Source organism: Cryptomeria japonica, chromosome 3, assembly GCF_030272615.1.
Source record: "Cryptomeria japonica chromosome 3, Sugi_1.0, whole genome shotgun sequence".
NCBI lineage: Eukaryota > Viridiplantae > Streptophyta > Pinopsida > Cupressales > Cupressaceae > Cryptomeria > Cryptomeria japonica.
Genome location: NC_081407.1, coordinates 332,377,354 through 332,521,532, shown reverse-complemented (window position 1 = coordinate 332,521,532; position 144,179 = coordinate 332,377,354). Strand labels below are relative to the sequence as shown.

At 37.7% G+C, this 144,179-nt stretch overlaps 2 protein-coding genes across 8 annotated transcripts; both read left to right on the top strand.

Annotated features, from left to right (window-relative positions):
• Window positions 1–67,514: 67,514 nt before the first annotated feature.
• On the top strand, window positions 67,515–128,866 carry LOC131067213 (protein NETWORKED 1A). Of its 7 annotated transcripts, none has more exons than XM_058002166.2 (5): window positions 67,515–67,793; window positions 77,028–77,223; window positions 79,273–79,559; window positions 88,531–92,597; window positions 126,983–128,866. In XM_058002166.2, exons 3-5 carry the CDS (start codon window positions 79,454–79,456, stop codon window positions 128,330–128,332), a joined length of 5,523 nt encoding a protein of 1,840 aa, XP_057858149.1. In that variant the 5' UTR covers window positions 67,515–67,793; window positions 77,028–77,223; window positions 79,273–79,453; the 3' UTR covers window positions 128,333–128,866. The 7 variants fall into 7 exon arrangements, with proteins under 7 accessions (XP_057858149.1, XP_057858150.1, XP_057858151.1 ...); XM_058002165.2 differs by lacking the exon at window positions 67,515–67,793 and adding an exon at window positions 76,496–76,861 and having other exon boundaries at window positions 79,278–79,559; XM_058002163.2 differs by lacking the exon at window positions 67,515–67,793 and adding an exon at window positions 76,496–76,861.
• LOC131067214 (uncharacterized) lies at window positions 92,616–97,267 on the top strand. The gene is made up of 3 exons (XM_058002171.2): window positions 92,616–95,851; window positions 95,967–96,665; window positions 96,757–97,267. The coding sequence occupies exons 1-3, from the start codon at window positions 95,279–95,281 to the stop codon at window positions 97,135–97,137; spliced, it is 1,653 nt and encodes a 550-aa protein (XP_057858154.1). The 5' UTR covers window positions 92,616–95,278; the 3' UTR covers window positions 97,138–97,267.
• Window positions 128,867–144,179: the final 15,313 nt, after the last annotated feature.

Below are 144,179 nucleotides of genomic sequence, written 5' to 3'. Positions count from 1 at the left end.
CAGTGAGAACGAGGGCACTAACCCTTAACATAGTAGAACTATTAACGAAACCACAATGCACCAACAACACTATAACAACATTAACAGTAAAAGAACTAGTCTTTGAAAATCAAAAACAGCAAAGCAAAAAACACAAAACACACTACAGGGTCGCCTTGCGCACCCCAGTAGCGTCAATGGAATTGTTCCATTCGGTAAACAAGAACTTGTACAGATCCTTAGCCTCCTACTTCTCATCCTCTGTGTTCGTAGTATGTTCCCTCAACAGAGAGAGGGTGATCGCCAAGCTATGTAAAATCTGCAGATAAAATTTGTTAGGGCCCGCAATTTCAGCGTCCCTGGTCTCCACCTTGCTCTTAAGCCGCCTAACTTCATCCATGATAGCTTGTAGTTCAAGCATAGGGCCCAATTTCTCAATCTTCTGCATGATGTCCAACACATCCATGCACAACTTTTCCATTTGCTCCAAGGTAGGGATGCCCTAAGGGTTCACAATATCCTTGTCATCCACAATCTTATCCACCGCCTTGGCCCCATCTTCAGTAGGGAAACACTCGATTTCAATGTCGAGGCTCATCAGAGGAATAGTGTTCATCACCTATCCCACCATCTTTAAATCTGAGTCCACGTCCCTAGAGTCCAATGCTTTAGTATCAGAATTTTCCTCACTCGTGGCACCCGCAGTACCCATGTTCATAGGATCCCTATCCATAACATCAACAGAGTCCTAGGTTTCCATCTCAGCATTGCCCTTGCCAACGGTGCCAACAGTGCCCAAATCCATGGGGTCCCTAGTCTTATTCGCTTCAGCAGCAACCTCACCAGGGGCCCCCATATTGGTTTTAGGGTCCTCTTCTTCCTTATCCTCAATGGGGTCCTCCTCTGAGTCAATTGTTTCAATCACAAGGGTCTTCTTTTTGCATGAGCTTTTGAAAGCTAATCTAGAGTACCTCCTTTTTCCCCCAGTTGGGGGAAGGGTTGTCATTCTCAGCATCCTCAGAAGATGAATTGTCATCAAATATAATTCGTTTGGGTTTAACAGGGGTTTTGCCTTTACCCTTGGACAGGGAGCGGGGAGCATTGGGAGAGGCAGACAAAGTCAAGCTAGGGGAGCCCGCAGATAAAGAAACAGTGGAGGCAAAAGCAGGCAGAGACATCGAGAAGTTGGTCATAGCAAAACCTTCATGCGGAAATGAAAAAATATGGGGAAGGCCATAGAAAGGGCAACAAGCTGTTGGGGAGTTGGCATACAGAGCTGAGAGAGCGAGAGGTTCCGGGGGGCAAAGGGCCTCATGAAACTTGTACAACCTATAAATGAGGCCCTGGTGAAGGAGGTAGGGCAACTTGTCCCCATGCTTGGGGTTCATAATGTCTTTATCAGAGCTTTCAATGGAATGTAGTAAATAAAAGGATAGACAGAGCAAATCGTTATTGCGAAAATGATTCAGAAGGGGCAAATGATAGTAATAAAATACCTTGTGCCTGCCCTCGTGTGTGAAGTATTTCATAATCATAAGGCAGATCACATTCCAAGGATGTTTAAACTCCTCCCAAGCAAACTCATCTTGGAGTTTGACAGGTTCCTCACGATTGCGGAAGAAGCATTTCAAGCCTTCACTGTTGGCAACATGGCTAGTGCGCTTCCAGCATCGTCCATCAAGGGCCAACTTCATGGCCTGGACAATTGTTTCCTCAGAGACATTGAACTAAATGCCACCCACCAAAACATGCCTCTCAAACTAGGAGGAGGCAAAGGCAGCCGAGAGTTGCTCATCATGGCCCTACAGACACTCCATAAAATCGGCGACCCCACCTTCAACACAGTAATTCCAAACCAAGGGGTCATTCTTGAAGTCATCTGGTTTATCCGGTTCATATCCGACTCTTTCACCCCCCATATCCTCTGCCAAAAGAACTTCTTTAGACATGAAAATATTATTGCAAAGAAAATTGCAAAAACCCTTCGAGAAGCAAGCCGTGAAAAAACAATGGGAAGTGTGCGATCCCAACGTCATTAAGTGAGACATGAAGTTTGGCGAATGGGAAATATTGAAATCACTTTTGGAAATGATTTCCAAATTACAAGGCATGAAAAGCCAACAAATATCGGTGACAATCAACACGTTATCTTCCCAGTCGTACCTCATCATAATGCGGTAAGCCCAAAGGATTTGCCAACAAAGCAGAACGTCCATCACTGCCAGCTTGGCCAAATGATACACCACCACACCATCATTAATCAAAGGAATATTCTCATAATATGAATTATGAAACCAACACCTTCGGACAACCCCAAGGGAAGAGAGGAGAGTAAGGAAAAAACTTAGCAATAGCTCAATCATTGATAGGAATTTTAGATTTCTCTTCCTGAAGAAGGAATTTAACATGGTCCAGGAGGGAATTATGGTTTCTCCAGCATCTCAAACTAGAAAAATTTAGGCCAAGGGCAGCCAGAGCAACCGCCACTCTATTGCCTTTCCTGTAGACATGCATAATTTTGAACGAATCAAGCTTGGAGATGAGCCTCAAGGTGTCCCTGATGGTTCCCTCAATGGTCTAATTGAGCCTATTCTACCCTTTGATAGCATCAATGATGAGCTTAGAGTCACCCTCAATATCCATAATCCTAATTCCCATGGTGAGGGCAAGACAGATTCTCCAGGCTAAGGCCATTGCTTCAGCCTAATTAGAGGAATGCCCATTCAGGTTGCCCGCATAAGAAGCAACAGGGGATCCCAAGTGGGTTCTGATAATCCCTCCACCACCAGCCAGACCCCCCTTGGTGGCCCCATCAAAGTTGAGTTTGAAATGGGAGGCCTGAGGGGACCAAACTATGCTTTGCCTTAGGAGTCTCTTAGAGAAATCGATAAGAGAGAACGAGGGGGGGATGTTCTAGCATCTAGCAATTTCTCAGTCTCATGTAGAGGGAGGTTTTGAGGCTAGCCGGATTTTAGAAACCAAGATATTCTCAAGAAGCAACTTAAGGAATCAAGCAAACACAGTTTCCACAGAGGCCTCTTTGTCCCTGAATATCCTGCCATTCCTCTCCTTCTAGATACTCCAACACAAATGAGGGGAGATCTGCTTCCATAGTTGTTGGATAAGGGGGTTGGATGAGGGGCCCCAGAACTCAAGGGACAAACTTAACAAATTGTCATTCATAATCCAATAGATATTGAACTTATTGTAGACCATCCACCAGAGCTCCCGAGCAAAGACACGGTGGAGAAAGAGATGAGCGGGTCTTTCCTCATCTTTTTTACAAAGGATGCATCTATTAGGTAATTGGAATCCCCACTTGATCAAATTGTCTTGAGTCAAAATTTTGTTGAGGAGAGCAGTCCACTAGAAGAAATTGATCTTGGGGATGAGATGGGGATTCCAGACCTCTTACCAGATAGTGGTGTTATAAGGTTCTCTTAGCAAGCTATTATTGGCAGTTTTGATAGAGAAGTCCCTAGAAGGGTCCCACTTCCAAATGAATCTATCATCCCTGGCAAAGAGGGGGAGAAAGGTGCCAGCCAAGAGATTTTGGAGCTCTAGCAATAGGGAGGAGGAAGGGATGATCAATGTAGCAATCCTCCAAAGCCCTCCAAGTGTTGTTGATGAAATAATTGTATGCGGGAAAAGCGGGGCGATGAAACTCAAAATGTGAAAAATGATGTTCAAAGGGCTTGTCCACACACCCACAGGACTTCTTGGTGCAAGTTATGGAGTCATGAAGAATGACTCAACTTCCCAAGGTAGGTTCCATGGTTCTTTATCTCACAAGGTCCCTCAAACCAATGCCTTTGCTCTCAGATCACTGAGCAAAGTGACTTAGGGATGACGAATGCAAAAATGACGGATGCTTTAGATTGATTTTAACATGAAATTTATCCTATTTATGCATGATTCTACAAATGAGTTAAAATAGATTATAAGATGACAAGGTTAGTAGCAATACTATCCTAACATGATATACTAGTTAATGATTTAAGCTAATGATAATAGAAATACTCTAAAATGCTTATTAGATTAATTCCTATTAAAAAGAGAGGCTAGATGTATTGATAAAATTGAGCATTATTGAGATACTAAAATATTGGATGATCTTGAAATAGAGGAATGAGGGCTCTATTTATAGGGAAAATAGGGCAATGGATGGTCAAGATTGGAGGAGTTAATCAAGGGTCAGGATTGAAAGCTATCAATCCATGTTTACAATTTCCACCAATGAAATGGTGACAATTGTCAACATAAGACTTCTTGAGAGGAGAGGTAAGAAGCATAAAATGCTTGAGAAGACCTCATGGTTACCTTAGGAGGTAAGGATTAAGGTTAGGTTAGGGTTATCCAATGGATAAAGCTTTTATTCAAAGGATAAACTCTTGTGCAAAGGTTAAAGGTATAACCATGGTCAAAGCAATAAATACTTGATGAGACCCCTGGGTTAGATGAGGGTTAAGATAGTCAAAAAGTCTCTAACCATGCCACTAAGGGTTAGTTAACCATTAATGGTTTGAAGACTTTGGGAACAAATTTGTAAGAGTCCTTCCAAATTTGGGGGTATTCAACAAGTTAGCTTGTTGAAGGCATAAAGGCTTTAATGCCTTTTGAAGACTTTACTCCAAATTTGAGAAGTGACCTCCTCAAATTTAGGGAAAGGGGATAATGGATGGGTTTAGGCTAATTGATTAGGATTAGATGGATTCTAGAAGAAATGTAGGAAGAGGGTTAGGATGTAAGTGGGAGATGTAGGAAAATGCAAGTGGATGAGGGAAATAGAATTAATTAAAATAAATTGCTTTATTTCAATTTGGTTGCAAATTGGGGATTAAATAAATTAGATTTATTTAATTGGGGCAAACTATTTAATTAAATGTAAATTTAATTAAAAAGTAGAGAGAAGGGATTTAATTAAATAAAATGATTTATTCAATTAAATGATGTAAAGGGCTTAAGTGAATTAAAATAAATAAATTGAATAATTTATTTAATTAAATAGAAGAATGTGGGTGATTTAATTAAATTAGATCTAACTAAAATAGAGGAATGAGAATAAAATGAACATTAAATATTCATTTGGGAATATCGATTTAAGCACGTTCAAAGGTATCGGAGGCCCGCCACGTATGGACCACCGGTAAGTCATCCTTTTTGACCCCTTTTGGATTTTTGTTTTGTCATTTTTAGGCACGTTTTTGAATTTTTCCACACAGATTAAACAGTTTAGCGCGTTGGGGAAAAACCGTAGTGCATACGATAAGTTGTGTAGTGCATAGTGTTTAATGAAGTAGGGTAGCGTCCGAGTAGATTAGGATAGCGTGTGGGTGGGTTAGGGTAGCCCATAAAACTAGGTTAGCCCATCGGGGGTACAAGGCAACGCATAGGGGAAAAAGGGTAGCACGTAGGAAAGACCTAGTGCATAGGGATAGTAGGGGCTCGCATGGGTAGAGTAGGATAGCGCGTAGGCATGGCCTAGTGCGTAGGGTTAGGTTAGCAGTGCAGGGACCAAGTAGGATAGCACATAGCGTAGAAGTAGCGTAGAGGGTAGTTTAGGTGGCGCGTCAATAGGACAGGGTAGCGCATAGGTGCAGGCTAGCGTGTAGATAAGAGATTTTAGCGCGTTGATAGGATAGGGTAGCGCATAGGTGTAGGCTAGTGTGTAGATAAAATAGTTTAGCGCATGAGCAGAAAAATTTGGGTAAAGTAGGATTTTGGGTGAAGAAAAATAGGTAGGTTTTTGCCAGTTTTGTCGGGATGGGTGCGAATTGTCAGTCTGCATGTCTGTTGTCATTGTTTTGATAAGTTGTCCAATATGAGTTCCGATATGGTTTTTGGATAGATAACTTGATTTGATTTGCAATATTTCAAGTTGATGTTGATTTGATATGATGTGGTGTTTGATATGGATGTTTGATATGAACTTGATTTGATATGCATTGTGTCAAGTTGATATATGTGGAACATGAGTTGTTTTACAAGTTGATATGAATGTGAAACTTGCGTTGTTTTACAAGTTGATATGATTGTGAAACTTGAGTTGTGTTACAAGTTGATTTGATTGTGAAACTTGAGTTGTGTTACAAGTTGATATGATTTGTGGAACTTGAGTTGTTTTACAAGTTGATATGATTGTGGAACTTGAATTGTTTTACAAGTTGATATGATTGTGAAACTTGACTTGTGTTACAAGTTGATTTGATTGTGAAACTTGAGTTGCGTTACAAGTTGATATAATTTGTGGAACTTGAGTTGTTTTACAAGTTGATATGATTTGATATGGAAATGGATTTGATATGATATGGAACTTGATTAGGTTTTTGATGTTTCAAGTTTATATGAATTTGATTTGGATATAAATTGATTTGATGAGGAAACTAATGTTACTACTTATCAAATTGCCATTAGTTTTATATCCAAATTCATTCTATATACTCTAGTCGGCTACTTCTACCGAAATATTCAGTTGGTATGCACAGTCCAGTCGGTTATAGAAAAAAGTAGTCACAGAGCCCAATATGCACCAAGCTATCTACCGAGTATCATTCCATGTCTACCGAGTAGCAAAGATGATACACCGAGTTAATATACACCGAATGAAACGTGTTACCAGATTCATTGAACTTGGACACACATATGAAAACGTGTTACAAGATCGAGGAACGTAGAACCGTTATCACATTGGAAATTGCACTTAATGATTGTGTATGATTTTGAGGTCATCTAACCAATGAAACATTTTGCATGGTTATTCATTTGAGAAATCATGTTTGTAAAGATCGAAGCAATGAATCAGATCACCGACATAAGAGATCTATTTATACAGCATGGATTGAAGATAAAAGTGTGAGACATGGATATACACAAGTGTATGAAGCAATACATGTGTGATGCATTAGAAAAGCACTAAGTGTTATGACTGTTATAGAGACACAGAGGTCACTGAGAAGGATTTCAAAGAATAGTCAAAGAACAGAGTAAACAGAAGGGTTTACCGAGTTACTTTATGGGTTACCGAGGTATGCTATAGGCAAGGTAATCTTATTTTGAGCACATAGAATCTGCTATAACATTCCAGATGTAAAGTTGCAGATAGTTGTAAAGATTTTATTGAAAATTTTGAAATTGTAAGAGAAACCTTTAACAGGGTAAAAGACTCTAATCAAGTCTATAAATTGTAAAGCCTTTAACCAGGTGCAGCATTTAGATTAAGTGTTGTAAAATCCTTTAGAAAGGTAGATCTAAAAGATCTTGATACTCCTAACAGGGTAAGCTATCAGAAATAGTTAAATATGTAGCTCTAATTGAGCAGCCTTTATTATTGTAGTAGTGAAGTTGTGGGTGCCATCCCCACCGCAGTTTTTCTCTCTAACCAAGAGTTTCTGCGTAACCAAAATATATGTGTTATGGAGTGAATCATGTATGATTGTTATTTACTTGTTTTAACTTTATGTTATGTTACAACAGTTTTTGGTTTATGCATAACATTAAAGATATTGTTGATAAAAGGATTTGAAGTACTAATTCACCCCTCCCCTCTCAGTACATTAGCTTTCCATATTGGGCCTAACAATTGGTATCAGAGCTTGAATCTTGGAAAAGGGTTTAACTGTCTAAAGAGAAAGATCTTATGAATGGAAGGCTATAAACAATCTCGGAGGATTGTGTATCTACAAGAAGAACTGGATCATGCTAATCAAGTGATTGCAGACATGCAAAGGAAAATGCAAAAATCTCTGAAAGTTAGAAGAAGATTATCTGATGATTTGCAGGACTCTCAAGTGTTAGTGGAACAAATTGAAACATCATCTGAGAACAGTATGTCTGAAGAGACTGAAGAAATGATTGGACTATTGAAAGAAAAGAACAAAGCACTGGCTGATCAACTAAAAGTAATGAAAAGAGAACATGAACATTTCAGCACACAGATGACTGAAAATCTTGATGCATTGAGGACAACCGAGGATAAAGTAAGAGATCTAGAAAGAGAGAAACAACAACTTGAAGCTTTAGTATCTGATAAGAATGATGAAATCATAAGGTTGACTGGGATTCAACAAAATCTGTCAGATCAACTAGGTTATGCACATCATGAAGCAAATCTGAAAGATGATGAGAATCAAGCATTGAAACTTGAAGTATCAAGGTTGACCAATGAACTTGAAACAGAGAAGAAATCCAAAGAAACACTAAAGAAGAGTTATGAAGCATCAAAGATGTTGGATGAGCAACTGAATACAAGACGACCCAACAAAGATGTAGGACTCGGTTACAAAGGAAAAGACTCTACCGAGAAGGGAATCCATACTACCGAGAGAGGAGAATCATCAAAGCAAGCTAGAATCAAGAAGAACATCAAAAGAAAGAAGCCTATTTCCAACTACTATGGAAATCAAGGTCATACTACCAACATGTGCCAAATCAGAAAAGGTAAGCAACTGAATATCACTAAGTCTAATGGTTCTTGTCACAATTGCAATAAATATGGTCACACATCTAATCAATGTAGGACAAAGTCTGTTAACAATTATCAGAAGGCAAAATTCAAAGGGTTTTGTAAAAACTGCAATAGATATGGACATAGTACCGAGAAGTGTTGGTTTAAATAAAAGAACTACATGTGGTCTGAACACTAAGCAAATACTAGAGGTTACCGAACTCACATAAATCCTTACTGACAATATTTTGGAGTACCATGGGATTACAATACAAGGATATGGTGTGAATGTTGTGGAAGATATGGACATTTAAGTGCCAACTGCTTTATAAGGTTTGGAATGAACAACTGAAGATCATGGAGAAATCCTTGTATGGCATGTTTTCATTGTCACAAAGTTGGACACTTGGCTAGAGATTGCAAAGATCAACCTAGCGAAGACACTGAGGAAATAAAAGAGAAATTAAAAATGATTTGGAAAAAGAAGGAAATTGTGTCAAATGAAGAAAGCACCTTACCTACCGAGTTAGGTGCTCCTATTCCAAATTAATCAGTAAAGGTATGAAGGGACTGCATTCTCTCAAGGTTAAATCTTAACAGTTCCTACTTTATTATGTACTTAATTCAAAGTCTGCATAGTTAAGATGTAGTAGTAAGTTTGAAATTCTATCAAAGTCTTTTGAAGCACTTCAGGAAACCTATCAAGTCGGTGAATTCGGGAAACTTGTCAAGTCGGTGAATACAAGAAGCCTGTCAAGTCGGTAAATGAAGGAAGTTTGGTTACTCGGTTAAAGCGCAAAAAGGAAAGAAAGTTTAGTGGAACTGAGTGCATTTAATGTTTTTGACCTAACCTGCACAGAGCCTGATAAGGTATATTGTATACTTAAAACATTTACGCAGTCATTTTTCACTCACCAAGTTTTCGAGAGAGCAAAGCAGAGCAAATCAAAGGCGATCAAACCTCCTACAAAGCAAAATTAAAGGTATTTACATCAATCTCATAGCATTGCTAAGCTAGTTTACCGATCTTATCAAGTTACTATTGTCTGCTAAGTGTGAAGCGTCTGCCGTTTGAAAATCGTCAAACCCTAAGGATCTTTTGTTAGTTTTTATCTGAAATCTACAATGGCACCTAAGATCCAAGATCCCATTATTGTCAAGAATGTTGAAAAGCCCTCACTAAAATACTCTTTAACTCCCAAAGTTGCATCTGAACCAGATGACAAAACCGTATTTTCACTCATCCCAGATAGAGTGTTATTAGTCGAGGATGTAAGATTCTTCACCAAATGTCGTGTTGAAGAACTCAATCACATTGAAATCAAAGACACCTATGATGAATTGTGCACCGATGGTAAAATGGATAGCAAGTATGAGCACATCAAGATCAAGGGATTGACTGAAGCCCTAACCTATCCCCGTGTGTTCAAACCCCAATGGGTAAAGTTTGTTCTGAGCAAAGTTCATGATGACTTCATGTGGCTAGAAGAGCAACTGTTTAAGATTACCAATGAAATCATTCATTTGATCACCGGTTACCCTATTTATGATCATGCCTGAGCCCAGAAAATGATATCACAGAAGGAATTGATCAGCTTAACCAGAGTAGAATCAGATTGCAGAGGACTGAAATTGAACAATGTCACTGATACAGAACTAAAATTTGCCATTAGATTAATTGGTTACTGTTTCTTCCAATCGGCAAGGGAAAATAGTGTACCCTGTGCAACAGTAGACTTAGCATATAAAATTGTGAAGAAAGGCATGAAAATTGATTTATGTGAGGTGTTGCTGAAAAACCTGTTTGAGAATCTGAACACCATCAGGAAGCCGAAGAAGAACAACTCAGCTAATACACTAAAGTTTGGATCACTACTGGTATGCATGTTTTTCTATTTTGAAAAATTCTTTCCATCAATCGGTAAAGTTGTTTGGGAACTACACCGACCAATCACCCATCAGATCAATGACTTCATCAAGAAGCTAGGTGATAATTTTAATGATATTATGGATGATTACTTCAATAAGTTTCAAGAGAAAATACATAACAGGTACAGGATTCCACCCCAGCTAGTGGAGAAATACAAAGATGACATATGTTTTGAAGTGGACACTAATTACTATTATGTGAATGTTGTGGAACCAAGAACTCAATCTTTACCACCTACAGGTTACGAGATTGATTTTGACATCACACAACAACAAATTGATGCATTTCTTACATTACCAAGGCATGCTACCGAGTTGAGGTATGGAACCTATGAAGAAGTGAAAGAAAAAGTAAAAATGAGCATAGTAGTACCCAAAGCTACAAGAAAGGCAACAAAGATGATAAAGGCATTATCGGAGAAATTCAGAGAAGATTCTTCCTCCACACCTATCAAAGGCACTTTAGCCATATCGAAGAGGAATCTGAAGCCCAAGAGGCAGCTATAACACAAAGCACCAAATTGCCTAAGGGAAAAGTGTTGAAAGAAAGAAACAGGATACATCAAGGGCCTCACCGACTCCTCCAACAAAGCGACCTAACACAAGAGCATCTACAGCTTCACCGAGTAAGAAACCAAAGAATGTTACTATTCCAAAGGTAACCAAAACCTACAAGAAATCTACTCGGAGACTCATTTTGTCAAAAGAGTCTAGTGACACCGAATTTGAAGATGCAAGCAACTTTCAGATTGTCAAGAGCAAGAAGGTAGATGTATATAGTGTTGAAATTTTTTGTGCTAATCTGAAGCAATATGGTGGATTTGGAGGATTCAGATATGTTAAGTATGAATCCAGATCTGCAGATGAAAAGCGACAAATTGAAGAAGCTGTCATCTTCACACTTCTAAAATTCTGAGTGGTCCCATTAGAAGTCTCTAATTCTCTTCCAAAAGAATTATATGCACATATTGATAACAGGTGGCAATATGCCCTGGACTCAGAGAAATAGATGAGAGAAAGAAGTCTTGTACATCTCTTTCCTGACATGTCGGTAGATGAGATCAAGGGTCATCTGAAAAACTACAAGACACAATTCAGAGTCAAGAAAAAGGCCTTGAAACTGATGAATGACTTATATATTGAAGTGGAAAAGGAAACAAAAGAACAGTGGCAGGAAATCTTTCGCAACAAGGATGCTAGTGAGCAAGCTGAAGTTGAAATAGTTGATGTTACCAAGCAAGATCCTGATGTCAGCGAGCAAGACCCTGCTGACACCATACAAATAGACAAAGATATCATGGATACAGAGGCACCTGAACAAGAAATGATAGAAGGCAATGCATATGCAAAACTTGTATCCAGTGAATCAGTTTTGGAACAAGTTCAGCCTTATCCACCAGTCAATCAACCTGTCTCAACCGAAGTCCCTCAGGATACGGATCAAGGCACCGAAGGTCACAAGTCTACAGTAGAAGGTACTTCTCAAGAAAAGACCTCTCAAGCACCTTCTAGCACTGAAAATGTTGCTACTGAGACACCAAGCACCGAGACACCAAAGGATTCTAAAGAGGCTAAAGAAACCAACCAAAATGTTGCCTCTACCGAGCAGCCTACCGAGGGTCATCAAGCCTCACAAGCCATTGTCTTAGTTCAATCGGTGAAAGGTGAAGAAAAGAAGATGAAAAAGCATAGTTTCAAAGTAGATTTGTCAAAACCAATAGTGTTTCCCAATGTTGATATATCCAAATTAAACGGACAAGCACTCATTGATTTCGATGAACTATGCAAAGCAAAGGCCAAACAAGAAAAGCAAATGGCTATACAAAAGAAAAATAAAGTACTTCAGAAGGTAAAGACACTATTAACAGACATGCTACCTACAGCTACAGTGTCAACCGATGCAGCCATCCATATTCAATTGGATGAACTCCTTAATCAGATAGAGACATCTGGAGTCGATGCATCTGAATATTTGAGCAAGATAAAGGACAAGGAGCTCACTGCTAAAATGATAGAAGAGGTACAGAAAGCTATAGCTATTGGCAAAGTTAAACTTGTCAAATTTATTGCTAAGTTGTCCCCTCAACTCAAGCACATTCTTTATTTATTTCAGAAGCTTTGTATATTTTCTTTATTCATTAAATACATCAAAAATAAAACTAAATAAATTGAGAAAGAGATCACCGATCTCTCAAATAAGTTGACCCCAGAGCCCAATTCAGTTCAAAATTTTTATACCAAGCTACAACAGCTCATTGCTCAATAATTGGACCTAAGAAATGAAGAACACAAGATAAGGATGGATATAATGACACTTCCGACATTATTCCTTCCTCATCTCTCATCCGTCCAAGAACAGATCAACCGGGCTACATCCTTATCTACTACACCAGAGGGAAGCACTTTAGATGGCTTAATATCATTATTGGCTAATATTCAAGCACAAAATTCTTTAATGGATGGTGTAAAGGATGCCTTCGTTGTCGCTCTCACCGAAGCAAGGACAAAATACAAATCTATTTTTGACCAGTTGCCACCACCGAATGGTAACTAAATTTTGATGTTTGTCAAAAAGGGGGAGTGATATAGTATTCAAAGCATCACAGTATCAAACAAAAGGAGTGTAGTATATAGGGGGAGTATACCGAGCAGAGTGAGCAGAGTATTCAAGAGCAGTGAACAAAATAGTAAGCAAAGAATAAGAGCAGCACACTGATCATTGATCACCGAGCATACAAATCAGAATTTTGTACAATATATTGATAAGGGGAGTATATCTAAATATACTATTTCATTGACTAATGTATATACTGTCAGTTTAGTCAAATATTGTAAGTATATAGATTATTGAGTATGAATTTGAAAGTAGTTTTGTCAAATATCTCAACTAATGTCAAAAGGGGAGATTGTTACTACTTATCAAATTACAATTAGTTTTATATCCAAAGTCATTCTATATACTCTAGTCGGTTACTTCCATCGAAATAATCAGTCGGTATGCACAGTCCAGTCGGTTATAGAAGAAAGTAGTCACAGAGCCCAGTATGCACCGAGCTGTCTACCGAGTATCATTCCATGTCTACCGAGCAACAAAGATGATACACCAAGTTGATATACACCAAGTGAAACGTGTTACCAGATTCATTGAACCTGGACACATATATGAAAATGTATTACAAGATCGAGGAATGTAGAACCGTTATCACATTGGAAATTGCACTTAATGATTGTGTATGATTTTGAGGTCATCTAACCAATGAAACATTTTGCATGGTTATTCATTCAAGAAATCATGTTTGTAAAGATTGAAGCAATGAATCAGATCACCGACATAAGAGATCTATTTATACAGCATGGATTGAAGATAAAAGTGTGAGACATGGATATACACAAGTGTATGAAGCAAGACATGTGCGATGCATTAGAAAAGCACTAAGTGTTATGACTGTTACAGAGACACAGAGGTCACCGAGAAGGATTTCAAAGAACGGTCAAAGAACAGAGTAAACAGAAGGGTTTACCGATTTACTTTATGGGTTACCGAGGTATGCTATAGGCAAGGTAATCTTATTTTGAGCACATAGAATCTGCTATAACATTCCAGATGTAAATTTGCAGATAGTTGTAAAGATTTTATTGAAAATTTTGAAATTGTAAGAGAAACCTTTAACAAGGTAAAAGACTCTAATCAAGTCTATAAATTGTAAAGCCTTTAACCAGGTGTAACATTTAGATTAAGTGTTGTAAAATCCTTTAGCAAGGTAGATCTAACAGATCTTGATCCTCCTCACAGGGTAAGCTATTAGAAATAGCTAAATATGTAGCTCTTACTAAGCAACCTTTATTATTGCAGTAGTGAAGTTGTGGGTGCCATCCCCACCGCAGTTTTTCTCTCTAACCAAGAGTTTCTGCGTAACCAAAATATATGTGTTATGGAGTGAATCATGTATGATTGTTATTTACTTGTTTTAGCTTTATGTTATGTTACAACAGTTTTTGGTTTATGCATAACAGTAAAGATATTGTTGATAAAAGGATTTGAAGTACTGATTCACCCCTCCCCTCTCAGTACATTAGCTTTCCATATTGGGCCTAACAACTGATATTGGACTTGTTTTGTTTGTGACAGGAGCGCATTGGGGTTGTTCAGTCATGAGAGCGATTTCTGAGGCTGTGGTCGTTGATACCATGATTGACACAGGCTGACAGGGATATCATTGAGAGGTGTGGCCTATCCTCTTTGTTAGAGATGCCCTGGTATATCATTAACCGGGGTTTGTTGACAGCATTGGCCGAGAGGTGGCATAGTGACACGAACACCTTCCATTTGGCAATAGGTGAGATCATAGTGACACCTAAGGATTGCTATCGGATTTTGTGGATTCCCGTGTTAGGTGCACTTTTACCTTATGAGCAGACAGGGGAGAGCGAGACAGAGGCACTTCGCCGGATTCTACAAGATGATATGGTTTGTGGATACGAGATCCCCTGACAGGAGTTCATTGATTTGGATTGAGCTCCTGTTCCATCAATAGTGGCAGGATTCGTAGGTGGTTTCTTATGTCCCGACCGTAGGTCAAAGGGATTGGCAGTAGGATGGGGGTTGGTCCTGGAGGACATGGTGACACAAGGTCGTCAATTTGTATGGTGGTCGGCTATGCTGGCCCACTTGTATAGGGATCTGCATTAAGTAGTTTACTTGGGGTATAGCAGTCTATCCGTTGGAGTTACACTGCTACAGGTATGGGCGTGGGAGCATATCCCCATAGTCAGGCCACTTGCGGACAGAGATAGGCCTGCTGGGTGTGCATATGCATATGGATATCGAGGGATAGTTGTCCAGCGTAAGCTAGGCAAACTAGAGCATTGGAGGCGAGTGTTAGATGATATTGATATGGTCATCTGGAGACCATACATGGAGTGCGAGGTATGGGCAAAGGATGGGATGGAGATGCCCTATGTCTACATGTCTCGATTTTTGATAGGGCAGACGCCCTTTATGATTGAGTGATTCCTGCATAGCCGGGTGTTGCGGCAGTATGGTCCTCAGCAGGGAGTTCCATAGGGAGCATGCTTATATGCTCGATGGAGACAGGATATACCATAGTGGGGACCCACTATTGACAACGCGGTGGTTGTTGAGGAATTCTTTCACTTAGCCGAGTAGATATGGGACTATGCCTATGGGGTAGTGGACGCAGGGATGACAGAGGAGTTCGCCACACTATTTGCGGCACATGTAGTGGCTAGGATATTAGATCTAGTGGAGGTGATTCCTGATTTTGATGATGATGAGGATGAGCAGCCTGAGAAGCTAGGGAGACAGGGAGAGGATGGAGAGGAGCTGGATGAGGGAGGTGGGGATGGTGGAGGTGATGATGGTGGAGATGGTAGAGGAGGTGGCCGAGGTCAGCAAGGGGATAGAGGAAGAGGAGATCGGGGGAGGAGAGGAGATAGGGGTGCTGATGGTGGTGATAGAGGGATTCGGGTGGAGAGAGCAATGCATTGAGATATGGGGGATAGAGGGAGAGGAGGTTTAGCTATTGGAGCTGGGGGTGAGGAGAGAGTAGAAGAGGTGATAGCAGCGGTGGGAGGGACTGATGAGTTTAGACAGTTGGCCCAGAGGAGGAGGTCAGATTTTTTACCCCCACCAGCACTGAGGACAGGGGGAGGGATAGGGGGTACCACTTCACAAGTATCCATCCAGATGCGGATTCCGATGCACCGGGAGGATGCGCAGATTAGATCCCTACAAGTATCAGTGCAGCATCTACAGACACAGTTACTGGCACATCACCAGTAGATTACACAGCTGACCACTGAGTGGGATACAGTTTTGGAGTGGTTCGGTCAAGTTGAGGCTCGAGAAGAGACTTTGGAGAGAGCGGCAGCAGGTGGCTTGATGAGAGACACCCTAAGAGAGTTGGCTTTGAGATCGAAGAAGGTAGAGTACTACCGGAGGCATTACGAGGATGCAGTGCCTAGGGAGCGCCGAGTTTCAAGTTTTACATCTTTGAGATCTAGTCGATCTAGGGAGACTAGGTTGAGGACAGAGAGAAGAGGTGTGACAGGGCCTACTAGACAGGATCCACCTGGAGATCCAAGTGGTGGGACATCTGCTGCGAGACCGTCACCCTCAGCAGATAGTCATACCTGAGAGACGTTGTCTCTATTGTATTTTGATGATTTTGTTGTATTTGGCACATACATGACATATTTTATACATTGATCATTTTATATATATATATATGACACCATTTTCTTTGATCCTCATGTGATGTGTTATGTATTATGCTTTCTATATGATTTTGATGCTTCTATGATGATGATGCAATGCATAGATGTATGTGTTGAATATGACGTGTTAATGCATGATGTTGTGAGATGTATCTTGAAAATGAGATGTATGATATGATATGCTATGAGATGTATCTTAAAAATGAGATGTATGATATGATATGTTGTGAGATGTATTTTGAAAATGAGATGTGTGATGTGATATGTTGTGAGATGTTTCTTGAAAATTAGATGTATGATATGATATGCAACGAATTGTACAATGATATGCAAATAATTGTAAAATATGCAACTAATTGTAAAATGATATGCAACTAATTATAAAATGATATGTAACTAATTGTAAAATGATATGCAACTAATTGTAAAATGATATGCAACTAATTTGAGCATCCTCATTCTGTGTTTGTCATCCCTGTATAGTCACGTGTTTTTCTTTATTTGTAGTTATCATCAATGAGCATTGATTTGTTGGGATATGTTGAGAATTTATATAAGCATAATGGTATAATTGAACCATCATGACCTGAGAAAAATTTACATGATTTTTTATTTTGCAAGATAGCACAAGTGTCTAGGTATAATTGAACTAGGACGACCTGAGTGTTGCTTGCGTATAAACAGACAAGTTTAAACCATTTGTATGCGCAAAGTGGAATTATGTCTTCAGTGATATGCTTTGAATCACGTCTCGAGACAAGTATTTGCATAGTACAAGTGATCGCCTCACGGATAGAAAACTAAAAAAATTGGAGTCCTCATTACTTTCTCTAGCTCGATGCATTGTTGAGAAAATGTAGAGGATCCAATAGTTCAAGAAAGTTCACAGTGCAAAAAAAATTCAAAACTTTATGCAAGATGCAAACATTTCATACTTCAAAAAATCATCCATCATGTGTTGTGAATCTTTTTAAATGATCAATGTTTGTTTTTGTGATTGTCGATTTGTTTGCTGGATATGATGCTCTGAGTTTGCTGCAAGTTTTGATTGAAGATGAAATTTTGATCAATGCTGCCCATAGCTAAGTTTTTCTCTTAATATGGATATGTACAGTGATTACCAAGCCATGGTGGGATACAATGAAAGGATATGGATAAACTAGGATAGTGACTACGCTAAGTATGTCCTGGATAATGCGATAAAATGTCGAGCGATGGCCGATAGTGCTTGAGTGTGGATATAAAAGCTCATGAGTCAAGATAGATAGAGGAGTTGTTCTCTCACAATAGCACCTATTGCCAGGTTTTCACTAGTTGCTTTTATTGTACCTTTTTATTTGCTTTTTCTAATTTTTTTATTGTTTTTTATATATATATTTTTTGATATTTTTGACTTTTCTACATGCATTAGACTGCTCAAGTGTAGTATTTCTTCAAATGGATGTTGTTAGTTGGTTCATCAAGCACATCTCCTTCTAAAGTTGTTAGTTGATAAGCACCTGATCCATAGGCTAATATGATGACATAGGCACCTAACTAGTTAGGTTCAAATTTTCCTTTCTTTTCCCAATCCTACTGATTTCTAGGATTTTCCTTGAGTACTAGATCATCAATTTTAAAAATTCTGGGAATGACCTTGTGGTTGTAGCTTCTGCACATGCGTTGTTGATATGCTTTGAGGTGAGTGTAGGCACGTTGGCATCTTTCATCTAGAATTTCTAGCTCTTGTAGTCGATTGACTCGATACTCTTCATCTAGAATTAGGCCTTTCAAAGAGACTCTAAGAGATGGAATTTCTACCTCTAGGGGTAAAATTGCTTCAGATCCATATACCAATGAATATGGTGTAGCTCTCGTAGGTGTGTGGATGCTAGTTCTATATGCCCAAAGTGTTGGATTGAGTTGTACGTGACAATCTTTGCCTACATCATTCACTATTTTTTTTAGGATTTTCAATATTGTTTTGTTGGATGCTTCTACCTAACCATTCCCCTATGGGTAGTAAGGTGTAGAGAAACGATGTTGGATTTTGAATTTTTCACATAGTTCTCGCACATCTTGGTTCTTGAAAGGTCATCCATTATCTGTGATGATGGAACTTGGAATGCCATATCTGTAGATTAGATAATTAAGGATAAAATAGGCAATTTGTTTCCCAAACACTGTGGTCATGGGGACCGCTTCAATCCACTTGGTAAAATATTTTGTTGCAGTTATAATGAACTTGTGTCCATTTGAAGATGAAGGGTGAATTTTTCCGACTAAGTCTAGTCCCCACTGGCAAAGGGCCAGGATGTTGTGAATGGCTATAGTTCCTATGCTGGTGCATATATAAGATTGCCATGGATTTGGTATTTAGGACACTTCTTTGCAAAATGGTAAGAGTCTTTTTCCATTGTCGACCAGTAATATCCCATTCTCATAAGTTTTTTAGCAAGAGTAGGACCACTTGAATGTGTGCCATAGATACCTTTGTGAAGCTCTTGTAAAGTAGAGTCAGATTCATTACGATGAAGACAACGAAGAAGAGTACCATCTAGACCTCGATGGTACAAAGTATCAGCAGTGAGAGTGTAACAGGTGGCTTGCCGGATAAAGTTGTGTTTTTGGTTTTGAGATAGGTCAATGGGTAGGATATTGTTTTTAAGATAGTCGTATATCGGTCCATATAACAGAGAGTCAGAACCGGTCAAGACATAGATAACATTGGATTCAGAATGGTCATAGGCTGGGGAGAACAGTTGCTCTACCAGAAATTTGTAACAACTCTGTTGCTCTGGAATTTCCAGTAGTGAAGTGATAGTAGCCATTGCATCGGCTACTTTGTTGTCCAACCTTGGTATTTTATCAAAGGTGATGTGTACAAAATATTGTTTGAAATCATCCACCATTCATTTGTATGGTAGAAACTTGTCGTCCTTCATCTGATAGTCATTGTCGATCTAATTGATGACTAGTTGTGAATCTTCATGGACTTTTAATTATGTGATTCTCCATTCCACAACCATTTTGATGCCTATAACTAGTGCCTCATATTCAGCAACATTATTTGTGCATGGAAACATGAGCCTATAAGATCTTGGTATGGTGTGCCCGTCAGGAGTGATGAACAGAATGCCAGCACCTGAGCCATGTTGAATATAGGATCCATCAAAGTATAGGGTCTATTGTTTGGTGGAAATAGCAAGAACATCCCTATCTGGAAATTCAATCTCCATTGGTTGTTTTCCTAGTAGCAGTGCTTCAGCCAGTTGATTTGCAGTTGCTTGTCCCTTGATAGCTCGTTGCTCTATGTAGTGGATATCAAATTCACTGAGAATCATGACCCATTTAGCCAATCTTCATGTAAGAGCTGCTTTGTTGAGCAAATATTTGAGAGGATCAATTTTTGCGACTAGCTTAATTGTGTGAGCTAGCATGTAATGTCAGAACTTTTGAGAAGCAAATACCACTATTAGACAAGCCTTCTCAATGAATGTATAGTTGAGTTCATATCCGTTTAATGTCCTGCTGATGTAATAGATAGCTCGTTCCTTGCCTTGTTGATCTTCTTGTGCTAATAATGCCCCCAGTGATATATCTGTTGATATGTAGAGAGTGAGTGGTTTCCCTGCTATTGGTGGTACTAGAACTGGTGGGTTCATCAGATACTGCTTGATTTGATAGAATGATTATGCACATTTGGCTTCCCATCTGAATGGTACATTTTTATGTAGCAAATGGTTGAATGGTAGACTTTTATCTGCTAGTTGAGCAATGAATCACCTGATTGATTAGATCCATCCTTGTAGAGATCTGAGTTGGCTGATGTTCTTTGGTGGTGGCATCTCCATTATGGCTTGTACCTTTGCTGGATCCACTTCAATACCCTTAGCTGAAACTATTTAGCCTAGTAACTTGCCTGATGTAACCCCGAAGACACACTTCTTAGGGTTTAGCCTGACTTGGAATTTCTTCAATCTGTCAAAAATATTTTCTAAGATGCTTAGATGTTCTACCCAAGTAAATGATTTAGCTAGTAAATCATCCACATAGTCCTCCATGAAGGTATGCATCATGTCATGAAAGATTGTTGTCATCGCTCATTGATAAGTTTCCTCTGCATTCTTTAAGCCAAAAGGCATGACATTCCAACAGTACGTTCCCCAAGGACAGGTAAATGTTGTTCTATCTTGATCCTCTGGGGATATCTTGATTTGATTATAGCTTGAAAAACCATTTATTAGTGATAGCATTGCATGGCCTACTATGAGGTCTACAATTATGTTGATACTAGGCAAAGGAAAGTCATCCTTTGGATAGGCTTTGTTGACATCTCTAAAATTGGTGCATATTCTAATAGTGCCATCTGGTTTTAAAACGGGTACAATGTTGGAAATCCATTCCGCGTAGTTGATAGGTCGAATAAATCTGACGTCTAATAGTTTCTTCAGCTCAACTTTGACCATGAGTGCTACATATGGATTCATCTTTCTCAGTTTTTGTTTGATTGGCTTAGCTCTTGGAGTAATAGACAAGTGATGCATGGTTAACTATGGATCAATCCTGGGCATATCTGCATATGACCAAGCAAAGTTGATTTGCTTTTTTTTTAAAAATTAGATAAATTCTGATTTTTCTTCCTTTGTTAAAGATTCTGCAAGGTGTATGTTTTTGGCTGCTTCTGTTGTACCAATGTTGATTGATTGAGTGGGCTCAATCAATATGGGTAATCGCACCTAATAATATTTAGGAAGAGTGTCAGGTCTCCCATATTGAGGTGCCTTAAAAAGTTTTCACCCTCAGATGCGTCCTTTATTTTAACTTTTTTGTGATCTATTGTTGCCATTGACTAGTTTTCAGCAGTAGATCCTTTATTTTGTTCATTTTTGTGACATAGAGACTTGACACTCCCCTGATTGCAGATGTCGTTACTTTGTTCACTAGTAGAGTCTGTTTCCGGGTTAACAATAAACAAGCAATGAATAATGGATTCATCATTCGTGAAAATTGGTATGTCATGATTTTCAGGTTCATCCCAGTCTATGAGGTCAGGAAAGATAAGTGGTAAGGAGTCATTAAGTGGAACAAGTTCAGCTGGTGTAAGTGTCAAGATGAAGGTATTATCGTGGTTGGCCAGGATATTAAAGAAGTTAAGGATTTCATCAAGGTCTTCGATGGTATCATCTTCTGTGTAGACTTGCTCGTAATGTCACTGCTTGTTTTCTTTGGCATCATAGATATTTTGTGGACCAAATTCAAGGAGTCTAGGTTTTGTGTCGTGTTCTTCTTGAGAGATGGGTGTATGACTGTCATTTTCAGCAACATCTTCAGTAATATTGGAACAACTGCCTCATTCATATTCATTTGAATCAGTCTCAGAGGTATTATCCTAGATTCTGGCAGTGTTGTGGACTGGTATGTTGTAGGGTGAAAAAAGGTCCTTGATGATTGATACAAGTCTAATAGTTTTCTCTGATTCTATGTCAGATCCTGCTTCCACTCTTTGCATTTGTTCATATATTGTCTCTCCTCGGGGAGGAATGATGTTATCAGGAGGTAATTCCTCTTTGTCGGACACTGGTGCTTGAACATGATGTACTTCTGCAATAGAGGCTTCCTTCTTTTGTTTGATGGGCTTCTCTTGATGTTGCTTTTGTTCTTGATATTCATGTTCTTTGCGTATTGTCTCTGCTGACTCAAATAGTGCCTCTTTCCAGGAGTTCTCCTTTTATTTCTTCTTTGCTTTACACTGAGGTTTTTGGTATTTGCTTGGTGTCTTCCTTGGTGGTAGAGTATGTTCATAGCCCAATCCTATTTTGTCTTTGCTGAATTGTGAAGGAGGATCTAATGGTTCGGTGGCGCCTTCCTGACGTTTGTCGATAGGTCCTTGGCCATTGTATCCCATTTGTTGCATGATTAAGTAGCCTTTTCCATACAGGTGTGTTGGTATAGCTACTTCCATAGTAGTCACTCTGTCTTCTTCCTCATCCTTGTATAGCCAACTAAGGATGTCTTTTTCCTCTGATTCATGTGCTAGAGTGCCTAGTTGGATAAATTTGCCATCAAATTTAGTGATGGGTTGTGTTGCTTGATGTGTTGATGTTGTAGGTAATCCATGAGATTTAGGCGATGCTGGTAATTTGGCTAAACACAAGGGTTCTAAAGAGTATTCTCCCATGCCTTGCTCTTTGATTTTCATTTTTTGCTTGAAATCCATAGATAGTGATTTAGATTTTTCTTGCTGAAGATTTGGTGTTGAGTAACTTTGTTTTTCTCTGTTGTGTGGAACCAAGCTGTCTTGGGCTGCCCCAATAGCATTACAATGTTGAAATGGGTTTTGATCTGCTGATATAGAAATTTTATGCCCATTGTAGGGGGACTTAACACACTAGTGATAAGTAGAAGGTACTGCTTGCATTTCATGGATCCAAGGTTGACCCAATAAGATATTATATGTGAGATCTATGTCTAAGACTTGGCACATAGTGTCCTTTTGTATTGGTCCTACTTGAATTGGTAACATTACTGTTCCTTTGGATGATCTTTCTTCATCATCAAATGCTTTGATAGTGATCTTTTTGCGTGGATCAATAGATTGCTCAGAGAAGCCTAATGTACAGATAAGTTTCAAGTTATGGATATTGAGTCCAGCTCCTCCATCTATTAATACTCTCTTGACTCAATGCTTGTAGACCAAGACTTCAATGTGGAGGGGAGTGTTGTGTGGATGTCTTAATGAGATATTATCATGCTCAGAAAAGGTAAGGTTATGAGGCCCTATCATATGAGCCACCATGGCTTGGAATTTGTCAGCATCCAGATCTTGAGGTACATTTGTTTCCAATAATGCTTGTTCTAAGATGTCCTTGTGTTTTGGCAAAAGTTTTAGCAACTCCAGTATAGATATTTGAGCAGGAGTTTTGCACAGTTGACTGATGAGATCATATTAAATTTTGGGTATGGCGTTTGTTGTTGACGTATGCCCCTTCAAGACATATTTTTGAGCTCTGGGTGTTACGTTGATGGATTCATGTTCATGCTTGTCTTTGATTGTGATGATGTTTACTTGATTGTCCTCAGCTGATATATGATTGATGGTGTTATTGTATATATGATTGATACGAGCTCCACGTGTATCATTTGAGATTGAAGCTCCATCCTTGTTGTAGTTTGGAAGAGGATTCTTAAAGGCTCCATGGTCACCATTTGTCTTGAGACCATCGACTGTTAAATCGCCTCTATCAATCATGTCTTGAACAATGTTTTTCAGTCTCATGCAATCATTTGTTTGATGACCTTTGTTGCGATGAAAATCACAAAAGTGTGAGTCATTCCACCAGGGTGGTTTGATTTGTGGTTCAAAGTTGTTGATCGTTGGTAAGGAGATAATTTTGTTTGCCAGGAGTTCTCTGAATGCTGACTCCAATAATTTCCCTAGTAGTGTGTAAATGCGTTTGGGAAAGTTGTTGGTGTTACCTCGTGAGTTTGTATTTGGTCCTCGATTAGTGTTATTGCTTTGGGTATTGTTGGTGTTGAGTTGATCTTGATTGGTATTTGGTGTATAAGTGTTCGTGCCTTGGTTAGCACCATTTGGATTCTTTGTTGCTTGAGGATTTCCTGATAAAGCCAACACTAGCTACTTGGATTTTACATCATTTGATTCATTTCCTCCTTCATTTCCAATGTTTTTATTTCTAGTCCAAAATCTGGATTTGTCTAAGTTGTTGTTTTGGTTGTTGTAGTTAGATGAATTTGTTATTTCTTTGAAGAATTTCAATGTTCCTTTCTTGCCACATGCCTCCTCTACTTGGATGCCATTTTCAATCAATTTGGCAAAAGATGGTATGCATTGGAGTTTGAGTATGTAACTCATCTCACTATTCAAGTTGTCGATGAAAATTTCCATCTTTTCCTTTTCAAACACATCTCGAGGATATCTCAAAACCATACGTCACCAATGTTGAAGGAATACCATGAATGTTTCATTGTTTTTCTACTTGGTGTTACAGATATCTAGCATAGTGATAGCATGTTGAATGTTGTAGGAATATTGAGTTATGAATTTGTTGACTAATTCATCAAATGATCTGACAGGCAGTGTGATTTTGGATAACCATTCCATTGTTTGTCCCCCCAAGCTTCTTGGGAATTACCTCATCAAATAGGTGTCATCATGGGCAAATTCAAGACTCATGGTACAAAATTTCTGAACATGATCACAAGGATCGCTTTTCCCATCATATTTTTCAAATTTGGGAATATTTGAGTTTGGGGGAAAAGGTACCATGTTTAACCGCCTATCAAAAGGATAAGGACAAATTTCAATTAAGGAGTACCGTACTGTTGTCCCTTGTTGCATGTCTTTCATTTGTCTTTGCAACATTTGCATTTGTTGAGTGAGAGAAATCAAAGGCGCATTTGTTTGTCGAGGGAAGAGTTCTTCCCTTGCATTGTTTCTAAGCTGGAATGGCGTGTGTTGAGGTATGTTTTGTTCAGGGATGTTTTGCTCGGGTATGTTCTGCTCTGATATGTTCTGTTTAGGGTCACGTGCTTCCTCCTCTCTTTGTCGTTCTTGACAGTCATAATGTCAAGATCTTGTTCTAAATATGTCAGTGTCAAAGTCTTCAGGGAGCTTAACTCCTTTGCTTGTGAGCATGAGTAGATATTTTTCTTTGTCATTTTCCATGAGTCTTTCCACAAGTTTTTGAAATGAAGCGCTTTCTTGACACTCTTGGAGGAGTTCCTCAGAAATTTTGGTGTCTTCTAGATTTGGAGACTCGAAAGGATTTGATAATCTTCGATCCATGCTAGACTTTGGTTGTGTTTCACTTTGTTTGTTTTGTTGAGAGCGAGTAACAACAAGCATCTAGTAGAAACTTTCTGTGACAAAGGGAATGAACTCCTCTTCGATGTGTTGCTCAGGGGTTGGTGGTTCAAATCATGGTATATTGTAAGTGATGCACTCTTCAAGGAAGAAAGCCGGATTGATCTTTCCTCCTTGATTTAGGCGTTGACTAAATGCTAATTTTTGACAGAATGCTCTACTCCTCAATGGTTCCTTGTCAAATTTGTTGGTTTTGTCTTGAAGATACAAGTGGATATGACGAAGGAATGTTTGATGAGATTTGAAGAGTTGGTGATTGATGTATAAAAATTTATTCCGTTTGGCAATTTTCAGAGAACTGGGTTGTTGTTTTCTCAACTTAGTGGTATGATAAATGCTCTTTCTTCTCAGAATATGAGGATTATTCATGCATAAGTGATCAGTGGTTTCCTTTGATTTTTTTTGGATTTGGTTAGCTTGTTTTGAATACTCAAGTCTTACTTTATCAAATGAAGTTTTAGATGCCCCCTCATGACAAAGCATGTCAAATGATATGGAATACGAGCTTTCCCGATATGGAAACTCGATTTGACAACTTGGAGTTTTAAAACAAGTTTGTTTTTGGATAGCAATCCATTTGATTGACGGACTGGTTGGTACTTGTGATGATGTTTCTTGATTTTGATAGGAGAGATGTGTTTTATCCTGCGACTAGTTTTCAAATTTTGACAACTTTGTTTTATGAAGAACTTGACTTGGGAATAGTTTTTGACACTTTGTTTTGATTTTCTGTTTGATCAAGTTCAAGCTGAGGAAGGAAACCTTCCCAAATTGTTTTCAAATTTTTCAAAAATAGCCTCTGTTTTGCCCCCTACTTTCTTAGTTTCTGCTACGCGCTAAAACAAAAATGCAATGCGCTATTGAATTTCCTCAACGCGCTAGAGAATAGACTCCACGCACCATGCTGCCCTCTATGACGTGCTAACTGATTTGTTTTGAAATTGTTATGGTCTAAAAGGTTATGCCCTAATATGGGCTGGCAATGCGCTAACTGTTGGTTCCGACGCGCTAATTCTTGATCCTCATGCGCTAAGCTATTGCTTCAACATGCCATAATGTTTCCAAAAAGTGATAAGTTTAAACTGCTAGTGTTGGATTTTGATGAAGCGCTAAAGTGAAGTTCGAGTGCGCTAAAGGATGGTTTCTACGTGCTAAAACTGCCTTGATAGTTTGACTTGGTGGTTTTTCTACAATTTTTGGAACTTTGTTTTCAATGATGATGGATGATTTTCTGAAGTAATAAATGAAAGCACGACACAAAAGAGACAACCATTTTGCTTAGTCTAAACAATGAGTGTATGTTTTGTGAGGATGTGTTCAAATCCCCAATGTTTTAATAGGTTTAGATACAACAACATACAATTCAATCAGACTTTATTCAAGGGTCATAAGTAATATCATAGCCCACTAGTCTCGATACTCCGTCAGCTCAAACAACCTTGTCAACTCCTAGGGCGCGCCCATTTTTTTGCCTTTTGCCAGAAATTAACCCAAAGTGAATTGCTTCACAATTAAGTAGTTATCTTAGGAGATATATGGTGAGTGATCTTGGGGCGGATTCTTCCCCACCCTTGCACTATGGTATTACAAATGTTTGGATATTGACTCGGCTCAAAAATTCTATGCTAAAGTTCGTAATCAGGCTTCCTATTCGGCCGCCAGTGATAAACTCCCTCAGGAGGCTTCCCAACCTTTAGCAAAAATGCTTTATGTATCTCAAGGATACTAGGGGAAGGCTAATCACTGTGCACAACCGTTGAAAAGGATTTTCATCACTTTCCACTTTTGATTATAGTGGGTTGGAACACTTGGCGTCAAAGTCATTTCCCACTTAGGTCGTTCCCTTCACACCGGCCAAAGAATGGCTTTAAGAGTTTTTCAACCCCTCGGGAAGGTAGTCATGCTAAAAGATTTAATGCAATAAACATTGAAAGCGTAAGAGTGGTCTAGCTTTTTGGTCACCCAGTTAAGGGGAGAGCATATTCCTTCCACTTTCGTAGCAAAGAAAACAAGTGTTCTTTTTAACTTTTATTGCAATAATTTGGTAAAATCTATATGGAGATGTTGCTCCACAAAAAAATGGTGTTTATTTTATCCCTTCAAAGCAATGATTATCTGATCTAGGAAAAGAACCTGGTCAACAAAGCAACTTTGATGTTTGGTCAACAAAAGAAATCAATTAAAAGGGGAAGATCTTCCCTCTTTAATTTTGAATGAATTTGGAAACGTGAGATTCTTTTACTTTGCAAAAATTTAAGTGGATCCTTTTATGCACCAAAGGATGGTGAAGTTCTTTTTAAAGCCCTTTGTTTGCAAAAATAGAAAAATTGCCTTATTCTTTTTAGGGCCCAAAGTGAAAAAATTTCTCCTAAAAAAAGCAAGAAAGATTTTTTTTTTGTGGTTCTTTTTATTTGTCCAAAATATATATGAGTTAAATTTTATCCAACAAGAATTAAAAGACTTTAAATTTTAACTAACTTAACTATTTTAACTAACTTAACTAAGAGTAAAAATTTAAACTATCGTAATTCTTAAAATAAAACTAAGTTCCCACCTGCAAGAAACTGTCAGAAATCCTGCAAAAAAATCAATTAAAACAATGACTTAGGGATGACGAATGCAAGAACGAGGGATGCTTTAGATTGATTTTAACATGAAATGCATCCTATTTATGCATGATTCTAAAAATGAGTTAAACTAGATTATAAGATGACAAGGTTAGTAGCAATACTATCCTAACATGATATACTAGTTAATGATTTAAGCTAATGATAATAGAAATACTCTAAAATGCTTATTAGATTAATTCCTATTACAAAGAGAGGCTAGATGTATTGATAAAATTGAGCATAAGTGAGATACTAAAAGCTTGGATGATCTTGAAATGGAGGAATGAGGGCTCTATTTATAGGGAAAATAGGGCAATGGATGGTCAAGATTGGAGGAGTTAATCAAGGGTCAGGATTGAAAGTTATCAATCCATGTTTACAATTTCCACCAATGAAATTGTGAAAATTGTCAACATAAGAATGCTTGAGAGGAGAGGTAAGAAGCATTAAATGCTTGAGAATACCTCATGGTTACCTTAGGAGGTAAGGGTTAAGGTTAGGTTAGGGTTATCCAATGGATAAAGCTTTTATCCAAAGGATAAACTCTTGTGCAAAGGTTAAAGGGATAACCATGGTCAAAGTAATAAATGCTTGATGAGACCCCTAGGCTAGATGAGGGTTATGTTAGTCAAAAAGTCTCTAACCATGCCACTAAGGGTTAGTTAACCATTAATGGTTTGAAGACTTTGGGGACAAATTTATAAGAGTCCTTCCAAATTTGGTGGTATTCATCAAGTTAGCTTGTTGAAGGCATAAAGGCTTTAATGCCTTTTGAAGACTTTACTCCAAATTTGAGAAGTGACCTCCTCAAATTTAGGGAAAGGGGATAATGGGTGGGTTTTGGCTAATTCATTAGGATTAGATGGATTCTAGAAGAAATTTAGGAAGAGGGTTAGGATGTAAGTGGGAGATGTAGGAAAATGCAAGTGGATGAGGGAAATAGAATTAATTAAAATAAATTACTTTATTTCAATTTGGTTGCAAATTGGGGATTAAATAAATTAGATTTATTTAATTGGGGTAAACTATTTAATTAAATGTAAATTTAATTAAAAAGTAGAGAGAAGTGATTTAATTAAATAAAATGATTTATTCAATTAAATGATGTAAAGGGCTTAAGTGAATTAAAATAAATAAATTAAATAATTTATTTAATTAAATAGAAGAATGTGGGTGATTTAATTAAATTAGATTTAACTAAAATAGAGGAATGAGAATAAAATGAACATTAAATATTCATTTGGGAATATGGTTATTTTTACATGTCTACAATAATCATTGAACCTCTCTCCAAAGAAACTTTTGACAACATCCTGGAGCCTTCTAAGGGAGGGGGAGGAAGCAAGAGGCTTCTCTCCCAACCAACATTCCTCCCAGAAAAGAATATTATTTCCATTTACAATAAGCCACCTCATACCATGGGATAAAGGGTCCCTACAGCTCAAGATGTTGTTCCAAATTTTGGAACCCCTGGGGAGGCTCTCCTCCTTAAGAGAAGAGGAAAAATCCCCATTACCCAGGTATTTATCCCTAATGATCTTGCTCCAATCCGCATGCTTCAAAACATTTTTTGTCATAAGGGCCTTATTGAACCTAGAGATCTTGCGAGTTCCCAATCCGCCCATGGCCTTGAGGAGACAAACTTTGTCCCAACCCACCAAAGAGAGCCTCTTGTTTTCTTCCATCCCCTTCCAAAGGAAAGTCTTTTGGATATTCTCCAGCTTAGCAGCCATAGCCGCTGAAATCTTAAAAAGGGAGAGGAAGTACACAGTGATCTCCTGAAGGGAGGAGGAGAGTAGCTGCAATTTCCCAGCACTACTGAGGAATCTACCTTTCCAACCAGCCAACTTCTTCTGCATTCTTTCAAGGATTGAGATCTAGAAGGAATTAGAGACATATTTGATAGTCAAAGGGAGACCAAGGTAGGTGTCAGGGAGGGAGGCCCTTTGACAACCAACGATTCTGCAGACTTTATCTTGGAGTTGAACATGAGTGTGAAAGAAGTAGATTCTACTCTTCTCATAGTTAATGTGTTGACCAGAGGCCTGAGCATAAGAGTTAAGAAAATATTTCTAAGCAGTAGCTTCTATCACAGAGGAGATACCAAAGAGAATAGTGTCATCAACAAACTGCAGCAGAATATTAGGAGGCTTCGTTGAGGCAGGTTTAATGCCTGGGAGAGATCCTTTGTTGACCATGGAGTTCATATTAGAAGCCAACACTTCAGCAAGGATGATGAAAAGGTAGGGGGAGAGAGGATCCCCTTGTCTTAGACCTTTAGAGGCCCTGAACTTCTCCAAGGGGCTCTCATTGAGAAGCACAAAGTAGGTGACCATAGATATGCATTCCTTAATAAGTTTAATGAGTTTATCTCCAAACCCCATAGTCTTCAAAACTTTGAAGAGAAAATTCAAGTTAACTCTGTCATAAGCCTTAGAGATATCAAGCTTGAGCACCATCCCTGGCTGATGGCACTTATCCATGGAATGTTTTATCTCATGAGTAGAGATGACCGCACCAATAATTTGTCTACCATGGACAAAACCTTTATGGATAGAGCTAATCAGAGAATCCAGGAAAGGTTTGAGCCTATTAACAAGAACTTTGCTGAAGATTTTATAAATAGTGTTGCAAAGACTGATAGGGCGGAAGTCCTTGAGCTTGGTCGCCTCCTGCACTTTAGGGACAAGGGAAATGAAGGTGTTATTGAGCTTGTTGAGAAGCCTTCTAGATCTAAAAAAATCCCTAGTGGCAAGGATAACATCAGGGCCCACCACCTCCCAGAAATCTTGGAAAAAAGTCAGGGGGAAACCATCAGGACCTAGGGCTTTGAAGGCACCCATAGAAAAACCAATGGACTTGACTTCCTCAGAAACAGGAGCCAAAATGAGGTTGTTGTCTTCCACCAAGAGGGGGGATGAGAGGCAGTTGAGAAGGTCCTCCCTAGCAAGGGCCGCAGAGTTACCATCCTCATTAAACAAGGTGGCAAAATAGTTAGTTGTCAGTCTGCCCAAACTGTCCTCGTCTTTGACCTCACGATTGCTATCATCCATGAGGGAGGAGATGTGGTCTCCTCGCTTGTGGATATTAACAAATCTATGGAAGAAAGTTGTATTCTTATCACCCTCTTTGAGCCATTGTACCCAGGATTTTTGTTTCCAGTAGAGTTCTTCTTTGTAGGAGTTCTCCTTCCATTTTCTACGGAGAGCAGTCTCCTCCATATGAGTAGCTTCAAGGAAGTCACCTTTATCTATGCACTCTTGGATAGCAATCAATTTACTATTGAGATCCTTTTTTGCCTGAAGATGTCCTCGAAGGTAATTTTGTTCCAACCCCAGACATTCCTTTTGATCAAATCTAGCTTCTGGGAAATCCAGAACATAGGAGTGCCAAGGATGCAGGTGCTCCACCATCTTTTGATGTAGTCCTTAAACTCAGGATGAGAATTGCACATAATTTCATACCTAAAAGGGTGATTTTTCCTTACAGGATTCATGGTACTCCAAAGGAGTAGGGGGTTGTGATCAGAGACCGTTTTGGGGAGGGCAGTGAGTTTCAAGGAAGGACCAATTCCCCAATTGCCTGAGATGAGAAATATGTGAAGTCTGACTTGAATAAGATCCTTCCCCTTTCTAAGATTGGACCAAGTGAATTTTTGCCCCGTTACTTCTACATCCATTAACCCATTCTTACCAATGAAGTCAACAAGATCAGGCATGCTGTCAGAGTACTTTGGTAAGCCCCCCAACTTCTCAGAGGGGATCAAAGGAGAGTTGAAATCACCCGCAATCAACCAGTGGATGTTGGCATTATTTTAGAATAAAAAAATTATGTCATTCCAGAGATTCAGTCTACCCGATCTGACATTGGGGGCATAAACATTAATGAGAAGGAAGGAGTCCATCAGGGAAGAGAGTTTAGAGACCAAAAGGTTGGTGGAGGAGGGGAGAAGACTACCAAAGAAATGGGAGGGGTCCCACATGGTAACCAGGACACCAGAGGCTCCAATAGCATCACTAATAACGAACTTAGTGCCAGGCCAAATTTTTTTAGCAACAAGGGAAAAGGAAGACATAGACATCTTAACTTCTTGGAGGAGAAGGACCACGATTTTATTTTCAAAAATACAATTCTTAAGAGCATATTTCTTTTGGGGGTTGTTGAGGCCCCTCATATTCCAAGAGAGGACCTTCATTTCTTACCTTTCATGGACGTCTCCAAGGTCCATTGCCTGCCATTGGCAATATCCCTGGCTGCTTCCTTCTATCTTGATAGTCTCTATGATGGCCAACCCACTTTAAGGTTCGTCCCCACATCAAGCTTTGCATTCCTAGTTTTGCATCTCTGATTATTTCAGGCCTCATCATCAGGAGTCTTGCAACCGTTGGATGAAGCTCCAGGTGCACCAAGAGTGGGGCGACCCTGGTGTGGAGTGGGGTGAGTTAACACCGTCGGGGAATGAGTCATCTCCGGGGAAAGAATTGGGCCCCTAGCAATCTCACCATATTCCAGAAGATCAACCGGTGGGACTAAGCTGGCCATCAAGGAGATGCATTGTTCCTTCAAGGATGACTTAGGGGCCTCATCCTCATTCTTTGTAGGAGATTTGAGAAGGTTGATAATACTCTAAGAAAAGGGGTACTCTTCCATAACTGGGTCATCAACTACAAGGGGGGCCAGATCTAGGCCAAAAGTAGGAGCCACAACATGCCCCTCTGTCGAGATATTATGCAGGGGAGGAACATCTGGCACAGGGCATTCATCTAGGGTTGGGCCCTTAAGATTAAGAGGCATGGGAGCTAGAGCGTTGCATTGAGAAATAATATGCCCAACTTTCTGGCATTTTTGGCAGAAAAGGGTGGCATTCTCATAAACAAGGGCTTGAGTCCAGCTTCCTAGTCTAGACTTGAGGGTTATAAGTTGGGGAGGTTCATGCTCATAGTAGCTTGAACACAGAAACATGCATAGACCAGGCACGATTTGGTTCTAGTAATCTCATCAACACCAACAAAATAATCAAATGTATTCCCAATCCATTTAAAGATGGACTCATCCTAGTACTCAAGGGGGAGCCCCGGGAGCCAAACCCAAACCGGGTCAGTTTTTTATAAATCAATCACTGGGTCAAAACCAGCCTTCCAACGACAAAGGGAAATATTGCTACGACCATAGGACCAGCAACCAGAAAGGACAAGAGCGACATCCTCCTCAGTAGTGAATTTAAAGAGGAAGAGGGTTCCAGGCATAGCACTAACATAGACACTCCCTTTTAGTTTCCATTTGTCCTTAACCCATTTTCTAACCATCTCCACCATGGGGTGCAGGGAATTTTTTTTCCCCACTAGGGTGTTAGCCATGTTGTGCAAAATGCGGTCAAGAACAATGTTAGGGAGCTCTAAAGACGTTCCCTCCCCAGTTTTCGAGTAGACAGGGACGATGTTGGGGTCCATAATCTCAGTGTTTTCAACCAACACATTTTTCCAGCCTTTGAGATTCATGATATTAGCAAGAGGTTCAATGATATATTTCTTATCATTAACAACCAACACATTGGGTTTAGGAACAGAAACTACATGCTTGACCAATGAACTCCCCACAATAGAACTGTCAAGATGAATCACAGTCGGACCAGAAGGAGAATCCACCGTGGTACCAAGTGGGGATGTGACAGACATTGTTAGCATCACAGAGTCTAAAGTGGGGTCCGAAGGCGATAGGGGAAGATCACCACCCGCAGAATCCACCATGAACGATAGGTGTTTGAATTTTGAAACTTGCAGAGTGGGAAAAGTCGATCTCTCCACCACTCCTTTGTTACAAAATTGGCAATATGCTCATTTCTTATTCTTTAAGAAATGTCCACCTATTGATCTCACATCTAAGATGGTGTGAACTAGTCCTTAAGTAATTCATTGATAATTTTGCTTTTTGTTTCAGTTATACTCTTATGTATGCATTTTTGTCATGGACACATGAAGTTAAACTCTTTGGTATAATATGTTTTTTCAACCTAATTTGCTTTGTTCACATAGCAATTGTAATATTTTGCTCTAACATACTTTTTTATTTAATTATTAGTGTTTGGACACTCTTTGCATGTTAATAACACATGGATGAAAAATGACATGGATATCCTTTGTCTTTGATATCCTTTTTCTTATCATTTTTGAGGTTTTTTTTTATTCAATCTTGTTAGTGAGAATAGATATGACTTTGGGTTCTTTCCATTCACCTCCATTTTCTATCTAAGACATTGTGGCTCCGAACTTCTTCTATCAATAGCTATTGGTGTGACAAGCATGATAAATATGGTTCTACTGGTTTGCTAGTACCCTAACTCGCCATTCCTATGTCTATTTTATTGCTAATATAAATCATTCCACCCTATTTGTATTTTCTTTTGCCTTGCACGTCTCCCAATTGAACCTAACATGAAAATAAAACCTAAGGTACTTGTATTTTTTCAATATTTCCAATGAGTTTCTCTTGAAACTTTTTTTGTTTTTTTTCATAATGAAAAAGAACGACTTTAGTCTTCTAGAATTTAGTTCCATCCTAACTTTCTAGTAGAAAAAAATATGCAACCCTCAAGTGCTCTCTCAAGCTATGTTGTTTTTCTCATCAAGATAAGATCATTTATATATAAGAATAGCTTAATTACATAACTAGCATGCTAAATGCCCCCTTTCACCAACTTTATTTATCCACTCATCTAGCTCATAAAAGTATGGTTTAAACAAAGTGGGAAGAGAACTCATCCTTGTTTGACACCAATATCTCTTCCAAAGCAATTTTGCATTCCTTAACCCATTCTAATTTTGGACCTAACTTGCACATTATAGTCTGGAACTCCAAGGTTCTCTATTATGTTCTAAGTTTTTCATCTAGGCACTATGTCAAATGTTTTTTAAAATCAACAAAATGACAAAAAAATATTCTCATTGGGTATCCCATTTTTTCAATTAAGTACTTAAGGGTGATAGTAGTGGTAAATGGATTGTTTAAGCATAGAACCTGGCTATCTCTTTTTGTTTTTATCCCTAGCTATTAATTTTAGGGTTTCTTATGTTCTTCAATGGTTTTCCAAGATGTGGATTGACCAAGATATAATTATTAATATCTTTACTTTTGTAGAGAGGGATAATGACACCATCCATCTAATTAATCGAGAAGCCTTCATAGATGACACCATCGAAAATCCTTTGATGTATAGTGTGAGGACCCCTAATTCCAATTTTAAATGTTATACGTGTTGCTCATTTATATCTTGGGCTTCACCCCCTATTAGACTCTTTATGCCTTGAGAGATATCTTAATGAGAGAAGAGCTCAATTTTGGGTTGATAATAAGGGATATGTCTTTATCCTAAACTTTCTCATAGGGTAACTTTGCACTAATCTATTATACTATTTTCAATTTATCTCTCATTTATTTTAGTTTTCTTTCAAATATTTTTGGGAACGACTTGGAACTCTCTGCAACTTGTGTGCCCTAACCATCTTTGCAACTCATGTGCCTTAGCCTCTTGCCTACATTGTTCGCCCTTCCACCATGGCTAAGATAAAGGACTCAAAGAAATCTATCGCAGTTGGGTCCTAGTCCACCCTAAACCCACGTGCATCTTCTATGAAAAGAAAGCGAGGGACAAAGGGATGATACAAGATCCTGAGGTCACCACTCAGAAAGTGAATACGCACCAGGAGCTGCCTTGCCCTAACTCTGCATTCCAGGAATCCAATGTTTTGGAAGCTTGTGTTGCTGGGTCCTAGTCATCAAACCCTAATCCACCAAACAATTAGCAAGCCCTTTCCATGCGACCTAAAGTGGATAAAGGCCAACCCCTTGAAGTGCTTGACACTTCTGCAAGTAAGATTGTAACCTTTGAACTCCTAGATGACATAGTTGATGTTATTGAAGACTATAAAGAAAGATCAATCATTTTGTTTTTCCTCAAAGGCATTCCAATAGAGCAGGAATTTTTCAAATGGACCCACACAAGCTAGGAACAAAAAGGGTGGTTAATAGACTCATTCAGGGGTTTAGGCAGGGGATATGTGGCTTGTACTTTCATGAACCTAGATCATGTTAGGGCAACCCTACATTAGGGGTCTTCGATAATCTATGGCTAGACTTGTTATCTCCAAGCATAGGATATCAATTTTCATCTAGAAGGGGTCTCAAAATCTAACTATCCTATGTGGCTGGAGTTTCCACTTCTTAATTTAGCATTCTGCCCCTTCCTTCACAATATTGTTGCATAGTTAGGGAGAGTCTTATGGTGTAAACCTAATTCTGATAAATGGGCTGGCCTAAAAGCTCACCCCAGAGTCTATGTTGAAATGGACTTAACACAACCTCTGCCAGATTCCATAAACCTTGTTGGCCCTGGTTTTGAGTTTTCACAGTGAATCGCTTACCTGAACAAGCATAATGTTTGCTTTTATTGTAGGAGGGAAGGGCACTCATTAGGGAGTGCCCTTACCATAAGCCTCATCCCTCTAATGCTTATGCTTCTTCTTCTACTCCTTCTTCTGAACCCTTCTCATCCAACCCCTCTCCAATTGATGTTCCTAAAACCCTCCTATTAATGTCAATGCAACCCCTTCCTCTAATCCTTCTCTTTCTGAGGCCCCCATTATTCCTCAAGCACCCCCACCTGCCTCCCACATTCAAACTTTTACTTCTTTCAAAGAATTTCTTTTGTCTAAGAAAAGACTCCCCCAAAAAAGAAGAGGGTCAACCATGTCTTCCTCTAGTGCTCTTCATTCTGCAGTGCCTTCTCAGTCCCCTGCACCCTTGGAAACCCCACTTGCTATCCCTATGAGCTCACCCTCGCAACTAGTCAACCCTATGAGATCATCTCCTTCGAGTCTTATGAGATCTCGTTCCTAGTCTCCATCTAGAGAAAGGATTAATAAGGACATGGCTCTTTAGACCATTGAGCTTTACTGGCATCAAATTAGTTTAATACTCTCCTTGTTGATGAGGTACTTCCTGACTCTTAATGAATTGTCACATACAATCTTGGAATTTGAGGGGATTGTCCATCCCATTCCGTATATTTTAAGTCAAACAATTTGTCATGAAAAGCCAAATATATGTCTTAATGCTTCAAGAAGTTAAAGTTAGTCAAACCCGACTCAAAGCCTCGCTCTTTACCATTTGGAAAGAGGCACAATTTTTCCATACAAACCACTTTGAGGGTTCTAGTGGAGCTGTGTCGAGTCTTTCTCCATGGCTAGCTAAATCAATTGTTGCATTTGGTTCTTATCCAGATAATTATTGTGTATGGGTTACCACCTTGGTTCAAGGTACTTTTATTGGCTTTTGCTCTATCTATGCACCCAACTCTTCATCCAAGAGAGCTTCTTTGTGGGAATGGTTAGGTACTCATTTACTTACTGTTGATTGGGTTCTTGGGGGAGATTTCAATATGGTGGAACACCCGGGTGAACTCACAAAGCTGGTTCCCACTTTTTGGTGCATCCTGATTTTTGTTGAAATCATACATTTTTAAGAAAATATAATGATTTAAGCTTTAAGAGATCCTATTTGAAGTAATTAATTGAAGAGAGTTAGATCAAAGGCTCTTTGATCAAAATTTCTTGGATAGAACCTCTCTACTTCTAAATCATACTTTCAATGGAGTCTCCTTTGCATCTATCAAATCCTGATAAAAAATCAATTTTACATTAGCTTTTGAGGGGTCAAATGAATTCATTTAGAAGTTTTGTTTTCTTAAGGATTTAGTCCTTATTATAAGCTTTCCAAATAGTATAATGTTTAATATATTTAATTTCATTAATATATTTTTATTTTATTTTTTATTAATGTAGGATTTTCATCGAACATGAACTTATTTGTTCAATGCATTGGGAAAAATAGTAAACTAATTCAAAAAAATTCTGAAAAATATCTATGCACTAGGTATTGATATCTTCTTTCTAACAAAAAAAAAAAAACTGAATTTTGATATATATAGAACAAGTTATGTGTTCAAACGTACACCTATATCTAAATTATAATTAGTCGGACTTCAAAAATTAATAAAATAAAAAATATTCAACATATCACTATCACATCAACTGCATGCCCTAGGTATTGATGTTACAAACCAAAATTTAAAAGAGATAAGTATTTATCATTTATAGAAAAAAAGTTGTACATTTCGGGGTGCACATCACTCTTAAAAAATGTTGTTTGCTATAAAAAACTACTTTTGAGGGAGATGGAAAAATCAATAAAATATTATTCAAAAAAAATTGAAAAAAATATATTTAGAATTTACAAAAAAGATGTTACAAATCAGTAGTTTACATCATCTTCAAATTCTTAACGGTTTAAAAGTTATAAGTGTCAGAAAGTGAAGGTTGTTTGCAAAATGTTCATCTAAGTGTCAAAGTTGGTCAAAAAGTGGGAACCAGTATTGTGAGTTCACCCACCCCACTGACCGCAACTAGGACAACCCTTCTAGATAGCCTCAATTGGAGTTTGATGTTTGAACCCTTGCTCCAAACTCCCTAGGTGTGCATTATCCCATCATGGGTAAAATGGACTCTCATAGACCCTATTGGTTCACTTGGAGCAATTGTCATGAAGGTATTTTCTGAAAGATGGGTCACTTAGATAGATTTTACATATCCCCCAACCTACCCATTCTCCATTCTCCTTCAGACCATCTTGTCCATCTTGACTTGTCTGCTACTCTTTCAGACCACCTCCCTATATTCACCACCCTTTCTCTCAATGTAGTTGACACTCTTCATAATGATCTTCCTTTTAAATTGAATGTTTCCCATCTCCAAAATCAGGATTGTATTGATGGTCTTCTTGCCATTTGGAAGGCTGAACCTAAACCCTAAAGCAACGATTGGATTTGTTGGTGGGAAAGAAATATTGGCCAATGTATGCTTTTCCTACTATAATATGGTAGGAAAGCAGCAGCTAAGCGTCGAAGAATCGAGAAGTTCCTTAAAGGCCAACTTGTTCAAAGTAGAAAACGTTTGGACAAGAATCCTCACAACATTCCCTTACAATAGACTGTTGCCCAAACTGAAAATTTGCTTTGCAAACTTATTGCTTATAAGGGTAAAGGCGCTCAATTGAAATAATGAAACTTAGATATGAAGCTTGTATGTAGAAACATGAGAATAACATGAAATCATACCACAACCAAAGGAAGAGGTACAAACCAATCTTCAGTTAATACTTCCCTATTATCCTCCAACATTTCTTGAAGCTGCCATGTTGATGATGAAAAATGGATTGAATCTTGATTTTTGTTGATTTTCCTTTGATTTGCAGATCTTCACATCATAGGATGTCTTCAAATTGCAAAGTGAATCCTTCATAATTGTTTTCCTCCTAGAATGAGGTGAGATAACTTGCCTTTATACCTCACCAAGCATTTTGAGGTCTAAAACTCGAAGCATGCTGACATGGGAAAATATTTCCTACTTAACCAAGTTGATCGTTAAGCGGTTCAAATTTGAGCCAAAACATCGAGTGGGGCGCCCTGATCGGCCCGCACCTAGGAGCCAAGCACCTAGGTACCCTTGCTCCCTCCAATATGGACCCAAATTTAAACCCAAGGCCTATAATACTTAGGAGAGGTTAGAATTAAATATATATTGGATTGTGATGTCAGAGTAGGAAACAAAAGACCACATATGTTAAAATAAATTATAAATTACAAAATCATATTCAAATATTTTACAACTGATAAAATTTTCATATTAAAATATCTCATAAACTTAAATATCAAACATAAACCTCTACTTACTTCACTAATCAACTCATAGGAAAGTTTTAGGAGGCTATGATTTTGTTGTTTTTCTACTAACAGTTACTTCTCTGTTGTTAATGTGATTATATCTGAGTTAGCCCCCTAGTTTTAACTTCTTTTAATATCAAAAACTCTACTTTTAATATATCCTAATTAAATATAGACCAAAAGCCCTTGTCATTACTTATGCGATTTTGACATTTAACTACATCACAATTCCTATTAATCAATATCCATGAGGTCATTTTTAGTTCATTATTCATTGTTTGTCATTTATTTAAATTAAAAAGAATCATTATTTTCCAACGATCTCAGCATTCACGCAATATGTGGGGCTCAATCAAATATTATGCTCTCATATCGATAGGAAATTGAAGCAGCATAAAGCATAACTTATAATTTCCAACTTCATAAAGTATAACTTTATGGGTGGGGGCGGCATATCTTTGTTGACTTTATATATATTTTTACATCCCATCAATTATGACTTATCCAATCACAATAAAGCTACGTACAACTAACCTTCGGTGTGCAAGTCATCATATTAACAAAAAATAATAATATAGTGGTTTCTATTTTGTTATTAAAGTAGATTTAGAGATGGTGATAGTGATGGGATGTGCATTATATATGTGTTAATAATGGATACATTATAATTTAATAAATATATAGTTAAAATTGATATATAAAGTTTTCTAAACATTTAAATTATGTTGGAGAGAGAGAGGGGTCATAGTTTAAATTACGACTTCAAACACAGTGTAGCAAAATAAGTTATTAGATTATTTATGTGTTATGTACACTTAAAATTATTTACAAAATTTTGTATGTTCATTCAATTAATTAGTTTTATATTTTGTGTAGCAATTAAATTTAATGATAATAAATACAAAATAATCGTCCAAAGTAGATTGCTTGTAAACTAAACAATCTCGAAATACCAGAATGCATAAATTAAATTATCTCAAAATAAAAAAAATTAATACTATATTTTAAAAATAAATAAAAGATCTACAAACAAATCTCACAATAATAGTCTAACAATATATAAAATATTTTGACACATCGATTGAGATTTTAGTGTTGTTCATTCTATTACAATTAAGATGATATTAACCTTGCAAATCTTATGTATGTCATATATTTCCAACACCTTAAGGATGGCCGCACAAATGTCTAGGTGGTCGTTGGGTGAGTTATTTAATTATTTTCTCTTAATTGACTTGATTATTATGTGCAATGGCATGAAATGGAGACTATGCTTATGGTGAATGGCTACTCATGGTAGTGGGAAATACATGTTTTGAATTCAGTTATACCACTTACTCATTCCTTTACTAGTGAGAGAGTGGAGCATCTTGTGTTATGATGGGATCCACAAGGTGTAGTGTCTTGAAAATGAAGCACTACTTTTGGAGATGTGTGGTATGGAAGTTATTGGTCAAAGATGTTGTCATTATGGAGTATTACTCTTGTAGGCATTGATTTTTTTTGTCACTATTTTTTTTCGATACCATAGATTTTGATGGTATTGGTTTTGGGAACCCACTTATAGTTTTCCTTTCCTAATTATTTATAAATTGGATGCACTGGATAGTTTGAGGAAATAAGTTAGGTGTATTATTCTAGAATATTGTTATTGGATTAATATAAATTTATGTTCTTTTAACAATGGTTTTTTTTCCTGAAAGAGTTTCTCTACATACATCTAGTCTTATGGTTTAATTTAATTAGTGTGTTGATTTTAATTATTGATTGCATGCTTCTCCACAATAATTTAGTGGTAATCTCATAATAATTTAATTGGTATTTCAATTTTTTTAAAACTATTATCAATTTTTCACTATAGAAGTTTATTTGATTAGTTAGAATTATCCTTAATACATTGCTTTTACTTTTGAAGCTTATAAATATGGAGATGGCCTAGTTTAGTTTTGAGTCATTTAGTATCACTATTGATCTCATCTAAATAACTTATATTTTCAACACAACCTCACATTTAACAACTAATTTTTTGATAGTAAATTATTCTTTTTCACCCAAGATAATGTATCTAAAGATGTTGATGAGCTTATCCATAAGATCCTTGTTGAATTATTAACTATCTACAATATTTTATAAAGGTTCATTAACCTATGAAATTTATTGCTCATCTTTGTCACATTTATTCTCTTTCATGTTATTATCATAAAATAAACATGGTGTAAAAGATATGAAAGAGTAGATATCCTAGTCAACATTGTACAAACTTCTTTTTAACTCTCCAAATGCCTTAATTATTAGTTCAAGTGTTAGGATTAATTTGTCATTTAAATTTTGAAATATATAAAAAATGATCATATGCTAACATGTGTATTAACCTAGGATCAATTCTTTCTCTCATACAACATTAGAGGTGTGAGTCCAAGCTTGGCTTGCTATCCACAAGGAAGAGCCATGTTGTCCTAGACTCACACTTATATTAGTTGCAATGTGATTGGAATTGATTGAATGTGTGTGTGCCAAACTAGGTTAAGGAAGGATAAATTAAAAAAGTTTCATAGAATACACAAATATAAGAGAAATATAGAAGAAAGGTATAGATTTGGAAAGGAGCTACAAAGAGAAACTTGGTGTTGAAATCTAGAGTAGAATATGTTAGACACACTTGTTCTAGGGTTTTTTATTTGTTCAAAATCTAGGAATATTTGTCATTGTTTTCTCTATCCACTTATACCTATCTTGCAGTCACATTTGAACTTGCGCATATAAAAAATGAGGGGAAATGGTTATGTTGTATAGGGGCTTACCTAAGTCAAACATTGTGGTGTTGTTCTCACCTCCACAACAACAATGAAAATGAAAAGAGAGCTTATCTATTTAGAGAAAAAGGCTAAGTAAATGATAAATACAAAATGACAAGATTACCTTAGGTATAAAACCCTCTCATGGTATTCCACATAAAGGTGACGATGAAATGCTCTTTGGAATTCTGGCAAGTGTTACTGCAATAATATGATAATCATAAATAATAAACATGAATCCATACTTTAGTGTAGAACGTTGGTAGTATGTTGTTTTATAATTTGATTGCTCTATAATGAATTTGTAGTGCTTTATAGATATTCTATCAATTATAGCTTACAAATGATAGAATATGTTCATTATATATGGATCACAAGATTAATTTATGATAAAATACCAATACACAATGGTCAAGTACAAATATTGAGATCAAATTTCAAAAGGCAAAGGACGACACTCGAAATTCAAGTTTTTAAAGATATTTTGGAGTACTAAGGAGTTGGGCACCCTAGTCCTCCCAAAATCACCTCTCTAAAAGGTAAATATGAGTGTCAATGATTTTGATATCCAATTCAATCCTAATTTTTTCATTTGATGATGGTTAAATTATGGGATTAACGATGAAGTTCTAGGATAGCATATATAATGTTCAACCGAGGAGGTAGCCTTGTAGTGTCTATTCTCTTCCCCAATATCCATGTCTGATATAGGAGAAACCACACTAAAGTGGGTACCAAATAGAGTGTGGAATTGTTAAACTATACAATTTATGATACTACATTTACCCCCCACTTTAGCAGGAGTATGAACTTATGCTCATACTCGTGATAAAGTGATAGGGCAACTGAGAGAAACACACACTAGGGATGGCATGCCACTAGGTTGAGGGATGTGAGATTCCCAAAGCTTAGGATCTTATCAACCTATTCAAGAGCACTCAAATTAGGATACATGCACAGAGAGTAACATAAGACACAAGTTTAAAGAAAATAATGTTAGTACTAAGGAAAAGAAGAAGGAGGGGGAGGAGAAGGAAGAGGGATCTAGGAGGAAGAGGAAGAGGAAGAAGAAGAAGAGGAAGAAGAAGAGGAAGAACTTGAGAAATAAGAAGTAGGAGCAAGCAGAGGAGGAGGACAAGGATGAGGATAAATAAATAAAATGATATATTATCTAAAAGATACAATAGATGAAATTAGTGAGAAAAGAGAATAGGAAAGGAAGAGTGGCAACTTTACTTTTTTTCTGTAGGTATCGAGGAAGGTAAATCTAGATAACAGGAAGTACTCCTGTAAGAGGGTGATGGGGAATAAAATCATGTGTTAATGACAAAAGAGATGGAGTGATTTGGTGAACTAGAAGAAGGGATTATTGTAGTAGAAGTATTTAAGGAAAATGAAATAAATTTTAGGAGCTAAAATGGTGATTCTTGAGGGTCGTATGCATTGAAAATAAAAAGAGGAAGCTGAAGGGAATATCTCACTAAAGATAATATGTACACTATTAAGGAACTTTTTGGATTCCCATGATTTCATATGTATATCTTATTATTCTTGAAATTGGTGAAGAGAAGTTAGATAATAGATTCTTAGAAATTCATCATATTGTAATGAGTTATGATGAGAATTTAGTAGTAGTATGTTCATTAGAGGAGATGAACATATTGGTGTGTGGGGGAAATAGAGTGTAGAATAAGGAGAGTATGAGAAGGTGTTGAATTTGTTCACTTTCATAATATTGAAGGTGTTCATATCTACAATGAGTGGATAAGGGAAGATATTTTTTATAGAGGAGGATGGACAATGGTGGGTGACAATGGTGGGTCAAATTACATGAGAGAGAGAGAGAGAGAGAGAGAGAGAGAGAGAGAGAGAGAGAGAGAGAGAGAGAGAGAGAGAGAGAGAGAGAGAGAGAGAGAGAGAGAAAATGATTTTGGTGGAGGTGGACAATTAGTGATGGGTTAAAATACAGAAGAGGATAAATAAAGTCCGCTATTAAGAGGAGGAGGTTGGGTTCTGGTAGATAGAAATTCATTAGAGAATACAAGTTAAATAGTAAGAAACTTAGAGGTGGATAATAGGATTTTTCCTAGCTAAGTCTTGGAAGAGGTGAAGGAACAATTTTTTTATGTGCCACTAGCATAGTAATATAACATGTTATATGGATTGGGCACTTTTTCAAGGGGCTATTCTCCCACACAAGTATACATTTAGTATCATCACACTTTTTTTACTTGGCATGTATGATGCAAGAACATCTGGGTCCATGAGTGATCCCATGTCATTAAAAAATGACATAGTGGCTTTGAGAATTTTAATTTTAGTCTGTGCAAGTGTTTGTATAAATGACATGTTTAGTTGATTCATTCTAGTCTTGGATTGTTCTAGCTAATCTATATTTTAAGACATCCTTCTTGTTGGTGTAAATAAATATTCATTTTTGATATTATTACACTTTACTTAGGTTAACTTAGGATAATGCATCTCTTCGTAGTTTGGAATTGAGACACTTAGGGAAGTGTGCACATAGGGATAGAGCTTGTAGGAGAAATTCCACCTTTTGTGGTCTTATTTTGCTGTTACACTCCACATTCGGTGGGTCATCCACCTCTTGTGGAATATTATATTATTTCTCCTACCTACCCCTAGTATTTCTTGCCTACCCTTGTTTCTCATTGAGCCACATGTCATAATTGTGTGCTCATACATCCATATGGCCTTGCCTATATAAGCAGACCTATATTCATTGTATTGGTTAATCCAATTGATCATTTGCATATTGATGAGAATGTAGTTTGTTCTTGTCATTCTATTGTCTCTCTTTTATGCTTTTCATTGTGCCCTTGATCTTGGCAAAATCCTACATGGTATCAGAGCCATTGGGGCTTCATTGATTGGTTTTTGGAGACATCATGGAAGGCTTCTATTTTCGGATTTGGGGATCTTCATTTTTTGGGGTTGTCATACAGCGATTTGGACATCACCGTTGAATCCGGGAGGCCGTTTCCATAAATTTCGACTATAAAGTCGACGTATTTTGGTGAGAAATTTTTTTCCCCATTTTGGCTATTATCGTACGGATTTCGAAATTTTTTTTCAAATTTTTTTTTTTTTTCGAAAAAATAAAATAAAAAAATTCGAAAGAGCGATCAAAATTGGGGGGGGGGGGGGGTCCGTAGACCCCCCCCGGTGCCCTTCGTACCTACGTTGTTGCAGGTTCACGTCGCCCGTACCACGCAGCAGGCGCTGTAGACAGTACCGCAACAGAGTACCACCCGTCGTCGACTTCCCTCGGCTCCCGGCCCGCCGGTCTCCGTCCCTCCGGCAGCTCCCTCCACCTCCGATGCCTCGGCTCTCGATCGTCGGTAACCTCCAGTAGCACTTCCCTCCTCTCCGGCGACCACTAAACTGGCGGACCCATGCCCACCACATGGCAGGCGGCCACTGGCCCGTAGTCCACTACCATACACCTTGTCACAGTGCTATGTCAGCAATCCGTACACACAGTCAACTACACAGTCACCACACCCAGTCATCAGTCCGTACGGTACAGACGCCTAATCAGCAAGGAGGTGAAGTTTTTGCGATGGTCATACGACCGTCAAATTTAAGATAGTAAACTGCTAACATCAGCGCCACATCAGCAGTTTTTTGAAATTTTTTGACCCCCTCTCCATTGAGCTTTTCAGTTTTGTAATCCAACTTTGAAAGGCCATATCTTGCTCATTTTTGCTCCTTTTTTGGTGCAATTTTTTTTGAAATGGGCTAAAATTTCGTGATCTTCGCAGTGGTGTGGTTATTTTCTGATTTTGGTGCATAGGTTTTTCGGAATTTTCAGATTCTCTCAGCTGTACCTATCCAATCCTCAATTCTGCAACTTCAAAGGCCTCGTTTGAGCTCATACGACCTCCTTTTCAGGTGCCGTTTTTTTTGAAAGTGCATGTTTTTTCGTCTACTTTCATAATCTATGATCAGATTTTAGAAATTTTGAGTGAAAATTGTACTTTCAGATACTGGTCTTATTTGGCCTATTAGGTGCTTGTAATTTGCTTGGATCTTAGTTTAGATCTATTGCATTATCAGTTTGAGTCTCTTTTGGCCTTATTGAGGCAGTTGTAAAATTGTAAGTCCACTTTGCCATTTTTTGCAAGTGGCCCATTGTATACGCACTAATTATAAAGTGCCAAATCATCAATTTTGGGGGGGGTTCTTTGATTGAGTGAATTTGGGGGGGTGTCTTGTGTGATTGTGCCTCTCTTTGTGCTCTTTCCATTTTTGTTGCAATGAGTCCTAATAAATTTCCACCTTTAACTCCACATAATTATGCATCATGGAAAATTAAAGTATGGAGTAAATTAATGGAAAAGGGTCTCACACATTACATAGATAGAACAATAACAGCACCACCTGATCCTAAGGCTAATCCAAATGCTCAATTAGAATGGCTCACAAAGAATTGCATGGCTCTTGGAACTTTGCGCAAGTATGTATCAGATGACCTCATTTTTCACATTGAGAAGTGTAAAACAATCAAAGAGGCTTGGGATATGTTTCAGAAATTGTATGGTCAAGTTGACCAAATCAGAGGCTATCAGATTGACAATGAGCTCACCAACTTGGATCCCAAGAGTTTTGATACAATCCAAGATTATGTCACCAAAGCAAATGAGCTAAGAGCAAAGCTTAAGGATTGTGGAATTGACAAAAAGGATGCTCAGTTGATATTCAACTTGTTGGACAAGCTTGCACCAGAATATGCAGCATTTGTGTCTAGCTTCCAAACTCATCGTTTGATAGTGGGGAGTTCCTATGTTATGCCTTCATTTGATGCTTTCACAGAAATGTTGATATTGGAACAATCTAAGTTGTTGAACATGGGGCTTCTCAAGTCTTCAAAGTCCAAGGCTTTGGTGGCTAATCAAGGGAATCAAGGAAGTCAAGGCAAAGATTCCAACAAAAAGAAGAAGCACTCCAAGTCTAAGCCACACCAGCAAAAAGGACAATCATCCTCTCCATCACAAGGCGATTTTTCATCCTCTTCCAAGAAGGGGACACCACCTAAGAAGGATAAACCAACTTGTGCATATTGCAAGAAGTATGGTCATGATGAGCATCGATGCCATGCAAAGCAAGTTGATGAGTTAACTAATCTTCTCAAGAAAAACAACATCAACTTGCCATCCGCCTACACAAAGAAGGATTCATCTCCTTCCTCTTCCTCACAGTCTAAGGGAAAAGGGCAAGCATTTGTGGCTACAACAGGTTCTTCACAGCAATGGATACTTTACTCGGGTGCCTCATATCACATGGGTTCTACAAGGAGCAGTTTTCTTCATTGGAGCCATCTAAGGTACCTCACATTTACATAGGTGATGATACACAAGTAGAGGTTGAAGGGAAAGGTTCAGTTGACATGGATGATGGAACATTTGAGAATGTTCTCTATGTTCCTAACTTGTCTACCAACCTTCTCTCCATCTACCAAATCACTCACTATGGGAATGGGAAAAAGGTTAAGTTTACACCAGATTCAGTTGTGGTAAAGGAACTTGATGATGATGCCTTGGTAGCAATGGGACAAGTCAATGACAACTCAAGGCTTTATTCATTCTCCCACTTTGTGCCAAGTTCATCTTCTAGGGCCTTGCTTACTCATTCAAATTCAGAAAGTAAGCTATGGCATGAGCGGTTGGTCACCTCAACTACCGCTATCTTCAGCAGCTAAGCACTAAAGACATGGTCACAGGTCTACCTCGAATCAATTTTTCAAAGGGTGTATGTTCAGGTTGTTCCATGGGCAAGCATCTCGAAGAGAAGTTTGATAAAGGGAAAGCTTGGAGAGCTTTGGAAGTTCTTCAACTTGTTCACAGCGATGTAGCAGGTCCATTTCCAACACCTTCATTTAGTAAGGCCTGCTATGTTCTCACCTTCATTGATGACTACTCCCGCTTCACTTGGGTCTACTTTCTTATTCATAAGAGTGAAGTATTTGACAGATTTTAGGACTTCAAGACTCATGTGGAGAAGCAATCAGGGAAAGTGATCAAGATTCTTCGCACAGATAATGGAAGGGAATATGTGAACAAAAGACTAGAGGATTTTTGTACATTTGAGGGGATTGATCTTCAGCATTCTATAGCATACACTCCACAGCAGAACGGGGTTGCAGAACGCAAGAATATAACTTTCAAAGAAATGGCTAGTTGTATGATACATGCACGTTCTCTTGATCCCGCCTTTTGGGCAGAGGCTATCAGTTGTGCCACACACATCCAGAATCAGGTTCCTCACAAATCTTTGCAAGGTATTACTCCTTTTGAGGCTTGGGCTAGTAGGAAACCGATTGTGAGACATTTCAGAGTCTTTGGGTGTCCAGCATGGGCTCGCATACCTCTGCAGAAACGCAAGGCATTGGAACCTCAGAGTCGGCCTTGCATATTTGTTGGATATCCTGAGGGTGTTAAGGCATATAGATTGATGGATCCTGAGACACATGAGGTGTTCATTGAGAGGAGTGTTCACTTTGAGGAAAGCTCTCCTAGCTTAGCCTCTTTACCTCCTCCACCTTCCTCCATTGTGGATAGTGATGTTAGTGATTCAGATGATGAGACTCCTACAACTCCGACTCACAGAGTAACACCTCCGCAGGGTCCACTTGCAGTTGAGGAGCCTCATTCTCCACCTCCACCTAGACCTCGTTGGGCTCGACAGACACTTGAGTCCACAGGTTCTCTTGTTGGGGATCCTTCAGATACACGGAGAACTCAATCACAACATCAGGATCTTCCACATGCATTCATTGCTACCGCTTCCGATCCACAGACATTTAGGGAAGCATCAGGGGTTCCTGAGTGGGACCAAGTTATGGAGGAAGAGTATAGTTCCTTGATGAGGAACAACACATGGGATTTAGTCCATCTCCGTAAGGGGAGAAAGATGGTTCCATGTAAGTGGATCTATCAGACCAAGTTTGCAGCGGATGGTAGTGTGGATAAGTATAAGGCTCGGCTTGTTACGAAAGGTTTCTCGCAGGTTGCAGGTGTTGACTATACTGAGACCTTTGAACCTGTAGCCAAGATGAACTCCATTCGTTTGACACTTGCTATTGCTGCAGCTCATGGTTGGGTTGTACATCAGATGGATGTGAAGAGTGCTTTTCTTCATGGTGGTCTTGATGAGGAGATTTATATGGAGTAGCCACAGGGCTTCATCCAGGATACTTCCTTGGTTTGCAGACTAAGGAAATCTCTCTATGGCCTTAAGCAGGCCCCCAGGGCTTGGTACGCCAAGATGGATTCCTTTCTTCTCTCCGCAGGGTTCACCAGGTGTCATTCTGATCCGAATGTCTACATTTTGCGACAGGATGACTCTCACTTGATACTTGTGCTCTATGTTGATGACTTGATCATTACAGGGAGTACTGCATCCATCATTAGCAGGGTCAAATCTGCTTTGCATGACAGATTTTCTATGACGGACTTGGGTCTTTTGCACTACTTTCTCGGGATAGAGATTTCACAGTCACCTTCTGGGATTACATTATCGCAGCCCAAGTATGCTCTTGATCTACTTGCACGCTTTCATATGGCTGATTGTAAGCCTGCCCTGACTCCCTTTCTTTCAGGAGTCAAGCTTGAGGCTCAGTGTTCTTCTCCACCAGTTGATGCCACTTTGTATCGTCAGCTTGTGGGTAGTCTCATCTACTTGACTCATACATGCCCTAATATTTCATTTGCAGTTGGCATGGTTTCCCGCTTCATGCAGGAACCACATGAGCTTCATTGGAAAGCTGCCAAACGCATCCTTCATTACATCCAGGGTACACATCACTATGGGATTCACTATGCAGGAGGCACAGGACTTCGCTTGGTTGGTTACACAAACTCCGATTGGGCTGGCGATCTTGATGATCGTAAGTCTACTTCTGGCTACAGTTTTCACCTTGGTTCGGGCCCCATTTGTTGGCAGAGCAAGAAGCAACATGCTATTGCTCTCTCTTCCACTGAGGCTGAGTATCAAGGCGCTATTAACGCAGCGACTGAGACCATTTGGCTCCAGCAGATTCTCACAGAATTTGGATTCACCACTCCACGGCTGACAGTTCTACATTGCGACAATCAGAGTGCTATTGCAATCTCGAAGAACCCGGTCCAGCACCAGCGGACCAAACACATCGAGATTCATATGCACTATATCCGAGAGCTCATCCAGGTGCAGGTCATTGATTTGCAGTATTGTCCTACAGCAGAGCAGGTTGCTAAGATATTCACCAAACCTTTCACCGAGAGTAAGTTCCAGCAGTTGCGAGCTCTCTTGGGGGTGCAGGATGTGTCATTAGGGGGGGTTAGCTGACTTCTCCTTCCTCTCTTATGGGGGGGACTTTTTCCTCTTTGAGGTTTTGTCCTTCTTCTTTGAGAGTCTTTTGTACATTCATCTCTCTTTTGGGGGGGAGTTTTTTCCCATTGGGTTTTCTCCCTTTCTCCATTTGTGAGAGATTGCATTGCATAGGTGTTCACATCCCTATGCCTAATTAAGGCTTGATTATGCTTATACCATGCAAGGTTGGCCTTGTTTTCACCTTATCCATCACACAACCCCTTAGTCCGATCCTAAAAATAGATAGGACCAAGGTGTGGCACTTTGGTCCTCATTGGGACCAAGGCACCATGCTTTAGACCCCCTTTATTAGGCCCCTCTTTGGCCCCCTCTTGCATCTTCAAAAATGTGTGAGAAATCTCTCCCCGTGTTAGCCTATGTTGGAAAATTAATGCATTTTTCTACAGGAAAGTATATAAGGAGGTTTTCCCCTCTCATTTGTAGATCATCACGCCATAATACAAGGGCAAAATTATAATCATCAAGTATTCAAGTATTGAAGCATTCATCATTAAGCATTTCTAGAGGTCTTCAAGGCTGCATTCTTCATTCATCAATTGTGGAGCAAAACTATATCATTCATTTGCAATAATGCATATGTGATTAGGGTTTTGTCATGTTCGTGCCATTTCATACAACATATGTGATTACATTCAAGAAGTAAAGCATCATTATCAGTCATTGCAGATCTGAGGTATATCCTTCCATCATTTTATTTTAGTATTTGCAATATTTCATTCAAGTTTAATTCCTTAACCAGGGTTTGACTTAGGAAAGCCCCTATCCCTAACCTATTTCCCTTTCTTTCTATGCACAAGAAACGAGTACAAAGTTGTACTCTTCAGGATAGGCATTATTTGCAGAGATGAATCAACCCTCTTTGGCATGCAAAAAAAGTAGGACCAAAGCGATGGGCACACCGGTCCTGACATTTTTGGAGCTTTTTTGGGGATTAGATCCAAATCTGCATATACTGCTCAGATCCAGGTGTACACAATTTTTTTGCATCTGTAGCTCACTATTTTTGCATTTTTACCTTCACTTTTTAGGACTTTATCTTGATTTAGCATTTCAACTCACAAAAGAGGGAAAAACAATTTACACTCCCCTTGAATCCAATCAATATTCAGTCCTTATCATTACTGGTTTGTGGCTGAATCTATTTGATTTCACCCCTCTTTTGAATGTAATGGCAAATTAGTGGTTTTCATCCCTCTAATGGTGAAAACCCTAATTTTCCTTCATTACACTTCCTAAACCCCATTCAGATTCCTTGTGGATTTTCTTAACCTTCTAGAGATGAAATTTTTGAGCTCTCCTCTTTCCCAGCCATACCCTCACATGGTGGCGAAGCAACCTTGACTTGATTTTTCCTTATAGGAGAGGGAAAAAATTAAGTACTTGGAGTTGGTTGTGGCCTACTTGGTGAAAGTTTATGGATTTAATCTACAAATGACTTCTTAGATGCTTCAACACCCACTTTATCTTCCACACTTGATTCATCTTTTTCTACCAAATAATGGTGAGGGGAGACTTCCTTCCAACAAGTAGCCTTTCTATCATACCTCTGCTTAATAAATTGGGCAGTTGCATGGCCAATATTATAACATACACGACACCAGAATGGTATACTCTCATAGTATATAATATGATTCCATCTACCATACTTGATGATTCCATAGACTATAAGTGTTTCAGGATATAAATATGCATCGAGTCCATTGTGTGAGTATATTTAGAAAATTCTTCTAATGTGGGTGAATCTTGGTATTCATAATATTCACCTTCCTCATGTTTATTTGAGAATTAAATGGATGTGCATTCTCTAAAAGTACGTCATGCACAACTTCCTCAAAAAATATATTATCGAGCATTCTAGTTGAGAATTCTTAAGAGTCCATTAGTCCTTTTAAGCATGTAACCTTGTGAAAGGCATGCAATAAGTAGAGCTAAGAATGATGAGTTTGAAATATTTGATATGGACAAATAGCTAAGTGACTAATGGGGTTGGATTGGAATAATTAATGATGTTGGGGTGATGAGGTGAAATTTAAAAGTATATATATTTAGAAGGGAAATGAAATTGTGAATTTGGTATTTAGATTGAACTTGGATTTTGGATCTAACTTGACAATGGTATGTAATACCAATAGATGATAATGGATACAAGACCAAATTTGTGTCAAGTAAATCTAGATCCTTGATAAGTGAGGATGATTTTATTACTTAGGGTTGACAAGTTCCTAAGAAATATTGGATGGGGATAATGGAAAATAGCTTCTAAAGGTTGCCAAAGTCTCAATCTAGTGGATCCAAAAAGGGATAAAGGATAGCTCAATAACATAAGATAATGAAAGTGAATACCAAATGTATACCTCAAATCATATCCATTATTCTTGGTTGAGTAGAAATAGAGAAAACCCTAGATTTATTTGAATCTCTCTATATCATGATAATGTTGGCATGATTGGCAAAATTGATGCAAATAGAGAATGATGACTAAACCGGTAAAGGACTGTTTGTGATGACATTGTGATGAAGAGATTGAGATTGCATGATTGGATTACTTTGATCAATTATTTGTGTTGTCATTGATGGAAACTAATGTTTACTATGTTGTATTTTGTCATCTAAGTCTTTTTGGTCTACCATAAATGCCTTATCGGTATTGATGACAGTGAACTAGGAATTAGGACCTTTATAGGTAAACATGGAAATATTTTGATTAGATCCGACGATTGGTGATGATTGAAGTGTTGTGGTTTGGTTTGTAATGTGATCTTGTATCATTGTAATATATATCTGACCGGAACTGCATCCTGTTTTGGTTATCGGAAGTCATGTTTATGATTTATGTTGTATTTTTTCTAGCGTTTAAGAAGGGTTTAAGAACCGGTAAAGAATTCTCTTAATCAGTAATGATTTTTTCTTTGGAGGTGATCTACATCAAGTTCAAATATTGGAGGTGATGTGGCACAAACCGCATGAAGTGTTGAATGATGTTTTGGCACGTTTGAAGATGAATTTTCCTGGGAATCAACGAAGCACTTAGAAGAGTGTTCTAAGGGTTTGACTTTGTATCAGATCGAGATGCGGTGATCATTCAACGATTGTAATTGATTGTTATGATCCATTTGATGATCTGTAATAAATTGTAAAGATTTGTAATGATCTATGTTGTAAGTTTTAGGGTCTCATAACCGACTAAGTTGAAAAGGTTATTTAGGTCGGTACAATTGATGTTTGTTGTGTCAGTGGTATTGAGAAGAGTGTGAAGCCGAACAAGAGTATGAGATCTACCAAAGTGTAGCAGAATTGGAGCAAGAATTGGATCCGATCAAGCAAGTAGTTAAGTGCTATACCCAGATCATTCACTGTTGTTATCCTAAAAGTTACAACAGAAAAATCCCTTAACCGGGTAGGTCCGAACAAGTCTTTCATTATAAATCCCTTAACCGGATAGCTCAACATTTGAGTGTTAAATCCTCTTGCAAGATTGATCCTAATAGGTCAAAGCTCCTAACAAGGCTCATTATCTAAATCCCTTAACTGGGTGACTCCTAACAGGGCATCTTTGTAAGCTTCTAACTAGGCTAGGCTACTAATAGGGCACATTCCAAAAGAGTGCACAATTTTTGTGGGTACCAATTCCCACCATGGTTTTTCCCTATTTGGGTTTCCACGTGAAAAACATGGTGCTCATATGGTGAATGTTTTTATGTGTTGTTATGTTTTACTTTCAGTTTTGGCATGTTGATGAACACTTAATGAGCAGTTCTGATAAACCGGTTTAACAGTTGGTTATTAGTTATTACTGGTAATGGTAAAGAGTTTATTATTGGTTTATGATTGATTTGGTGAAGCTTTGTAAGTTTAAGTTTTAAGTTTAAAATTATTATTAATAGTGATTCACCCCCCCTCTCAATATTAACCAGATCCTTTAAGATTAACAATTGGTATTAGAGCATTGGTCCTCTTTGTGCAGAAACTTAACCGCTTGAGATAAAGATCCTTGAGGATAACATGGGGGATATGAGCTACAGGGAGATTTCAAATAGGCTTGCATAATATAAAGAAGCCCTGGGTGAGTTCAGGGTCAAGTATAAAGCTTTGGCTAAAAGAAGAGAGCTAGCTAAACAACTGTATGAAATTAGTGAAAACAGTTCATCTGAGGAAGAAAACATTGATACCTTGGTGAATGAGGTGGAAAAGTTGAATGATGATAAGGCAAATCTAAGGAGAGAGCTGGAAGGCCTTACTATCAGGATGAGTCAAGAGTTGGAAGCCAGAAGAATAGCTGAAGACATGATAAAATATAAGGAGCATGAGATTATTAAGTTGAACCGAGAGATTAGTACCTTGCATGCACATATTCAAGAGGAAAAAGAGGAAGTGAAAACAGATCTAGACATGGCTATGTCTCTTAAAGAGAGTCTTATGAAAAAGAATGAAGATCTTACTAAGGAGTTGGTTGATGCTAATGAGATATTGGCTAGATACAACAAGAGCACTATTATGCTTGATGAACAGATTCAGTCATAAAGGCAAAATAGAGATACAAATGGCTTGGGATACACAACCTTTGAACAAGGAGAACCATCAGGTACAAAGGACACCTTGCATGAAGCCAAATCTGCACCAAAGAAGAAAAAAAAGAACACCAGTAAGAGAACCTACAAACCAGTATGCTTTAACTATCATAAGGTAGGTCATACTGCTAATGTTTGTAAAAATAGATCCAGTGTTGTTAATAATAATAGACCTAATACATATGATTGATATAAGCCTAGTACTTTTAATAGTTATTGCTACAATTGCAACAAGTATGGGCATAGAGTTGTTGAGTGCAGGTCTAGAGTGAACAATTAGAGATCTTATATGGGTTAGAGGTCTAATGGCGAATGGCAGAGATCATACTATGACCGAAGAAACCCTACTTGGCAGAGACCTTACGTGAACCAGTCTAGTCCTTATGAAATGGAGAACAGATGGAATGTGATTTGCACTATTTGTCATAACTATGGACATGTAGCTATGAATTGCAAAAGAAGAACTGGTAGAGGCAATGCTGGACCTTGAAGAGCATCTGGAATGATATGTTTCCATTGTCACAAACCAGGACACCTTGCAAAGTTTTGTAGAGCTAAAATGAACAAACCGGTTAAACAGTTTGTTGATCAAAAAGGAAAGAAGATAGTTGTTGTGGAAGAGACTAGAGTAGAAATGAACAAGATCTGGAGAAAGAAGAGTGATGAGAAAACTAAAGAAAAATCACTAGAAGATTCCCATTCTTCACCTAATGTGGAGAATACATCACCGGTAAACTAAGTTGTTATAAAGCTTAGGAGGAACATATTGTCAGATCCATTTCCGAACCCCCTGAATGGTATGTGGTAAGTTAAATCTGCATACTTTGATCCATAATGTTGTTATGAAGTGATTTTGTGATCAAATCGGTAAACTGAATGTGATATGTGTGTCGATATCAAGTTTTAGAGTTGAATAGTGATTAGGGCATGTTCAACCGGTTTAGTAAAAGGCAAATAAAAGTTATTTGATAGTTTCATATTCTATCACTGTATTGTTGAGAGAACATCTGGAGAACGTCAGAAATATTGAAGAGCTTTTGACTGCTAATTTGATTAAAGTTGATAGCGGATTGTGAAGATTTATGAATCAGTGGAAGATCATTCTCACTGGAAAACCTAGTTGTGAACAAATCTGATGATACTTGCAGATCTGATGAAGCAAATGATGATCATAAACTTGTGTTTATTAAATCGGAAGTACAAAAGAATGATGAGAAGGAAAATGCAGAAATAGGTGCTCAACCAGTAAATGAAGAGAGTGATGAAGAAGATGAAGAACATGAAGCAGAAGGCACAACACCAGAACTGGTAATACCAAGGTATGTTAGACTGAATCATTCAGAAGAAAAAATTATTAGAGATCAAAATGCTGGTGTACAAACAAGAAGGAAAATCAGAGAAAACTCATGTCTGATTTCAACTATTGAGCCTAAAATAGTAAGAGAGGCATTGAAGGATGTTGATTGGATTAATGATATGAATGAGGAATTGGATCAGATAGAGAAGAACAAGACATGGACACTTGTTCCTAGACCGAAAGACAAGAATGTGATTGACACTAAATGGGTCTTTACAAACAAGTTGAATGAAGAAGGCAAGGTTGTGAGGAATAAAGCAAGGTTGGTATGAAAAGGCTATGCACAAGAAGAAAGAAAAGATTATGGAGAAACCTTTGCACCGGTGGCAAGATTGGAAGGAGTAATAATGCTACTTGCTTATGTTGGATTTAAAGGATTTAAGGTCTACCTGATGGATGTTAAATATGCTTTTCTTAATGGCATCCTTGAGGAAGAAGTGTACATAGAACAACCAAATGGATTTGCTTTGTCTGAGGATAAAAATATGGTTTGCAAGTTACATAAAACACTGTATAGATTGAAGCAGACACCAAGAGCATGGTTTGAAAGATTGTAAGCACACTTGATCAAGATAGGATTCCAGTGTACTAGTGAGGATAGTAACATATATCTTAAGACTGATGGAGATAGAGTGTTGATAGCTGAAGTATTTGTAGATGATATAATTTTTGGAGGTGATGATGATTTATGTATGGATTTTGTTGAGGAGATGAAGAAAGAATTTGAGATGTCTCTTATTGGTGAGATTAAGTTTTTTATTGAGTTGCAGGTCCAGCAATTGGATGGTGGAATATTTATCTGTTAGAGTAAGTATGTAAAGGAAGTGTTGAAAACATTTGGCATGGAGGATTGTAAACCGATTGGTACTCCAATGGTGACAGGTTGTAAATTATCTAAATAGGATGATTCACCCTCTGTTGATGAAATAGAATACAGGTCCATGATTGGTAAGTTGCATTATGTTGTTCACAGTAGGCCTAATATTGCACATGTTGTTGGTTTGGTTGCTATATTTCAAAAGGATCCCAAGGAGACTCACTTGGTAGCGGTGAAAAGGATATTCAGCTACTTGAATGGCACAATAGATTATGGCTTATGGTATCCTTATAAAATTTATTTTTCTTTGGAAGTGTTTATTGATGCAGATTGGGCAGGCAACGTTGATGACTGGAAAAGCACTATCGATGGAGCTTTTCTTCTTGGAGGTATATTGGTTGCTTGGACAAGTAAGAAGCAAACTTGTGTTTCACAGTCAACAGCAGAGGCAAAGTATGTTGTAACATCAATGAATTGCACATAGGCAATCTGGATGAGAAATGTGTTAGAAGGTTTTAAACTTGATATGTCTGAACCGGTAACTATTTATTGTGACAATACAAGTGCAATTAATATTTTAAAAAATCTTGTATTACATGCAAGAACTAAACACATAGAATTGAAATATCAATTTCTAAGGGAGAGAGTACAGGAAAGACAAGTCAGAATGGAGTATGTGACAAGTAAAGAACAACTACCAGACATTTTCACAAAATCATTGTCAAAGACTACATTTGAGTACCTCAGAGGTAAATTAAGGGTCAGACCCCTACATAAGAAGAACTAAGATGTAGGAGATGCATCAATCCTGTGGGCTTAATGAATATTTCTCACTCAGGATTGATGAAATGGTGGCTACTCCACAGGGGGAACAACTTAGATGAGATTTGCAGAGATGTTGAAGACATTAGCAACAAATTTGATGATCGACAATGCATATGCACCTTTGGCATTGCTGTCAAAGGGGGAGAAGAAATATATTAGCCTACGAAGGAAAATATGTGTAACAAAAAGGAGGAGAAGAAATGAAGAAGAGAAGAGAAGAATCGACAGAATAGTGAAGTACAACAGAGAAGTTCCAGAATTAAGCAACATGATTTTAGCTGAATATGTTGGTGTTTATGTTGGTGTTGCCATCAATGCCAAAGGGGGAGAATGTTGACATGATTGGCATAACTAATGCAGATGAAGAATGATGAATGAACCAGTAAAGGACTGTTTGTGATGACATTGTGATGAAGAGATTGAGATTGCATGATTGGATGACTTTGATCAGTTATTTGTGTTGTCATTGATGGCAACTAATGTTTACTATGTTGTATTTTTTCATCTAAGTCTTTTTGGTCTACCGAAAATGCCTTACCAATATTCATGATAGTGAACTAGGAATTGGGACCTTAACTAGTAAACATGGAAATGTTTTGATTAGATCTGACAATTGGTGATGATTGAAGTGTTGTGGTTTGGAATGTGAGCTTGTATCATTGTAATATGTATTTGACCAAAACCGCATCATGTTTTGGTTGTTGGAAGTCATGTTTATGATTTATGTTGTATTTTTGCTAGCATTTAAGAAGGGTTTAAGGACCGGTAAATAATTCTCTTAACTGGTAATGATTTTTGGTTTGGCGATGATCTACATCAAGTTTAAATGTTGGAGTTGACGTGGCACAAATCGCGTGAAGTGTTGAATGATGTTTTGGAACGTTTGAAGATGGAATTTCTTGGGAATTAGCGAAGCGCTTAAAAGAGTGTTCTAAGGGTTTGACTTTGTATCAGATTGAGATGCGGTGATCATTCAATGGTTGTAATTGATTGTTATGATCCATTTGATTATCTGTAATGAATTGTAAAGACCTATGATGATCTATGTTGTAAGTCTTAGGGTTTTATAATCGACTAAGTTAAAAAGGTTATTTAGGTCGGTACAATTAATGTTTGTTGTGTCGGTGGTCTTGAGAAGAGTGTGAAGTCGAACTAGAGTATGAGATCTACTACAGTGTAGCAAATTTGGAGCAAGAATTGGATCTGATCAAGAAAGCATTTAAGTGCTATACACAGATCATTCGTTGTTGTTATCCTAAAAGTTACAGTAGCAAAATCCCTTAACCGAGTAGGTCTAAACATGTCTTTCATTGTAAATCCCTTAACTGGGTAGCTCAACATCTGAGTCTTAAATACTCTTGCAAGGTTGATCCTAATAGTTCAAAGCTCCTAACAGGGCTCATCATCTAAATCCTTTAATCGGGTGACTCCCAACATGGCATCTTTGTAAACTTCTAACCAAGCTAGGCTCCTAACATGACGCATTCCGAAAGAGTGCACAATTTTTGTGGGTACCAACTCCCACTGTGGTTTTTCCCTATTTGGGTTTCCACATGAAAAAACATGGTGTTCATATGGTGAATGTTTTTATGTGATGTTATGTTTTACTTTTAGTTTATGCATGTTGATGAACATTTAATGAGAAGTTCTAATAAACCAGTTTAACAGCTGGTTATCAGTGATTACTGGTAATGATAAAGAGTTTATTACAGGAATATGATTGATTTGGTGAAGCTTTGTAAGTTCAAGTTTTAAGTTTGAAATTATTGTTAATACTGATTCAACCCCCCCTCTCAGTATTAACCGGATCCTTTAAGATTAACAGATAAAATATAAATTGCTCAATATGAAAAACCAACATAATGTTTGTATGTAAAGGATGTTATGATAGAAAAATCAAAGCATCAAATCACTAGCATAAGGCTTATTTATGAAGGCCTCTAACCATAGAATTCCAAAGAGGGAAATCAAAGGCTAGGATAAATTAATGATGAATTGCTAGCATTAATCAGGATTAGGATTAGGATCAAATTTGTAGTCATGTGGCAAGTGTCACATGAGAGATAAGGGGTAGGTTTATGATTAGATTAGTGCAACATTCTTATGTGAATGGTTGAGATTTGGAGATGATGTATGAAATGGAGGGATGAGATGCAAGTTAGTTTGACTTTTGGCAAGTGTCTAGATTCATTGAATTTGGACAAGGCATTATTTAAACATGTTAGAGGGGCACTTGTCACATGATGGGAAGTTTATATTGTGATCCATGTGATTGAATCCAATGGCTAGAATTAAATTGACAAGGATTGAAGTAAAAAGGTGAAGGTTGAATTAATCAAATAAATAATAAATATTTATCTAACTAATGGCTAAGACAAGTTGGAATAAAAGGTAAAGAATAAATTAATTAATTAAATAGTAAATATTTATTAATTTATGTTTTAGTATAGGCTAAAATCAGGTGTGGTTCGGTATGGATAGATTTAAGTGTCTACAACAGTTGTCACCATTACACATACCAAAGCTTGGATTTCCCTTTTGGGATAATTTATTTGGATATTATCATAAATCCCAATAACTTCCTCATCACCCCTTAGAGAAGAAACAATTCTTGATATATTTACAATTATTCTCTTACTTTAACACTTCCATTTTTAATGCTTTGTTTTCTCATCACTTTTACATGATGATATCATTTTAGATAGATTTATCATAATATGCTTTAATAATAACGTATTAAACAAAATTTATTATATCATTATAACATGAACTTACCCTACATGACCATTATCATTCATATTACACTTATATGATCATATCACATATAAAAATACTGTCATTGATCTTGTATGCTAACATTTGGTACACGGTCATATTTATCACATTAATTCTATACACTACGTTGGGGAAAATATTGGAGGCATTAATTTACCATCACTTACACATAGATCTATATTAAATGCATCTCATTCAATGTTATCATCTTGTTATGTGTGTCCATTAAATCTTGTCTCTCCTCCTCAATTTGAATCCACAATTATGTTATTCAATTATTTTAAGGGGGGATTTTACCTATATTTATTTGGAATTATGCTTTTATTCATCATAAGAAATAAATTTATCGTAAATCCATGATTTCCTTACGCAACTAATTTCATTTTATCTCATTTCTACTTGCTTCATACTTGTGTCGCCATGACAATTAACACATTCACAACTCCATGATTACCTTATACATCGTGGTTCTATTTCACTCAACTTTACAAGGTTTCATGTTTCCATGCATTTTGGGGGAAACTCAATCACAACTCTATGAATATCTCATACATCATGATCCATTTTCACACCTCACACCATCTTTGTAACTTGAGGGACCAATTCCCTAATTTTCACTATTTGGTACACCATGGCTTACACCTCTTAACTTACATATTAATTTTTTTCTATAATCACAATGTATATAATGTTTAATGATCTCTCTCTCTCTCTCTCTCTCTCTCTCTCTCTCTCTCTCTCTCTCTCTCTCTCTCTCTCTCTGTGTGTGTGTGTGTGTGTGTGTGTGTGTGTGTGAAACTAAAGTTGTTTTATAGTGTCAAGGATGTCACCTTTATAGGGACATGAAGAAGTATGAGGAACCATACAATATTTTATCTTGGTTAAATGCTTGCCAATATATTTACTTTTGCATGCATACTTTATATATTACATGCATACTAAAGTGCAGATAAAATTGAAGGCATAAAAGTGCACACCCTACACTACTACACCATTTTCTAAATTGAAAGCTATCATAATTACATTTTCAAATGAACTTATTTAGTATACAAACCAATCCTAACCTTGAACCTATCATCAAAATTGTCCTATTTTTGGCCTTAGTTAGGATTGGTTTGATCTCATGGGTCTTCACTAGATTGGATTGGGATTCATATATGTCATCTTGTCCTTGGTATGTGTTTGTGTTGCACAACCTATGCTACTAAATTCAAATTTCAAATATATCATTCTTAAGGATGAATTTCTTAGAATTTAACTATTGATTAAAAACCTTAAGCTGAGAGAATATATCACACACTTATAGATAGTTCCAAGTCACTAGTTCTTATTAGAATTTCATAGAGGATAGTTGTGAAATATCACATCCAAATCATCAACATGAAGAGTATCATATCATTGCATCAATTGTGTGGCATGCCTATGGATCTTGTTTACAATTCTTAATGGGTTTAACTATTAGCAATAAAGTTCATGATATTACTCTAGGAAAAGAAAAAACTATTGCCCAATAACAAGTACAAAATATATCCAAGTGCAATGCAAAATATCACAACAACCACAAAACTATCTATGACGTAAAGACAAAAATATGTGGTAATAATTTTTTCGTAAACCATATTGTGTAATTTTAATTTAGTCTCGCATCATTTTAATAGATTAGAAGAAAGTTTGTTTACACTCTAGATTTCAAATTGAAAATATTACTTTGAATTCTGATAATCTATAATAGTAAAATAACAAAATCAACATACATCAACACATCTAATTTATAAGAACTAAACAAACTTTACCCTCTTTTCAATTTATTACTCTCCATTTCATTAAGTTTAAATCTAATTTATATAATTATCTTATCCTTTAATTAAATTTAAACTAGTGGAAGGAGACATGTATTCAAAGATTAATCTAAGGGGTAGCAAAATCGATCATTTTAGATTTCTACGTTTTTATCTCTAGTTATTTATTTGATAATGCACTATCCTATTTTCTCAACCTTCTCCTATTTTAACATATTATGTGAGGAAACTCTAGCTAACACATTTGTGTGATTGGTTTGAATGCAACTTTGCACTCTAAAGTAAAAGGGATTTTGTGAGTCAGTTTCTCTAGTGTAGGAAACACATACCATCTCTTTTCATTTATTTTTTGACCTCTTCCATTGACCTTCTTTATACTAAAAATGATATAAATTTATTCTCAATTAAATGATAAGCATGTTTTTTCTTCACATAATATTTACCTCATTTGAAAACTAATCATAGATAATATTAAATTTATGAAAACATTTCTTTCTTTCTAATACTTCTTTACATAAACCTACAAATTTATCCATAAAAACCTAGATACACACTAATTTCGTATCTCCTAAAATTTGATGGGTAAAAGAATTATGTGTCTTACTCTAAGAATTTTCTTGTAATTTGAAAATATCATCATCATTCTCCTACTCTACACCTCTTAATTTGAAAGACATCAAACATTGTGATTTGGCATATCCATTATGGAGTAGGGGAGAGGACCCACTATCTAAGTGCATTCCAATGGTTGTGATAGTAGTTGTTGATTTAATACCCACACTTGTTGATTTAATGTCCAATGGTTGTGATTGTAGTTGTGACTTTGACGTTGTTATTGCTGATGATGACTACCCATAGTTGTTAAAAGCAACCAATCATGTGATGCCACATTAGTTGCACAAGTATGGGTACGAGTCTCCCTTTTCCACAAACATTGGTCTCACCTTTTTTTTGAGTTGTTTTGGACACCTTGGCAAAAGCATGTTGATGTGGCATCATATTTGATGATGTGGCCCTAGAACCTTAATTATAAGCAGAGGACTTGCCATGTAAGCTACTGTAAAAAATTGGGAGTGATTTGAAATTTCCATGTAGGATTTTGAGAAGCGTGAATTTAGGGTGCTCAACTACTGGGTCCTCTCCACTATAGCTTTTAATCCTATCACTGTCAACAAACAATACATATCAACTTAGTCCTTACTCCATGTTGGTGTACCAATCATTGTTAAGTGTTAATTCTCCATGAGATGAATTCAATTCATTTGGTATTCAATATTTAATAAGTTTGTACACTCCACATTTATTACCTTTTTTAGTTTCAAAAAGCCCCTTGTTTTCAAATGAATAAAACTGAATTAGCTTTCTTTATCAATCTCAAAATTTAAAAAGAATGAAGTTCAAATTAAAGGCAAAAATTCTAAGGTTTAAACTTGAACATAACATTATTGAAGAGTTCTTAATAAGAGGGGGTTTTTATTAGAAGATTGCCCCAAACATCATTGAGGATATGATTATTATCAAATGGCTCCAACTAGTGAGCACACTTTTTAATTTAGAAGTGTCACCTAAAAGTTGAGCACAAATTGGAGAAACGAATATTTTAAATTTTTGAATAAAATAAGTTTACTTTATTCACTTTCAAGCTTGCTTAAGTTTGTAGTTCAAGTCTTAGATATTTAAGTACATTTTTTTGTTTAAAGAATACATATTATTTGATTGTAATAATTAATGTTTTTATTGTACGAAATTGAAAAAGATATTCTATGGCGCTCTGGAGTTGTTTGAAACCCTTGGGTGGTGCGGATAGGGTTTCATCTTCAGGGTCTAAGGTGAAATTCTCCTGCCATGACCAAGCAAATGATGGGTTTATAGGGTGCAAGAATGAAGACGTGATCAAGCTTGTTGGTAATGGTGACGTTGAAAGCTTGGTTGAACGTATGTGGAGGAAGGACTTTGGGTTTTTTTTTGACGGCTTGACCTTTGCAGGTTTTGACGGCACACATAAGGTGAGAGTCATGGAATGTGCATGACTAACCAATGCTGACCAGAAAGAGGCTTCAAATTTGACGGGAGATAAGGTTTTGAAAGCACCTCAAGGCTGTGATCCTACCAAATGCAAAAATTTGCAGGTTGGGTTGTAGAGCAAGGAGATAGGAGGAATGTGGGTTTTAATACCAACATCAAATTCCATTGTGGTGGATCTAGATGCAGAGATAGAGGAAGAAATCGCTTGGAATGTTTCAGTTTTCTCTAATCTTGGTGCTATTGGTCGATTCAAGGGCCTTTGGCCAAGCCTTTCAGAGTTGCATTCCTGGATATCTGCTCACTAGGAGCCTATTCTTACAGGTTGTGTTCAAAGTTATTTGACAACAAAAGGGTTTTTCATTGCTATTTTTTAGAACAGTCCGGACAAAAATAAGGTGTTATGTGAACATTTCTAGTGCTGGAAGGAAAAGTTCTCTCTGATGGCGAAGCCTTGGCATCCTGACTTTAATCCATCTACATAAGCTTTTGACAAGATCCCTCTATGGGTAAGGCTCCCTAATCTTCCTCTCCATTCGTGGTTTGATTCTCTTTTGGAAGCAGTCAGAAATGCGCTAGGGGATTTCTTGATGGTAGATGTTGATTCGTCAATTCTTCTACATTCCACCTATGCTCTTCTTTTAGTTGAAATGGATGTGTCTAAAGGGTTGTCTGCTGAAATCTTGATAAAAAACATCAAAGGGACACTGGGTTCAATCTCTGGACTACAAAAAGACCCCCTTTAGGTGCAGAAGATGTCATCAAATAGGACATGTGGCTACATAATGTAGCAAAGATAAAATGCCCAGGGAAGCTTCTTGGTGGAAAGATGCTACAGAACAACACTACACGATTGAGAAGAAGGTTGATAAACATAGGAGTTTTTCCCAGGTAGTGGCAGTGGAGGCAATGGATAGGCCACAAGAGACATCTCCTCAGGGTGTGTTTGTTACTGGCAGTAGTGTTGATGATGTGCAGATGAATTCCCAATCTAATGCGGAAGGCACTCTGGATGTAGGTGTGCCGTCGAATTTGGGTGCACATCCTTCTTTGCATAGTGTTAAGGCTGTCACTTCTGAAGGTGAAACAATGTTGATCAATACAACACCTATTGGGAGGGAGAAAAAAAGATCTGTAGAGGCGCACAAGGAAGTGGAGGAGAGTGTTGACAACCACCTTCAACAAGATGGAAGGATTTCCGGGTTAGGGAGGATGGTTGATTGTCAATTGTTGGAGTGGCAGGAGGAGGCAGCCAAAGTGGAAGATGGTTGGATGACTGTGAAAAGCAAGAAAGTCAAAAAATCAAAGGCCTCCTTTGATATGACTCTTTGCTCTTATACGAAGAGTGGAACAAAATATAAATCTTGATTGTTCTCCCTTAAATGTTGTAGGATGGAATTTGTTGGTGGGTGTTCTCTGGTTTATAGTTGTCGAGTCTTTGAAATGCAAAGCTGTTAAGCAATGCAATTTTCTTTTTAATGATTAATAAAATATATCTTATTACCAACCAAAAAAATAATATTAATGTTTTTATTTTATTTAAAGTTATTGAGTTTTTATTTTGATTAAACACTCATTATAATTTTATTTAATTTTGATAAAATGCAATTGAAAAGACAATAATTTCTATCAATTTCTAATTGATAAATGCTCTCTTATGACCCACCAATTTACTAACCACAATATAATATTTCAAAACTATAAAATAATTTTTATATCTAATATTTTTAAGCTTACTCTATAAATACCAACTAGCATACGTATATTACACCGAAATATGTCATATTTTATTTATTATTCTGCTAAAAAATTATTATATTATTATATTATAATTAATATTAAATTATTATTGCATATGATTATTATTATAATTTAATATATTCTTATTCTTATTATTTTGTTTCTATTAAACTGTAAATTTTTTAAATTAAATTTTTATTAAACTATTTAAAAACAATCAAATTCATGAAACTTATATAGTCTATAGTGATTTGTTTTTTGTTCTTTTAGATTTGATGGTGTAACTTTTTGATTTGTTTTTATTTAAAAATAAAACAAACCATTAAAACTTCATTATTAATTTATTATCATATCATTATATTTTTATCCTATACTCTTATTGTAATATGTCTACCGACAGAAAGAAAATAATAATAAGAATAAAAATAATAAAAAATTTAAAATTTCAGTCCTTATCAGCATTATAATCTGTGGAAACATTATGTCTTACATTTTTGTTTGCTTTTACTAATGGTAGCTTCAACTTTATTTATAGCCGGACATGCTTGCATTTCACACATCTTTGTCTCTTCTTGTGAAAGTAACAAAAACTTTTCCTACGGAAAGTCGGTCGGGAAAGATCACAATGCGAAAAACACGGTAGTTTATGCCGTGAAGAGTGGACTGGTTGCTGTGACAACACAAAAAAGGTCCGCATTTTTCAAGTCTAAAGTATGAGGCTGAATGAATAAGAGAGTGCTTTTTTGACGTACGCCTTGGGAAGCAAACAAGTAAGCTAAGGAGGGATTCGATCCCTGGACCTCCATGTCCGCAGAATTTTAGCCTGTAAAGCTCGGCGAATTCATCGTCTACACTGCAGGATAAGGTATGGATTCTCTAATTTTCATCCATCGGAACCTTTGCTCTGTAACATTTTGTCTTATGAGTATTTTGGTATGAAATCTTGCACAAAAAGTCTCGTATAATGTAGGTCTCACAGAGCTTTTGCTCTGTAACATTTTGTCTTATGGGTTTTTTGTATGAAAAATTGCTCAAGTAGTCTTGTATGATGTAGGTCTCACAGATCTTTTTCTCTAATATTTTGTCTTATGTGAGTTTTTTGTATGAAAAATTGCACAAGAAGCCTCGTATAATGTAGGTCTTACAGATCTCAGTGATAGTCTCCCTATGCCTGTGTTCTTGATCCTGCACAAACCACTAGCATTGAATTGAATGGAGTAATGGCCGCTTTTATTTTTCCTTGTTTAGCAGAGGAATTAAGAGTTTTCTGGAATTTAAGCTTTTTTTAGGATAAGCTGTTTTATGAATTCTGGAACAGTGTACAACGGACTCCCTTTAAATTGTAACTGTTTTTGTCCTTATCTTTTCCAAAAACCTTTTAATAAGGAAAAGTCTGAAGATTACGAAGATAACAAGGGTTAGAAGAGTTCAATGATTCTGGTTAAGAGTGCATGAGTTCTCTTTTTAAACTCTAATCAAATTAGATTGTGTAGAAGGTCCACATTACGTAGAAATTTTAAGTATTAATTTGATTTTGGTAAATTAGAAATTGTATTTAGTTATGTAAATAGTTAATTTAGATAAGATAAGTTACAGTTTTGTATAGACTTTTAAGAATCTGATTTTGAATTGTTTAGGTTTATTTTTAGTTCAATTTTATATTCTAGGATTTGATGGTGTGTGTTGACGTAGTACCACTAAATTATTAGATATGTGATTGTAGAAATGACTCAAGTTAAATATACACTAACAATCAAGAATGCAAAATGAAGATCAATTTAATAAAAATATCAAAATATAACATATCACAAACCAAATTTTATTCATAGATACACCCATAAATTATTTTTTGCAGTTATATATTCTAATTAAAACAAACTTAAATCATGAAGTTTCCATCCCCTCAACCAACATCTAATGTATGATCTTTAAAAACAATATATTACCTTTTTTAACATCATTTATCAACTTCTAATGTATGGTCTTTAAAAACAATATATTACTCTTTTTTTTTACAAGTATCTTACCTATTAATAATATCTGGATAAGTTAAATATCATTTAGGTCATGAGTTTCCCATCCCCTCAATCGACTTTCTAATGTATGGTTTTTGGTAAGGGATTTTTCAGTTATTAGTTTTATATTGAGATGGTGAATTACTAAAAGTTAAATGAAACTTTGTTTTATTTAAGGTTAATTTATTTTTAAAAATATGTTAGTAATCTATCAAAATAGGGATTTGATATCATCAAATTTTAGATAAATAATTTTTATTATTTCAAGATAAGTATTTTTTTTTACTTTCAAATTTTAATATAAATCTACATTTTAATTGTTTGATTGATAAATATTTGATAAGCATTAAATGTGATAGAATATTAAAATGTTAAAAAAATCTCTCTCCCCCACCTACATATCTATATATAAATACTCTAATCTTTCCACACACACATACATGTATGCACATACACACATATGTATGTACACACACACATACATGTATGCACATACACACATATGTATGTACACACATAGTTGTGATTATATATTACAGAGACATACACACACACACACACATACACATATATATTTGTCAATAATATTACTCTCATATATGCAAAAGCAATATTACTTACATATAGATCTACATGATATAATGTATAGATAAATGTATTTAAGATAAATAAAATAATATTAAGATTATGTGTGTGATTTTTTATTCTTTTATATATATATATATATATATATATATATATATATATATATATATATATATATATATATAAATAATGTGATAGTAAATGGTTATCAAATTTAAGATAAGTAAAATATGTATCTACCTTATATGTATATATCAAACAATTATAAGTTATGTTTTTTTCTACTTTAAATAATTATGTTTCTACAAAGTAAACATGAAAATTTTTCAATAAAAAATATTAAAAAAACTTGTTATTAGCATTCATATTGGTTTGAAAGTTTACATCTTTTATTGCAAAACTTCATGTTATTAAAGACACTTAAAATGACATTTATATATTAGGAGATGGTTCTACTTGATAGTAAGACCCAAATAATTCCTAAACATGCAAGATTATGGGATGATGTTTGGAATAGGGATGTTGCACTCTCCACTACTAATATTTTTTAACTTAATTAAAGAGAACTTGGTCCCATAGAGTAGAATCTTCCTCAATAACTATAATTGCTTGAATGAAGACCAATTGAGGTGGAAAAGTTTTAGAATGCAAATGGCTGATGTCAGGAACATTCGAGATACTGATATCAAAAGAATGGAGGATGAATTTATCTTATTATAACACTCTTTGGATGATTGTATCCTTTTCTCTATGAATAGGAAGGATGAGTGGGTTTGGAAACGTCAACCTTCAGACGATTTCTCTATCAGATTACTTAAATTGCTCCATGGAGAACCATATTCAAGATCCCTTATCTCTATGTGGCTCCGATTCAAGGGATCGAGGACCACCAGTAGAGTCACCCCCGTGGAGGGCATGTTATGTATAGATGCTTCCGGAAGCCAATTTATGTCCCCACCCACCTACTCTCCCTACCACTACACGCCATAAAGGGCTTCCTCTTGGGGGCATAGCAGACCAAGATCTCAAAGATGAGCAAAGGGGAATTCTCTCCAGCCAATAGATAGTAAATGCGGGAGATATTTGGCAGGGAATTTGACTACCCACTTGGAATATTCTTACCATACATAACTTGAACAAAAGGGGGTTTATGTTTGTTAACAAATGTTCCTTATGCTATGAAAATTTAAAAAGTATTGACCACATCTTCCTACAATATCCCTATTCTTGGGAGGATTGGTTTGTTGTTTTCTCCTCCGTATCATTCAACTAGATAAGTTTAAATACAATTAAGATTTTTATGGATAGCTAGAGTCTCTTTCCCTTAAAGAACCTTGTCATCCAGGACCTTTGGAATCAGATTCTACCTTTTATCTCCTAGAACCTCTAGAAAGAAAGGAATAACAAGATCTTTAGGGACCAGTCAAGGACTAGCAGGGGGTTGTTTCAGGCCACCAAACAATAAATCAAGAAAAATATTAATGTTGTTTCTTATGGTTATTCTAAAGTCATGTTGAACTATCAAGATATAAGAGCTAAACAAATGCGGGGAATCAATCAAGATCTCATGAAGATCAATTGGATTAAAATCCTGCTAAAAAGGATGAGTAAATGGTAGCCCCCTGAACACAGATGGGATAAAGGCAATTTTGATGGGTGTTCTCAAGGAAATATTGGTATATTTGGAGCTAGAGGAGTGATAAGGGACAACAAGGGGAACTTAATTGAAGATATGACAAAAATCTTGGGATTGGTTCTAATAATAGAGATGAGAACTTTGCTGCTTGGCAACGGTTGAAAAGCCTAAAGGAGCTAGAAGTCTAGAGAATTATTCTTGAAGGAGATACTAAGCTAATAGTGAACATCCTTAATGGAAAAGCTAAATGTTTGTAGGAGATTAGGAGTATGATGAATGAAAGCAAGGAGATACTTCAGATTTCTCTTCAATCTAAAGTTTGTCATGTTTACAAAGAAAGTAATAGTGTAGTAGATGAAATGGAAAACTATGGTCTAAGGAATGTTGATTGAGTTATTTTCAATCACACATAATGTCCCCCTAAATTAAATGAGATCATCTCTAATAAAAGGGTCTAGAACTACCAAAATGTTGAAAGTGTTAATAAACTTATGTATGGATATCATGATTTTCAAATTTAAAATGTTAAAGCAGACATCTTTGATGATGTGGCCCTATTGGGTGGCGTGGCTTGCCAAGTTATTGAAAGGCCTTTTTGACACAAGTGATAATTATAGACTAGTGGGAATGAACCATCATAGAAATGTTTTTTTAAACAATGAGTTTGAGGAAGGGGCGGATTTAAAGGATTTGAGATCAAGGTCTCCTACCAAATTTGAGGAGGTTAAAGTAAACACAAATGCCACTAATAAGGAGTTCTTCCGAGATGATGATAAACACAAAGTGTCTAGCTTGAAGGTTCAAATTGTTGATATGTAGGTTAGACTGAAAGATCTTGAGTCAAGAGCAAAAGAGTTCTAAAAATGCAAGACCCAGTTGGAAAGGGTGCTTAGCACTCTTTGTGTTATTACCAACAACATTATGAGGAAGGTCGCCATGGGGTTTGTTTCTGGCCAGAGCAAGTTGAGGAGAAAGATCAAGAAGCGGTAGGGGAAAGGTCATTAAGAGATGGATAGCAATTCGAACCAAGACCCGAGCCAAGATGATTGGAACTACCACCTCCAAAAGCTTTCAAGGAACTGGGGGCTGCTTGGTGGCCCCAATTGGTAGTTGTGGCTCTTGCTAGTTTGCTAGGCTATGTGTCATTTTGTTTTTGATATGTTCTTTATGTTTATTGTTTTGTCTAAGTCTTATAGGCCTTGGTGCCTTTTAACAATGCTCTTATCTAGGAATAGTTTTAATTTGTTTTTTTGATATATTAGTTTAAATGTTATGTCATGCAAACCTACTATGGTTATCTATATTGGTTGAGTCTTGGTGATAGGCAAATTTCATGGGTATGGGTTAATTAAGGCTTTAAATGATGTTGTTAACATGTCTTTTTTACTCTTAGTGATAGCTAGGATTTGTGATTAAGAGGTAAATATTGATCTTACTGATTCGGCTAAGATGTTCCTGATTGTATTTTGGGCTCTTTTAGAGAATTAGAAGTTTTGTGCTTTTGGTTGTGCTGATGTCGGTTGTTGTTTCTTGATATGTTTGCTGAACTACATTTGTGAGGGATCAGGGTCCATTCCCTTCTAATATAATAGAAAACATCTCATATTATTGTCATTATTGTGATATTTAAACAATGACAACTCATTATGATACAACATCGACAACTCATTACAATATATTTAAATTAACATTGTAATTAATTAGTAGTACATGAGCTTGTAACTCCTAATAATTTCTTCTGGTAGATTTTTAATTTCACCTATAGCCATCTCTTTACATTAAAAAGGGTTAATTTCATGGCAACAACCAATAGAGGGTGATTGGGCCTCCCCATTAATATTGCATGTTAGGAGATTGAGTCAATCACTATAGAGCCAATAACAAATATCATATGTGATATTGACTTGAGCATCAACTTGAGCTAGGACATTGAAAGATTGAAAATAAAGTGTCATTAACAAAAAATGGAAAACAAATTTAATATAAAAAACAAATAATACATTTTAAATATTCTTGAGTTGTAATAAATTGACAATGCTTTGATTTCCTCTATGATATAGACTAGTTTTGTGGAAAATTTATTTTTTATAGTTGACCAAAAAAATCTCTTTCCATTATAACATTGAAGGGATCAACAATTCCATAAGGGACCAACAAGGAAGGAACGAAGAATAGTGGAGAAATAATGCTCAACCTAGGGCAAATGAAGGATACATGGGAAATTGGCAAATAAGGAACTTCAACTATGAAGGCAGGATGAGAATCATAGGTATGGTTGATTTTGGCCAAAAGAACAAGTAATTGTTGACTCCTCATGGAACTAGTAGACAAAGGAGCCATGTTATAATTAGAAGACAAATGGGAGATGAACAAGCAAGTCATGGAAAGGCAAATGAGTGCTATACCTGGAGACAACCCCACAACCACATATGACATATCACAAAGGTGAGTTTGAGACCTAAACATATCCCCTAGAAAATATATTTTAGTTTTTTTAGAGCATAGTCAAATAAAGAACTCAATAGCAAGGTTGAAGGAGGTTGGGATTTGTTACAAGATAGGGTTACCGTTGCACCAAAAGATCGACCTATCAATGCCTGATACAACCACTAGACTTATAGAATCCACAAGAGGTTGTTAAACCATGTCGCGAATCCTTGCGAGGGACGCTGGCCCACAACCAACAATCCCCCTCCCAACATCACTCGCTGCGACCTGCGTGATTCGAACTCGTGACCAAGCTTTGATACCACTTGTTACAAGCTAAGGTTGTCGTTGCACCAAAAGATCGACCTATCAATTCCCGATACAACCACTAGACTTATAGAATCCATAGGAGGCTGTTAAACCATGTCGTGAATCCTTGTGAGGGACGTTGGCCCACTGGCAATAGGATTTTTATCAAATGGGGGTGTGGGGGGCTAGTCGACATACATGAAGATGAGGAGTTGGTGTGATAAACAATAGGGCACCAATATACATTTGAGAGCCCTACCTAATGGATTCTTTTTAGCTGAATTTCCACCAGAGAGAGATAGATGGATCATATTAAATCATGATCCCTACATGATGGATGGAACATTCATGTACATGAAAGAATGGATACCTAATTTTGATCCATGGAAGCAAAAAGTGAAAGCTAGACCAGTCTAGATCTATCTTTACAACCTCCCAACATAATACTAGGAAGAAGATACCCTAAAAGAGATTGGACAAAACCTAGGACCACTCATCAAGGTGGATAAGAAACTGGAAGAAAAATGCTTCAACATGTATGCAAGATATATGCCTTAACCTAATGCATTATCCCTAGATCCCACAATAAATTGAAATACATACTGGATGGGGTGTGTGGAGGCAGAAGATAGAGAGGGAAGACATTATGCTCTTATGCCCCAAAAGCAAATCCGAAGGGTATGGTCAGAAGGAATGTTGAAGTTTTGTAATAGCCAACAAATCAAACAAATACAAACAAGAAGATAAATACCAACAAGAAAAGAAAAGGTGTAGGTTATCAATCGGGGAGAGGTCATCAAGGAATGATCAAGATCAGATAAGAGTGGGTGAGGTTGAGCTCCTACTAGACTAGAGGAAAGAGGCAAATGAGGGAACAAAGATACCAACTCAGTTTGACTCGAGGGAAGAGACAAAGGATAGTAAGAATTCAAAAAATAACTAGGACATCACTATAGAAAAAGGATTTGAGATTACCCTTCACAAAACTAGCCTAGAGAAACTAGAATGAAAGATCATGGAAACACCAAATCCTACAGAGGAGAGTGCGGACAAGGTTGTGGATACTATTTTGGATAAAGAAGGAAAGAATGATAAACAAACCCAATTGAAGTTGAAAAAACCAAACATCAAACAAAAAGGAAAATTGGGGCCGAAATCCAATAAGGCAAAATTGGAGATAGGTGCCAATTCTAAGGGGCAGAGGAAATTGAGATTAGGGAAGGAGATCCTCCTCTACGAGAGGTAATGAGGGCCTTAGAATGTTAGGGCATCAGTTATGGGATAAAATAATTTTTGCAAACATATAGTTATGGTCACCATTTTGTTTTGGGGGTGACAATTTCATTTAGTACAATTGCAGGGCACAACCCTTAAGATCATAGATGGGTGGGAAGTAGGGTTATATGTAAGCTACTATGGCTAGAAGACTGGTGCAGGAAACAAGAATGTAAATATTTTTTGAATTAATATAATGGGTGTTGTCCCTTAGCAACTATTAATTTGCCAAAAAAAAAAAAAAAAAGTAAAGAAAGTAATCTTTATCTATCACATGCATAGCAAATCCCATAAAAATAAAATAAAAAATCCGCCTTCAAAATAATTAGCAAAATAATAAAAACAAAAAATAAAATTTATAATTTAAAAAACAGTCTAATTGAAATGAAAGTTGTTATTTCTATTAGATAAAAAAGAAAACAATAGTCTTATTCTTTTAGTTTTTCTTTCATGAATAAGACGGTGGTGTCTTTATTTGAAATAATATTAATTTATTTTTTAATAATTATTGAAATTTCAATTTTTTAAATAAATTAGTACCAATTTTTTTTATCTACATAATGGAACACTTCTTCATCAAATATTTTTTTATAATGAGTGTCTTTCTAAAAATAATTCAAATTGTCATTATCAAATATTTAAACAAAACATGACAAATAAATGATAACAAATCAAATAGAAAATGTCTTAGTTAAGAAATTTGTACAATATTTACTATCTACAAGAAGTAGTAGGTAGGTACTATTCATCATGTGGGCAAAAAATAGAAAAAATAGATTGTAATGTAGTCAAAGAATTTCATAAAATTCTAACCCAACCATTGAATGTAGAATCACTTGGTCATTAATAATTAAGAATTCTAAAATACACCACATAATATTCAATAAGAAAAAAGCTTTATGGAGATCACTTATTATTGATTATGTTTGGTTAGACATCAACATAAATATTTATCAAATCTTTATAATATCTTCAAAAAGACATGCATTAAAATAATATAATAAATATAAACACATATCATATATCAAATACAAATTAGAAAACACTTCTTAATACCAACAATTTTATATCTCTATACATATTTTTAATAACATCTACACAATTTTATTTAAAAAAAACAAAAATTAAAAATAAATCAAAAATTAAAATTAAAAATAAATCAAAAATTAAAATTAAAAATAATGCAATATATAATTGTTCAACTTTATTTCCATTAAATTTTTCTATTACAATATTTCAAAGATAAATACTGATAATTCTCGTTTCTATCCCCTAACTTATTTTGTACATTTATACTAATTTCTGTACCTTTTTTTTCAGAGTCACATGTTGAGAGCCCTGTAAATCCTCATGCACTGCGCTGTAATGAGGTTTTTAGTGTTGCATTCATTTTATCTGTAACTTTCATGTCCGATCGCATCTCATGTATACAGCGGAGATTCGAGAGTGACTTGGTCCTTATCAAGTAGACAGCCCCAAGGTTAGGTGTGTAAGCTACCCCTGTCAACCAAAAGGATGATGCTATAATCTTCTAAATGGGGATACTAAACGTCATTATTTGCACTAGGAATTCTGTTAAGGAACTGGAAATTCTGATAATGCAAGTTAAAGTTTCAACCTTCTGTATTATTAAATTATTACTGGAGCGACGAATTGCGTTCACAGTTCGAATCTTGAAAAGTCTAGGTACCTTTTTGTTTGTTTGTTTGCTTTATTAAATGTTGCTTTCAGCACACCTGGCAGTACAGTAGATTTATAAAAAATACACAAATAATTCTAAGCAATGTCTGCAAATAAAAACAAGAAACACTAACTAATGGTGGAAAATGTGGTATTTTTCTGTAATTAAAAGGAAAGATACGTGTTAAAGTCTAAAGGTGATGCTGCGAATAAAAACGAGGAAAGCATTTCTACACACGCACGACATTTTCGCTTGCCGATCCAGGCAGCGAGCAACTAAATGCTCGAGGATTCGATCCTTTGACCTGCCTGTTCGCAATTCTAAAGATTTTACTTCATAGTCCGCATAGGCTGGACCGCAGGTTCAGGTATCGAGTCTGAATTTTTTCACTTTTACTTTTAAATTCTACTGTATTAGCCAAAAGTTGTTTTTAAGAAGAATCTTTGGTTTTTGCTCAATTTCATGTTTGAAATCAAGTGTGCTGTAATTAAAATACCTCGAAGAAACGTCCATGTTCGAAATCAAGTCCGCTGTAATTAAACTTCTTGCAAAACAAGCCTAGCCTGTCTTGTTTTGCTTGTTTGGTCGATTTGATTTAACATTAAACTCTAAGTATCAGTGAACCTTTGATCGTTTCTCTGTATAAAATTTTTCATGTTTAGGAGCTTTTTCGGTAATCTTATTCATTTCGCTTTACAGAGCTTGTTTCTTTATCAACTTGTCGAAAAGGTTTAATATTTGTCAACAACGCGTAAAGAGAAGCGCCGTTCTTTATGAATTTACTTTTCCGCTCGTCTTTCTTCAATTTTTTTTCCTTGTAAGAGAAGCTCTGTTCAAGACTAATGGAGCAGAGTTTTTTGAAGTTCTCAAGACAACTTTTTTGCGATTTTGCCTCCCTTTAAGTCGCGGGAGCGGTCCTTTGAGTAAAAATTCAATCTACTGTAAAACATACTAAGTCAAAGATGTATTGATTGAGATTCTTTCGGAAAAGCTGTACTTTGGTTATGTTTAGTAGAGAGAACAACCAAGGAAACTATATCAACGTACAAAAATGATCAAATACTTTTGGGGGCTATAGGATTTTTGAGGAAATTAAGATGTAAGGCAACAGTTCAAGAAGACCTTTCCGTGTGCGGCCTAGGGGAGTTTAGTACATTTCCCCATGAATCGACCTTGCTAATTAAAGGTAAATTCAAGAGTATCGACAAAGATGTTTGATTCAGTGCTTCAGAGCTTCTTGGGCCATATATGAGTTTTAAAGAGGAGTCTACCCATGTGACCCTATTGCAAGTAGTAAATCTTGAGCTTCTGGGATGGGATGGGGAACGTGGGACCTGGGACGGCAGGGGTATTGCAGGGGACGGGTATTTAAATAGTTTAAACAAATTAAAAGCAATTAGTTTAAAAAAAATAAATAAATGCAATATGCTGAATTTACAATGACAATCCTCCTCTTTTCTTCCTTAAAAGTTGTCTTTTTTCTATTTTAATGCACCAAATGAGTAGGCTGTCCAGTCTTAAAAGGGAAACGTACCCCATGAGTTTTCAAATCCCCGGGATGTTGGGGAATTTCCTGACCTTGGGGACGTATCCATTGGGACATTGCAATTGTAAGTAAGGTAGATGTAACATTTCTGATCCTTGAAATAATATAAGAAGCATTTCTACAGAAAAGGAAAAGGGTTAATTGAACTGAAAAAGTACAGCTACCTTAAGATAGACAAAACGGGTCCTAAATGCTTCTTCAATGAGCTATAAAGCAGAGTAGAAAAATAGCTCCGGTAATGGGCTCCAAACAGAAGAAGTTTCATAGAGTTGAGGTATTAATGATAGTCTCCACGTGCACGCCTGTTTGCAATTCTGGATGATTCCTGCTATCAATATGCTGGTTAGTAAATTTTCCGTTATTACCAAATGTTTGACTTTTGCAATTCCTGTTTGATTATGACTAAAAATGCTAATAAGTTCTGAAGCTAACGTTTGTTGATGTTTCTCTTCATTTTCCTTTTCCTTAGTAAGGATCTTTGCTTCATAAGTTTACTTTTTCTTTAGGCTTCATAACTCTACTTTTTCATTACTTCTTTACTTTTCTTGGATATGCACTTGGGACTTTCATTGTATAATCTGATCATGTACATATTTTTGCAGTTTTTTTGGTCATTTGTGGAACTAGTCTACAATAGTACCTAAATTAAAATAAATTATGTAAGGTAGAAAGAACAAAGCTGAGAGCTTTTCTCTTTTATTCTATTTAAAATTGTTCTTTGTTATAGAATAAGCCTATTCGGTAGTATGATTCTGACACTTAATAGGAGCTAAGCAGTACGCGTCTTTATAAAAGGATTTTCTGAGAAAGAGGGTGTTGCATTGATTTACTTACTTATCTCTGAGTGCATTTCTGATATATTTCTTGCAGTGCAGTGATGCAGGTGCTTCCTTTTGCTTTTATATCAAGTGAAATTCCAGCATTTTTTAGAATTTAGAGGGACACGGTGTTAAGCTGACTTCAAAACCCAGTGGGATACACACCAGCAAATTTTTAATAGGAGCAGACTTATTACACGTGGTCGCTTCAAATTACTTCTTACTGTAAAACAATGAAAAACGTCAGGTTGCAAGGTGCCAGTAGTCCTTCACATTCTTGGTGGTGGGATAGCCACGTGAGTCCAAGGCACTCAAAATGGCTCAAGGAAAACTTAGAAGGTATGCTATGGTTCTCAGAAGGTCTATGTATGCATGTATACTAATAAATGCATAGATACGTACAGATATTATGTTTGTATTTTGTGCTTTTGCATTGTTGAGTACAAAGAGCAATTGAAACTCAACACCAATATATTGCATGTCTTATATTCTCTGGGTAATGCCCCTACCCTACTATAGGACAAGATGTGTGTGCTGCAAAGGTTATTATGATCAATGCAAGTGCCCTTGTCAACAAATTTTCACGGTCTTAATCTCACAAGTAGAGAAGAATAGTTGTGGACATTGGTTGTGCCTTTATATGCCAGAACAGTCCACAGCTCAAAGATTCTAGAGATGAATTGCATATCACTTCCATGCTGTATGAATGAAATCTTCCCATTCATTAATGTTTGCTCTACTACTAAGCCAGTGACACAGTACCTTATTCTCTACTGAACATATTAACTGACTTACATTGCCAATAGCTGTCCATTTGGAAAACTTCTAGTAACACTTTTTAATGGTTATATTTAGGTTCTTTGAATCTTTTCATATTGAAGTGGGAGAAAATACTTATAATTCGAGCATTATGCTTTTGGCTTAGATCCTGAAGCGGGTAGAGTCCCTTCTAAATTAATCTTTTATCCTGTAGAAGCTTTGGCTGACAAATTATTTTGTGGCTTATTGTTAGTTATTCTTGAGCCTCTTCTAACAGAATGTGACCAAAAATTTGAGTATATAAAAATTAAAGTAGTTTCCAGCTAGTTGTGGGCCGATGGAGGCTCCAGCAGCTTTGAGATCTGATCATATGAATCTGCAATGTTTCATTATTATTATTGATTAAATTGGGAAAAAATTGTTTCGATATAATTGTCTCCTTATCAGCATCTTTGATTGAGTACTCACCACATCCATTTCCTGTTCTTTTCTTTTTATTAAAGATATTTTCAGAAGAGGACTTATTCCAGTGTTTGAGATTCTCCTCCAAGCATTGCAACTTCTATTGCACTATGTACTTTTATTTTCCTTTCTTAGTGCACATTCTTCTTATCATTGTTGTATCAGACTCCTCAAATCCTGGCTGATTCATCCACTAATTTGTATTTGTGCTAGCCTCAGTCACCCCCACAACAATGCACAAGCTCACATGCAACTCCCTGCTCAACGCGTCACCTGCACAGTGCTTGGAACCATGCTGTGCATCAGCATGCAGCTCCTTGCTTCATTTGCCATCTGTAAAATGTCAGAATCATGCTACACAACCCAAAAGATATTTCCCAATTCTTGCACATCCCTTTGCATCACGTATCATTTAGGCAATGCCAAGGATAATGCTGAACAACTTTATACACAACTTTGTTTAAGTTCCACACCACACACAAAGTGCACAGCCATAACTCAATGCAAAATTTTGTGCGATGCCTAAGAACATTGTGCAATGTTTCAGTTCTCGCAAGCACTAACTAGGAGCACTTGTCAGCATTGTGAGTGACAATAAACCAAACCATTGGGAGATGAATAGTCACATGGAAATGTAACTGTTTTAACTTCCATGACAACTGCTTTGTTTCCACAAACGTGTAATCTATATAGTACATATATAACATAATCAGATAGAGAATAGATAGGAGAAAATACACATCTCCCTTGAGAGTATGCCATGTATAAAACACAAATTAATTTAACTTTCTGTTCTAGTTCTAGTTCTCTTCTTTGTCTAAACTTTTGTCTCCACACATACAACACATCTGAATCATCGTTTCCCCTAAACCTCCTAGAATCCAGAGCATTGATACTGGAGCAATTCATCTTGTATGTTCCGTTAGACAAAATTAGAGTATTTGAAGCTCATTGTTAAACCTCAAGATCCCTCGAATTATCTTTCGAGTCATTTCAAATGATTTATATGGGGGAAGTGCAATCTGCATTCCATGCGATGATCAAAGATGAGATTGCAAAGGTTCTTCAAGAACAAAAAAACATTTATGTTCAATTAATTTGTTTAAGTCATCAATTAGGTGGTTCCATTGACTGAACTATCAAGTAAATCTTTAAGTAGATAAGCCCCCTAGATTTCAAGTGAATTTAGGTGTTTCTTGTTGGAATCGTTTGCCATTGCGCCAAAAGCTCAAACTATCAATGCCCAATACAAATGCCAGATTTAACCCCACCCACAAGAGGCGGTTAAGCCATGGCATGAGTCCCAAGGAGGTGCTGACCACCAAGTCAACAATCTCCCCCTCAACACTGATTGAGCCTTCAACACCCACTAAAGGGAGACTCGAACTCGTGACCCAAGGCTTTGATACCAATTGTTGGAATCGTTTTCCGTTTCGCCAAAAGCTCAAACTATAAACGTCTGATACAAACACCATATTTAACCTGACCCACGAAGGCGGTTAATCTATGTCATGAGTCGCCAAGGAGGTGCTGACCACCAAGTCAACATTTCTATGTTTGAAAAATAGTTATAAAAGACGTGCAAGGAATAAGTATAAGAACTGTAAATAAAACTTTGCCACACTATGTAAAGTTTACACTAATAAACATTAAAAACATGAAAATGATTGCATTGAAAATTTAAAATCTGAGCATCAACTATGGTGTGCAGATTTTTGGAACTTACGAAGCAAAGTGCAATCTAAGAATAAGTATTAAGAATCACAAATGAAACTTTGGCATACTAAATGAAGTTTGAAGTTTTAAACTAAATTAAAAAACATAAAAAACATGGAAATGATTGCATAAACAATAAGAATGGTGGGTGGAGGTTTGGGTCAAGGGGTAGTGCCCCTTGTGGGGGTCTTCATTGTGGCCTTGACTATGAATATGTAGGGATTTGCAACAAGGTATATGTATTATGTAGATTTTTATGATCATGATTCATCATTGGCCTCATACTTGCTTAGACTTATAGTTTAATGAGGGTTTGGGGGCAACACCAAAACAAGGTTTAGGATAGATCCCCTTGCGGGGGTTTGGGGGTGAGAGAGAGGGATGTTGAGAGATAGGTCTAGACCATAGTTACAAGACTCGGACTCGCCTCGGACTCGACAAGCTGATTTTTGACTCGGACTCGGACTCGACACCCATACTTAGTCGAGACTCGGCAAATTTGAAAAACCCAAGAAATGCAAAGTTTTTTAACGATTTTAAACTTCTTTCATGCATTTTTTAATAAATAAACATTAAAGACACAATAATCTCATCAAATAGAAGCACATACACAAGTTTACATTGATCACATAAGTATAAATGCAAATTTCAGGCTTGCGCTGAAGGAAATAAGCTAAACTAAATAACACATTAGAAATATAGATAGTGTCAAATGTCTACAAAATTCATGGAATATGAAATCCATGTCATCAAAAGTTCAAAACATATATCAAGTTCAACATAAAAGCTAGAGCCTAGAAGTCTAAGGCTTAGAGGAGCCAATATCAATGATCATTGATCACTCGACCCCGCAACCGTCCTACGTGTGCGGCTAAGATAGGTCCTAGAACATTCTGCAGCCATGATATCTGCTTATGTCTCAGGCTCAGGCTCAGTGACATCAACATCCCCATCCACTATTGTTACATGGAGCCTAATCAGACTTGGAGGTTAAATTTTGCCCCCTTTTATCGGCGTAGTTTCCCCCCAAATTATTCAATGGGGGTTTGGGTGCAGCACTCCCAAGACGAGGTCAAGGGGCAGATCCCCTTGTGGGGTCCAACGACTTTTATTTCATTCCTCCATTTAATCTTTATCTGCATTTAATTGATATTCTCTACATGCAATTCCTATCATCCACATCATCCTTGGACATATTCACCGTTTATTCCACTTAAAAGAAAGACTTCTTAAATTTTTTTGGCTTTTTTATTGTTGCCTGGGTGGCAGAGTCCAGGCCTCAAGACTCACGAGTTTGCCGAGTCTGGCAGACTTGGCGAGTCTGCCAAGACCTGGCCAGACTCGACCGAGTCCGAGTCCAGCGGCGCCTGGCCTCGGCAAGGGCGACCCGCCTTGGGACTCGGTGAGTCTTGCCAAGACTCGACGAGTCTTGTAACTATGGTCTAGACCTTGGGGGAGAGAGAAGAGAGTGAGATAGAGGTAGAGAGAGGGAATAGAGGAATAGTGAGAGAGAGAGAGAGAGAGAGAGAGAGAGAGAGAGAGAGAGAGAGAGAGAGAGAGAGAGAGAGAGAGGTCTAGAGTTTAAGGGGAGATAAAGAGAGTGAGATAGAGAAAGACAATGCTGATAGGAGCTTGTTGATTATTGTCTGAAAATTTCGAAATCTTCTAAAATCTAGAATTTGCATTATAAATCTTAGAGATTTGAAACCGCTCTCAAATATCATGCCAATATATACATGAAATATTTTTAAGTATAAGAAATGTGACTTATACTCAAATGTTATATTTCATGTATATATTTTGATGAAGAGAATGAGATTGGCTTGAAGACAAGGATGCCATTTTCACAAAATTTTCACCATTTTTTGCTTAGGAATCAAGTTTCTAAGTGGGGCCTATGGGAGACTCCTGGAGTCCTTGTGCCATCCCCCAAGTTCCAGTGGTGGTGGCAAGTCAGCAGGGGAACATCCCCCTATTGTTTCGAAGATGTCCTTGTCCCGGAAATGGGGGTTTCTTTGGGGTGGACGTGTCCTTGTGGATCACTAGTCCTTTTCTAGTCCTTATCTTTCCAATGTTTTTCAATCTCATTTTCCTTCTGTGTATGTTGGTACATATACATTTGTGACCAAAGTTGTCAAACCAGATTGATAACTTTTAAAATTTTAACAAAGCATCTATTTTAAAGTATTTTAAATTTTCTTAGTACTTTCCTTTTGGTTCCCAGGAACAGAGAAACTTACTAAACCCATTTTTACTCCCCAAATATTTTTAGCTTCCTTCTGCATGCTTCATAGTTTCACTTCTTGTAGAAGGCACATATCTTGAATTTTCCATCTTTATCTTACTAAACGGTAAACCTCTTTTCGTCTCACAAATGTTTATAAATCCATACCATTATGTCCATGATATTAACCTTGTTTTTGGGATTTTCCAAAATATTCATGCAAACTATATGCTATACTTGTGTTCAAGAGATTTCAACGCTCTTTTAGCAATAATTTGTTATTTGTTTTTTAACCATTTTTAGATTCTATCTGTTCAGATATGTGTGTTTCTAGTTGTACCATGTACATTCATTATCTTTGTCTTTTCTTATGATCTAACTTTCTCTCCATTCTTTTCTTGACGTTTCTGAGGGATTTAATGCCTCTTTATCTTGAGGAAAATTGACATGGCATACATTTCTCTTTTGGAGGTGTGAGATCTAGGTGTTTGTTAGAGCGTCTAGGTTTCCTGTTCAGTCTCTTTGAGATCAGAGGAGTGGTGCTGCTCTTTTCCCTGAATATCATTTGAGAATGTATTTGTAATGAGTTCAAAATTAGGGTCTAGTCCTTGGAAATGGAGCATACTTTTTGCATATTTAATCTTTTGAGGCATTTTGGTTTTTGGGTTGATTTGTAGGGTTTGTTGTCTTATTTCTTCTGACATATTTTTTTTCCTCTATTTTCTTCTTCATATGGCTTAAGTATCTCCATGGGTTTTGGGGATTTAGTTCCTATTTGATTCATTGTTTGATTTTGTTTCCCCTCTCATCTTTATGTGTCCCTTTGGTTCATTCTTTAAAGGTTTGCATTTCCTTTCTTTTCTCTTAGATTATTCTTGCTTTCCTTTGCTTCTTCAGCTTCTGAAATTCCCCCCCAGTTTAAATTTCTCTTGGGGTATGCTCTGCATGGATCAACTCCTTTTCAAATTCCCATGGTTTACACATTTTCCTCATTCAAAAGTTAAGAGACTTGTACTCCAGCGAACCATCTGAGATTCTGAAGTTTGTTGCCATGAGAAGGAAGTTTTCATGAGGATGCTTGATGCTTGCATATACTGTTATATATATTTCTTACTTTTTTTGAGAAAACAGATGTATTTTATGCTCAAGACTTTCTTCACCTCAAGGAAAAGGACAATGACTATCAGCATGCCAAGTAGAATGCAGATAGCATTTCAAACCGCAGAGCAAACCACTCTTCACAGTGTATCACATATAATCTAAAGTTGTTTGAACCACTGGTTTAGCCTTCTAAGATGACATCCCTATCTTACCCAAGAAAATTTCAACTTCAGGATATAGTTGCAGGTTGTGCCATTGCTTGACATTCCAGTTTTCTGCCAATCAACATTAAAGCCTATTCACTGATGGGTGACACAATAAAGTGGCTGATCAACATCCATGTACTCATTTTTATAACCGTATCAGTGATTGTGCTGGAGTAAAAGTTGATGAACTTCTTGATTCACCTTATTAGTCTCCTAACTGAGAGATACTCAGGCTTTGGGTCCCTAAGCAACCTTCCATACAAATGCAAAGAAGGGGATCTGAGCCATCCATGCAACTCCATAAAGGCATATATAGTAAAAGGACAATCCTCTTTGAGATCTCAATTGATGATCTCTGCTATGCACTTCATTATCTCACTATCATAAACTCGTTGTAATGATTTATAGGATGCTAATGCTTGAGTTTGAAATTGATAATCCCTATTGCGGTTTCCATAGTTCAACAAAGATTCATTTAGAGATTAGTTCGCATACTCTTCTTTTAGCACACTTTACTATTTACCTTCTCTCTAAAGAAAATTAATTACTTTGATCAGGTAAATATATTCTTCCATTCTAATTTTGCTATTCTGGAGAATGATTGGATATTATTTTTTTGAGAAAGTAGATGGATTAAAGTAGAAGGGTAAATGTAAAATAATTAGGTAGCCATTTGATGCTACCATATAATATATGTATACTATTTATGGTCATTGCAAATTCTTATCTCCTTGTGTTTTGCTGCTAATTCGGCACTTGACCTGTAAGTCTCAAGTTGTTTGGAAGGTTGCTTACCAAAGATTGCCTTTTTATGTCAAGATTGAGTTTAACTTTTAAATCTGGTGATGCTCAGGGCTCAAACACTTGCACTCATTTTTTAGATTAGTTCAGGATCCTATTCTAGAGACTAGGGAAGCTCCTTGAGCTCACATAAAAAATTCACATCCCTAATATGTGCTGCTGCAGCAGTCACATCCAAAATCAATGCAGTTCTTCCAATTGCTGGAATTCTCCTACTGAAGATGAGAATGGAGGGGAGGGCAGCAGGGTCCTGCGCCCCGCTCAAAAATAACTTTCATGGCTGTGAATGTGAAAATCACAATTTTTCTACCTCTCTTCATTCAGCAAAAGGGTTTTCCTACCTGAATGTGAGTTGGCTGAAGAGAGGGTCGGTTGCTGCTTTTGGCAAAAGTTATGGCAATTTCAGTTCTTGGAGAAAATAATTGAAAATGTAAAATTTGGTAACTAAGGTTATTATTAATTCAATATGTAGCAGTATGTAGGAATTTAGTAATCTAGGCAGGTAAGATTTGAAATTTTGAACAAAATTTATAGAAGTGCAGAGGAGATTCAAGAGACTTGTTTAAAAGAGCTTGTCATTCTCTCAGTTCAAAAATACTATTCATGATAAATGGCTATGGGGCTAATGTGCTTTCTTTCATCAGGCATTCTCTCATTCTAAAAGTGCCTTTGTAGTTGAAAGAAGTTAAATGCAGATATCACAAAAACTTAAGTGCCACCCATTTGCAAGTTTGATTAGATGGCAGATGCTACATGATTTGGTGGAGTGAACCTGTTAATGAGAAAGGTAGAAGGATTACTATTCCACTAAATAGAAAAGGCATTGAATTTTTTTCAGATCAAAGTCAAAGTTCGTTATTTAGGGTGAATGGAAATGTATGTCGAAATATGATTTTGCTAATTGAAGCAAAGGCTTCAATTTTTTTAGCAAGTATAACAAAAGTTGACACAGTCAAGTTCAATTTGTATATGCAAAATTTGAATAGAAGAATGAAATCATTTTATAGTATCTTCTTGAGATCAGATTTGCCAAAGGAAGAACAACCAACCAACAGTTTGTTGACACCAAGGAGGTATTCAACAGAGTGTAGAATTGTAAGACATGTCAAAGAATCTCTGATCACAATATCAATAAATTGGAGAGTATAAGAATGTTCTAGTGCTGATACATTTTAAGCATTGGTAGCTACAGTAGGCGAGGCAGACAGATGGTGGAGCGTGTATGAAGAAAAATTTCTCTTGTGGCCTACTACTGTTAACTGCTTCAATAACTGATCCATGAAAGTAGAAATATAAGATACATTTCTTGTCATTGAAGTGCAGGATGACCTTGAAGTACCTATTTGAATTTTGAATATGCCAAAAAATATGAAAATAAGCAATTGGTTGAACTAATCATAATGGCCACAGTTATTTGCAAATATTTTTCCATCAAACTTTTTCATCTTGTCTATGTGGAGGAAGTCAAATGGAACGCCTCTAACGTGGAGGAATGAGAAGAAAAATCTTTTGAAGCAATTTGAGTTCAAAGATAAAAACGAGTTGTTGAAAGAAATCTCAAATATCACATATTATATATTGCTTAAGCTGGTATTCCTCAGACCATATCTCAGAGTGTAGTTTTAAGTGTAAGGACTGGGAGGACAAATGGTTGGGTGAGGCTTGTCTTCTGCAGGTAGGTTCTATACTTTTCCCTAAACTCCACAGTGATAATCTAATTTGATGGTTCTGTGCCCGCTGGGATCCTACTGATTGTAGCAAGGTGCATTGTGTAAAAAAGCTATTTAAGACAAAGTGTAACATTGTTGGGCTTGACCTGGACTGCATAATACACTTTCTGAGAATATCATCATTCTTTTAGTACATTTTCCATGTAAACAATGCTTTCTCATTTTAAAAACTAAATTTAACTTTTGTTTACTTTTTAACAACTTTGTCATGATACTTTAGTGTTGAATATATGCAAAAAAATAATGCATTGCTTTTCAAGTATGAAAGTTAAGACAGTTTTACGCCTAATAATTTTTGGTTTTGTTGTCAGATATGGATATAAAAGTAAAAGATATGTTGACACTCATAGAAGAGGATGCAGACTCATTTGCCAAGCGTGCAGAGATGTACTATAAGAAGCGACCAGAACTTATCAGCCTAGTTGAAGAATTCTACAGGGCTTATCGTGCTTTAGCAGAAAGATATGATCACATTAGTGGGGAGCTGCATCATGCACAATGTAGCATGGGAGATGCATTACCAAGCCAGCCACATGATGGAATGGAGAGCATTTCCCCACAAGATTCTCTTTTAAACAGACACAATCAGTTTCATACAATGAAAGAACTTGAAGAATTTCAATGTGTCATGAAAGATACAGATCATGAATATCTGGAAAACAAGGAAACTGAATATGCTCCAGCTTGCTTGAAAGAAATGGAAAACCAAATTTTAAATGCAAAAAATGAGCCTGGTAAAAGTGCAGAAGTATTGGAACCACAAAGTGATTCTAATAAATTAATTGAATTGCAGAGAGAAATTTTCAGTTTGCATCAAGAGAAAGAAATATTGAAACGAGAACGTGAAAAAGGAGCTCAAAAATTCAGAGTTGTGGAGGAACAGCTATTGCAAATGCAAGAAGAGCTACATCATGCTCAGGAAGAGAGTCACAAACTTGTTGAAAATTCACCATCACATGTGGCACGGATCAATGAACTTGAGGAGCAAGTGACCTTGCTTAAGCAACAGACTAGTGAGCATGTAGAGGAAACAGAGGCCTTGAGGCATAAGCTACAGTCTGAAACTCAGGAGAATAAGAAACTTATCATGAAAATACAGAGTTTGGAAATAAAGTTGAACAAGGCAGAGAGACAAACTACCCAAATTGAAGCAAACCATGAATGTTCAAGTCCTGATCATGGAAATAAAGGGAACAATTTTTCAAATCTACAAGATGAAATTTTTAAGTTACATCATGACAATCATAATCTCAGGATGCAAGTTATGACAGGTGTACAACAGTTGCAAAATGCCAATGATGAAATCCAGAAATTGCATCAGGCACTTCTAAAATCACAAACAGAAAATGATAATATGATTTTTCAATATCAACAAAGTTTGAAATTGTATGAATCAGCTGAAAAACGGGCAAGGGACCTGCAGATAAAAATGGCTCTTGTGCAAGAGGAAAACAGAAGAATCAAAGATGAAATTGTAGGGGGAGTTTTGCGCACAAAGATTACAGAAGGTGGACACAACTTGGAGAGAGAGACTATCTCTTTCCAACCAAATTATTGGCATCAAATCCAGCGGACAGATTTTTTACAAGGACTCAGAGGAAAGCAGGATGTAGAACAGAATCCTGGTATGAAAATTCTAGATGAAACTTCCCAGGTATTTAATTTTGATGTTTTTCTTAAAAATTGTCAACAGTCATTGAGTCAATCACAAGAACAACAAAATAAGTTGTCAGAAGAACTTCAAAAAGGGAATGAGAGACTGAAGAATGCTGACAATAGAATAAAACTTCTGGAGGAAGAGATAAATATTTTGCAAAGGGAAAATGACAATATTACACAGAAATCATCATCTGCAGTCATAACTGTTAAAAATTTAGAACAGGATGTCTACAATTTGAAACAGGAGAGAAACAATTTATTGAATGAGGTTGCATTTCGGGTGGACCAGAGGGATGCACTACAACAAGAACTTTATTGCTTGAAAGAAGATAGAAATGATCTGGACAGAAAGTTTCAGGTGATCCTGAAACAATTAGAGTCATTGGGACTGGATGTAGACAGTCTTAACAAAGTTTTTGTTAGTTTGGAAAATACTAAACAGAAGCTGCGTGATTATGGGCAAATAGGAGATGATGAAAATGTGACTATCCCTCAAATTCTCTTGAAAATGGAGGAGCTCCTACAGAAAATTGAAACCCTGGAAAATTCTGTTATGTCTCATCAACTAGGAGCAGATAGGTTTAAATTCACAATGAAACTTCTGGAGCAACATATTGATGGTTTACAGAAAGAGAAATCAGAACTTATGGATGAATCTAAAAGATGGAACAGTCAAATCAGAGATCTAGAAGCAAAACTGGACACTGTCAACAATCTTTATTCCCAACTGCAAAGAGAGAGCCAGCAAAACAAGGATAAATTGGCAGATGCACTGGGGTCCGTGGAGCACCTTGAAGAGAAAAGGTGCAGTTTGCAAGGAGAGAAAGAAGCACTCAGAAAAGAAATTATGGAATGCACCCTGCAGATGAGTTACTCACAAAAACAGGTTGATTTGCTGGAAGGAGAAGTTAAAGATCTCAGAAGTAAACTAGAGGAAGAGATTGATAAGGAACAAATATTAGAGATTGAAATAAAAAAGTTACAACAAATAATTTGTGAAATTGAAAACAGAAATCAGACCTTGTCAGATGACTATTATAGACTAAATGTAACTTATGGTGCTGCCAAGAAAAAGGTGAAAGAAATGGAAGAAATAAATTTTAAACAGCAAACAGAAAACGATATGGTGCTACATAAATTCTCATCCATAAATGAATTCAAAAGAGATCTGGAACTAGAGATTGAAAATCTTCAAATGCTCCTTGGTATACCATATAATGTTGAAGAAAAAATTGGGAATGCTGGTGTAGATGGCACAGAAATTCTTCAACGTATAGAGGGAGAAGTCAAAAACCTGCAAAAAGAACTGTCACATTTTCAAGAGGAAAATGAGATGTTTCTAAATGATTCATTGGCAAAGACTACACAACTAGAACAACTTCAAAAGGATATTTCTGTTCTTTGTTCTGAAAAAGAATCCATCAAGAAGGAAGCTGCCCTTGGGCTTGATAATTTATTGTGTCTGCAGAAAGAAAAATCTCAATTGCAGGAGGAAATCAGATCCCTGAATATAAATTTAGAGGCTGCAACAGAGAGTGGGAAAAATCTGAATTCAGAAGTTCTGAGTTTACAACAATCTTGGACAAGTTCAATTAGTGAATGTTTGGCATTAGAATGCAATTATCAGACATTACTTGAAGAATACAACTCCACTCAGACATGGCTTGAAGAATCAGAAAGCAAACTTTTGGAAATGGAACATGAAAATCAGACTTTTCTCATTGAAGCATTGTCACAAGTTAGTCTTCTTGGTGTGCTTGAAAGTATGATCGTTGAGAAGGATGTTCATATGCAGCTCATGGGACAAATAAACAACTTCCAGGAAAAAGATGCAAAACTTGAATATTGGCTGCAAAGTTGTTGTTTAAAACCACAGATGCAAGAAGTTGAGATCTTATCGCATCAGGAGTTGATATGTGGATTTCAGAAAGAAGAGGAAGAGATGGTCCAGGGTGCACCTAATATGGCTAATGGACTAGATGAAAATTCATATTTGTATGATCAAAAGGTGTCTGATCATGACAAAGGAAGGGTTGAAAGTCTTGGCGAATTTTGCCAGGAAGGAACAGTTCAAGACAGATACAGACAATTGGTGAAATCTTTTTCATATGTCCAACCAGATAATGAAACTCTTGAAATGAAAGAGAATGAGTTTCAGCAAAAAGTATCTACAATGACAGAAGACAAGCTTAAAGTAGATGGCATTTTGGACAGGTTACATGGAGAGCAAGAGAGAGAAGATGATAAGATAATGTGTAGCACCAATCAGACAGGGGAGTCATGGGCAATGTCAGAAGAACTCCAAGAACAAAGAAGGGAATACAGAAAGGAAAGACACAATGTTCAGGACTTGGCTGTTAGTTCTAAGACATTCTATAGATCTCCACAATCTTCCCCATCAATGACATATTTTGAAGATGAACAGTGGAAACTCCTTGATGAAAATGAGAATCATAAACTGAGGGCATGTGAGTGTAATGAAGGGATTGTTTCTTTAGAAAACGAAAGGGGCAAGCAAGTGGAAGTACTGAAGGCTGCAGAGAATAGAGAGTTGGAGATAGTGTGCTATGATTTGGAAGAAGGTAAGAGAATAAGAGGAGCCCAAAAATCATCCATCCTTACAAGCAGCAGGAAGGAAGATATGTGTACCTTCAGGGAAGAAGGCACAAATCTTTTGTCTCAAATGGAGGTTCAGAAGACTAATATCCAGAAATGGCAGGTAATAATTGTTGAAATATTGTATTGATGTCAAAGAAGAAACAGTTTTCTGTTAATGGGAGTTGAAGGCATGAAATTCCTATCAATTATCATATTAGATAAAGTTCCTTGTTTTTGCTGGCTGGCCCCTCTTTATGTGGCACCCATAATAAGAAGTGTTTAAAAATAAAATAGAAGAATATCTTGCTATGGCCCACCTTGCATAGGGAGTCGCCCAAATTTGGGTGAATTAAATGTTAAAAATAAATAAATTTGAAATAATGTATGGGCTGACCCAAAATTGGCATGAAAGGTGCATATACATCAAAGGTTTGCCCCTTTGCAATAAGACATGTCATTGCAATCTGGTCGCCCTCTTTTGAGATCTATACGTTGAAGCATTTTTAGATCTAATTCATGTTGGTAGCAGAATTAAGCAGATGGTCTTGCCATAGTCTTGCCTTTAAATCTGCTACCATCACGAATTAGATCTGCTACCATGGCAAATTTATGAGCAGAAATAAAAGGTTAATTAAGCAGATTTATAAAAAGTTTTTAATGCAATATCTTTCATTCATTAGCAGACTTGTAAGCAGATCTGAAGTTATTAAAATCAGATTTTAAGGAAGTGTTTATGTAGATCTTAAGAAGGTCATGAGAAGATCTTAAGAAGTTATATGAGCACATCTAAAAGGTGATTTATAGCAGACCTATATGCTGAATTAAGAGCAGATCTGCAAGGGAAGATTTATAGCAGATTCAAGGCAGTCTTAAGGTAGTTTTGGGGAGATTTGTTTTAAGAATATTCTGCTGGAAGAGGCAGGTGCCTTTCAAATTGAAAAGATTGTTGTCTCCAGTGGGTTGGTGCCTATGAGTCATCAAGTGGGGATTGGTATTCCTATGGGTTGGTGCCTACAAATTTTTTAAGAAGGTTTCACACAAGTAATATTTTGCCATGGTTTTCTCCTGTAAGGGTTTCCATGTAAAATCCTGTGTCTCTTATGTGTGTGAATTTTTATGTCATGCGATCCTATGTTATTGCTATTATGCAGTTGATATGCTTATGGTATTAAGTTTGAAAAAGTAAAAATAGACTTATACTTGTTCACACCCCTAGTATAAGCGTGTATGTTTCTTCAATTGGTATCAGAGCCGGTTCCTTCGAAAATAGCCTAACTGCTTAAATGAAGATCTCAAGAACACACATGGCATGCCAAGAAGGTTCCTCTCTAAATTGTGCTCTATTGTTCGATGAAACTAACTATGCCTTTTGGAGCGTAAGGATGCACACATATTTAATGTCTCTTGGATTGATATATGGCAATTGGTTGTCGATGGCTATGTGACACCATCTCCTCCATCGATGGATCAAGTCGAAAATAGGCAAGTGAAAATAATGCTAAAGCAATGAATGCAATTCTAGTTGGCCCATTTGAATCAGAATTTGTCAAAGTTATGCAATGCACATTGCTAAAAGAAATGTGGGACAAGCTTCAAAAAACCTATGAAAGAGATGACAAAGTAAAGAAGACCAATCTCCAAACCCATACGAGACAATTTGAGGATTTGAAGATGAAGGATGAAGAAAATATTGCAGCCTATCTCCTTCACGTGGATGAAATTGTCAACATTATATGTGGTCTTGGAGAGAAGATTGAGGATGAAATAATTGTGCAAAAGGTATTAAGATCTCTTCCCATGAGATTTGATGCAAAAGTTTTCACCCTCAAAGAAATGAAGGATCGAGACATCTTGAAGATGGACGAATTGAATGGAATTATCACGAAATACAATATGAGGACTGAGAAGAAGACATCAAAGTGAGAAGCCACTTTCAAAGCATCTAAGTAGATGAAGAATAGAGAACTCAAATCAAGTGAAACTTCAAGTGATGGAGAAGAAGCTCACTTTTTGAGGAAGCTTAAGAAAATATCCAACAAGCACAAAGGTAAGTATACTCAAAATGCTTCAATTGTGTTAGTATAGGTCATTTTTCTACTAAGTATCCACAAGTTGAGAGTGAAAGTAGTGAGGAGGAAGAAGATTATAGAAAAAGAAAAGGAAGGAAACATCAACATAACAAGAAAAAGTACACATGAGGGAAGCATGAAAAGAAGAAGCTTTGAAAGCATAAGATGACCCTTTACATCCAAGACGATAATAGCTCATTTGAAGAAAGTGATGGTAGCTTCTCTTATAGTGGTAGAGAAGAGATTCTATTCATGGCAATAGAAACAAGAGATGATGCCTCAGAATGTGAAGACAAAGAAAAAGAAGAGGAATTAAAAGGAGAAGAGGATGCCATAGAAGATTTGGAGGAAGAACTCATTTGTGCCTTGGACGAAATCAAAAAATTTAAAAAGAAGAATTCAAAGCTAAAACTAAAAATTCAAGAGGATGATGAATTTAAGGCAAATCTATCTCAAGATCTTGAAGAATCAGAAAGGATGATCATGGATCTGAAAATTCAAATTGAGGCCCCCTACTTCTCCATCTTATAGCGATTTTCCTGATATCGTGGTAGAGAGCCACCCATTCTTGGACCCAATTAGTGAAGAACCTGTTATTGTGAAGAGAAGCAAGGGACCATTAGAGAGAGCATTTAAGAATGATGCTAGAGAGATTGCAGATCAATCCGTTGGAAGATGTCTATATGCAAACGGTTTGTCATTTAATGTGGTACGATCACCATATTGGCAGGATATGTTGAAAAAGGTAAATGAGGCTCCACAAGGGTACACAGGGCCAGGTTATGAGAAGGTGCGTAGCACCTTACTAGCAAAGGAGGTAAAAAACATAGACAATGCATTGGCTCCCATTAGAAATTCATGGAAACAAACAGGGGTGTCCATCATTTCAGATGGATGGAAGGATACCAAAAATCGGCCATTAATTAATGTAATTGCAGTGTGCCCTAAAGGGGCAATGTTTCTGAAAGCTGTGGATTGTGAGGGACAGATGAAGGATGCACAATTTATTGCTAACATCCTTATACAATGCATTCAGGATGTGGGACCTCAAAATGTTGTCCAAGTAATAACGGACAATGCAAAGAATTGTAGAGCTGCAGGTATGTTGATTGAGACACGGTTTGAACACATATTTTGGACACCTTGTGCTGTCCACTCTCTCAACCTCATGCTACAAAAGATAGGCAGGAAAATAGATTGGATCAAACAAATTTATGTTGAGGCTGAAGAGATCCAAATGTTCATCACAAACCATAACATGTCACAGGCCATTTTCAGATCATTTTCACAGTTGGAGTTGCTAAAGGTAATTGAAACACTTCAATTTTTAAAATCTACATTTCACTTTGATGGTTACTTAATTTTTTTTTTTTTATCATGTCTTCTTTGTATTCTAATTTTTATTTTTAATTTTTGAATAGGTTGCCGAGACCCGATTTGCATCCAACACAATCGTCTTGAGGCGACTTGTGAAGGTGCGACAGCCACTTGCTAGCATGGTAATTAGTCAAAGTTGGTCCCTATGGAGGCAATCCAATACTGAAAGGGCAGCAAATGTAAAGCGCATGATCCTAGATGACACTTGGTGGGATCGAGTGGAATATCTTTTGAGTTTCACTGAGCCCATCATGAGTATGATCCGTTATACTGACATGGATCACCCATGTTTGGGAGAGGTATATGATGGCATTGACTCGATGATTGAGAAAATGAAAGCCATCATCAATGCAAAAGAGCAAGATCCCGAAGAAACTTTCTTCAAAGAGGTTCAATCAATTTGTGTTGAGCGGTGGAACAAAATGACCACCCCACTACATCTTCTTGCATTTGCATTGACTCCCAAATTTTATAGTGATGAAATGCTTGCTAAGCCATCAAGGGTACCACCATATAGAGATTCAGAAGTCAGTGAAGGGTGTAGGACAGCACTTACTAAACTCTTCCCAGATTCTGAAATGGAGGATTTAATGACAAGTGAGTTTGCTGATTTTGTAGCCTCCAATGGTCAAAGTGTTTCCGCTCTCCGTGACAAGTATAAAAAGGATTCTCATGCTTGGTGGTACCTCAATGGCCATACATCACCAAACCTTCAAACTCTTGCAATCAAAGTTTTATCGCAAGTAAGTTTCATAATTTTTATTGCTCTCTAAATTTAGATTTTTTACTATTTTATAATTGTCACCCTCTCACTTTGTGTCAATTATTCAATAGGTTGCTAGTTCCTCTTCATCTGAGCGAAATTGGAGCACATACTCCTTTATCCACTCAGTGAAACGCAACCGACTGGCAGCAAGTAAGGCAGAAGAGCTCGTTTATGTGCATTCAAACTTGCGCCTTCTTACTCATAAACAAAATGAGTATAAGGATGGGAGCACAAAGTTTTGGGATGTAGATCCAGAGCGAACTGATTTGGATTTTTCAGCTGCCACACAATCTTTACTTTCTGGGGAGTCTGATAGCCAATGTGCTGCTAGTGCAAGTGGCAGTGAGGCTGCATGTGGTTCCAGTACTCTACCTACATCATCTAATGTCAATGATGATGTTGATCTTGATCTTCCTAGTGACCCATATGATGCTATTGCTGATTATTAGTTGTGTCATTTTATTGTTGAACGGTTGAGCCAGTGAACAATGAATTCGATATCTATCATAACATTCAAAGTTTGTAATTTTGTTATAGACTTATAGTTATATCAATATGAATCATATATGATAGTTCCAAGTTTTGTTTAGCATATGGATGATATGTGGGATTCTAAATTTAATTTTTGTTTCTACTTATTAGAGTGTATATATGTATATATTTATGATTTTTACCTTTTTTTGTACGGACGTACCCATACGTACCCAGGCCCCCCCTAAAAAAAATGCCGTACCAGCGTACCGTACCCACGTACCCGTACCCGTACCCGTACCCGTACCGGCAACTTAGGCTAAAAGTAAAGGAATTGGATTGTGAGAAGTTATAACTTGAATTGATTTCCTTGAGGAAGGAGTTGGAGGAAGCTAATGATCAATTGCATCGAAGTATGAAGTTTGAAAAGAACATTGGAACATTGGAGGACATTATTAACTCCAAAAGATCACCTTTCATCAAGATTGGTCTTAGCTTTGAGGAATTAGAAGATGACCAAAGATGTCACAAGTTCCAAGGCTACTAAACTACCAAAGAAGATGAATGAAGAAAAGCCTAAGGGTTATTTTGATGCACTCAAAAACTCTATCAATAGTAGCACCAAGAAGGAAGGAAGTAATATCTCACAAAAGAACAACATCCCTCGCAAAGAAAACAATGAGAGATTTAGAGATCGTTCCACAAGGTAGTCTCATATATCGAAGTTGCATCATTTCTTCTTTGGCTGTTGCTTCTTTTGCAATCAGTTTGGTCATAAAGCAGTGGATTGTAGAATTTGTACAAGGAATGACTTTGGTTTCTCCAGCAGGAACTATAATTCATTTGCCCCTCTAATGGACTACTACATCATGTGCTATTAGTGTGACAACTTTGGACATACATTGTGCTTTTGTAGAAAAGATTTTGCAAAAATTTCGAGGCAAAACAAGAAAGAGGATGTTCGTGACAAGCAAAAGAAGGAATCTACAAAATTTTGGAAGAAGTAGGAATAAGAAATGAAGGTGAGATCCATGCTTGTACAAGTTGCCCTACATGCTCAAATGAGAAAGACGAGTTATATGTTGATAGTGGTTGCTCAGTCCACATGACTGGCGACAAGAGAATTATTCACCTTGAAGTAAGTGAAGGGATAGTGAATTTTTGGGACAATGCTATGGTAAATATAAAAGGAAAATGCACACTTAGTCTAGATAATGGAAAAAACAAAAACAAAAAATGTTCTATATGTTGAAGGGTTGAAGCATAATCTCCTAAATGTGAGTCAAATATGTGACTAAGGGCACACTCACATTTCATTTTGAAGATTATAAGATCAATGATGGGAAATCGGTAGTAGATGCGTATAGAACAACCAATAAGCTCTATATCCTTAATGAAATTAGAGGTGAGAAGTGTTATATGGGGCAAGAAGATGAGAGTTGGTTGTGGCACGAGAGGATGGGACACTTGAACTTTGACAACATTATGAAGATCAACAAAAAGCAATCCATAAGGGACATGCCAAAGATAGCAAATCCTCCTAATACTGTTTGCAAACAGTGCTAATATGGAAAGCAAACAAGGACAAGTGTCAAATCAAAGGAGTACTTTATGTCAAAGCCTTTGGAACTTATACATTTTGATTAAGTGGGCCAACAAGGATAAAGAGTTTACAAGGTGAGAGCTAATTTATGCTATTAATTGATCATTATTCTAGAATGACTTCAATTACATTTTTGAAAGAAAAATTTGAACCTTTTGAAAGGTTCAAGGCATTCAAAGCTTTAGTAGGGAATGATACTAGTTTATTCTAGAATGACTTGGATTACATTTTTGAAAGAAAAATTTGAACCTTTTGAAAGGTTTAAGGCATTCAAAGCTTTAGTAGGGAATGATACTAGGCTAAGAATCAAATGTCCAAGATCTGATAGAGATGAGTTCACTTCAAATGAATTTGAAGAATTGTGTGAACATGGAATAAGAAGATAATATTCAGCCGCAAGAACTCACAACAAAATGGAGTTGTTGAGAGAAAAAAATAGAACAGTTCAAGGAATGGCAAGATCCATGTTAAATGAGTCCAAGCTATCTAACACTTTCTAGAGAGAAGCGGTTCATACAGTAGTATACATTTTGAATCGAGCACAAATTATGGCGATCAATAATAAAACCCCATATGAACTTTGGAAGGGAAGGCCAACATCAGTGAAGTATATCAAGGTTTTCGAGAGAAAGTGTTATATAAAGAAATATGATGAAGATTTGAGAAAGTCTGACTCTGGGTTTGATGAAGGTATCTTTCTTAGATACCACAAAAAACTTATAAATGTTATAACAAAAGATTGCACAAAGTTGTTGAAAGTGCAAATGTGCGTGTTGATGAAGAGAGGCATAAGAAGGATATGGCTCAAGAAGTTGATCATCAAGAAGAAGAAATCTGCAAAAAAGAGGTAGTAGAGGAAGAAATTGAAAATGAAGAAGTTGAGAAAAGAGAACCAAAGGCACCATCAAGGGTACTACCCAATTTCCAAACAAATCATCCATAAAATTTGATTATTGGGGACAAAGATAGACAAATCTAGATGAGAAGGAGATTTGCTAGTACTTTAGAACATGCGAACTCGTGCTTGCTCTACAAAATAGAACTGAAGAACTTTATAGAAGCAAGTGAAGATAAACATTAGATAATGACTATGGAAGAGGAATCGGATCAAAACGAGAAGAATTTAACTTGGGAACTTGTCCCAAGACTCAAGAATAAGAATGTGATTGGCACTAAGTGGGTATTTAGGAACAAGCTAAATGAGGATGGTCAAGCTTTGAGGAATAAGGCAAGATTAGTATGCAAGGGATACACTCAAGTTGAGGGAATTGATTTGGAAGATATGTTTGCTCTTGTTGCTCGTATGGAGGCTATAAGGATGTTTTTAGCTCTTGCTGATTTTAAGAATTTCAAAGTCTACTAGATGGATGTGAAATCAGCCTTACTGAATGGAAACTTGGAGGAAAAAGTATATATCGAACAATTAGAAGGATTTCTCCTATTAGAGAATGAGGACCATGTTTGCAGGTTAAAGAAGACACTTTATGGACTAAAGCAAGCTTTGAGGGCTTGGTACTCAAGACTAGACAAATATCTTCAAGAGAAAGGCTTCAAAAGAGTTGTGGATAACAATATTTATATCAAGAATGAAAGCCTTAATCTGTTGATTGTTGCGGTCTATGTGGATGATATCATTCTTGGAAATAGCAGTGACAAGATGTGCCAAGAGTTTTCTATAAACATGTAGAAGGAGTTTGAAATGTCAATGCTTGGCGAGTTTTTCTTGTTCCTTGGATTGCAAATTTCCCAATAAGATAAGGGATATTTATTTCACAAACCAAGTATATTAAAGAGATGTTGAAGAAATTTTGGATGGAAGACTGCAATCCAATGAGCACTCCCATGGTTACAAGATGCAAATTAAGGATGATTAATGTCCAGAGGCTAATTATACTCTATATAGGTCCATGATTGGAAGTTTATTATATGTGATAGCTACAATAATTGATATTATGCAAGTAGTTGGTTTGGTGGCATGGTTTCAAGTAGCACGAAAGGAAACTCATGTGCAAGTGGTCAAAAGAATATTCAAATATCTATCGTAGATGATATGTTCTCAGGGCACCGATATCGAAAGCAGGTCATGCCTTGCAAAATGATTTTATTGTTTTCTTTTGATCAGTAAAATAATCACACATTATATTGTTAATAATTTAAAGTACAAATTTCTAGACATCAGAACTATCTTCTAAAGCCTGTGGCTAGTTGGAATTGCAAGTTATTTCCAGAGATAATATAGTTAATAACTTAATATACTACTGGGACAGAAATTGAATGCCCTTCTGGGACAAGCGTACAAATTAAGATTTTTGGAGCAAAACTACAAATAACCCAGTCTGTTTACAGATTGTTATGTATAACCTGAAATTTTTTCAATAACTAAAATATAGAAAAGAATTCTTATTTTAATGCATTGGAGGAGGTTGAACTAATTAAGCAATTACAAATCAGAGATTCCAATGTTATCGCTGGTGCCATGTTGACATTGCTAAAGTGACTGTAGATGCATCATAGAGAACTGGATCCATTGATGCAGATACTGTAGGTAGGTGTTGATGTGATCCTGTACCTGATGCTGCAGCTCCAATATGGTGCTGTTTTTCGTAGTTGGTGATGTACAAGTGTTCTCTGCCCCTGTTGCAGTAAAATGGCATGTAGGACAACATTGATGCTTGAGCTTGGATGATGGACAAGCCATTATGTTAAGATGGGAAGTTCTTCAAAAAGTCTCTGATTCCTGAGCTGAATCACACCGAATGAGTCAATGGGCTTCACTTTGTTAGTCCAACTGAGTTGATGGACAATTCTACAATTGTTTAGTGAACTGTGGAAATTACATGACTTTTATTAAGTCTACAATTGTTTAGTGAATCCAGATGGTTTTTGGAATAGACTCTTTGATATTTTTGGGTGAGTTCGGATCCACTCCTAAAAGAGGTCTCTCTAGTATGATTTAAGTCTGAATCTCAACAATATGTACAAAGGCCTTTATGTTGCTGTAGTTGGATTGAAGTATCTACCCTCCTCGAGATCATTGATCAAGCCCAATGTTGGCGGCATTATTGTACACAGGAATAAGATTAGTTAATTGTGTAATTGTTTTGGTTAGTCGGCAACCGAGGGGTGGTAGTTGCGGTGCGACGGTTGGCGCTCGCACCCCCTCGGTACCCTTATATACTTCGGAATGTAACTTGTAACATACACTTATTATGAATAGAACATCTGATATACTTTGTCTGATATTTACGTCATTATTCTGCATTATGTTCTTTATGCCTTAAGTTATTCACCCGAGAGGGCAAACATTTGGCGCCGTTGCCTAGACGTACTCGGGAATGGAAGACACGGATGGCGCACAGACACAGTGGGCCTACCCGTTGGTGAAATAAACCCAGAGGCCGACGATGCGCGGACAAAACTTTACACAGGAGAAGACACGACAACACGAGAATTTTCAATTTTGCTCCAGGTAGCCATTCAGACCTACGTCCGACGAGAGGCGGTGGAGGTAGAAATCCCACCAAGTGCCGTGTGGACAGCGCTGGAGGTTAGCCTGGCAGTAAACTGGTTGATGAACCACCTCCCCCGGCTGCTTGCACAGGCATCGCTGGCACAACAGGCCCGCTTGGAGGAGATTGCCCAGGAAGAGTGACGACAACAAATCCTGCAATGCTACGAAGAGAACAGCCGACGGGAAACGGAACGAGATGGCGCCAGGCCAGGAGGGACTTGAACCGTGAACTTCTTATTTTCAAATAAAAGTTTCATTGACACGAGTTGTATTTGAGCAGATGAATTAATAAAAGACATTTTTCGATTTATGAATTGTGAGTTATGGGAATGTGCGACAATTAATGCCAAATCTATTGAATAAAGATAGAAATAAAAAACTAGAAACGAACGAGTGGGAGGCCGCGCAAAGGGCCTTGATTCTGGAGCAGCAAGTAGAACGTAGACGGAGGCTGAGGCAACTGGCCGAAGGACGACCTATCGAAGGGTGGCCCGAGGGGAACCAAGGAGGTGTCACGGAGGGAGCAGAAGCCGACGGAAATTTCTACGCGTCGCCAGAACATCATAGGACGCGGAGCCACGAAGAGTTTCTGGAAGAAACAAGGATACGACGAAACCTGGTCGAGGAGACGCGGGATCAGTTTAGAAACTTATCCCTTACACCACGGAGTGAAGATCACCAACGGGAACCAGGAGTGGGCACGGGTGACAGCGAAGGGGAGGGCAACCGTATGGCTATAGGTGCGAGGCACGGTAGGAAGAACACGGTACCCCCATTCACCCACGCAGGACACACCATGGGCGTTGGAGGAAGCGGTGCAGGGGCTCAGCAACAACCACCGCAGGGGAGACGACCCCCATCAATGGCAGGTAAACAGAAACTACCGAAGTTTAATGGCGACGGGAAGGAGGATCTCGTTCGCCATTGTCGAACGTGCGAAACCATATGGTCGGCAAACGGTGTTACAGATCAAGATGAATGGGTAACACAATTCCCAGCAACCTTGAGGGGAGTGGCCATAGACTGGTACTCAGATATATGGACAAAGCTAAAGCCAGCACATGGCCCGACTTGAAGAAGGAGTTTGGGATAGAGTTCCGTCTCTTGAGGGATGACAACGAAATAGTCGCTGAGATCTATGGAACGAAGCAGAATAAGAATGAGACAGTGCGAGCTTATAGTCGGCGGTTGAAGGAACTACTGGGAAAGTTGGAGAGTCAACCAGCAGATGGGTTGAAAAAGCGATGGTTCGTGGAGGGATTAAAGCATTCCCTCCGAAAGAAGATGAAAATTGTTCCACCTACATCGTACGAAGACGCATATAATAGAGCGATGGATCTCGAGAGCGAGACCAAGACATCGAAGAAAAAGAAGAAGGAGAGCTCGTTCGAAGAGGATGACTCGTCACAGGAAAGCAGCAGTGACAGCGAGGCTGCCAAACGGGTGCAAGCGCTCCAGAAAGACATGGAGCGAATGAGAAAGGAATTCAAAACAATGAGGAGCACTAGTCAGACTGAAGGGGATATATGGTGCACCGAGTGCAAAGAGGAGGGGCACACAAAGGGTACTTGCCCGAAGAAGGCATTCTGCGAGATTTGCCAAGTGATGGGACACTCCACCAAGGAGTGCCCATACAGCATGAAAACCCGAAGCACGAACCAGGTGCTGTTCACGGAGTAGGCCACAACATCTGCACCAGCGGGTACGGGCCAACAGACTAACACAACGGCATCATTTGGAGGATACTGGGATAATAGATGCAGCGGCGGAAGAAATAATAACAATAACAACAACAGAAACCGGATCCAGTATGATGCCAAGGGTCGGCCAATGATTCAATGTAGGGCTTGCAATCAGTGGGGACACTTCGCCTGCGATTGCATGAAGGAAGCCAACCCTCAGCACCTCTGCCGATGGTGCGGGCCAGGTGACCATGAGGATGCAAATTGCCCGAAGCCTGGTGTAAACCTTCTAAACATAGAACCTACGAAGGCAGAAGTGTTGGCAATCACAAGGGCGCAGGCTAAAAAGATTGCTTACCCAAATCCCCACACGGAGACCGAGAGAGTGCGGGAGGCCAGAGACGAGATCACAAAGGAAATGGCCGCACAAGGACAGAACAGTCACCAGACAACAAGTCCACCACGGACGAAGGGAGAAGAGGAAATCTTACGGCAAATATTGCAAGTAGAGGTACCCGTGAGAATTCAAGACCTCCTGGAGACCATGCCGCAGCTAAAAACGGCTATTTTAAACTCTATACCCCCACAAGTAAAAACAAGGGAGGTCGTGAGCCTCGCGGTCGACCCCATGTTGTTGGTAGTCAACAGCGGACGCCACTCGGCGGTGGTAGAAATGGGTATACTGGGGACTACCTTAACAGACACTATTGTGGACAGAGGGTCAGGAGTAAATGTACTCCCAGAAGCGACATGGAAAAAATTGGGAAAGCCTACGTTGTGGCCCCCTACGTTCAACCTACTAGGGGCAGACCAACACGGGATTAAACCCTTTGGTACCCTCATGGGCCAGCAGGTGATGGTCGGCACGCAACCATTCGTGCTGGATTTCGTGGTAATCCCTTGAAGCAGAAAGGATATGACGCCATTCTTGGGCGGGGGTGGCTCATTGCAGCAAAAGCGAACCATAACTGGAAGCGGAATGCCCTTTCTTTGGAAAACGTCGGGAGGAAGTACGTGATCGATCTCCGTACACAGATGGTGAGTGAGGAGTTAGCCTCCTCCGACTCGGAATCTGAGGGAGACCAGTTAGCGGAGGGTGGAGATGGATGCCGCATGGAGCCTAGTGACGAAGGGGTGTTAGAACTGGAGGCATGCTTAGGGGATGACGGGGACTCCTTGAATGGCCTCTTCCATTGGCAAATGGGAGATTATGAACTATTTACACCCTCGTGCAACGTATTGAGCATCGAAGAAGAACCAGATATATTTCCCCCAGAATATGGCGAGTACAAGGAAGGGGAGGCAGCAGTGAATGAGACGCCGGCACACCAATTCCTGAAGGGGGAGCCCATTAAGTATCAGGAAGCCAATTTAAAGGAAACAAATCTCGGGGAGACAAGTGACCCCAAGATCATCCTTGTCGGAGATGATTGGAATCCAGTGTTGAAGGCCGTAGCCTTGAAAATTTTCCTTGAATACAAGGATGTCTTTGCATGGACATACAAGGACTTGAAGGGCGTGCCCCCAGAGTTATGTGTGCACCGAATAACATTTGTATCGAGAGCCCAGCCAGTGAGGAAGCGGCCTTACTGAATGAACAAAAATTATGTTGTACGGGTGAACGACGAAATTGAGCGGATGTTGGAAGCGGGCATAATCTTCAGAGTGCAGACAAGCGAATGGGTGTCTCCCATTGTGATTTCCCTCAAGAAAGAGGCCAATCAGATCTGGATCTGTGTAGACTTCCGGTGCCTGAACGTTGTCACTATTAAAGACCCGTTTCCCATACCCTTCACCAACAACATCTTGGAGGAAGTAGCTGGACATGAAATCTATTCCTTCATGGATGGGTTCTCTGGTTACAACCAGATATCCATCGCGGAGGAAGATAAGCTGAAAACGACCTTCGTGGTGGAGGACGGTGTGTACGCATACAACCGAATGTCCTTCAGTCTATGCAATGCACCTGCCACCTTTCAACGCATCATCTTGCACATCTTCGACAAGATGTCGGTGGGGAACTTCAAAGCATTCTTGGATGATTGGTCTATTTACAGCGAACAGGACATGAACTTCAAAGCATTCTTGGATGATTGGTCTATTTACAGCGAACAGGACATCCACTTAAAAACTCTCGGGGAGTGCCTAGAGAGGTGTCGGAGGGCACGGTTGGCCCTCAACCCGAAGAAATGTAGATTCATGGTACCACAGGGAAGATTGCTGGGACACATTGTGTGTAAAAAAGGATTGAAAATGGACTCGGACAAGATTCGGGTAATAGTAGAAATGGAACCTCCTACGGACGCCACGGGGATAAAGTCCTTCCTTGGTCATGTGGGGTACTACAGGAGGTTCATCAAGAACTTCGCTGAGGTGTCCCACCCGTTGGATAAGTTGACAAGGAAAGGGGAACCATACATTTGGGCAGAGCCACAGAGCAAGGCCTTTGAAGAGCTGAAGACAAGGTTGATGGGAGCGCCCATACTGGCATACTCGAATTGGGATAAGGAATTCCACGTTCACATGGATGCCTCAAACTATGCCATCGCGGCAACGTTAGCCCAAGTAGGAGGACACGGGCTGGACCACCCCGTTTATTTTGCCAGCAGGTTGCTCTCGAAGGCGGAAAAGAACTATAGTACCACAGAACGTGAAGCCCTCGGTATGGTCTATGCCGTACAGAAATTCTGTCATTACCTTCTGGCCACACCATTCACATTTTACGTGACCACCAGGCACTCATGTACTTGGTAAACAAGCCCATTATCCAAGGGAGGATAAGTCGTTGGCTATTGCTACTACAGGAGTTCACATTTTTAATTGTGGTAAGACCAGGGCGAAGCCATGTCATAGCCGACCAGCTGTCCCGGATTAAGTCGGGGGAACCTCCAGAGGGAGTAAATGACGATTTTCCGGATGCACGCTTGTTCCAAATAGCCGTACTCCCTTCGTGGTACAGGAAGATTGGAGAGTACCTATCGACGTCCCGATTTCCGGAGGGTATGCCTCCAGGGAAACGAAGAAAGCTCGTATTAAGGAGCAGGACTTTTTCGCTCATCAACGGGTTACTCTACAAAATGGGGCCGGACCAGATATTAAGGCGTTGTATCATGGAGGAAGAAGTCTCGAGTGTATTAAGGGAGGCACACGAAGGGCCCGCAGGTGGACATATGGGCCCAGACACTACAGCCCGCAAGGTGCTTCTCGCAGGATTGTGGTGGCCAACGGTACATCATGACGCCAGGGAGTGGGTCGTGGGGTGCGACACTTGCCAACGGGCGGGCAAACCTCTGAAGCGGGACTTCATGCCCCTCAACCCGTCGCATGCACAGGAACTCTTTGAATGATGGGGACTCGACTTTGTGGGCCCTCTTAAGACCAGTCGCACATGACGGTGCCGGTACATTGTAGTTGTGATAGAATACTTGACCAAGTGGGTGGAGGCAAGGGCTCTCCCGGATAATTCGACAGTAAGCACAGCGAAATTTATTTATGAACAAATCATTATGCGATATGGTATACCTATTCAGTTGACTAGTGACCGGGGGGGCACTTCGTGAACCATGTCATACGGCGGTTGACATCAGAGTTCAATATTTTTCACTCATTATCGAGCTTGTACTACCCACGTGCCAATGGCCAGGCGGAGGCCACAAACAAAATATTGGTATCGGTAATTTACAAGTCCTGCGGGGTAGAAAAGGAAGATTGGGAGGTGAGGTTACCCTTTGTACTATGGGCCTACAGAACGACTTACAAAGTGACCACGGGTTAGACCCCGTTCCAACTCATGTATGGACAGGAGGCGGTGGTGCCAGCGGAATTCATGGTGCCAAGCCTTTGCATTGCAGTAGAGAACAAACTCGGGGATATGGAGAGTCTGAGGGAGAGATTGTATGCCTTAGGTAAGTTGGACGAAAAAAGAATGCTAGCACAATGGGCCACAGAGGCAGCCCAGCAAAGACGAAAGGTGTGGCACAAGCACTTGCGGCGAATGAAGTTTACTCCCGGACAGCTGATGTTGAAATTCAACGAGAAGAACGAAATTAAACCTGGGAAATTCAAAGTCCGATGGTTAGGGCCCTTCCGGATGCGTGAGGTCAATACGAACAGGGCGATAAAGTTGTGGATGCTAGACGGGAAGGAGATACCAGATGCAGTCAACGGGTCGAAATTAAAGATCTATCACGAATGGAGGGAACCGGGACCCTCCAGTCAGTCAGCTCGCTAAAAAACAAAAAAAAAAAGAAAGTGGCCACCGTACGGTGGGACCACCGAAGGTGGCATCACCGTGTGGTGGAACCACCGATGGTGGGACCACCGTGCGGTGGTCACCGCAAGCAGCCCGCGTAACATTAAAACACCGCCCGCATGGCATTAGAACCCTTTGCGCAAACGCAGGAAAAAAAGTAGAACACGCCGCACAACACCGCACACCGCACAGCCGACCACCACGCGATGCGAGGGAAGAAGACGACGCTGCACACACTGCACAGCCCGGCCACCACGCGACGCGAGGGAAGAGGAAGACGCACATGCCGCACAGCCGGCACACGCCGCACATGCTCGATCACCACGCCACACACACAACAAAGGATAAGGCACGCCGCACAGCAAGGTTTAGAGCATGCCGCACAACAAAGCAAGAGAAACCGTGCCAGCATATAAGGATACCAGGCAGGCCGCACGCAGGGGAGAAAAAAAAGAAGCAGCCCGCACAGCAGCAGCCATACACAAAAGGAGGGCCGTTACGAAGGGAAAAGAAGTTGGAAGAAACAGCTGCACGCTTCTTCCAGTAGTAGCCAGAGGGATAGGGATAGCAATATCGGGGTTTTAGCATCAGGAGTACGTGTTGCAGGCGGCACCATGGATGCCAGCGCCCGACAAAAACAAAAACAGAAGGCACCACAGGCTGCCATAAGTGCGAAAAACATAGTGACGCCACAGAATGTTACTTTTGAAGGCCTGAATGGATTGGAATGCCGGAAATGGTGGCAGGACACCCTCGATAATGACTTGGTAAAGCAAAACCTCTGTAAGGCACAAGTAGAGTGGGTTGTTCGGATGCCCGTGTTCCCTATCCGGGAGTACAAAGGTGCCCTACGCTTCATGGTGGACATCTTTGACAGGCACACATGCACCAGCACGTTTGAATACCTCCGGAGGGATGTTACTATATCCTTCAAAGCAGGGGATTTCACGAGGGTATTCGACATTCCAGGCAGCCAGGGCAAGAAAATAGACTTGAAGGCCAAAAAGATGACGCGGGAGGAGGAGGAGCGGTGGATTAAATTAATCTCCCGGAACTTGACGACAGCAAAGTTGGATAGCGTGGCTAGAGCCACGAAGGGACGCGGAATCTGTAAGACTTTTGTTGCGGAGGGCCACTGGAGATGCATTATGGATGTCATCAAGAGCAGATTGATAGGGTCGGGTAGGGCATCGGACATTGCCCTCCCTCAGATTATGTTGATGAATGGGCTGATGAATGGCATCGTGTATGATTGGACCGCGTTATTGGCAGAGCGTATGTATGAGTTTTTGACGCTCCAGCATCGCACATTCTATATGCCTCACTACGCTATAGGGTTATTCTTGGGGGCCACGCGGGAAGCAGTGCCGGAGGACGAGTTGGAGGTACGGCCGCATGGACCGTTGACAGCAGGCGAGCCTCCAATAATGTATTGGAGGCACTTGGACATTGGGCACTCTTCCGCGAAGCGAAAACGGGCAGTAGATAGGGCCTCGGCCTTAGGGGAGCCTGACAGCGGGAGGGATTCCAGCAGCGCGGAGGATTTAGAGGCGGAAGATGAGGAGGACGATAGCAGCCAGGCAACGGAGGAGCCTGTACGAGTCTTGTTTGCCCCACCCCTGTTACCGATGGGCACGCCTGTGCCAGCATCTGGAGTGGGCGGCACTTGTATTCCGGCCTTCGGGCAGAGCCATACGCCTGTTACACTTGGTCCCCTCCAGCACGAGCACCAGGGAGCATCATCGGGCCCAACCACGGCGGCACTTACCGAGGACATCGCAGAGTCAGGGATGGAGGAGTCGCCGCATCGGGTAGTGGTCGCTGTGGAGCAGGGGTTGACGGAGGTGGAGGGAGTGGATACCGAGCCTCATGTACGGTTGGACGTCATGGGTAGTGACGCAGTGGTGACTGTTTCTGCTTCCTTGTTGGAGGAGCCAACGACAGCGAACCATCCCCCGGTCACGGAGATGCGTGCTGACCTCGAGGCTATGTAGAGCTGGCTCACACAGCGGTTTCAGATGACACTGGCACAGCCGGAGGGAGCTGTTGTATTCTCACCGTGTCGAGAGACTAGAGCGGAGGTAGTCGACTTGGATGACTCGTCAGGGGAGGCACTTGGACTCACAGTTGGGAACGAGGTGGGGGAGGTCGCCTCTGCTAGGCAGGCACTAGGAGATGGTGCACCTTCGGTGGCGGAGGCGGTACCTTCACAGCAGGATACAGTAGTGGCCGTTCCACCAGGGACTTCACAGCCTTCGGCGCAGACGGGGGAGGATGTTGAGACCTATCTAGCTGACATGGCTGATATGGTGACGAGGGGTAGGCGGGTGGTGGCCGCTGCCCAGACGCAAGCATTGCAGCAGGTGGTGGTGGAGCTAGAGTAGGTCTTACAGTTTATGCGGGTGGGCTGCCCGGTAGCCTTTGCTACCTGCTTTGAGTCTTAGGGGTGGCCGACTACGGAGACAGAGGAGATGCTCTAGGCTTGGAGGCCGTGTCAACCCGTTGTGGAGAGTCGGGTGACGACAATTGTCCGTGAGATCGAGCAGGTCTACCGGGATGCCTATTATACATTGAGGCGTACACAGCAGGAGTCTGCAGTCAGGGAGGCTGCCCGAGTAGCGTTGGAGAAGGAGGTGGCCAGTCAGCAGGCCTCATGGGCAGCCGAGAGGGCGCAGTTGTTGGCACAGCTAGAGATGGCCCGCACAGAGATGGTCGAGACCCGGGCAGCGAAGGCCGAGGTAGAGACTCGTCTGGCAACTGAGCAGACTCGGTTGGTCTGCACGACGGAGGCACTGGATACAAAAGAGGAGGAGTTGCTGGAAGCCGCACACATGGTGAAGACAGCTTTAGAGAAAGTATTGGTGGCCGAGCGGGATGTGACTGCACACACTCAGCAGGTGTGTGAGCTCCGCGCTCACTTGGCGGCCCAGACACCGACATCTCACCCTTCTGCTTCAGGGACGCTTTCTCAGCCCCCTACCTAGTTTTTCAGATATGTATATTGTATAGGGTGCATTATCTCCATTTTTGTAAGTCGCCTAGAGACGACTTTTCTTTTTGGGGGGGATGATGTTGGCGGCATTATTGTACACGGGAATAAGATTAGTTAATTGTGTAATTGTTTTGGTTAGTCGGCAACCGAGGGGTGGTAGTTGTGGTGCGACGGTTGGCGCTTGCACCCCCTCGGTACCCTTATATACTTTGGAATGTAACTTGTAACATACACTTATTATGAATAGAACATCTGATATACTTTGTCTGATATTTACGGCATTATTCTGCATTATGTTCTTTATGCCTTAAGTTATTCACCCGAGAGGGCAAACACCCAAGGGGGGTAAAACTAAATATTATTGAGTTGATGGACAACTCGACAATTGTTTATTGAATCCAGATAGTTGTTGGAGTAGATTCTGATGCCAATTCAGTGATATTTTTGGTGAGTTTGAGTCTAATCTCAAAAGAGGCTTCTCAATTATGGGTTGAGTATGAATCTTAATAATATGTACAAAAGCCTTTATGTTGAGTAAACTGTTGTTGGATTGAAGTATCTACCTCAGTGAGATCACTGAGCAAGCCTAAGGTGAATAAATATTACAAAACTTGGTTTTGGGTGTCTTGTATCTTTTAGATTTGTGGTGTCAGTTCTTTCATTTGTATGTTCACCCCCTCGCCATTTTCGACCATAAATCCAAAGTGTTGTTGATATGTCTTCCAATGTTTGAAAACGTTCTGTCTTGTTCATGTTATACCAAAACCTTGGGGAAAGGAAATTACTATAAAGGAGTTAGTTGCAAGCTACATGCTTCATTGACCAACAAGAGGTTAAGAACAAGCTCAATACCTCAAAATATTGTCCTGGATACCCTTTCTTCTCAAAATTGGGCTGCAATTCTGTGGATGTTAGTGTACAGGGCTTGTATACAGTGATATAGACATGTCTTTCAAGGTCCCTATTTGACTGAATAAGAATTAATTTTATAAAATCCTTAAACATCTCCTCCTTTGACAAATATTAGTCCTCCATTGCTCGTAGGACATCTACCAAATACTTTTTTTTTTTTTGTTATGGGATAGTTTAGTATGGCTTGTTCGTCTTGATTGATGCTTCACCTACAAACCTTGGGCTTGGCTTCCTGGCCAGTGTTATTTTTTTATCATAGAGGAACAATGGAGTATTTGATGTTAATCAACAGGGAAATAGGAGAAATTTGGAGTTAGTGTTTGTGTTTGGGATGTTGACATATGGGATGTGTAAAACAAAGAGAACAAGTCCATGGTTGCAGACTTGCAGTGCATACAATTTTTAATAATTAGTAATTCATGCAAATGAATATAGCATGTAATAACCACCCTCAATTTAAAAAAATATATATATATAGTAGCTCGACATGAACATTGCAAACAATGATATATCTTCTGTCATAAAGTGCATTAAACGGTAAGCTTACAATGGTGTAACCCTTTGTAGCATTACATTGTTAGTACATTTGCATCATTAACAACCTAATAAGAAGGTTCACTGCTGATAATAAATGCTGGTACGAAAGACAACTGCTGGATACCTCTAGTTGATGCTAAGTAACAAATATAATCAATAAGTTGGCCAACTTGGGAGTGAATGAATCATGTTTGGAGGGAAAGTTGATTGACCATACATGATATGAGGCTTTCACATCTAATCTAGATATTAACAAGAGCCAATGTTGATCTATGATTAGTTCTTTTGTCAATTATATTTTTCTAGGAGGGACTAGAAAACTATGATATGACTCCCTTTGCTAACAATGTTATGTTTTGGTATTAAGTTTTAACTTACCTCAACAAAGCAGTTTGAAATGAGGGAGCGTGCGTGAAGCAGGAGGGCTACAAGTGGGGTTTCATCCGCTACTTCTGAGGATGGAATGGGAGATGCAGATGACCCGGATGGTGATGCGGATGAAGATTGGGCGTGGGTTTTTATGGTTTGTTGTTGGGTGCCTTTGTCGGCTGCTCGACTCCTTGTTTTTGAGTTTGGCAGGGTGCTTCTGGTTGTGGGTTTTCCCTCTTTTGTCCCTGTCTTGCGGTAGATTTGGTGCATTTTTTCTTTTTCTCTGGCCTAGGTCCATGGCTCCCTACAAGATGGGTTTTGGCCCTTGGCTGTGACTTCCTTGGTTGCTCTTTTGGGGCCTTGTTTTTTGGATGAGGTTTTGTGTTTTTTGAGCTTTTTGGGTTGGTTTGCTCTATGGAGGATGGTAACCTATTCTTCTGCTTAGTTGTCTTTTGGGCTCTTGGTGTTGGTTACCCCCTCTGTCTTTCTATTTCAGAGACCTTTGTTGCTTCTGCTATGATGGGTGTTGTTGCTCTATTGGGCCCTTCTGTGAGTAGTGTTTTTCTTTTCGTCAAAAGGGTTGTGGTCTTGCTTGTAGGGAGGGTCCTTCTTGGTGTTCTTTCCTTGAGTTGTGATCTATCCTTTTTGCGGAGGGGTTTTGTTTCCCATGGGTTCTTAGAGTATTGGGGGTGCTCTAGATTCTCTAATGCTGGTTGTGGGCATGGCTCCCCTTTCTGGAGCACTATCTTGGAGGATTTCATGGATATCAGTGATATTATCTTTTGGGGCAGCCACAAGGTGCTTGCTAAGGTTTCTTCTTCTGGTCTTCCTATGGAGGTGGTCTTGTTTCTTTTTGAGGAGGAGACAGGTTTGGCTGGAGAAGATGTGTCTTGTGGATTTGGGGTTGCTAATCCTCTTTGTTTTAGTGGTGCCCTTACTGCTGTCTCGGAGGCCACTTTTGAGGTGGAGATTTGGGAAGTTGGAGATCTTGTTCTGGTTCCCAAAGCTATTGTTCAGTTCTTGGAGCGTGATGTCCGTTCTTGCCTCTTTCATTTCTTCACCCTTTCTTTCTTATTGTTCTCTCAGAGGGGACGGTTGAGGGGATTGGTCCCCTTGGTGCTATTTGAATTACCTTCTCTGTGGGCAGTAATGAATGTCTATCTTTTTTGACCCTTTTGTTGGCTTCCCCCTTATTTTTTGGCTTCTGCCTCAGCATCTCCGGTTTTCTCTGGTTCTTCCTATAGAGGTGGCCCTATCTTCTTTAGAGGTGAAGATGGATGGTGTTGGAGATGACCTATCTTCTATTGAGGCGGAGGTGGATGTTGCGGTTGATGCTGAGAAATGCTGTTGGGGAGCTCATGATATGCTGTCTCTTGGCTAGTTGGGAATTGAGACTGGTCTTTTTATTGATTTCTTTCCTTTATCTCCTATTGAGGTGGAGAGATTAGAGGGTATGATATTCTCAGTGTTGTTCATCCTCAAGCTTAAGGTTATGGGAGCCTTATTAAAACCCATTATTAAGGTTAAGGGAGCCTGGAAAACCCCTATGGTCATGGTTATTTGAGTTTTCAGGAGAATGGCTTCGGCCTTCTTATTTTTTCAGCTAGTTCTTCAATGATTTCAATTTGATGCTAGGCTGATGGTGGGCTGCTGGTTGTCTATGTTGTATCCTATAGCTACTTTCTTCTTTGGGTTCCAAATCCGTGAAAAATCTGAGGGTTTCTGGTCCCTTCAAAACTTGTTGTAAGGGGTTTCGGTTCCTCTCAAAACAAATATAATCAATAAAAATTGATGCCCAACAAAGAGATACTTGGAAATAAGCAGGAGCTGTTACAGGTCTGCACAATTATTTTCTCACCGGAATAGGGGCTATTAGGATCTGATATGATTGAAATAGTGCACCATTCTCACCAGGAAAAAGTCCTACAATATTACCTTGGAGTTTATTTACTACTCATTCAATGGTAATTTATTCTGAAGCTTGATATGTGAAGTTGTGGACTTACAACTTTAATAGTTTGGGCATGAGAAGTATTTAAATATTTAGCTGGCAATTATAGACTTCATCATGGAGATTATTAACGCCTTAATCAATAGTTGCCCTTCTATCAAATATTTTGTATTGAAATGCTGAAGATTATCATCTATTTGTGAATGTTATATTGGGACAATAGCATTGAGGGAAAATAATATCAGTGGTGTGATGATTTTGGAATGGGCAAGACAGCACGTGGTTCCGTTATTGATTGAATAAGAAATGAATCCCATGGTTGGAAGCCAAGAATGCTTCCTGTTCATATCAGGAGGTCTGAGTTGTAATAGAAGTTGAAAATATATAACTGGGCATTCCTTTACAGGGATATCTGAAGATTTCCAAGCTGAATCGAATACCTTGAGACTTGGGCGACTCAACTCATAACATCATTTGTGTTTGGAGTCAGTAAAAACACTTCTGAGGATTGGTCAACTAATTCGGCAGAGCTTGAAGAGACCATTGGATGTCCAAATTTCAAACCCATGACAACAGAAATTATGACACTCCGAAGGAATACCTATGACAGTACTGTCAAGGCCATTCGTTGACAAAAGGACTTTGCAGAGACAGAGATTGTTGTTATTGAAGAATCTACATACCAATCTTCTAAGGTAGATATGGTGCAGATATAAAGACTGTCAAATTCCTGAATAACAGGTTGGAAATAATCTCTATAACTTTTGCAATAATTTATAAAAGTGAAATACCAATTTCATTTTTATTTAAATTCTGAGTATGATGCAAACTGTTTGGTAGCTATCAAATTGTGGCCTAGTGTCACCCAAGCCATGGTACCATTACTCGTGGGATGCTCCATCCAAATGCAGCATAGCAAACTTGAGTGCATCCTCCTCTGACATCAGTCTCAAGGACAAATAATTATCCATCTTTTGAAACCAAGCAGGAGCTGTGCATTTATCACTTCCATCATAGTGTGCCAGAGTCACCTGCCCCAAAGCTTCTTGGTAGTCTCTCTATACAACAAGTCCTCTGTTCTCAATTCTTCCAGCACCTCTTTTCTTCATTTGATTCAGGTTTTGATCCAGAGCGAAAATGCTCTTAGTTGGCAGTGTTGCATATTTTGCATAGCTCTCCATCAGCCCATCCGCCAAAGGAATCTGGGCCTCTCAAACAACTTGTACCTCCTTCCTACATGAAAATGTAGGTTGGAGTGGTCCAGTAGCTGCACCAACAGTGCATCCATTAGTGTTCTGCTAATTGTTGGTGTTGGAGACCATTCTCAGTTTGAGTAGCCTAGGGCATATTCTGATTGAGTTTGGCTAACATATGAGACATCATATCGAACATTGCATTAATCTACCTCTTTGCTCTGGAATTGGGACTATCTAAACTGGCTGCTCCCTTACCTTTTTCTGCCACGATTCTGGGTGGGTTGTGGTTTGTGGACTTTGATGAACTATCATTGACATTAGTTAAACCCCCTTGCGTTTTTTGGACTTTTGAAAAAGGATCTTCAACTGGGGCTTGTGGCTTTGTTTTCTTTTTCTCTTTGATGTAATAATGGAGCTCTTTATCACTCATAGAAGAAATTGTAGTTGCACAACAGGATTAAAGGCAAAGGCTGGAAAGATCTTTGCCTCTGATACCACTGTAATAACCACCCTCAATTTTTTTTGAAAAAATATATAACCTCAATATGAGCATTGCAAACAATGATATATCTGCTGTAATAAAGTGCATTAAAAGGTAGGCTTACGAGATGGTGTAATAGTGTAACCCTTCATAGCGTTACAATGTCAGTACATTTGCATCATAAACAACATAATAAGAAGGTTAACTGCTGATAATATAGTATGAAATACGATTGTTGTAATACCCCAAGTTGATGCCAAGTAACAATGATAATCAATACAAATTGATGCCCAACAAAGAGATACCTGGAAATGAATGAATAGGAGCTGTTATAGGTCTGCTCACTTGATTTCTTGCTGAAACAAGGGCTATTAGGGTCTGATATGACTGAAACAGTGCACCATTCTCACCAAAAACACTGTTGTACTACCATCAAACAACATACCCATTTAAATTGACTTCGCCAATACACAAACTATAATGAAATAATACCCAAAAACCAAATATCTAACTTTCGAGGGTCTGGTTTAACACAAATTAGAACTATATGAAGCTAACTATCAGACAGCTCATTATAACACCAAATGCCATATTTCCAACTCCCAAATGCTTGAGGAGTGATCCTATGACTAAGGTGATTCCCAGTAACCATAGAAATCACCTCAAAATGAAGCACTTGGACCAAGGGTTCACATTCCTGGCATTAGCAGCTATACAACTAGGTTTGGAAATGGGACAACTGCTAGGTACTAAGTCATCCTCTAATCAAAATGAATGGCCTGCAAATGCCTAGTATAATGGCACCTCAAAATGTCATAAAGAAATTAAAAAAACAGGTGTATTACCCCAAACCTACCCACCAAAAGAGGTATGGCTTGCTACAGGAAGAGGTATGGCCAGTATTAAAGTCCTCCAAATACAACACTGTGAGAAAGAAACAGTAAAACTAAAAAATGTCCACAAACTCAAAAAATGTCAAAAACACTCATGGCTAGAAACCTAAAATTGAAACTTGAATCTGCACAATTGTGATTCTTGAAGTGAAACCACATTGGTGTAGCTAGGGATTATTTCTCAAATCATAAACTACAAATCTAAAGAGGGTTTTTGTCCTAAAAAGAATATGGAATAATTCACAGGTTCAATCTGATAGCATAATAGTATAAAATCTTTAGCATATGCAAAATGAGCCTCTCAACCTCCTTTGATAGCTTTGGAGGGAAAAAGACTAATATTAAAATATAAAATAGTTCATTTTCCCACTGAGATCTTTTTGAATTATAAAATGACTTTTCATGTGCAAATTCTCCAACTTTCCCCTACACATTCACTTTGAGGGGATACATAAGGGACTTTAATAAAATGTAACACTCAGCAAATATTTTATCATTTAACACTAGAAATTTAAATGCATATTTTAAATATTTCACCTGAGTTGTGGAAAGCATTACCAAGATTTCAAAATCCAATTTTGAACATGCCAAGATGAAATTGGAGTAGTGGGATGAAGATTGGTGCCTACTCAAAGACTTATAAAAATAGGCGTTCTCTCCAAGAAGTTTGGAGAACACCCCAAGAGACCAAAAATGCTTCTGAAACTGTTGTTGTGATCCATACTGCCAAGTGGGCTCAATGCCATAAATAGAAACTAATAAAATTAAATATGTGCTTTCCAATGTCTTTGGAGTCCCCTTACCAAAACCAATTAGCCTACAGGAACTCAGGAAATAGGCTAATAGGCATCAAACTGATTACGCCTAAAGGGGGACATTACAATGCAAAGCTCAATTAGGCTAGGAGCCATATTCCCCTCAAAAAGAGGTTTGAGGCATTACTTGTGTTCATTTTGGCCTTATTATCAAAGTGGTTTGCCAGGGGGTTGTTTTTTGTTTTGACATGAAGTAAACTTCATTAAATGATTGGAAGTGAACAAAAATGATATAGTGAATGTGAAGCTGAGTCAAGAGATGATTGAGCATAGAAAGACAAGTAAAGATTTTTGATTGAGCACATGATCAAAGTGAAGTCACCTTCAATCCCAATGTGTAGGATGGGAAATTCTTATACCAAGTATAACCCCTCTTGGTGTGATCCATGCTTTATAAACAATGTTGTTAGAATTACTAATATTAATCTTGATATTGCAAAATAGCTCAACTTTGGGATTTTCTAATTACTCTCCCTCTACCTGCTGCCCAACGATTACAAAAGCTTGAATTGTCGAAGTTGAGCTTCATAGAAGGAAAACTTTTATGGAGGCTGCGGGGGTGCAACCAATCGATATAAGATATATGATAAACCCTGTTTCAACTGCAAAGAATACTTTGATCCAACATATTAGAAATATCATGAGGCTGCCTGTTAAAGCAGGGCAGGGCAGTTAGTTTTATATATGCATAAATCTAGTGAGTGATTAAAGAAAAGGATGATAGTCCTTGTAAACATTAAAAATTTGATCATATACATAATAGAATAAAATTAGAAATATTTTCTAACTTATGAACTGTCTTACAGCATTAAACATCATAAAGAGCTGAAATTCAAATGACAATAAAATCTGTCTGTGACATCAAATGCTTAACAACGAGTATTTAAGATTGAACCTTGAGTGACACATGGAACTAAGAATATGAAATTATAAATATAAATATCTGATTGCTAGATTAAATGATCTTGAAAATATACGTTTGATAATGCTGCTCTTTTGTTTTTGTTAAATTTTCTAAATATATTTATTTCCTTTTGAATAACAATTGATGTAGTGGATGTGAGGGATGTCCCAAGTATATCCTTTGTGGATTGAGAAATCCCCTTGATGTCATGAGGATGTTTGGATGCCCCCCAGTACCTGCATCAAAGCATGAAATGTGCCTACGGTGTCAAAAGAATCCTCAAACATCATTTGGACATGAAAAAATATCTAGAAAAAAAGGGGATGTTGGGGTGGTGAGAGGCACATTCCTGTTGTGGCCCCACATTACTGAAATGTTTTGGATGTCTCTAAAGGCCAAGGGATTCGTCTCCATGGAGCATTAGTAAAAAGACATTATTTTCTCTTGAACCATAAAGATAAAAACCAAAATCAGGAAAAGCCAAATGAAGAAGGGATATATGTAACTCACCAATTTTAGAGGGAGAACCAATTGGAAAGAGAGAGATAGTAAAGTGATTGGAAGAGAGAGATAGTAAAGTGACTATAAAGAGAGCCAAATGGTGAAGTGATTATAAAGAGAGAGTCTGGCAGCTTTAGATGCTTAGTAATTTCTTTGGTTTAGGTAGATATGCTTAAACTTGAAATTGAAATCTGTTTTCTAATGCCCATAAAAATAATATTTGGACGTCTTTGTTGTTTTTTCTTTTACAGCACAAACAACACTGTAATATTAAAGCTTCAGGTAGTAAAGTGTGTAGAGGCTTTTTGAATGACGTTTTCTATGATGCTTACAAATCTCTTCTTGATGGATTGCTGAGTGTGATCCAAAATATCATTCAAAAAACTTCTACATAGTTTACTACCAGAAGATCTAGTGTTACAATTTTGTGGATTGGGGAAACCTGAAGCATCAAATCTTTAACAAACAACTATCATAGTCCTCACTTGCATACTCAACTACAAGGATTATAATAGAAAAGTGAGGATCCTTTTAGAAAGAAACAGTAGGCATTTTTATTAATAGTCACCACCACTGGTGATTTACAACGGAGTTCTATCCTCTTTTTATATAAATTTACAAAGATGGTAGCTCACCTCCATTGGTCCAAATAGCACCAATCATATATTCCCTTATAGATTGACATAGTCTGTGCTATGGATTAACATATTCACCACTGGATATTGACATATTTTTCACTATCCAAAAATTATAGATTCCTAATGACAAATTTTAACTATATAAGGACTTAATTTAACAAGGGAGGTCATGTTGGTACTATTGATAGTGTCTAATCACTTTTACAAAAAGATATTGATGATTAACCATAAATTTTTTTGACAAAATCACATTCATATGCACTTGTACTTGTATTATAATCAAAATCTCTTCACGAAGATCTCCAATCTTGCTAGAGAGTTACTTCAGTCACTTTATTGAGTGCCTATAATGACACAACATCTCGCTTTGACAATTGTAATAATCCATGCCAAAATTTGAGTCTTTTGAAAAGGAAATGGATTTATCATATATCTTCGGGTTACTAGGAAATTATTGCTGATGTCATTGCCTAAGAAGAGTAGATTTGCCAAAGTTGTATCATACTTAAACTAGATAAAATTCATTTATAATATACTTTAACACCTACACCACCCTTTTTGTGGAAAATATTTGTCCAGCCAAATAGAGGACCATGAGTTATGGTGGAGGGTGGGTAAGCATATAGAGCAATGTTTGTAGTATTGGAGTTTGTTGGTGCCCCAAATTGTTTCTTGCAATCGTAGAAACTGAACCCAAGACCTAAACCCAGGGATTTGTCTTCATTTAGGCTAATCAGGCAAAACTCATGACCAGATTGTAGGCTATTATGGGCCAATTGACAAGAGTGTGTAGCTCTTCTGCACTTTTGGTTTAGCAAGGCCAAGGACGGTATTCCTAGAGGTCTTTTATAGGATAATTAAAGAGAAATGGCAACATGTTAGGCTTTTCAGCTAAGCTATACCCTATCTATAAGAACTCCCAAAGAGTTGTCGTTCAATATTACTTATACTAGCTCATTGATTATTACAAACCTAAAGACTTCTTTACAAAGTAGTATAACAGTTTATATATGAAAACAAAGTTTTCTCCACAATGCAACTATAGTTATAGGATACATGTAACCCTAGGATAATTAAAGAGCAATGGCAACATGTTAGGCCTTTCAGCTAAGCTATACCCCATCTGTAAGAACTCCCAAAGAGTTGTCGTTCAAAATTGCTTATACTAGCTCATTGATTATTACAAACCTAAAGACTTCTTTACAAAGTAGATTATAACAGTTTATATATGAAAACAAAGTTTTCTCCACAATGCAACTATAGTTATAGGATCATAATTCACATGTAATCCTAGGATAATTAAAGAGAAATGGCAACATGTTAGGCCTTTCAGATAAGCTATACCCCATCTATAAGAACTCCCAAAGAGTTGTCGTTCAATATTACTTATACTAGCTCATTGATTATTACAAACCTAAAAACTTCTTTACAAAGTAGATTATAACAGTTTAAATATGAAAACAAAGTTTTCTCCACAATGCAACTTTAGTTGTAGGATCATAATTCACATGTAACCCTTGAAAATAGAATAATATATAATCCTATGGTGATGATTAACAGCATAGGATCTCATAAGATATTACATATTTTAAGATTATTGGATTATGCAAACTGGCAGGACACTACTAGATTAAGCTAATGATGAGAATGAATTAATTTTGAGCAGTGGAAGAACACACTATCGAGAGACCAGTGCCTTAATCTATTGGTGACAGAGTCGAACTCTGAAATCTAATGCAAACATATAAGCAAGTTTGAGCCTATTAGCAAGATGTGGATCAATATCAAATAGAGAATCAGAAGTGCATTTTAGAATCCCCTCAGCGTTGCTACAATTTCATTCAAGTGTACTTCTAAATATAGCCAAAACTTCACATGCATGCTTAACAGTCCACAACTGATAAAAAAATATTCCATATGCTATTGTGAAACGAGTTCCCAAATACTATGAGAAATTTATATAATTTCTGCAACAATTAGTTAATCAAAATACAAAACCTAACTAGCAAATGTAGCCTCAGAGAGATATCCCTATCTCCTAAAATGTTGAGCCAACTGTGTAGATGCTTAGATCATGTAGAGGATTTTTGCATGCAAGCTCCTCCATATTTTCAGTATATGAAAAGGTGCAAGAAATAAAGCCTTAACTACAAGATTAACACCCTAGAATATACCAGAAATAAGGACACACTCAGTTACTTTCAGTAAACACAAATCTAACCAACACTAATGTCATCAAAAGAAGTTGCAAATAGTCCATTGATGTTTCCCTGTGCGGCATGTGCACACGACACTTGTACCAATCCCCTATTGTGTCTAAAATAATTTGTTGTAATAACCGATTTGTTTGAAGCAATGAATTCTTTTTAGACAAAGGGTGTACTCAATTCAGCTTAGATAGAAGGATTTTGGTGCCTGTAGACTTTGACCATATGGAGCTCCATATTACTAGTACAATAGAACACATAGGCCAAATTACCTGATTTTTAGGGAAAATATCATTTAGTTGCAAGTTATCATGTCTATAGAATTTAAATCTCATTTGCCTATGACACCACATGAATATGTGCCAAATAGCTCTAGGGGCTCAAATTTTGCTCGTAGCCTTAGTAGACAACATGGTCTCTATCTGCTTGCTATACAGTCTCCAGCTACCTCATCCAATAAAAAACATAATGCCTAAATTTAGATCTGCCTCAATAAGTATTCACCTTTTCACCGCAATGCCTCAATTGTTACCGTAGAAATTTTTACCAACCTGACACCCAATGTTTTCACCCTCTTGAATCCATTTGCAATTGAGAATGTTCCTTTGCAAAACCTATTCTTGTCATTTTTCATTGAGAAACTCCATGGGCTCCTTTGGTAGGTTAAAGTCTTTGAATTTTGGCCCCAAATCAATGGCTCACATTAATCAAGAAATAATCAACAACTGAGGGTTCAACATTGAGAGCAAAGTTTCCTGCAAGTTCCTTTAGCCATTTTGTTGCTTTTAATAGGAAACAAACACTTTGCTTATATTAAACACTGATAAGTGGTTTCCAAATTATAGTTGAGTCCTACTGAGTATATGTAGTGGGGCCACTAAATATGCCACCTTAGACCATGTGGCACTCCTCTATTTGTTGCTAGAGAGTTAGACCTTGTAGAAGTTCTACGCTTTGGTCTTTTGACCAATAGGATCCATTTTATGTGCCACCCAGTGTCCTTATTCTTTTGAACCACTGCATTAATTGCCAAGGTAAAATGGGAGAAGCATCTAAAGGGCTTCCACCTTTAGCTATTTTGTTGTTGCCAATGAGAATAAGACATGCCGCCCTTTTGAACATTACCATGGAGCATAAAACATACATTGGGCCTTTGCTAAGTACATTACTGGAAACCACCATCTTGTCACCAAGCAACAGGTAGTTGCATTACATTTTCTCTTGAACTGATCACCTGATCTATAACTTGACTCCATGGCCTATATATTCCATGCAACTCATACAAACCTTGTGCCTTTCTAATAAATCCTGCAAGCCTGCAAATATTAGAATAAGGGCCCTTGATGATCCTACCACACTTGCCACCTAGGACTAAGATTCAATCATCCACTGGTTCACATGGCATGGATCCACATGAGTCGTCCACATGATCTTCACCAGATCAATGAAGCTGCGATACATAGGCGAGTGTTCATTTGAAAATGCCCGCTTTGCTTTTTACTACCACTGCTAGGCTTGCTAAATACCTCAGATTGGATGACTCCAATTAGTCATTGAAGATCAATGGCCAGGGTCAAATTCCATGGCCAAGATGCAAGCCATTTGTTTACTTGCTCCATTAGTAAACATCTCCCCCTCTCAAATTGCCTATACGAAGCAGTTCCACAGTCCACCAACCAAGCCTGCCACTGAGGTCCCTATAGCTGGTTTTTAGTCACCATGTAGTCATAAATTTTCACTTAAGTTATCAATGACCACCTATGACGGGTCAATGTTCAAATAGAAATAAAGTACAGGGACTATAGGAAATCACTTAGGCATTGTTTAGAACAGGCTGCCAAGATTGCAAAACAATGAAGCATGAAAGGCACAAAGATGAGGAAATTTACAATAGAGGCCAGGAGATCAACAAAGAGGCTCATATGGCCATGGCACAAGACTTGGAAAGAATCGGTCAAAGCATAAGCTTACAGGAACAGCATAAAACCCTACTCAATATTTCTCAAATCATCTATAAGCATGAAGGGTCAAAAGGCAACATAGAGACCCATGAAGAAGATTTCTCAAATCAGGTGTATGAGGCTGGCTAGTAGTAACTTTTAATCAGACCATTCTCCATGTGTAGTGTACAGGATAATACTTTAGAATGCAGGAAAAATATATATACTGCATTAATAGTGATCTTACAAAAAGCATTATTGACTTAAACATCCCACCCTAACTAGATTCTTGAGATCTCCCTTTAAGCTTCCTCCACACTACTCTATACCTGGACCATTCAGCTCTTTTGTTCACTTCCCTAATTTGTATTTGGTTTGAGACATTTTTACCTTTATACATACAAAGCCTTTTTTGTAGTCAGAGCTTCTGCTAGATAATTTTCTTCACCTTTAATGTGTTCCACTTCAAAGCTAAACTATGAAAACCAAGGCTTCCATCTGAATGGTCACCCATTAGCCATCTACTTATCTATCATTTTTTATTTAAATCCTCGAACATTTTATCATCAGCTGTGACCAAGAACTTAATGGGATTGAGATGAATCTTGAACCTTCCAATCCCCTTCTTTATGGCAAGAATTTCTTTTAAGAATGATAATTTAACTTCAAATTTTTCAACGATCCTTTGGAATAACCATGTATCTCTTCTCTTTCTGATTTACCTTCAAATTATAATGCAGCCTAATGCTCATCTAAACCACCAGTTTGTAAGATCAACTTCAAATATGAGAGGGAAAACTAACTTAGGAAACTTAGAACATTATATGATGATCTTAGTGGCTATAACCAAATTTTTTCAAAGCTTGTTGCCACTCTCACAGGGTCCTTTACCACAATTTCTTTTTCATTCTATTCTTGATAAAGTCTGGATAAAAGGCAGTCACACAACTGAGGCAACTCGATTCTCTGCAATTTATTTTTATCTTCTAAATGATCTAATAAGCCTATCATCTCTTCTAAGACAAGGTTTCATTTGTGTAACGATTGGGTGGGAAAACATGGGGGATGTCCTCGTAGTTTTCCCAAAGAGGGGGCACTTAGGGAACAACTTTTCCAAGGGAAATGCTACCCTTGGGGAACCCATCCCCACGGAACACAGTTTACAAGGTCTTAGGCTTGAGCCTTAGCTAGTCCATGGTTCTCTCACATCACTGTGTACTGTTCTACCAATACATATTTAGTTTTATCAGTTTCTCACTCTGTAACAAACTGCGTTGTAAGAAAACAAATCATCTATGTCCTTGACTCTCTTTCCTGCATTTCTGCATGCCATTTTCTTCTGAACCTTTCAAGACTAAGAGCTCTTTACATCTCAAAGGCAATACTAAATATGGCTGCATCTTGCAAATATACTTATGTGCATTGGAAAATAATTTTTTAAGAGAATGTGATGCAGTTCAGGGTCAATGGTAGAGACTAGAGACAATTGTAAGAGGATGCAAACATACTGCAAACGGACTCCTGAATTATCAAAAGTCGTAAAATTCTCTACAGTTCTTCATATAGATTTTGCTATCATATTCAAGTATATAAGCAAAATAGAGATGCTTCAGTCTCTCAAAGATGATTTCTAGCACAGAATTAAGGTCTTTTACTTCTGAGAATTCGTCGATCCTCAATAGTGGTCGAATAGTTGCCCTCTACTTCTTTGTACCCATCAAATAGGCTTTGCATTCATCCTATTAAATGTGTGTTTTTCTAAGTACGATACAGTCTTCCCATTGAATATAATTAAATTTTTGATAGACATATATTATCATTTAGCTTCAGTACATACAATAAGGTTGATCAGCTCAACATGCAGTCTAAATAGTTAAGCACCATATGATAGTTGGTTGACTTGATGAAGGGCTTGAATTTGCTACTTCCACAGCGTTTGTTAGAATATATAATAATATGACAGTACTGATAACTATTATATGCTAAATTAGCAGATTCCCCAAAGCACTGCTGAATCCTGATTATTGTACATGTCATGTCACATCAATTGCACTGGTGCCACTGTATCTGTATCTTATGCTTTTGGAGTAGGGGCAGAATTCACCGCACCTACCTTTACTTGCCCTTACAATAAAATGGTTGTGCATCTTGCAGAACTATTCTTTACTAAAAAATTTGATGACTCATCTCTTTTTCACTTTCCTCGAGATATGGAAAGATTTCATTAACTTCTTTTGACTTTACTAAAGCCTGTTGGAACATTGCTCTTTCTTTTGTTCTAAGAACATGCATGATGCTTCTGCAATTTGTCACACAGGTATGTTATTGTGCAATACTATTGTTTATATACAACTCTTCATTTAAATTTTAACAATATTTCAATGCATACTCTGGTTTAATGCAAAATAATATTATATAAGAAAATGAACTGTATTTCAGGGCCACTGGCGGAGGCGATTAGAGGCTGATGTAAGCGTTTTCCAACAAGGAGACACAGGAATGAATCATGACGTAGAATCTCAAGCTCAAAACATGCTCAAGAGGCAGTCAGATATTTCTCCAATACGGCTACTCACAAATGAAAAAGAAGAAATAAGCCAACCTTTGAAAGATGAATGTCAACACAGAATTAAAGAAATCTGTGATGATGGAGCCAGCTCAGAGCACATAGAAAACAATAATATGCAAATGGAACCGAGATGTAAGATTCTTCAGATTCACAAGGAAAGGATGCCCAAAGATGATTTGCAGTCTAAGCTGTCTGATACGGATGTTTTAAATATAAAGTTTGGAGAAATAAAAGAAACTGAAACACAAAAGTTGGGAACAAAGTCCGAGGAGACATTGTCGCCAGTGCCCGAAGTTGTGCGTGGGCCAGGAGCTAAAAGTGAGGCACAGGATATGCAATCACAGATTTCAGAATTACAGAATTTAGTGAAAGGTTTGCAGGAAGAAAATAATGAACTGAAATGCCCAGGATGGAAGAACAGTGCAGTTTGCAGCATAATGGGAAAAGAATATCCACAAGTTACAAACAAAAATTTAAAATTTACGCTTGTAGAAGGGCCCTCAGATGATCAAGAAGAAAAGGAGGTTCGTCTTGAGGAAGTATGGAGTACTCAAAGTATCCAAGAGAAAGTCAGGCATGATATGTATCATTTGCAGGAACAAAACCAAAAGCTTTGGACCCGTTTTGACTCTGCAACTCAACAAATTCACAAGCTCCAGATTACTTTCCAAGAATTACAAGAAAAGTTATTGAAAACAAGGAAAGATAATAAGAAAGGTAAAGCTGATGGACAAACAGAAAAAGAAAATAATGCCATTGAGAAGCAGTTTCGAGAGTTGCAAGATGAACTTCTTCTCTGGTTGGAATGTAATGGAATGCTGACTAAAGAGGTGCAAAATAAGCTTGTCTCTGCTAATAAATTACAGGCAGAACTTGATGCTGAAGGAGGTCACTTAACAGAGGAAAGTGAAGATACAGAGTTTGTCTTTAGCCAGGGAGCAAACACGCAAAAAGAACTGTTAAGCATCCAAGAACAAACCAGCAAAATTGCAGATGTGCTACGGGCAGGATCAGATCAAGCGCGTGGGTTGGAATTTGAGGTGGAAAAGATTCTACTGAAGTTTCAAGGTGATACAAAAATATCAATGGCTGAACGACACAAGAAGGCATATATTCCAAGAGTAAGAACCTCATTAAGGGTGTTCCTCTTTGGAAAAGAAGAGCATAGGCAGAAGCAACTAGTTGGTTGTGCATGTATGCAACCTGTCACTAATGAATAAATTGCAGCACACAAAGTTCTGCCCTGATAACCATTTCCAAAATTTTGACATCTATAAGGAGCAATTGTATGACGTTGGTGAGTCCTGAGTCCACACTTGTGGATGTCAAAACTTATTACTAGGATTTGGGACTTCGCACAGCGACCTAAGGGCGTGTTTGGATGGATTCAATGTCAGTGTGAAGCTATCACCAATGCTACTTCCTTTCTCAGGAATTATGGTTGAGGTTATCAGAATATCAACACAAATGCTGCAGGGACAAATGGAATGTGGAATTCTGAACAGAAATGGTGTACATATTCCATGAGACATTTTTTAGCCTCGGCAAACTGAAAGGCTAAATGAAAAAATATTGCAGTCATTTGAATGGGACTTCGTTTTGTAAATAAAAGGAGGCAGTTTTCTTGGAAGGCAAAGTTTGTATGCCTTGGCTTATCTGCCGAAGTTCTACCATCTATGATCGTTCTCTCACTTTCGAGGTGATACTATACTATGTACATATGAATTTGTTTCAGTTCATGCAATTTTTTTTAATTTTGAATCAAAATAGTTTTTAAATTAAATATAGAGATGATTTTTTACTCGGGTACAAGGAAATAAAGAAAGCATAACTTATTAAAAATAAAATACCTTTCACAATGAGCAAGGATCTAAGGTAGTTTAAAAGAATAAATAATAAATGAATGAATAAAGGGATTTTAATATCATCCATGAGATCAAGTGGACCAAGGGCTCTAAAAATAACACTATTTCAGTTTTTTCTTCATGTCAGCCCTTTTTTTATGAGTCTTGACTGAGAAAGTTGTAGTTTTGTGAAGTGTTGTTTCTTAAAACAACTTTATTAGATTGTCCACCTTCACATTGTCTTCAAAATGCTTACATATATCCTCATAAGCCGTGCACTCCATAATGAAGTGCCATTCGGTTTTGATTGCCCCTTTACCACAAAGATGCAAGCCCTTTCTTCCCACTCTTTTTTGGGAGTTATCCATCTTACTGGTTTCACATCGAAGATAATGGGACCCGGTCCTCAATTGAGCTACTAAGATTCTAACCTTTCCTTTGATTTTAGCCCTTAGGTAAGCCTATTCATCGTGCATCCACATGAGACTGAATTCTTTGACATAGTGTGTTTTTTTTCAGCTGTTTTGTTTTGTCCACATGGCAGTCCTGTACTATTCCAGCACCCAAATTTTTATCTCCTTGTTAGACTTAGGACAATTTTGCCAATTAACGTCCCATTTGTTCATCCACTTGTCATTAAGCTTTATCCAAGTCTTCTTCTTGCATTTTCACTCCTTCATAGGAACCATAATGGGTTAGCATTGTTCATCCATGTTTTCAACCTTTTTAAGTAACTTAACAAATAGATTATTGTTGAAGCCTCCATTGGAAACATACTAGCCTTAGCTAAAAGTATCTCATAAGGAATTGTTGATTTGACTTTGAGGCTACTAGTGATTAAGTGTTTTTGAATTCTTTCTAATTGTTTCCACTTGTGGTTTTACATGTTACTCCTCCAAACTTCATAACCATAAAAGACAACCAGAATGACTAATAAACAAAGAAGGGTTTCCTTGGTCTTCCACTCCCATAGTTTGCCTTCTTGCACCTGTTTTGAAGAAGGCAAGAATCTCTCCATCACCCTTGGATCCTTTTTGTCCTACATGTCTCCCAGTTGAATTTGTTGTGAAAATCAATTCATTGCTACTTGTAGTCTTCCACTATCTCTAGGGAGTTTCCTTCAAAGATAAAGTTAAACTACAAATCACTACCAAAGTATTCATAAAATCCTTAATTCTTTTTTTTTTTTTTTCTAATTGGGTAAAAGTACAAAGCCGTGTTACAGTTTTATAAAGGAAATGGTTAATGCTAATTCAACTTTTTAAATTAAATCAATAGAAAGTGAAATATATGTTTTGAATTTTGAAATGATGTTAACTAATAAAATTTATATTCTTTGGTCTATTTTATGTTTGTAATTTTAACAAAAATTTAAAAAATTATTTGAATGTAGTTTTTTATAAAATAAACACTATAATTTAGTTGCTAATAAAATGCTGAAATTGAAGTTACACAAGTTGTCGCACTTTATTTAGTAAATTTTATCTTTTTTTCTTCAATTTTTTGATGTATATTGATAACTTGAAACTTTAGTGCATGGATATATTTTTTACTTTTTTTTATAAATATATATTTTTTGATAAATTTGAAAAGTTGTGTTATAAAAAATAACTCTTTCCAATTGCCGCCACATTTTTTTCTTAATTATTTATCTAAATTAGAAAAGAATTATATCATCTTGACATAAATTTTTCCCTTTAGTGCATCATAATTTTTTCAATTTTTAAAAATAAATTTTAGTATTTTTCTTTGACAAGATAATCAACTTTATATTTTAGTGCCGATGACCTACTTTCAATAAAAATAAAATATAAAATATGAAAACTAATAAAAATATTAAAAGATATATTTTGGAAAATTCACTTATAGATCTATAAAAAAGTATTTTTACATTTAAAAAAAATACTATTTAAGAGTAGGAGTTGTTGAAACATCGAGTTTTTTTTTGGTAATTAGACCAAAAGTGATATAAAATAAACATTTAGTAGACATTTTCAATTGGAAAAGTTGTGGCCCATATATAACTTAGCTATAATGAATTTATATATAGACCATATGTTTAGCTAAGTTTAATTTTTAGTTAGAATTACTTAAATTCACTTGTGTTGATAAGCTGGCTTGAAACGTGACACAATTTTGTGCTTTTACCCAACTTGTTCATAAAACTTGTGAATAATTGCTCTATACTCATTTGGAATATTAAGCTTTTCCATTCTATTCCAAAGCTTGTCCCTAGGAACAGTGTCAAAAGTTATTTTGAAATCAATGAAGCAACAAAATGTTTTTCCACTTTTGCTATCCCAAACCTTTTCGATGAAGTACCTAAGAGTGGTGCAATGATCAATGGTAGAGTATCTTGGCCTAAAACTAGCTTTCCCTTTTTCTCTTTTGCCTTCTTTTTTAGCCCAACTCTTGATTCTACGTGTAATTAGGAATTCGAATAAAGGATTCATAACATAACATTTAGCTAACCACGAAAGCTAACAAGCTATGAAAAAGATTCCTAATCCAATCAATGAAAACATGAAGACAAGATTCAAAAATAAACCAAATGCAAACCAAAACGCAAAATCTCCTCCATGTGACTCCATTGCTCTTCTTTCACCTTCAAATGTGATTTTATGGATTTCACCTACAAGCGCAATCGCAAGTGGAAACAAGATTGTGAAATGAAAACGACAGAATAAAGTTACTCGAAGCATGGTTCTGAAAATGAGCAATGAGAGCTCAATTTATAGAAAAGACGATTTTGAATTGATAGACGAGATTAATTTGAAGACAAGAAGAATCAACGACTAGGATCAAACACACAATAGAGTTTCCATTAGGAGACAGCGAAGAAGCGGAAGAAATCTGGAATCAAATCGAGGAAGATAATATGGGGATTTAATAAATAAACAAAATTGATTATCCTCATATTTTTCCAAAATAGCAGGTTGAAAAGATAAATATGGAATAATTAAATAAATAAATTTATTAATTATCTACATATGAGAATATAAATATGATAAATTAATAAATTAAATTTATTAATTTACTATTCATATTTAGGAATTAGCTAATCAAATAAATTGAATTTATTTAATTATCTTAAAAGACCCAAGATTGATAATGATTTTGATAAAAGACTAATAAGATTGATAAGACCAATTGACAATGACTTGATAAAGAATTGATAAGATCGATTGATAAAGTGCCATGAAAGGTTGATAGAGTGTCATAGAGGATTGATTGAAATTGATTGATAAAGAGGTTGATAATTAATGACTAATTAATTATCAACAAAGAGAGAATTAAGTCTAATTGTCAAGATGAGACCAATTCGAATGATTTGAAAATGATAAAAAGCCAATCATAATGATTTAGGACCAAATGCAAATGAAGAAGACTGATTAGGGTTAGATTTGAAATGAGTTGAAACCAGAGGAATGACACAATGTCAACATATGATGAAGATGAAATGCGACATAGAAGACATGCTAAAAATTAGGTTAGTGACATAGGAGTGATGACCAATTTTGAGTGTTCACATTTTGCCCCTCTTTAAGACAATGTGATTTTGAGCGTTGTTTCAAAGAATAATTAAAAAAATCATGCCCCAGTAGATCGAGAGATATAGGTGGGATGCCCCCTCGAGAGATCGTTTATGTATGAAAGAAAATGAATGATCTCTCGAAAGAAGAGAAAAAATGTTAATAAGAAGGGAAGAATGTTAATGGATTGTAGAAAAAGGAGTGATTAATACCAAATGAAAAAATTCTCGATTGATCAGATAGAATGGATAGCATGAGAATGATTGATTTGATGAATAGATAGAAGGATTGATGGGATAGAAGAAATGTTAGCTAGAAGAAACGCAAGTGAGAAGTGAAGAATGATTAATATGATGAAATCTTTCTTTCACAAATGTATATAGTAGGTGAGAACCTTTATTTGATATGGCAAAACGGATGTGGCGCACCATGGCAATGAAGGCCAAGGCAATAATGCAATCCCTTTGCATAAAACATACACATTACAGACAAGGAATGAGTCAAAACATCCTAAGACAAGACGTGTGTCAAAGGTTGAGGTATGTGTGGCATTCACAAAGCGAACACACTTATCATAGACACCCAAGACATACATGCCCCAAAAATTTATGAAACACTCGGCAAACAGGAAACAAAATAAAAACGATCATGAGCCATATTGGCCACTCTAAATCACTCTGTGACATCATCATGTAGCATAGGAATACGATCAAAGATAAATCAAAGAAAAATAAGATTCACAAGTTCAAACAAGTCAAACAAACATCCTAATCTTCATTGCCAAAAGTGAGAATGTTGTGTTTAAAGGACACTTATGTTGCCTGGTTTCAAGGAATGCAGTACCTCGTCTAAGATAGGACACAGTCTGGTTTCGAGTATACCACACCATGCATAAGACCCATGATAATATTGACAAAGGATCGATAATGTTGATACTGTTGATTGATAGGACAAGTTCGATTAGTTTGATTGCTTGGTTGGTTGAACAGTTCATCTGTTAATGCGTGATTTGCTAAGCCCAATGTTTTATTGTTTTTTTATCTGATGTCTGTCTATATACAAAGGGGACGATTTATTAACGAAATGAAAATGAAAACAATTATTTTTGGGGTTTTGATGTTTTCCAATTTTTAGGGTTTTTGTAATTTTTTAATTTTTTATGCTTTTTTTTCAAGACATTTTACAATGTTTTTGGATTTTTTTAGGTCATTTTATTAATTTTTGTGGAATTATTTCAGGATATTTTATGAATGTTTTTTTTTGTATTATTTCAAGACATTTTTTTTATTTTTAGGGTTTTTCAGGACTTTATTTGATTTTTATGGATTTTTTTAGGACTTTATTTGATTTTTAGGGATTTTTTCAGGACTTTAAAAGTTATGTACATGTTGTAGCCTCCGAGTTGTTCACCTATGATAACTTCGTCAATTGATCGTGACAAGGGATTTTCGCCCAAGTGAGGTCCAAAATATGTACAGTGACCAGGAGAGAAAACATATGGACAAGGATTGGCAATCGACCGAGAAAGACATTGATGCTGACCAATCGTGACCTTGGAGGACACTGGGTCAAATCAAAATGGATAGGCATGATAAAAATTTGTGCTATGTACAGAGGGAATTATGATAGATGGTGGAGCAATGATCGTGCTACACGTGGCGCCTGTTTGCCAGGTTTTCACCATGGTACTTGTCCAAAGCGCCTGTTTGCCAGGTTTTCGCTAGAGGGCGAATGATTTTTCTTTACTATTTTAGCCATTTTTTCATATTTTTCATATTTTTTTTTGCTTTCACACAAGGCACCTATTTACTAGGTTTTCACCAATGCGATATTTTTTATTTTTCACTTTTTTTTTGTATTTTGACTTTTTCAATTTTTTTTATTTTTTACATTTTTTCTTTTTTTTTTTGTCATTTTTTCAGGATCATATGGAAGAACTGCTAAAACAAACCTATGTATAATACTTCTGGAGGTGCATGTTGTTCACATGATCTGATAGTGGTTCTCCCTCCGAGGTTGGAAGATGATAAACACCTGAACCATATGTTGTAGTTACGATGAAAGGGCCAACCCAATTAGGTTCAAATTTGCCTTTGATGATCTCTGTAGATTGTGAATTCTTGGGGTTGGCTTTTAGGACCAAGTCTCCCACTTTGAAGTGTTTCCCTTTGACTTTCTTGTTATAGGTGCGACGAAGACGATTTTGATATGCTTGCAAATGTGTCAAAGCTGTCTGACACCTTTCTTCTAGCATTTCAAGCTGATGTAGCCTAGAAAATATGTATGCTTCATCATCTATCAGGTGTTGTAAGGGGACTCGTAGGGATGGAATATCAACCTCCAAAGGTAAGATAGCTTCCGCACCATACACCAAAGAGTAAGGTGTTGCACCAGTAGGGGTGCAGATAGAAGTGCGATAGACCCATAAAGATGGATTTAACTGCGCATGCCAATCTCGACCAACATCATTGACCACCTTTTTGAGTATCTTGATAATGGTTTTATTGGATGCCTCAACTTGGCCATTACTCTGTGGATAATAGGGACTTGAGAAACAATGTTGGATGTGAAACTTCTCACAGAGTTCTCGAACATTTTTGTTTTTGAATGGATGACCATTGTCTGTGACTATAGCAAGAGGAACTCCATATCGACATATGATATAATTCAAGATGAACTTGGAAATTTTTGTCCCAGTGATATAGGTCATGGGTATAGCCTCAATCCGTTTTGTAAAGTATTATGTCACTGTTATGATAAACTTATGTTCGTTTGATAATGTCGGGTGGATCTTTCCAATGAGATCAAGCCCCCATTGAGAAAAAGGCCATGGAGATATGATAGGTTGAAGCTCTTGTGCTGGCGCGTGAATGTAATCTCCATGCATCTAGCATTTGTAACACTTCTTAGCAAAGTCATGGGCCACTTTTTCCATTGTCGGCCAATAATATCCATCTCGGACCAACTTTTTAGCTAGGCTAAGATCATTGAAATGGACCCCACATATACCATCGTGAACTTCGTGTAAAGCCGTTTGTGCTTCGTCAAATCCAAACACCTAAGGAGGGTTTGGTCAAAGGATCGACGGTAGAGGGCATCACCGATGATGACATAATTGACAGCTTGTCTAAGAAAGACTCAACATTGGTTGGTAGAAAGGTTTGGAGGTATGGTTTGGGATTTTAGGTATTCATAGATTTCTTTGTACTGCGGGGAGTTAGGACCAACAAGGACACACACCAGATCTGATGTTAGAATTTCAAAAGATAGGACCAAAAACTGCTCTACTAAATATTCACATTTGTCCATATTCTGAGGCATATCCAACATAGAGGCAATAGTTGCCATAACATCTGTTGATTTTTTCTGAAGGCGAGGGACTTGATTAAATTGGATAACAATGAATTTTATCTTGAAATGTTCTACCATGTGCTTATAGGGGAGAAGCTTTTCATCCTTTGTTTCATAGGCATCATTTACTTGGCGAATGACTAACTGAGAATCTCCATAGACCTGCAGATGTGTAATATGCCATTGAATTGTTATTTTGAGTCTAGTAACCAAAGCCTCATATTCTGCAATATTATTGGTGCAATCAAAAGTTGGGGTTACAAATAAGATAACTTCCCTTGAGCCAAATTTGGTGTGGGATCCATCAAAATCTAATTGCCATTCATTAGAAGATGTGAAAACAAAGATTGATTCATCTGGAAAATCAGTCAACATTGGATGATCATCTTGGATAGGTGCATCTGCGAGTTGATTAGGTATGACTTGTCCTTTTATTGCTTTTCTTTCAGTGTATTCAATATCAAACTCACTTAAAATCATGACCCATTTTGTTAGGCGACCTATGAGAGCTACTTTGCTAAGCAAATATTTCAATGGATCAATCTTGGCTACGAACAAGGTCTTATGATCTAACATATAATGTTAGAGGTTTTGAACTACAAATATGATGGCCAAGCATGCCCACTCAATGGTAGAATAGTTTAACTCATAGCCCACTAATGTCTGACTAATATAATAAATAACCCTCTCTTTGCCTTGTTCATCTTGTTGGACCAAAAGAGCTCCTAATGTTGTATTTGTTGCAGAGATATACAAAATGAAGGGCTTTCCATCTATGGGAGGAATTAAGACAGGTGGCGATAGAAGATAATCTTTGAGATCTTGGAGTGCCCGTTGACACTAATCGGTCCATTTAAAAACTTACCCTTTGTGCAGCAGGTGTTGGAAGGGGTGACACTTGTCTGCGAATAGAGCTATGAATCGCCGAATTGATTGTAATTTGCCCTGAAGGCTTCTTAGTTGATGAAGATTGGTAGGAGGAGGCATATCTAGGATTTCTTTGACATTTGTCGGGTCGACTGCAATACCTCTTCGAGAAATAATGTAGCCTAATAATTTGTTAGATGTAACACCAAACACACATTTTTTTGGATTTAGTCTGAGCTTGTATTCCTCCATCCTCTGAAAGATTGGGCCTAAAATATCCAGATGACTATCTCTTGTTATTGATTTGCATAGGAGGTCATCAACATAATCTTCCATCAATGTGTGCATGTAGTCATGAAAAATTATTGTCATGGCTCTTTGATATGTTTCTTCTGAATTTTTGAGGTCAAATGGCATCAGATTTCAACAATAGGTTCCCCAAGCACATGTAAAGGTTGTTTTGTGTTGATCTTCGGGAGCTATTCGGATCTGATTGTATCCTGAGAAACCATCCATTAGTGACAACATCTCATATCCAGTTGTCATGTCTACTATGATGTCAATATTTGGTAGAGAAAATTCGTCTTTAGGGCATGCTTTGTTTAAGTCTCTAAAATCAGTGCAAATTCTTATGCCCCCAGTTGCTTTGCTGACTGACACTAAGCTGGAGATCCACTTTGTGTAATCAATTGGTCTAATAAAGCCCACATCTAGTAATTTCTTGAGTTCTTCTTTGACTAGTAGGGCCACTTGCAGATGCATTTTTCTCAGTTTTTGTTTGACAGTCTTGGCACTTGGTTTCAACGGTAGATGATGAAGGACTAGTTATGGATCAAGTCCAGGCATGTCTGTGTAAGACCATGCAAAATTGATCTACTTCTCAAGAATTTTTTTGACAAAATCTATTCTTTCTTGTTCTAACAATGAAGCAGCAAAATGAATGACCTTAGGGTTGTCAAGTGTACCCAAATTTATCTCTTCGGTCATTTCCACAAGCAATGTTGATTTGTCCTTACCTGACGGGGTTATGTCCAATCTTCCACCTTTGGGCGCCTCAGAGAGGTTTTCACTCGCAGGTACGTCCTTTGTTTTTACTTTTTTGTGGTCAGAGGGTGCCTTGCGGTTTTCACCCGAAGACCTATTCTTTTGATTTTCTTTTTCAATTTTGCGAGTGGAAGATGGAGTTGACTCCCCAAAATATGTTGTGGAATCTAAATGAATAATCCGACCTTTTGATCACCTTTTGGTATGCCTTCTCTAAGCTCAAGGAATTCTGCTATTGCCTCATCATTTTCAAAGCAATCTAATTGAAGTGGTCCTTGCTTGTCGCATTGGATAAGCTATGGGTATACAAGGGGCATGTCATCATCGATTTTAGTAAAGGTTTGGAACAAGATAGTATATATATGAATGTCAGTGGTATCACTATCTGAGCTACTTGTGTCAGATTCAATGTTAGAATTCCAAAATGATTTTATCCAAGCTTTAGGGCATGTTTTGGGGGGAGGAGGAATTTCATGTTTGTCTTCCATAGGAAAATCGTCAGGGTCAATGAAGACATTATCAAGGGCATAGGAGCTGGAGGAATAAGAGTCCCACTCCATTCATTAGAGTCGATTTCAGGATGGGTGTCCTCAGATGTCGTTTCATCATCATAATCATGCCCTTTTTCACACGTAGTCACTTTGGTAGATGAGGTTCTGATTCGCATTGGCACAAAACCTAAACCCAAAGTTTTATGTCGCATCTTGGGATGATAGGCTCCAATCTTCCCATTTTGTCAGGTCCCAAACCACTGCATCCATCATATCCCTTCTTCCGTATTATGGTAAATCCTTTGCCATATTGTTCTAATGACAATTTGATAGGTGGAGTGTCTTTTGTATCCACTTCATCTTTATAGAGCCAATTTGATACATCATCATCCAAAGTTTCTTTATTCTGTTCACCCCACTTTGTGAATGTAGTGGGGGGTTGATATTTGACGATTGTTTTGGATTCCTTTTTCAATAAATATGGTTTTCCATGTGATTTTGGTGACATAGGTAGCTTGCCAATAAGGAATGTTTGGGACATTGAATACTCTCCGCAACCTTGATCTTGTATTTTCATCTTACCTTTGACAAATTCTAACAATGTATTGGTATCCACATAATTAAGCGAGGATGCCTCTCTATTTACTGGCACTTGCTGTTGCAGAGTATCCTTCAGGTTAGCACAAAATTGAAATGGATTAGGATCTCCAGGAATTGTTATCTCAGTTTCCTTTGTATGAGTATTTCAGACACTAGTGATAGGTCGAAGGAACCGCTTTCATTGCATCAATCCATTGATGGCTTAAAATCATATTGTAGGGGAGATCCAGATCTAGAACTTGTAGCAAAGTGTTCTCTATTGTTGGGCCTACTCTGATAGACAAAACAATCACTCTTTAGATGGGTGTTCGTCATCATCATCATAGGATTTTATTGTTATCTTCCTTGAAGGATCTATGTCATTTTTAGAGTAACCAAGGCCAATTATGACTCTCATAGTGCATATATTCAGGCTTGCTCCACCGTCTATCAAAACTCGTCTGATTTTGCAATTATGGACAAACACTTCAAGATGGAGGGGATTATTATGATGTGTTTATTGCAAGGTATATATTTCTCTAAAAAGACAACATGCTGGGAAGTCACAAGGTATCCTATCCTAACTTGAAATTGGTCAACATCAATATCAGTAGGTACCGTTGGCTCGGTTAGGGCTTTGTCTAGGACAACATGATGCATGGGAGACATTTTTAACAACTCAAGGATCAAAATTTGTGCAGGTGTTTTTCCCAAATGGTCAAGGAGATTTTATTGGCTCATTGGGGTTGGTTTAGGAGGATTGGAAGGTGCTCCTTTTAAAACTATTTTGGATTGGCGGGTGGTCACTGCACATGAAGGACCTTGTTCTTTTATTCTTATGGTTGACACACACTCATAAGATGCACGAAAGCAATTAATGACATTGTTGTGTCTTGCATTGGTATATTTTAGATTGCCTTTTTGATTTGAATTTTAAGAGGAGGCTTTTCCCTTGCATGATCAAGTAAGGAAGTCTTGAAAATTGTACGATCAACGTTAGAAGTTCTAGTGGATGAATCTACCTCAATTACACCCTGATTGAGAAAATCTTGAATAAGGTGTTTTAGTTGAAAACATGATGCAATTTTATGTCCCTTAGACCGATGATATTCACAATATGCATTATCATTACACCAATGTGGTTTTATTGGTGGCTCCTCTTTGATATCCGATAAAATTAATGAAATTAGCCTGAATCAATTGTTTCATAACCGATTCAATAGGCTCTCCTAATATTGTAAATTGACGGGGAGGCCCGTCTCTTAATCTGAAAGGTCAAAGTTTCTGACCTTCTTGTTGGCCTTCTTGTTGTTGATTTTGTGGTTGTTGGATAACATTACTTGTTTGATTTTGTGTCTGTTGAGTTTGTTGGAAAGTTGGAGCATTCAAAGCATGTGGTCCTCTTATAACAAACTTAGGTTGACTAGTGCTTACAGTTTTTGCGTCAACTACACCATCATTAGTGACATTCTTGTTTTTGGACCAAAACTTATTCCTATCACCCAATTTGGTCGGATTGCTATTGTCTTTGTTCACTTTAATAGCCCCCTTAGCAATAAGATCATCCTTAGTGTCCATTCCTTTTTCAATGAGATTCACAATAGTACTAGGACCTTTCGATTTAAGCTCATACATCATTTCTGGTATCAAGTTTTGAATAAATAAATTGACTTGTTGTTCCTTCGAGATGTCAAGTGAACATCGACTAACCAGATATCACCATCTTTGTAAGAAAGTCATTAGTGGTTCCCTTGGATTTTGCTTTGTGTTGCATAGATTTGACATGGTCATCTCATTGTCGATGTTGAATGCGAAATGACAAATGAATTTCTTGTCCAATCCATTCTAAGATTTTATAATCTTGGGTAATTGTGTATACCAATCCATAGCCTATTTTGTGAGATTGCACAGGAAAAGACACATCAAATATGTCTCATCATAAGTCACCTTAGTGCACGTTGCATAAAAAGCTCAGATATGATCTTTTGGATTACCCCTTCCCTTGTATTTCTCAAAATTTGGTGCTTCAAAGTTCTTAGGAAAGGGAGGCATGTAGAAACTTTTATCAAATGGATTAGGACATAAGTCTTGCTCTGTGTATAACTTCTTTGTACTTTTGGTTTGTAATGCTTCTATTTGTCATTGCATCTTTTCAATTTGTTACACCAACACATCTGATTGTGAAGACTTTTGAGGGTCATCATTCATCCCTAGATGTCCTTGTTTTCGATATATAGTACTTCCAAATGGTTGTTGACGTTCATAAATAACTATCTTTGGTGTCTCTACCATATATTCATTTTGGTATTGCTCACATTGTTGAGTCACTAGCATGCTTTGGTACTGAGTATTTTGTTGTGACCATTGAGATGAAATTGCCATCTGCATCTGTGGTTGCAACTACACTTTGGGTTGTTGAAATTGCATTTGTGGTTGGTAATGTGCATTTGCCTATTGTTGTTGTTGTTGGGGCATATAATAGCTTGCCTGCCCTTGTTGCACATATTTAGGCACATATTGTGGTTGAAATTGATATGGATGTTGTTGACTTTGAATTGGAATTTGTTGATTTTGTGCCATTTGTTGCTTCCTGATGTAAACCCCATTAATTTCAAAAATCTTTACTTATGTGCTTTAGGTTGTTTCACTTTTACATGCAGAATGGCACTTGCATTTACTTGTTGTGAATTTTGTCCAAATGATTGTTATTGTTGCAAGTTTGTATTTACTTGTAGTGGCGTAGAAGGCACTATTGTTTGTTGTTGAGTATAATATTGTCGTTGAGCATTACATGTTTGCATATTTGATGGTTCCTGTTGTGCATTTTTCAATTATTGCAATATTTATTGCGGCTGTGTGCCACTATTTGTTCTTTTTGTTGCCATAATTGAAGGTCTTGTTGACAGATTTTGTGTCATTTGTGAATACATATTTGTCGGGTGTACTGAACTCAATTGCACATAAGCCTTTTGTTGCATCATTGAATTGGTGAACATCAGTAATTTTTGGCATTCGAGTTGTAAAATGCTCTTGCGTTTGTGATTGTGATCCCATCTGAAAAACTTGTGACATTTTTGGATATGTCACATTTGCCAATGTTTTCGCCATTACCATTTGGTCTTGTGGAAATGTTGTAGTGTTGTACAATGGATTATTAATTGTGTCAAAGGTTGACTTTAGTGGAACACTCACACCCAAGGATTTAGAGACACTCTTCTCAAGTAGTGTGGTTGGTACTTCCTGTTGTGCATTCATTTCATCTAGATGAGGTTCAAAACTCAAAAGATTACCAAATTCATGCTGCGTTTGTACATTAGTATGATCATTCAAGGTTGTAGCAGCTTCAAGAATGCTTCTATACTTGTTGGGAAACAATCTATACATTTTACTAAAGAACTTATTCATTTTTTTTTTCCATTTTTGGATTGCTAACAAACATTTCAACATCATCTGAATAATCAGAATCTGACAAGGAATCTGATGGGTTATTTGGATCCATTTCTTGTTTAAGGTCTTGGTTTGACCCAAATCCTTGTATAAGGTTTTTTTCCTCCTATGACATTGGAGGCTATGTGACATGTTGCTTGTTTAATTGATTGAAATTGAATGGTGCACTCCTTGATGGTATTGGTGGAACACTTCCAAATCCTAGTTTCATTTGCACAAATATGGGTTCATAATATGGAGGTGGTCCCAATTGCAATGTCTCATATTGTGGTGGTGCATTGCTTGATGAACCCACATTTGGATCGAGTTCTTGTGTTTGATATTGTTGCATTTGCGTGTTTTATGTGTTATCCATTGGAAAGGACATGGCTAGATATGTTGATTCGTGTGATTTCTTGGACTTACACCTTGTTTCAACCGGTATGTCACTATGCAATGTATGTAACTAAGGCAACCTAGATGATTGACGATGCAACTAAATGTTTTTTGGTCTTTTTGAATTTTGGTAATGACAATTAGATGCAACTAAATGCAACCTTAGCAAATGATATTGGAACTTAGGGTAAAAGTGCAACCTATGTTTTTCTTATTTTAGGAATTTTTGGAAATGATATGCAATCTTAAGTAATGGTAATGCAACCTATGTTTTTGTTGTTTTTGAGGTTTGGACAAACCTTTGAAATGCAACCCTAAAGACATGACCCTTGGGAAATTGAAATGAAGTCTAGACCTTAAAAGGACAAAGGACCAAATCACAATAGGACAAATTGACAATGTCTCACCTATATGGGCTTGGATACTAAGCTAGGTTTGACAAAGGATATTGATAAGAAGACAAATGTTGGACAAGGTCAAGACTCACCAACAATGACTTAGGGTTTAGTCTAAAGTTTTGATTTTTGAAGTTTGGCAAACCTAATTTGGGATTATTATGCAAGTGAACAATGATTATGAAAATGACCCAAGATACGATATGAAAATGACCTCAAGATGTGCTATGACCTAGGGATATGAAATGATCTAAAGATATGAAATGATCTAAAGATATGAAATGACCTAGTGATGTGAGCTTAGGGATATAAATGCAAATGTATGACAATGTGAACCTTAGACAAACCTAGGGTTTAGACTATTCCATTATATTGACCTAATGCAAGGAAATGATTTGTGAGATACCTAGTTTGGGTATGATAATGATAATGCAAAGTGTTACTTAAGTGAAAACCTAACTTGGGTGTGACAATGATAATGCCAGACTTAGGGAAATGGTTTTAAACCTAAGTGCAAAATGAGGATGCTAAGAATGAAATGGACTAATATGGAGGATAATGACAATATGTCCTAAGACCTAAGTTTGAACCATGCAACACCCTAACCCTAAGTGACATGAATTTTGAAACAAGGTTGTCCAATGTTTTGAAAAGCCATGTTTGTAAAATCTTTGCAAATTGTTGGATGAATACTTTGAAACTCTTTTGACCAAGGTTGACTTTGTTTGAATCTTGTTTGGACAATTGTTTGAAGTTGTTGAAAACTTGTTTGCTTTTGAAAATCAAGGTTGTTTATGACCACTTGTGACAATTGTTTTTAATTAAACTTTTAACAAGCATAGAAGACAATGTTGGCATTATGATGCATTTTGTATGACTGGTGAAATGGTTGTCATTGTTAGCAACATCAACTTTTAAGTCTCTATAGTCCATCAGTAAAGGAGTAAAGAGTAACTGGTGAAGAACAGTAGTCCTTATTCCTATCGACATTGAGTAGATTGGTATACAGGGGTTAACCGACTAAGCAATGAGTAGACCGGTATACAGGGGTTAACCGACTAAGCAGTGAGTAGACCGGTATACAGGGGTTAATCAGATAAGCAGTGAGTAGACTGGTATATAGGAGGGAACTGGTTAGACA

Excerpts from the sequence above, each read along its gene's own strand:
- LOC131067213 (XM_058002167.2), top strand. The coding sequence starts at position 79,454 with ATGAAAAACGTCAGGTTGCAAGGTGCCAGTAGTCCTTCACATTCTTGG. Across the intron at positions 79,560-88,530 it reads GCTCAAGGAAAACTTAGAAG|ATATGGATATAAAAGTAAAA; the intron begins GTATGCTATGGT and ends TTTTGTTGTCAG. Across the intron at positions 92,598-126,982 it reads CTAATATCCAGAAATGGCAG|GGCCACTGGCGGAGGCGATT; the intron begins GTAATAATTGTT and ends ACTGTATTTCAG.
- LOC131067214 (XM_058002171.2), top strand. The coding sequence starts at position 95,279 with ATGTTGAAAAAGGTAAATGAGGCTCCACAAGGGTACACAGGGCCAGGT. Across the intron at positions 95,852-95,966 it reads CACAGTTGGAGTTGCTAAAG|GTTGCCGAGACCCGATTTGC; the intron begins GTAATTGAAACA and ends ATTTTTGAATAG. Across the intron at positions 96,666-96,756 it reads CAATCAAAGTTTTATCGCAA|GTTGCTAGTTCCTCTTCATC; the intron begins GTAAGTTTCATA and ends ATTATTCAATAG.